The sequence below is a fragment of the Mchenga conophoros genome, linkage group LG2 (assembly GCF_057382185.1).
Source record: "Mchenga conophoros isolate Kocher_MC1m ecotype Shallow Benthic linkage group LG2, M_conophoros_male_GT1.1, whole genome shotgun sequence".
NCBI lineage: Eukaryota > Metazoa > Chordata > Actinopteri > Cichliformes > Cichlidae > Mchenga > Mchenga conophoros.
This window is the reverse complement of record NC_140527.1, coordinates 38,379,531-38,523,709: the sequence shown is the minus strand read 5'-3', so window position 1 is coordinate 38,523,709 and position 144,179 is coordinate 38,379,531. Positions and strand designations below refer to the sequence as shown.

Below are 144,179 nucleotides of genomic sequence, written 5' to 3'. Positions count from 1 at the left end.
TTTCCCCCAAACTTTAATCTTAAAATACATAATTTGCTTTTACATCTCAGCATTATTTCCTTCCATATGATTATAAGAAAACTGCTACACAAAGAAGTTGTGAATTACATTTTGAAGTAGATTAACGTGATCATGTGTATTCATTTCAGTGTTTCTGAACCTTGGTTTTGACCTTGCAAATATTCTTCCGTCAATATAAAACAACAGGATGCAGACATGTGATGTTATGAAGCTATTGCTGACTCAGTGTAACTGTGAGGCAGATAAAACTGTTTGTTATGATCACGAACAAGTCGAATGGAATTGGTTCTGTGTATTTGAGTGAAAACATGTTTTCCTGCTATTTTTAAGGATTAACTCTGTCATGCTGTCTTTCCCAGGGTTCGTTCTTTGGTCGACTGAGACACTTTGTAGACATCATTGACCCGAGCACACTGTTTGTCTCAGAGGTAACGTTTTCTCTAAAACATCTAGATGTACAGACAGGTGTCAAACTAAAGGAAAAACACAACAAAGTCTCTTTGTAAGATGCTCAGCCATCTCGGGCTGCCAGGACTGCTTCAGTGCAACTCTAGTCTCTAGTAGTGAATCTCCTATTTATGTTCTACTGTATTGAGAGCGGATGATGGTGAAGATCATGTCATACGATTCACATCATTTTCGTACCCATCAGCCAATTCAGGGTAGACTTGCAGTCAAGACCGCCTAAACCAAGACCAAGACAATATCAAGACCAGAGGGTATCGAGACCAAGACAAAGACGAGATGAGACCGAGAACGAGACAAAAAAGTCTTTAAACTGCAGCCGGATGCTGCTTCGTTTACAGGTGTCGGGCATATTTATGTGTTCTTGCGATGCACTCGCACAGCCCTCCTCACCGCTGTCTACTGTCTCACTCACTCACTGAGAGGACAGACGGATGCTCCACTTGACTGTCGCGTCTCTCACCCTCTCTGTTTTTCACATAATGATATTATCCTATATCCTCGCATGTGATTATGGGATTGGAGCATAGCTGAGCCACTGTGTGAGAGCTGAAAGGAAATTAAGTGAGGAGCGGCTCTCGCTCAATGGGAGTCGACTCTTCTGATTCACTACAAAGCGCTCTGTAAGCACGGCTCGTAGAGCTGATGCTTTTGTGCATGACACATTATCGAACGTTACGCTGTGCGTCGTGGATACTGTTGACTCCAAATCTCCCGACCACTATGTCGATCTGAGACAGGAAGACCAAGAGAAGACCGAGACCAAATCCGTCAAGGCCAAGACAAGACCAAGACCACGTAAAAGTGGTCTCGAGACCAAGACCGGTCTCGAGACATCCAACTCTAATTCAGGGACCCCTCGTGTTCTTTGGATGGTGACCCTGGTATCCTGAGACGCCACTCCCACGAGGACAGAAACATTTTATTAGAGGATAAAGTTGAACATGGGACAAGTGGATTTAAACCATTCCAGGAAAACCCCCCTTCCACATCATAACTGAGCCACCAGGTCCCCTCACTGTGTGGGCAAGGGGCTCAGGGTTTTTCTGCAATTTCTCACCCTCAGTTTGTACAATAAATAAAACTCCATATATCTGTATCTGTGTGTCATATTTCACAGTGATATTCCTGATTCATGAAAACATTTTGTATTTGAACATCTTAAAAGGTGTCACAGTGGAGTAATAAAAACTCAAGAATTCAACTATCAACTTGCTAAACATGCCATGTGCACATGATGGATAGGTTTCTCGTAACTCTACAACAAATAATTGTTAAAATGCCAAATTAATTACAAGGTAAAGCTTTTTTTGCAGTCTTAAATATTTTCCTGTCAAATGCAAAGTGATGTTCAAGTGTATTTTCAGATGGAAAGGTGCTGTATTGTGGATAAATTTGTTTATATATGTTCAGGTACAGCGCCGCAGTAATACAGAATTCTATATTCTACACAATCTTGTTCCTGCAAAAGGATAATTTCATTCTTGTTCCAATTTTGACAGAAACGGCTAAACGAATGCATCAAACTCCTCGATGACTACAAACATGGCTCACTCCCACCTGGAGTGTCTGACGTTCAGGTGAATGTTACGACATAATATTACACAATCTGTTCCTGAGAGAAATCACAACATCCTGGCTACAGCAAAATGTACATTTTCACAATATAGAAAAGGCAAACTCAATAACATCTTCCATCCATTTAAGGAAAATTATAATAATACTTCATATTTAATTATAGTTCTTTTGTTTTATTGCATTGCTCACATGTTCAGCTGTGGGAAGCACAGAAGATCAAACAGGTAAGTATTATATCGGACGTAAGTCGGCCCACGTTTACTGCCCTTTCATACATTCAAGTCTCTGGGCTGCTGGCGGCATGAGGAAGCTTTCATGCTCTCTGCACGCAGGCCATCATTCATCCTGACACAGGAGAGAAGATCTTCATGCCATTTCGAATGTCAGGTACGGCCTCAGATGAAGATCTTTGCTGAACTTGTTTGAGTTGATCCATTGTATCATCATTGTCTACACTGAAAATCATGTTTTCACTGTGCAGGTTATGTACCATTTGGAACACCAATTGTAAGTCACATATGAAAGCCATGCATTTCATAGAACACGGTCAAATTTGGGGACAGATGAAAGGAGATTTTGAACTTATTTTGTCCAAAAATAAGCTCCTATTCCCTGATTTCATCTAGGTCATTGGCCTTCTTCTCCCAAATCAGACTGTGGTGTCTACCATTATATGGCAGGTACTGTAAATAACATGCTTATTGTAAATCATTGCATTTATTGTCCATTTTGAACATCTGGTAAGTGCACTTTTACTGGGTACATGCAAAGCTTTACCACCTGTTATACACTGGGACATTGTAAAATAAAGTGCTGCTGCTCTGTTTAACACTACTCGCTCATCCTTTAAGCCCGGCTCTTCCCTCATGTCCTCCCTTCCTTTTTTCTTCAGTGGTTGAACCAGAGTCACAATGCCTGTGTGAACTATGCGAATCGTAATGCGACAAAGGTAAAAATGCAAATAAATACAAACTAAACTAAAAAAACCAACCATGTTGTGACACTGTTTGTTTTTCTTCAGCCTACACCAACATCCAAGTTTATTCAAGGCTACGCAGGAGCTGTGACGAGTGCTGTATCTATTGCAGTGAGTGGGTTTAAGATTAATACAGTTCGTCTTGTGGAATAACTTTTATCATGTTGCAGATGTTTAACTGCAGCACTGTGGAGCTGTATAAAAAGCTGGTTTTACTTGGAATTACGAGATTTAACAGATATTTATTCCATATTTTATAGGTGGGACTGAATGTGCTGATTCAGAAGGCCAATAAATTGAGTCCTGCCACCAGAATGATAATACAGAGACTTGTCCCCTTTCCAGCTGTAGGTAGGTTTTCAAAGGAGCCTTTGTTATGATGAGGGTGGGTTTCATGTGGCCCTCTGCTGGTTGATCTTACATCTTGTTTAAAAATGATTTCAGAGTTTTGTAATTGTGCTAGGATATTTTATGTATTCCTTTTATTATTGAACTTGTTATTCTCATGAACATCAGCAGTTCTACAGATTAATCCACGACATGCTTCTATTTTCTTCTTCTTTGTCAGCTTCATGTCTGACTGAACACCCTGGTACTTTGTACAAATTGGTTAACATCATTTCAACATTTTAATATCAGGTCATGTTTAATTTTTGTATGTTTCCTGAATGTTTCTAGCTCTGAATAAAGCTGTATGGGAAAGGTTTCTCATAACTAAAAGACCAAAAAGTGCTGCATTAATTCATTTTATATCCTAGAATATTAGCTAGAAACTAACAATCACACTACCCGCTACAAGCAAGCACTTGACAACAGTGGGAACGAAAAACCCTCCTTTTAACAGAAAGAAACCAGATTCAGGGAGGGGCAGCCATCCGCCATGATTGATGAAGAAACAGTGCATCATTAGAAGCTCCCAGCAACCGGACATTTTTGCAGTATAACTAAAGGCTGGTGAAGGGTCATCTACACGAGTATGAACTGCAAGCTTAATCAAAAATGCACATTTTAGGTGTAATCTTAGCTGGCTCCATAGCAGAGAGACCTGATAGCTGAAGGTTGTATCTGATATTCTGCTTTTGATAATGCTGGGAACCACTCTGTACATTCACTCAATTCTATTCTTGTAATTTAACCAATCCGGAAAAAGTAACCGGAAATACATAAGAGGAATGAACAGTGCTGAATAGGCCAATCACAATAGGTGCAAGCTGCATCAACCTGAAATGTAGTTACATTTCCAAGGTTGGGTTATGCCGTAGGTGTGGGGTTTCAAAGAGGTTTGCAGTTATGACATGCCAATGGTGTAGATTTCCCACTGAAGCATAAATCCCTGGTAAACCTTCAGTCACAGAGCGATGCTCTGTTAGGATAATACAGTACTATGTGGTCTTTAAATGGCCTGGTAAAATGGCCTGCATTTGTATAGCGCTTTTCTAGTCCATAGGACCCCAAAGCGCTTTACACTACATTCAGTCATCCACCCATTCACACACACATTCACACACTGGCGATGGCAGCTACATTGTAGCCACAGCTGCCCTGGGGCGCACTGACAGAGGCGAGGCTGCCGGACACTGGCGCCACCGGGCCCTCTGACCACCACCAGTAGGCAAACACGGGGTTAGTATCTTGCCCAAGGATATTTGACATGCAGCCAGGAGGCAGCCTGGGATCGAACCACCGACCTTCTGATTAGTGGCTGACCTGCTCTGCCACCTGAGCTACAGCCACCCCATAGTCTTTAAGATAAGATGGAGGCTGATTATGTCTTTTATGAGAATTAAATTCTGATAACACGGAGCCAGTGAAGAGAAACTGAAAATGAAGAAATGTGATTTCTCTTTTAGTTTTAGTTAGCGCTCTCGCTGCAGTGTTCTGGATCAACTGAAAGTGTTTCAGGGACATTTAAAGTGACCTAATAATGCATTACAATAGTCATGCCTGGAATTGATACGTGCACGATCTTTTCAGCATCGTCATCACTCTGAGACAGGATTTGACAGTGATGGTAATGGAGAAAGTAATGGTAGTGTCCTGGTTTGGGCCACAGTGTTGTGGCTGCACAGACTACAGTCACAACGTCTGTGGCTGCAGTCGTTGTTTGTCAGTCTCTGCACAGATTCTGGTTAAAATGCATTATAATTTCTGAGCTGTCTCCCTCTCCCTTTCCAGCTAGTGCAAACATCTGTAACGTGGGCCTGATGAGACACAATGAGCTGTCCGAGGGCATCGATGTGCTTGACAACAACGGGAACATTGTGGGATCCTCCAGAATTGCTGCGAGACATGTGAGGGCTCTTTCATTTTTGCATGCATGATTCTCGTTTGAAATCCAAACGCCATCTGATTTCCTGAAAAATAAATAAATAAACTCAGTGTTTGAAATGGAGCATGTGCACAATGTTCTCTATCCCCAGGCAATCATGGAAACTGCCTTTACACGTGTGGTCCTCCCAATGCCAATCTTTGTCCTGCCCCCCATCATTATGTCCTACCTTGAGAGGTTTGTGCAGAAATACATTGTTAAGATTTTTTTCCTGTTAGGGTTGCAACTAGTGACTTACTTTTGTTGCTGTTAGTTGTTGTTAGTTGTTGGCCAGTTGGTCTAGAAAAGTACATAAAGCTGCTGCCAAAAGTTCCTAGAGCGATGTGGCACAGTTAAAACAGTAACAGCACAAACCTCAAACATGTCAAATGATCAGAATGTAAAATATAATGCAGTAAGTTTTCCAACAAAGCAAATCAAACAAAAAAGAAAAGCAAATGAAAAGAAACAAATGTACTCATATAGAATAATTACGTTTATGAATGCTGTTGTGGGTAATGATGCTTTTTATTCAACCTATAATACAAGAAAATGCAGCGACCACCCATTTAGTCAAAACTGAAGTAACACTAGTACTTAAGTATAACTGTGACTAAATCAAATCATGGCAAAAGAACAGTTGAAGCCTAAGTTAGCCTTTTAATTAAAGTACAATTTAATAATCTGGCAGGTGCAGGGCTTTGTATTATCAGCTTTGATGTTTTTGCCTCCTGATGGTTATCCAAAGTCAGACTCTAACACAATCAGCAATCAATAAATCCATTACAGTAGTTTGCTTTGTGTCATTGTGCAGCAAACTGGGACTGCTTTACCATTGCTTTAATTGTGCTCTTTTTTAGTATTGGCTGCTTGAATTTGTTCTAAAAATGCCCAGCAAATACTACAAGTACTACTTTGTGTGTACTGAACCAAAGCTGGCATGTGTTGTGCCCCGAAGTGTTTACTAAACTATTCATTCAGTCAAAGGTCACAAGAGTAAAGGACAGACAATATAAGAAGAAATAGAAAAGTAAAGCAGATTTTGTGCCTTTAAAGAAGAATCTGCAGTCAGATTTATGATATTCTCTCACACACACATAAATCTCACACCCTCTAATCGTGCAGAAATAGCTCCCCTAAATCTGCACATGATGTTTTTCTCCAGATCCAAAAATAACTCATAGCTTTGCAGGAGTCATCTGGGATCGATCCACACAGCACGCTCACGTTTCTTTTTTATCTCTGCCTTGACTTGTGTAGGCTGCGATTTCTGCAGAGCAACCGCAGGCTGTTGCTGCCCATCCACAGCGTTGTGTGCCTGGTTACCTTTGGCCTCTCCTTACCCGTGGCCATCAGTCTGTTCCCCCAGATGTCTCAGGTACAGTACATACACTGTTAGACGGGCTGCTGCCTTCAAGGCCAGATGGCACAGGGAGCAGCTGTGCAAAAATTCAAATTACATGCACACAGCTTGACATGCAGAGCCCCGACCCACATCCTTTTATTCCAGCGTCTAATTAAAACTCTAAATGACTTTCAAGGCTAAAGGAAGGAGAGAAGAGCTCAATTCTTACATTTGGTTTCATGGTCTTTGTTTTGCTTTCTTTCACTCTCTTTTTTTTGTTGGCAGATCGAGGTGTCTTGCCTTGAGCCGGAGATTGCCATGGCAACAGATTGCAAGGTGGTGACCTACAACAAAGGTTTATGATGGATGGTGGTGGAGTGGGAGAGGAGAGCAAAGGGAGCCAGGAGGAAAAGGAGGCTGCAGTGTGAATAGCTGTCAGGGAGTCTCAGCTGTAGGGTTCCTCCTGTCGACAGGTTTGGGAACTGTGCTGCATTTTTATCACAGGAAAGACTGCTTTTTAAACTGGTTTCTGCATTTATCAAGATCCCAGCAGTTATTAAATCATAGTTTTCTGAGAGGTTTTTTATTCTGTCGTCTCCTTTTTAAGAACTCTTTGTATAGAAATGCTGATTTATTCTCTGCAAAGTCAGATTTAGCATCAGTTCATTATTTAATGCTGTATAAATAAGTGTTCCCTACAGATATGCTATTCTTTGTTGGTCCGACCGAGTACAGTTCTTCTCACTGCGTCATCCCTAACTTTGTCCGTCTGTGACTGGGGGACTGTGTATGCCGTGCAGAGCCAGTTTGTTTGAGCTTTTTGGTTTGAAACTGCTGCAAATGAACCAAAACAGTAAAAATATTCCTTCACTCTGTTTTGAATCTTGGGACAAACATTTGTAAAATATATTGAAAGCAAATGCAGTATTGATTATATGAGAGGAAATCAGCCCAAGGAGAGATGAACGTGTATAAGCTTATGAATCCAAAAATCGTTGGACAAACAGCGACGTGTATGTCCAGAGACTGTTCTGTGCACTGCTATTAAGCTGTAGCCACTTAATAGCAGTACAAAGACCAGTGTGCACAATTTCCACAGCCATTAATAAAGAAGAGCACACAGGTACCTAACTTCTTTAGTGGTGCATGCATGCATAAAGAGCAGCACCATAATCCAATAAAGTTAAAAAAGTTAAAGAAATGTTGCAGATGAAAGGTTTTCCCTGCCTGAAAGGAGGAATTAGATTTATTTCTAAAAAAGGAACCTTAATTTAAATTAAGTGATGTTTATTCACAGTCCTGAGTTGCTTGCGCTGTGATCAGATTTTAGTTAGATTTTTAAGAGATTTGCTGCAGCAACCTCCTAATTACAGCCCTCATATGGGAAACACAGTTCTCACAGTGCCCATGCTGAGCCACATATATTTAAAACATTTTCTTATTGTTTACTGACAGTAAGGAATATGGCCATGCAGAATAAGTCTTTTATATTGGATAAGACAAAACCCGATACCAATATATTAGGATCATTATGAGCCTCTTAATATAAAAATGTATTTATTTTTCCTTGTACTGGCTCCTATCCATCTGATGACTCTGTGGAGGTAGAGGCAAATATAAAATTATATATATATAAAATATAAAACTACAAGTAGTAAGTATTTTTCATCAGGTTCATTAAAGACATAAATCTACTGTATTGTGGCTGTGACATGTAGTGAGTGAGATGAAAACATCTTCTGAACTGCAGCTGATAATAATCTGATTATGGAGATGGAAAGGAGTCAGCTGCATGCAAACTAAGTTGTTGAGTGAGACTCACTCGGACGAGGGAAACTTTCACTATGAAACAATGTAAAAACGTGAAGCTCCTGTTAAGTAGCTGCACTCTCGATGTCTTATTGTTTATACAAGTTTTAAACTGGCAGTTGATACATGCCAGTGATTTTAACCCACACAATGAGAAAGAACTGCTAAAACATGGCATTACATTTTCTTGTATGAAGGTCATTTTGCTCCATTACTGACTGTTGTCAAGTTACCGTTTTATTATTAAAGAATTGCTTCTTTTGTACACAATTTGAAATAGAACCATAACATATACTACACAACTGACTGTTTTTAATTCTTTGTGTAAAACTTCCACTGATACTATTGCAAATGTTTGCCAGTCAAACAATGTAAACCTGATATTATTTTACTATATAGCCTGTAATAAATACTCTTACTGTATGTAAAGTGTCTGCACTCTTTACTTCATGTTGCTACAGGATGCTTTTCCACCCTTTACAGTAAGGCTTCTGTATTATGTTGGTTTCCCTGGTGAAAAAGTAATTGGCTGTTATAATATGAATGAACTCTGATTAACCATAACTTTTTGGAAACCTGAGTTCAGTTTCACTAGCTGTGCCCCAGCCTGATTACTGCCTGTTGAAGCAAGAAATCACTTAAATAGAACCTGTCTGACTAAGTGAAGTAGGCTAAAATGCCACAATCTAAAGAAACTCAAGAACGGATGAGAAACACATTAATTTGCATCTGTCCGTCTGGAAAGGGTTACACAGCCATTTCTAAAGCTTTGGGACTCCAGCAAACCACGGTGAGAGTCATTATCTATACATAAAGAAAAGTTGGCATAGTGGTGGACCTTCCCAGGAGGGCCAACCGACCAGAATTACCCAACGACGGGCGCTTTCCCGCGTCAACGAGGGTCGTTCAGGTTAACCCACTATGAGATCTTGCCTCACTCTATCATGTAATCTATTGGGGTCACCTGAAGCAAGAGGCGAGTGGGGGTTAAGGTTCCTGGGAAGGGATCCTAAGACTGCATTGTAGGTGGCAGACGGTGCTGCAAGCCATCCCCTCTGTTCAACATGGCCTTTTGTAGTGGACATAGATGGTTTCTTTCACTCCTCTTTCAAACCATCTGTCTTCTCAGTCCAAAACGTGGTAAGTGAGGAACAAGCCTGTCACTGGGGAAAGTACTACAGCTGTGGAAGACCTCCTGCGTGGTACCAGTACCAAAGACCTCCCATCCTAAGGACGCAAGCAGCTACAGTCCAGTAGCCCTGACATCACATCTGATGAAGACCCTCGAGAGGTTGGTTCTAAACCATCTGCGCCCCCTGGTGAGGTCTTCATTGGATCCGCTACAGTTTGCCTACCAGCCTGGCATCGGGGTGGAGGACGCCATCATCTACCTCCTGCACCGAGCTCTGACTCACCTGGAGAAGCCTGGAAGCTCTGTGAGGATCACGTTCTTTGATTTCTCCAGTGCTTTCAACACCATCCAGCTACGACTTCTGAGGGACAAGCTGGAGCTATCAGGAGTGGACCAACACATGTCCCAGTGGATACTGGACTACCTCACAGGCCGCCCACAGTATGTGAGGACACAGGGCTGTGTCTCTGACACGCTGGTCTGCAGTACGGGGGCCCCACACTGTGCTGGCACCGTTCCTCTTCACCCTCTACACCGCAGACGTCTCCATCAACTGCCCACGCTGCCACCTACAGAAGTTCTCTGACGACTCTGCCATAGTCGCCTCATCACAGGTGAGGACGACTCAGAGTACAGACAGTGGACTCTGGACTTTGTGGACTGGTGTCAGCAGAACCACCTGCTGATCAACGCCGGGAAAACCAAGGAGCTGGTGGTGGACTTCCGGAGACGCTGACCCACCACACTGACACCGGTGAACATCCAGGGAGTGGACATTGAGATAGTGGACTCCTATAGGTACCTGGGTGTTCACCTGAATAATAAACTGGACTGGAGCCACAACACTGATTCTCTTTACAGGAAGGGTCAGAGCAGACGCTACCTGCTGAGGCGGCTGAGGTCATTTGGAGTCCAGGGAGCGCTTTTAAAGACCTTCTATGACTCTGTGGTGACATCTGTCATTTTTTACAGTGTGGTGTGTTGGAGCAGCAGTTTATCTTCAGCTGAGAGGAAGAGGCTGGATAAACTCATCAGGAAGGCCAGCTCTGTTCTGGGATGCACCCTGGACCCAGTGCAGGTGGTGGGAGACAGAAGGACTCTGGCCAAAATAACATCTCTGATGGACAGAGTCTCCCAGCCCAATCTCCAATCTACCATTTCTCTCAAAAATCCTTGAAAAAATAGTTGCTTCACAAGTCCATCTTCACCTAACTGATAATAACCTTTACGAACAGTTCCAGTCTGGCTTTCGTCCTCTACATAGCACTGAAACTGCTCTTATAAAAATAACAAACGACCTTCTTATAGCAGCTGATTCTGGTCTCCTCTCCATCCTTATCCTTCTTGATCTGAGTGCAGCTTTTGACACCATCTCTCATCCCATTCTCCTTAGCAGATTAGCTTCTATTGGTCTCTCTCACACTCCACTAGCCTGGTTTAAATCATACCTATCTGACCGCACTCAGTTCATTCAATTAAAATCCTTCACTTCTCAGCTTTCTCCTTTATCCACTGGGGTGCCCCAGGGATCTGTCCTCGGGCCCCTTCTTTTCATCATCTACCTTCTTCCACTCGGACATATTTTTCGTAAATATAATATTCAGTTCCACTGCTACGCCGATGACACCCAGCTCTATCTCTCTACCAAACCTGACTCTACTCTTCCTCCACCCTCCCTCATCCTCTGTCTAGCTGAACTTAATTCTTGGTTCTCCTCCAACTTTCTTAAACTCAACAGCAATAAATCGGAACTTCTTCTGGTTGGCACTAAACGACTGCTATCCAGAATTAACAATTTCTCTCTCACCATCAATAACTCGCTGGTCCCTATCTCTCCCTCTGTGAAAAGCTTGGGTGTCATTCTCGATAGCACATTATCCTTTAACTCACATATCAATAATATTACACGTGCAGCATATTTCCAACTCCGTAACATTAATCGCCTCCGCCCCTTCCTCACACCTCACGCCACTGCCATTCTCATCCATAATCTTGTTATCTCTAGAATTGACTACTGCAACTCATTATTATTTGGCCTCACACAAAAATCTATCAACAAGCTCCAACGTGTCCAGAACTCTGCTGCCCGTATTATTACTAGGACTTCTTCTACCCACCACATCTCCCCAATCCTGAAGCAACTTCACTGGCTCCCGGTCAAATTTCGCATCCATTTTAAAATAATTCTGTATACATTCAAGGCTATTCATTCTCTCTCTCCACCGTACCTCTCTGACTTATTACAGATGAAGCTCCCATCCCGCTGCCTCAGATCTTCATCTTCTCTTTCTCTCTCTGTTCCCTCTGCTCGTCTGATCACAATGGGAGGGAGGGCCTTTAGCTGCTCTGCCCCTCGACTTTGGAATTCCCTACCCCCGGACCTCAGAAATATTAGTTCATTCTCTCTTTTTAAGTCCACCCTCAAAACTCATCTGTTTAAAATTGCCTATTCTTAAATTTCTGTATGTTTTAACTTTTATCTTCTATTTTTATCATTGTGTATATTTCCAGTTTTTATCTGTTGTACAGTGTCCTTGGGTGCTTTGAAAGGCGCTATTTAAATAAAATGTATTATTATTATTATTATTATTATAACTTGCACATTACTTTTTTCAGTTTATATACACACTAACTTATTGAAAGTTGCATATCTACTTTTTAATGCACAGATACAATCACACAATCTGCACTTTTCTAATTATTCTAAATATTCTCAACTATTTAAACATCTTTCAGTATCCTGCTCTGTTTGCACACTACAACCTGGGTTTGCCACGTATCTGTAATTTAATTTTAATAACTGTACAGTGCTCTGCTTTCGTAACTGTTGTCCATGATGTAAATATGTAAAAATTGTGTTTCTGTTCTGTGTCCTGCTCTGTTTGTATATGTGTGTTTTTTTTGTTTTGCTGCTGATACAACCAAATTTCCCCTTGTGGGAAAATTAAAGGATTATTCTATTCTATTCTATTCTATTCTATTCTATTCACTTGACTAATTTGTCCTTATGTCATCCGGGGGAAGGGTGGATTAAAAAAAACAAACAATTTATTTATTTGAAGTTGCATGTTTTGCTGTGTGCCCATGTTGAGTGTTTTATCTTTGCAGTATTGCATGCTTTTATTATATTTACTGTGGACTTGTCCCGGGGACACTTCTCCCCTCCCCCTCCTGATCACTAATTGGACACACTCGCTTTTTTTCGCTTCTAAAAAGTCGACACTTTAATTTTTTTTGCTTTTAGTGGCATCCAAAGTCCCCTCCATAAATCAAGAAGACAAAAAGGTTTTTGTCCGAATCAGTCTGCGCATCTAAGCTAACTTCATGGCCAGATATCATCAGTCCCAAACACCGTTAAAAACGTCCGTCTGTGTCAAGACTGCGTATTGTATCTGCTTAATTTCGACTGTTTTCAGATTATTTAATAAACAAACGAACAAAAACTCCCGTTAATTTCAAAGCGCATGATCTGAGCATGCGCGGAATGTCTTACAACAGCTACCCAATCGCAGACCCTTCTCAACATTTATGCAACTTTCTGTTCACCACCAGAGGTCGCTGCCGCCTGTCTCACAGATAAAACGTCAACGTCAGAGTTGAAAGGTCGTCTGAAACATGGCTGCTCCCGTGGATGACATGTTTTCCTTCTGCGTGGACCCCGGCAAAGTGTCCAGCTGTGTGGAAGTCAGATTTATCGACAATGTCAAGGTCAGAGTTGTCCGTGATTTTCATATTAAATGGATTTAGAAGAAATCTGCGGCTGAACACAGATTTAAAGCGGCGGTGCTGTAGTCGCATGTCGGCTGTCAGTGCGGATCACAGCCAGGCACGACTGGCTGATGTATGACACACAGTGGAGATTGAATGATTGTCTAAATCCTCCATGAAGGGTTTGATTTCTATGTTGCCTTCAGGAAAATTTAGGACAGCAGCTTCCAGAGACCAAAGCTTAGCTCGCTAATATCACAGTATAAGAACTACTAGCTGAAAATTACCCCTACTATTCATGTCCACTAATAATAATAACTGTGATAGAGTGCTAACAAGTTCACGTCTTTAACTTGGTCTTTCTGTGCGTGTGTGTTTTTTTTCTCCTCTTCTTCTTCTTTTAAGGAAATTCTTAAATAGACAAATGTAATCAGTTCTCTTGACACGTGATGTTGCAGGCATCATGACGTTTTCCACAGCTTTCAGGTCACATCATCTGTGAATGAGAATGGAGCCCCTGGTGGACCTGCCTTCTCTGGTGTTCTCTGGAGGATGACAGCCTGTGAGCACAGGTCCCGCTAAACCATGTTGGGCTCTCATGGAGTCTTTTTATGGCACTTTAGTCAGTAACATGCACAGAATAGCCCTTGGGGGTCATTTTGTAGGCCTCTTCCATCGCTCCTCCTGTCCCTCCTTGCACAAAGAAGCAGTTTCTGGTCCGCTTTTCATTTGATGACCTTCTACGCCCTGTCCAGCTCACCTACTGTAACAGCCAGATATATCTATCTATCTATCTATCTATCTATCTATCTATCTATCTATCTATCTATCTATCTATCTATCTATCGATATCTCTCAGACACACAAAATTGAATGAATTTCTGTAGGACAAGCTAGAAAGGGCACTTCTGCCATCTCTTCTTTACTTTGTTACTCTTCATTAATCAGCTGTTATAAATGCAAATACCAGTGGATTGTTAATATAGTCGCATTAATAAACTGAGTGGACTTTAAATGGTGGTGCTTGTTTTTTAAGTGGTCTGTCTGGACTGAATGCAGCAGTATGTTATTCCTCCTCCTTACAGTTTTTACTCATGTTGATTGGTTGATGTGTGATTGGTGGATGAAAAAATGAAAACAACAACTTACAATTTCGGGGGAAAAACATGTTTGGGCTGCAGCAAGTTATGAGTTTTCTTAAACATAGTGATTAAGAAATGAATCATTTTAGGTCCCACTGTGATTTACATTTTAATTTCTTGTAAAATGTTCATAGTCTATAACTTTTCTGTAGTGACTGAAGGCTGCAGTAACAGTTAGTTATTCATGTTACAGGGCAAGGGTCTCTTTGCCAAAAGGAGCATAAAGAAGGGAGAAACCATTTTCATTGAGCGGCCTCTCGTCTCTGCCCAATTCCTGTGGAACACTTTGTATAAATATAAAGGTGAGATGTTTGATGCACATATAGAGAAGCACTTATAAGACTTATAATTGCATCTTTTCATTGATTATTGAGGTTTTGGACTAACTGGACAAAATAATCTGCATGTATACTGCATGTGGATCTACAATGAAACGTATCATCTCAATGCTGCCCTGCTGTGATGTCATCTCTGTTCACCGGCTCTACCATCATGCCCCCTACAGCCTGTGAATACTGCTTACGTGCTTTGGAGACTGCAGAGGGGAATGCGAGAAGACTTAGCGGCATCCCTGGACTCAGCCTTCCTCATCCTGAGCTGTGCCGTGTGCGCCCAGAACAGCATCAAGCGTGCCCTCAGTGCCAGGTAAATCTATTTTAGTACAGTCCACTACCAAAAAGTATAACTTGCAATTTTTTGTGAAAGTAAAACCCTCACAGCAACTGGTGAGGTCAATATAAGATACAAAACATTGATTTTAACCTGGCAGTGGTTAAGGAAGAGCTTCAGCTACATCAATGGTGGTTGCTTGCTAATCAATCTTTAGAGGCCACTACTAACACCCAGTCAATAAGCCAAGCTAAGGTCACATGAAAATGTAAATACATGCCCCCCCCCACCCCCATTACTAGAAGAGCATACATTTAATCCTCTTTTGCAGTAGAGGATCAATGCCTGTTCGAGAAAGGGCTTGGTTATTATTTGGATGCGAGAAACTAAAAATTCACCAAAGGATGAGTCAAAAATACAAAAATGGAGGGTTTTTGAATGGTGTAGTTGGAGCACAGATTTGAATCTCTTAAGCGATAGAGCTGAGGAGTCCCCAGCACTTAATCCTGATCATGTCATTAATCTGTATGGGGGTGGTCACCTTGGAGGACAGAAGACAGATTGTAGTAACGTCACTTTTATATGACTTTGAATGTGGAAAGGTTTTTGGTGGCAGGTGGGTTGGTCTATTTCAGAAAGTGCTGATCTACTGGAATTTGCCCAGACAACCTTCTCTAGGCTTTACAGAGACTGGAAGCAAATGGGCTTCGGCTGCAGAAGACCACACCGGGTACCACTCGGGAAACTAAAGTTACAGTTTGAACAACAGAAGATTAGTCTGAGTCTCGGTTTCTGTTGAGGCATACAGATTGTAGCGTCACAATTTGGTATAAATGACATGAAAGCACGGATGCATCCGTATTACATTTAACAATTTAGGCTGCTGGTGAGGGTGTAATGGTGTTGGTGGTATGTTATGGCATTCCTTGAGCCCCTGAGTGTTGTTGCTGACCATGTCCAACCCCCTGTATGACCACAGTGCACCTTTTTAATCTTTACCACAAAGAGTTCAGGCAGTTTTGAGGCAAAAGGGAGTCTATCCCAGTACTAGCAAGGCGTACCTAATAAAGTGGCAAATGAGCCTGTACAGTACCTGCAACAAGCAAACAGGCAGGCAACGCTTAGACTATATTAAAGTGAACTAAACATAATTTCATGCCGTTCTGCTTTGGGGCTTTTGAAGCGCTACACCTTCACTTTTAATGCTCACTGCTTTCTCAGTATAACCGAGTGCTGGATGCAGATTTATCAGATCTGCTTTTCAGAATGGATGATGATGATGTTCCAGAAATGCTTTATGTCCTTTATTAACTTCAAAACTGGCTCCAGTAAATTTCATTCTCCAGAAAGTCATAACTTTCCTGATTTCTCCAAAGGAAACTTAAACTCATAAATGGGGATTAAAGAGTTCGGTGATGAATTTATCCCCGGAGTCACTGCGAACTTGGTAAAAGCAGTGATTTAAAAACACGAAGCCATAGTGCTTTACTCAGCCCCGCAGATTCAAGAAATTATAAACCATAAACCCAGTTTCCTCATTAGTTTAACATTTCGAATGTTTTTGTTTGGGGTCAATCCCCCGGCCTCTGCTCCCTCTGTAGGTGATGTACTGCAGCAGCGAGTGTCGACAGGCAGCGGCAGATCAGTACCATCAGGCTCTGTGTCTGGGTCCTTCTGAAGAAGATCCTGATCACCCCATCAACAAGCTCAAAGATGCATGGAGGTGAGGAAGCATTTTAAAAACGTTCATCTTCTGGGAGCGCTGACTTTCTAATTCACCCCAATAACCTACTGCTGCTTTCTTTCAGGAGTATGCATTATCCCCCTGAGACCTCCAGCATCATGCTTATGGCCAAAATGGTAGCTATGGTAAAACAGGTGAGACTTTTGATTTACAGCTTTGAAAATATTCAAGTGTTTGTACTTATGCTCAGTATTAGAGATGTAATACAAACGCTTCTCTGTAAAGGAACATGATATGCTGCACCTGATTAGATTTTCCTTTTTTTAAAAAAACTCTGTGTTGCTAATGTTTCACTTTTAAATGAAACTATATGAAATTATTGCTGGCTTGAAATGAACTTTGCTGCGATTCAGGTGCTGTAAACAAGAAAAGCTACATGTTAACTTTTGAAAGGTCACAGGGTCACTAGACTAATGTTTGCAGACTTTCCTCTTTTCACCAGACTGACAGAAAACAAATCACAGTGTGATGTATGTATTCATTTTAAAAGTCCTGGTTATTAGTTTCTGAAAACTCTAAAAAGTGTTGACTTCTGTTATAGGATGTTAAGATTACTCGTGCAGGTTTGAATGAGTACTATCGTTTAACCCTTTCAAAAAACACTCCCAAAAACAAACCATGCAAAACACAAGTAGGTGTGTGGGAGATATTCAGTAAGTCACAAAACATTATTTATGTTTTCCAGGCCAAAGATAAAGCACACTTGCAGAAGCTGTTTACTCACTTCTGCAGCCGGACAGCCAACGAGGAAGAGGAGATCGCCCATAAGCTCCTAGGAGAACAGTTCAGAGTGAGTTACCTTCTTCTTATTTCTGCCTGACGTGTGAATTCATTGAGGTACAAAAAGTCAAAAGTTCAAATTCAAACACAGTGTCATGCTGTTATGGTGATCTTAGCTCTTCACAGCTCGAGTAAGCAACACACGCCAGGCGTCAAACATACAAGTGATGTGTATTTTCTGTTATGTAAAATATTACATGAAGTTATTTCAACGTCTTTTTGTAGGGGCAGTTGGCCTTGCTGCACAGCCTTTTTACAGAAGCACTTTATGACGACCGTCTCGGCCGGGTAAGTATGTTCTGTGAAGCCACAGCACACGTTGTTTCCTCTTGTTTTCAATCCAGCGTTCATTCATTTTTTTAGAGAATGCTGCCAAAAATATCACAGAAAGCGGTTGTTGCTCGAGACAGCTAATTAAAGCTGCTCACTGGTGGAATTAGAGCTGACAGCTCTGATTTATTTGGCCGCCTTTGCCTCCTTAATATTGTTCGACCTATTAAATCATTTTTACAGGTTATTTATTTAATTATTTTTTTGAACACATGAAAACCTAGTGCCCAGTGACTGTAATCATTATTATCTCACTTGGCAATCACAGGAAAATTGAGAAAAATGCCCTCACATGCTCCCAGAGCCCAGTATTGGTCCAGATGATGATGCTGGACAATACTTCAGCTGCTTAAGATATATGGATATTTTATTTAAGCTATAGGACAAGAAAATACTATTTATATCCTTGTAGTCTGATGTGGCACAAACACTTTCACCATAATACGATGCCAGTGTGCAGTACTGCCCGCCTTCATACTTGGCGAGACAATCCCATTCGCTTACACGTTTTCCTGCAACACTGAGACACAACAGTGGTCCAACATTAAATAATAATAGTACATTAATTTGTGGAAACGACAAAAAGAGAAAGTAATGAACTATAAATACCTGCCTGTGTTTTTGGGTTCAAAATGTCTCAAAAGAACATGACAACAGTTTCAGCATGAAACGGCTCGTTTTCTGTTTAGACTTCATAATGAAATGCATAAAATAGTTTTGATACGTTTCCTCACGATTGACCTTTTTGCAGCTTTCCTTCTTGGCTTTAGCCAGAGCAGATTTGTTCCTTTCAACCAGCTTATTTGTCACAAATCTTCAATGACCATAGCATGGATAATCCTCCTGATGGTTTACAGAATAGAATCAACTCTTTTATTGAATATGACCTGAAATGATAAAGCCCAACGTGTTTGCAGAGGTAGAAACAGAATGCTGTTTTTCACTTCTACAGGATCAGAAGTCCTTTTTTTGCAACCACAGCTGTCGCCATCTGTTAGCTTTGAGATAGAATGCAGGTTCAAGGCGCTTCCTGGGTTTGGCTTAACTTTTGCACCTTGAAGCTACCTTCATGTCTTTATACCGTCTTTGTTTGCGGCCTTTGTAAGAACTGTGAAGCTCCATGTTCACTATTGGTCATATGGAGCAAACCCTTCCCTGTACAGGTAAATAATGCCATAGCAACAGAGTTAGGCTGGAAGAAAAGAACGTACTACTTGGTTTAGCAAGTTGATGGTTGAACTTTATCAAAAACAAGTAAATAAAACCATGTCCTTCACCCTACTTGTATGATATGAGTCAGTTTGCTTAGTTGAAAGAAAAAGACTTAAATTATGATTACGTCATAATTTCTGAGTAATCAAAATCTGGTTTATTCCAACGGACGCTCAGACTTTTTCTGGGAATTCTGTTCTTTGATCGCAGCTTGTCAAATGTGAGGGGTTTCTTCTTCTCCTCATTATAATTGTTTGTATTAGTTACCTTGGGCTTGAAGTGAAAATCTGACTGCTCTATTTTCTGACAGTTTCTTTGATTTGTATAATCAAAGAGGAAAAAAATGTATTAATTACCAAAAGAGTTACTAATTTGCCAGCTCCCTGCGTGGATGATTAACGGTGTGACTGTATTGCAGTGGTTTGTCCCTGAGGGTTTCCGTTCTCTGTTTGCTTTGGTGGGGACCAACGGACAAGGCATTGGCACCAGGTAAATATCACTGCAACCTTTAACCAGCTTAACACTGGGGCTCAATATGGTTCTAACACTCCACTGTCTTTATGTTCTGTTATCCAAACGTAGCTCTCTGAGCCAGTGGGTTCATGCCTGCGATGCACTTGAGCTTCCTGCCCAGCAGAGGGAGCATTTGGACTCTTTTATTGACCAGCTGTACAAGGACATTGAAAAAGGTCAGTTTTATCTCAGTATTGCAGTATTTTCTACAATAAATTCTTTTTGTCTCAACTGAGCAGATTTGCGACGGCTGAATTGTCTGAGTTAGTTTGTATATGTGTGTTGACCAATGCTGTGGTTGTTACATAAACCCGTGCGTATCCAAGCAAAGGTCAGAAATATGCATAATTTGTCTGTTCTGTGCAGAAACCGGAGACTTTCTAAACTGCGAGGGGTCTGGACTCTTTCTGCTTCAAAGCTCATGTAAGTGCTGATGATGTCTCTCTTATGAAAACTGTTACTTCAGATTAAAGATGCTGTTGGTCTGGGCTAAAAGGCCGTATGATAACCTCCCCTGACACACACACACACAACCATATGCTTCTTTGACCTCTGCAGGTAACCACAGCTGCATACCCAACGCAGAGGTGTCGTTCCCCGACAACAATTTCCTCCTTCACCTCAGTGCCCTCTGTGACATCAACCAGGGAGAGGTGAGCTGACACGTCTGGGTTTTGAGTGATAAATTCTGGCCTGAAATAGACTGCACAGAACATTTGTGTGCCCCCTTGTCAGGGGGCATTAGAAGGCTGAGACTTTAAGGATTGGAGCGGGTTAGTCAAGCTGTCAGAAAGATTGAGAAGCCTTGCATCCGCGCGGCACAGTAATGTCACAGCGGCCGTGCTACTTTCACAGCAAAGATCTCCTTTGAATGCTGGCGAAGACTGAAGCGTTTTGTACCAGGAGAGCGAGAGAGCAGGGCAGAGCGACCTCCTGCATGATGAAGCGACGGCATTTTGGGAAAATGTTTTGTGCAAAATCTGGAAAAATTGCAATACGAGTAGTTTGTAACTGTTATGGTACAGTAATATTATATTGATGTTGGGATTCTTCAGCCAGTTCAGGAGCGTGTATGTGTGTGTGTCTTTTCCATCTTCAGGAGATTTGCATCAGTTATTTGGACTGCTGTCAGCGGGACCGAAGCCGACATAGCAGACATAAGATTCTGAGGTAAACATCTGTAATCCCTGGGATACTTCACTTGAACGGGGTCATACTCTTATGAATTCCATCAGGATCAATAAAAAGCCTTCCAGGCAATAATAGGATGTCTCGAAGCAGATAGGCTAGTGGGTCTGATGGTTACTCCTGTGCTCACTCTGCTCATTGATTAGCATGATCCAACAGCTTTTTTTTTCTTTGCAAGTTTCTGAGATGCATGATGGTGTTAGAGCATCCTGTGTTAATTCTCAGTCTCGAGAAGGTGTCGTTTCATTACAGGATGCTGTTGTGGTCCGGAAGTATTAATTACAGTGTTGAACAGTCGGTTGCTTTTGTGCACAGAAGCCACTTAAAAAGCCAAGATTTTCTTAACAGCAAAGTGCAGAATGGTTCTAATTAAAAAGAGCTGTTATCAGAGGTGCAAACAATGTGACCAGTGGGACACTTTCTTCACAGGGAGAACTACCTGTTTGTCTGCTCGTGTCCAAAGTGCGTTTCCCAGATGGATGAATTGGATGTGACATCCGAGGAGGAAGAGGAAGAAGAAGGTGTGGCAGAAGGTGAAACAGAGGGAGATGAGATGGAAGATGAGATGACAGATGTCTGATGAAAGACTTGACCATATTGTTCTCAGCCGCCTCCCATTCCTGCCACCACGCTCAGCACCCATGAAGCCCGGAAGATTTAACGACCAGTCCAGACTATGATCTGCATTTCACTGGTGTCTCAATGTGTGTCGAAAATGGCCTGTTGGCACACAGCGCTTATTTTAGAGATCAGTCACAGAAATTGTGTGATGTACGCCTGTGTGTGTGTAAGACTGATGTTTGTTCTTTTTTTCACTTCAGCACACTGGTGGTTTACAGTGGAACAAAGAAAGTGCGTGCCATTCAAACACATGGGGACTTAAAACTGTCAAATTGATGTTTTGGAGCTCCTTTTAAAATTATTTGAACTGCACGGTGATGGCTTTTTATTAAGTGTTGAGTGAATAATGCTTGGCTAATTGTGCAAGCAGCAGTAGTGTAACATGAATATTTCCTGGATTTCTGGTTGTCCACAGGGAGGCAGAGAGAGAAGCCAGCGAGGGAACTCTCTCAAGCTATTTTATATGGACAACTTGTAAAAATACTACTACTCTCCAAGGATAACTATACCCAATCCCAAATATTCGTTCTACTTGAAGAAAAACGAGTAAAGATTGAAACCTTTTAGTTTTCTGGCATCACTCCAAATCAATACAAAGTTTTTCTGGGTGGTCACCTTTGTCCTTGGATTGCAATCCTGAAGTAGGTGATCTATTCCAAGGTGAAAATCTACCATCCTCAGGATGCAAGAGGCACATATTGCTGCCCTCACAATCAGCAGGTCTACACACACACACACACACACACACACACACACACACACACACACACACACACACACACTGGAGAGTTAGAGAGCACTTGTAAAACCATCATCAAAACACCAAATGATGGGATGCCGTTTGGAAGAATGGCTTATTTTCCTCCAGCAGATTTCCAGGAAGCTGGAGAATTGAACTGGAGTTCTGGCAAACATTCATTATCTGTTGTTGTCAGCACCGCTGTCACAATAGAAGTTTCATTCACCACCGATGTATACAGTAAGAGGATAAGAGCAGCTTTAGCACAAGGTCAGGTCTATATCCTATAGTGTAGGTATTTTGTCTGTAATCCGTTGTGTTGGGAGTAAAGAGCCAAAGAAAAACTGTTAAAATTGGCGTTTGCAATGTGTTTGACATGTAAGTTCACTTAATGTAACATTTGTTTCTAAAGACTCTTAAAGAAAACAAAGCAGTTCAGCAAAAGTCAGTTGGTTCATAGGTGCTTCTGTTTTACCTAATATATGTTTCTTACATGACTATGCATACAGTGTTGTTCAGGCTTTTTATTTATAGGCCTAATTACAGCCTTGTCATATGGGAGACATCCAGCCGGTGAATATATAGTTTGGTTTCCACCTCTTGATCTATTGGGTTGAGTTAAACCTTACTTAATGCATTATGGAGACCTTGAGTGGAAAATTGCTTTGTCAGTAACTGTTTGCCCTTTGTTGAGAACTGTATTTCAGACCACGGTTCCATATGAGTGAAATCGCTGCTGCTGCTGTACGTGAATCAATATTACAACAATGACTGTAATCACAAATCGCAGTGTTTTCAGCTGCTCAACAAAGATTGGAAATATTGAACGACAATTTTCTCAGTTAGCAATCAGCGCAGTGGCACAGGAGAACATGGCTTTGTAAGTCGCATGTAAAATTTAAATATAACAGGAGCCTAGCAGTTGTCATTTTTACTGCTCTGGCATAAAGCATTGAAATTGGATGTCTGTTGAGTCATTTATTTGTTTTACACGCCTCCTGTCTTTGCTGCTGAAAATTGTACTTGTAAAATATTTGTTCAGTCCTTTTGCATTAACTTAGTCAAATTGTCTTTCTCAAAGAGGTTAGGTCTTCAGCAGTTGTCTTTTTTTTATTTTTAATTTTTATTTTGGGCCCTTTTATCCTCGACAAATTCCATTAAAGGTCCAAAAGCAATGAATTGATCCTTCTGCAAAGTATCTGCTATGTGTCTAACACCACATTTATCTTATTTCACCGTGGTTAGAGCTCTATTCTTGTCTAAAAACTATTGAAAACACATCAGTGAGCCACAGCAGCTCCAAAGACTAATAATGGCAATCGCTGTTACTGCCACTTGGAGATTTTTTTTAAAGGATTTTTTGACAATGAGAGAAATATAGCAAATGTTGTAGCAAATTATGTTCTCAAATTATCCTTCAATTAGTAGTAAAAACAAGCACAAAAACCCCCAGCAGTCAATTATGGTAATCTACTGCTGACTGCCTGTCACTCCATCACTATGAATATGGGCACTAAGAATCTAAGATGCTAAATAACAATGAATTTATTTGAAGTGTGTAGTTCTAAAGTTGACTATATTCTGTTCTTTCCTCTGTTGGTTGTACATGGTTGACATTTCTCCATTAACAGCCTGTGTTTACTCCAGTATCTGCTCTTTGCTGCACTTACATCAAGCGCTTATTCACTACGGATGCATGTAAGAGAAATGGAAAATAATAGAACGCATTATGTCTGTGAAACGATGCACACCTGGGACCTAGCACCGTATGAAGTCGGACCTCTGGTCACATCCTTCAGTTGAAGCTCCCACACCATCAGCTGTCACCCTGTGAAGCGATTCCAGAAACGCTGCAGGAGCTTTGTAGCTGTGAAATGTCGTCTTTGCTGTGGCAGCCCGCTGCAACGGTCAATCCCGTGCAGCCAGGCATGTAGTTGTAGGCCTCCACATCACAGAGCCTGGCTGTTTCAAGTAAAGAAAGAGAGGTCACAGTCTGCTGTGACAGAAGTTGGGCAGATAGAGGCTCATTTCAGGACTGAAGGAGTGGGAAGTGACAAAAGTGTTTGAGGAAAGGAAAAAAGGAAGTGGGAAAAGCTTTATGAAAGGCAATTGTTACTATTCAGAGAATGAGTCTCTTATTCTGACAAGTACAAAAAGCCCCTTCAAACTAAAGACTACAATGATATAAAAGCAGCACATTTCTTTATCCTGCCTTTGCCATATTATGCAGATACAAGAGGGAGAGTACTTGACTTTATTTAAAGAGATAAAAGATGGTACATTTTACTGTTAATGTTATGTGTAGGGAACATTCAGTCTTACTTGAAATGGCTCCACATTTGTACTGCAGAGGTTTCTTTTCTCTCAGCCTGAGAGGCCATGCAGGTTTGTACTGCTGCAGTCTTACACAGAGGTGCATAAATTACAAATCTGGACAAAAGAATACAGAATAACTCAAATGGTTTTGTCAGGTTTTGGTTTTGGAGATAAAGGTATACCCCAATGGCACTTACTGTGATTTAGATGTAACGTGTTGAAATGACTATGACTGAGTTATTTGCTATTCTATTAGCTGCAGTTTTGCCTAATTTCATACAAAGTATCTTAATTCTTATTTGGCTCAGTCTGGGATGTTTCTGTAAAAAAATCTGATTAAGTTTTATAATTTAATTTCTCTGCCTTATTTTGCTACTTGTGTTCCTTAAATCAATATTTTTATATTGATTTATGGAACACAGCTGTCATAATTTTACATTATTTTTCTTAAGTAATGTATTATTCAGCTTTGAAAGTAAAGGGTTAGGTAGTTAAAACCTTAACATTGTGAAATGTTTTGGCTACCTGTCCGTGATTTATACGCTAAGGTTAAAGGTCGACTGTTTTGTTTATGACTGGTAGTGCGAAAGTGGTCAAACTATGAAATGAAGCTGATTTTTAGACCCCGTCAAAGTGACTCTGTTTGAAATGGACCCCATATGGAAACAATCTCCAGCCTACATTAGCACTGTCCAGATTGGTTAACCCAATGGATACCATTGCTGCCTTGGAGGGCTACACCACAACCTAGCTGATGAATGACTGCTCCATGTGAAATCACCCGACCTGAAGTAAGGTTATAGCACTTTAGCTCGCCCTCCATTAAAATAAACACGAGAGAAACACAGTTTAACAACACAAACATCGCTGCTGAGTGAACTGTTGGATTTGATCAGTGTTTGAGATTTATGTGGTTGAGTTCAGCTGAAACCATTTCCTTGGTTAAAGTCAAAATAGTACAAAGTGTCAGCAGTACCTCTGCCATGTAGTCATCTGGGAAACTTTTGAAACATTGTGGGGGAGCCCAGTAACCTCACATTCATCTTCAGGGAGAAACGTTAAAGACCTCCATGGCATCGTATAAATCTTGCTGTGCAGCCTGAGCCTGTGGAATGGAACATGAAGAATTGAGTTATGAATCATCCAAACGGAGGTTTTATGAATCACAAATGTTACAGTACGGCAAGACATACAGTAGAAATAAGACAGTGTTGTGACAGAAGAATGGAGAGCAAGTCCACTTTATCAGCAGACTCTCTTTTGTATAAAACTAGCTTTGCTGTGAGGTCGTACGACTGCAGTAACACAAGTGAACCACCAGCCATGGCTAATGTTTCTGAAACTCATTGATTTAAGCGTTCTTTGTGAATACACTTAAAAGATCTGCAGTGGATTCAGCATTATGAGGTCCCATATTGTCTATTTCATCTTTTACTGTTTGAGTGAAAAGGCCAATCGCACTGTTCGGGTTAAAAATTTACTGCATGGTTAAGATCTACAGAAAAACAACCGTAAAAACTGAACAGGGAAAATTCCTTCAATTTAAACACTGCACAGTTTTGTTTTATTAACCTGTCCAGTCCAGCAGGAGCAAGGAGACTTGTGCCAAACATATTTTGCTTTCCCAAGAGGAGCACCGTAGACTATCTGTAGGCTCCTGTTATTGTTTTTGTTTTATTTATTTACTTAATTTTATTATTTAGATTATTGTCCTGTGGATGTTATCCTGATGGAGACAGGGGTTAAAGGTCAGAATGGTGAAAGATAAGAGAAGAAAGCAGGGGAGAAAAAAAAGAGAAAAGAAGGGGGGGCTAAACAGAGGAAGGTACACCAACAAATATACAGTTTTGCTGTGTTTGTTTCTCTCTCTCTCTCTGTGTTAGCGTTTAGCATAGAGTGTACTTGAAAAATGAGGGTGAGAGTTTGCAATAATGCCATCCCCCCCAAGAGCCAGCGGCAGACATCGAAAGACCCAGGAGACCCCGGCCATCCACGGCAGCCGAGAGCTAAAGATCTGAGGCCAAGTATCCCGATGACAACCAAGTGTCCACCCTGGCCGTGAGAAGAGGGAGGCCCCGGACGGAGCTCTAACAGCCAAGGGAAGGGGTGTCAGGAGACCAGAGGCAGCGGGCAGCTGACCCTGCTAGAGGCCAGCCACCCCAGATCTCTGAGAACCGCCCGAAACCCGGCAGAGCCCCCACCACATGATGAAGAAGCCTAAGCCAACCCCAAGAGAGCAGGCCAGAGCACAAACTTAAGCAGACATTTCAAAGAAACTGTAATAAGTCATTTTATTTATTTGTTAATATGGTGTGTGGTAATTTTAGTGCTGTTTACTGTGCCCAAATTTGATGATGTCAAGTACAGACGCTAGCAGTAGTACATGTCTGCCACTGCAGTCTTATAGGGTTGCTGATGTGGTTGTCAGATTTTTGTATTTCTTCCTGACAGAAAACTACAGCACATATTTTGAGGTTGAATGACTGTTTCCTGGAGGTGTTTTATGGACGTCTAGTTGTGGTTGAGAAATAGCTCCAAAAAAAGTTTGTGTTGAGGAATTAGACGTTTATTGATAAGAATCAAATGAAATCAGTAAAAACATCAAAAGACTCTGCGCTCCAGGGGCGATCAAACCCCAGACCTCCCACTCTGGATCAAAAACTTGTATTATACATGGAAACAATATGCATCCATTTACAGTTCAGTTCCTAACAACAACAACAACAACAACAACAACAACAACAATCTTTATTTATAGAGCACATTTAAAAGCCTTGGGCATACCAAAGTGCTTTACATAAAACAATAAAAGGTTCAAACATTGATAACGGATAAATAAAAATAACGAGTTATGTTCATAGATAAAAGCTACCAATAAGAATGACTACAGCACATGGGTAATAGCAAGATAAAAGCTGTACCACCATAATAAAAGACACCAATAGAAAGATAGGAGGGAATTAATACAAGAGGTCAATAGGTCACAGCAACCAAACAAACAAACAAACAAACAAACAAACCAGCAATTAAAAGGTGGAGAAGGCAAGTTTAAAAAGATATCATTATACAGAACCACCCAAGAGATAACGTTGCTCTTTCAGCCCTGTTTGCGGGGTCTGCATAAGTTGATGAAGACTTCATGTAATATTTTGTGTCAGCATTTGTTGTTCTGGACAATTTTCCAAGCACAGCAACCCATTGTTGTTTTGTTCTTTTTACTCTCCGCAGCTCGGGTTTGAGGCTAATAGGATGTGAATTTTATATTTATAGTTCCTGCAAGATTAAGACTTGGACAATTAAAAAAAAGATCATTGTGCTATATGTGAAAGAGGTCAGCTGTGAATGCCTGGATGCATTCTTTCTCTAAGGTCAAGCCAGACATTCCCACTGAGACCAAACATGGTCTGACTCATGTAGTGCAAATGAGGCATTTGAAACACACTGGCTATTCAGCTTTATCTCATCTTATCTTATTTTCATATCTCTTGTAGGACATTCAACACATCGTTGCTGGATGAGGCTAATACTTTCTTTTGGCTGTGGCATTTCAAAGTCTGGGATGCAAAAGCAGCAACAATATTCAATTATGTGCAGCTTATTCTCGCAAGTCAGAACCATAAGCATGGTAGTAAGATGGCTTGTCTAGATAAGACACTTTCCAATATCAAGGGCTTCGCTCACATCCTGTGGGCAGCTGGTTGATGGACTGTTCATCATTAAAAAGGTCACATTTGTGAACCAATTACAATATGAAACTTTCACAGAAAATTGGACGTGAATGAGATCAGACACTTCTGTTATTCAGCCAGTTTCACTTAGTTTTACCAAAGATGATTGAGATAAACAGCAGCATTCACAACAAGCAGATACACGAGAATATCAAATTGTTATATAGCTGCTTTTTTTGGCTGAGATCTGTGTGAAAATCATTGATGTAAATATGTAATGGACACACAGTATACAGTATAGGTGAAATTATCATTTCAAAAAGCCTAAATTTTTTTAACCATCTGTACTTACAGCCTTTATATTATAAGAAGTTTGTCGTTCCATACATCTCAGATGAAAATGTCTGCAGAACCCTGTCACAGTGAGTCTGTTAAGGTGCTTGATCTCCATGTTTCAACTTAAAGAAAATAGTACGTTAGCTATAAATTTAGTGACTCTCTCCCAAACGAAATGGCCTGAAAAAGTGAAAGTGAGCCCACCCATCCTCCCTCCTTCATTACCATTGAGCCCGGGGACATGCTTTGACCAGCATATGGGTCAGGGGTGGGGGTCCTTATTTGAAGTCCTCACAATTTCCATTGATTACACATAAAAAGAGCCCATGAGAGGCTTGGTCTTGTAAAGCCCCGTCATTATGATTTCAGGGTGAAATAATCCAGCAACTATTTTCTTCATACACACGTGTTATATTCACAAATAATTGCATTTGTAATTTTAGAACGTACGGTACACAGACTGCATTTTGTATGCAAAACGACACTTTTGGATTTGTTTTCCAGGTGGATTTGAAATTAAATATTCTAGAATCTTTCAAATTTATTTCACATCATAAGCCTTGTGCAAGACGGGGGAGACTTTTATTGGAGGAGTTATTCTTAGGTATCAATATCACCTCAGGACATAATCTAATTACTAAGCAACGCCACGTCTGGAACAAACAATAAGTATATTATCTAGCAGCAGTTTTCCATTACATCTAATGTTTGTTAATGAAATGAACGGATAAAAAAGAAAAACGACTAAGAGCATGTTCAAAGCTCAAAACATGTGCACCGGTGTCCCCACACAAGTCAGAATTTCCCAGATGACTCAGTGTTCACATCACAATCTTGCACAAACAAGTCAAGCACAGATCAGTTGCTGTATCAGGTGTTTCTGTTTATACTAAGATGCCGTAAATGTCTTATTCTCCAGATGGAAATGCTTCTGAAAGCCTGTGTTTACTGAAAGCAGACTATTCCAAAAAGTTTCATGATTGAGCTTAGGGGTGCAAAATCCACCAGGATGGAAAGTTGGATCCGAGCGCAAGCTGGAAATGTGATTAAGGCCTGAAACTCCGTGGTACGTGATCCACCCAACAAATCCCACACCCTACACCAGGGGTGCCCAATCCCGGTCCTCGAGAGCTACCGTCCTGCAGCTTTTAGATGCATCCTTGTTCCCACACACCTGAATCAAATGAATGGCTTGTTATCAGGCCTTTGCCAAACATGATGGCATGCTGAAGAGATCAAACCATTTGATTCAGCTGTGTTGGAGTAGGGATGCATCTAAAAGCTGCAGGATAGTAGCTCTCGAGGACTGGGATTGGGCAGCCCTGCTCTACAGTGTAATTCTGCTGTGGTTCCTCAGGAGGCATTTAGCATTTTGTTAACATAAACCTCTTTAGTGTGACATGGAATGAAGGCCCCTGAAGTGACAGATGTTTCTCTTAAATGTGATGGGGAATCAATTTTTAGGGGAGGATGTGGGGGTGGTGCCAGTGGGGCACACTGTGTGGTTGAGTAAGAGAAACTCAGATTGCTTCAGGCTTTCTGAAATCCAGTGTGGATCCACTCTTTCCTTTTTTCTTGGTGAAAGGTCTGCATGTTGACATGGACGTCTAGCTCAGAGCTAATAAAGTGCACCCTTTCTTGTTCTCTCTCCTCTAGTCCACAGGTTACAAAAACGACTTGGTGTTATTTCAGACACTGGGGAGTTAAGGGCCATCGTAGATCCAGCCGAGGTGCTCTCAAACTCAAATTGTTTGACATATTCAGTAAGTTAAAGTAAGGGCTGCTTTCTGTCTTTTGAAAAAGGACACTAATATGCACCCTGAAATTGGTTTTAGGTTCATATAGGCAATTTCTGTTGAAACTTTATTGCTTGTGGGATTTGTGAAGACACTTCTTAGCCATTAAAATACCTCGGATGAAAATAGCCCCGCTCCATGTTTCAGATGATGGACCATCTTCATCTTCTAACTGAAGGAATTGTATCACAGGTTTTTCAAACACTGCAGTGTTTGTTCAAATCTAATAGGACGGCTCAAGCATTGTAGAGGAAAAGAACAAAAACAAAGGCCTCTCTCATGAAGCTGGCGCTCTGTTTGTGTGGCTAGTAGAAGAGTCTTGAGACACCAGAGGGAAATCCACCAGACCTTCAAAGAGACAGCGCAGTGGGGAGTGTTGGCAGACTGCTGACTTGGACAGCTTGCACACCATGCAACACAACTTCAGTTAACAGACCAGCTCCCACAAACAAAACATCACCCACTATTGTTGATGAGCAGGGTTAATGCATTTAAACTTCGAAAGTGATTATTGACAACAGGCCATGTTAGCAATCCATCTGCTCTGCAATGATGCACATGATCGCTGCAGAAGAATACACCACTAGTGGTTATTGTTAATACATGGTAAATTCAGTTATATATATATATAAATTTAAATTCTTGTAATTTTCCTATATGTAAGGTTTATTTCATCATCCGCCTGCAAATGTGATGTTACATTCTCTGTGTTTCTTTCATGTCACTTTGAACGTATGTCACCTGCATGTAACTCAACAGATCACATTTGTGTACTCTACAGAAGTCGCCACTGTGAAAAAATTCAAAAGGTATTGCAGGACGAACAAAAACTGCCTCTGGGGCAGCTTTTGGATAGTATCTAATAATAAAATATTTGGTACATGATGGCCGATGTTGACAAAGGTGAAGGTGACAGGGCTGCAGGTAATCTCAGATTTACAGCATCAGAAATGCTGATATATATACTTCTAATTCAGTTAAAGGTGGATACTGTGTCTCTATCTATAGATATATATCAGGCATATGTGAATTACTAAATGTGTTTTCATACAATAGCACTCTCTCTGACATACACAGGAAGCCACTGAATTATAGATGCAGAAACAGGAAATTCCTCCCTTTGCCCTCCGTCACTCAGGCTGCGACCTTGTACTAAATCAATTAGTAGTGCTGCAGGCAATCAGAAGACCTCCCTGGAGACGTTATGAATGTTCCCTTAATTCATGAGGGCCTCTTGGACCTCTCTCCACAGTGACTACCTGATGGGTGGCCACGGCTCCTGTTCATACAAACAGGGCTGTGATTTCACGCTGCGCAAATCAAAGAGCAGCAGGGGTGAGATTGTTTTGTTTCCTCTACAGTGCAGCATCCTGTCTTGTCCATAGAGGGTCCTCTCATGTGTGGTTACTGTTTCCTGGATGACCACTGGATGACCACTGTGAAGGTTCCTCATTTTGTCCACAGCAATTTGCAGTATCTGCCTCCTGGTGGCTTTTGTCCTTTATAGCGATGGCTCAAGGTAAGTGCTGATATAAAAACAATTTATGGTGTGATTATCTTGGCGAAAAATGCCAGGATACATAATGGTGATTACTTTTAGAGCCCAAGTAGAATTAAATATAAGATCTCAATCGTCTTTAGTGCTGAGACAATTAATCAATTAACTGATTGATATCAACAAGCAGTTAATTAATAGTTATTTATTTACACTGAAATTATGTATAAAATATCAGATTCTAACAGCTAAAATGGATCTACTTGTTTTTGTTCTGTTAAATAATAGTGAAAAATCGAAAAACAAAATGTTACCCAACATTTTTCAAAAAAAGACTTGTTATTATTGCTATTGCACAAAACACTCAGGACACAGGACCACATGGTAAAAAAAGAAAAAATATGTAAAATATTGGCAAATAGCACACATTAGTTCTGCTAATTTGACATGCTCCAGGCTAATCTGCAAATTTTACATTCATAGCTCTGATCTTCCTCCCAGCCTAGCTTGGTGTTTCCGTTTGGGAAACCTGACACTTACTCAAGCTTCCAGCCATTCAGTGTTTTTCAGCAGGATCAATGCTGCATCTGTGTCTTTCTCCCCATGGGACCCTGTGGGATGTAGTCCTTCTCCAGCCCAGTGGATCCTGAATCTTCCCATTCACTCTGGCTCCCCCGAGGACACAAGGGCACATTTCCTATGGACTTGAATAACTCTGCATTTGTGCAGTGTATTGGAGAATGGTTGTATCATAAGAAATGCCTTAACGCATATGGTTTCAATCACTATGTTTTATCATGAACAGGGCATGTATTTCTTTAGATAGTAGGACAGTGGATTACTCATATTACCCTCAGTGTGTGTGGGGTAACTCATACTCGTATAGCACAGAGTTAGGAAACAGATCCAGACTCAGATCAAACAAAACGCTGGGGTTTTCTGTGATTAACTGGGACTTTGCATTGATTTCCATTGGTGATATATCTGTAACATCACTATGAATTTAAGATGAGAAACTCCTCAGGGGCTTACAAGCTGCACAGGAAAATAAAAACTTAAAGGGCTTTGCCTGTACTCATACTCACTCAGGAGTTAAGAGTATGTAACTAACGAGGCTTGGAGAAATTGAACATGAAATTTAATAAAGCAAATGATTCAGATTTAGTTAAGCCTTTTTATTCATCACACAAGCTAATGACTAACACTGTGGAAAAAGGAAGTTATTCATTTTTTCAAGTGGAAAAAAGTGTGGTATGGATTTTTTCCCCTTTCATTTTAAACTTTGCTGGGTTTTATATATAAAAAGTAAATTAGTAGTAATTTCCTCATTTGGTTTGACCCATTGCAGTCACCAGCCTTCTTTCAGTTCTCAACAGCATAATGAGACCAGTTATTACTTCAGCTAATGGTTATTGCATAATTATCTCAATCAGCTTTGATTGTACGGCTACTTTTCAGCACTTGTAACAAGCATCTCTGTGCTTCACTCTGTGAAGGTGAAAAGAAATGAATGTATGAATTTTTACAAGTTCTTAGCTTTTACTTACCGATTTTTCTAAAGTTGCAGATAATCATGGACACAAAGTGTTTTCCCACCTAACTCACTCACCTTGGCTGCTATGTGCGAGTCCTTTAAGTCATACAGCCAGGGTTTAAGACATGCTTTTACCAAGTGTAACCACTGACTCATTAAAAGTTGCACATCTAAAATCTTCATGAAATTTGAAGTGTTTAAAATAAATAAATGCCAGATCATAATTACTATACCTTCATGGGAATCGATTTAAGAGCATGCAAATGGGTGATGGTAAATGGTTAGAACCTGCTTATAGAGTAACAGCTGGAACCTGACTTACTCAAACCTCAGATATTGGTCGGTTGTTTTCTCTGTGGAAGCTTTTGGTGTCATCAGGCCAACACTGAAAGAGCTCTCTAAGACCAGGATCATATTTGGTTGCATACACTATAGATTAGCTGTCGTTCAAGCCCATTCTCACTCCCAGGGCATCCATTAGTGCAGTTCTGTCAAAATAGCTGGCGTCACTCATTTATGCACAAGGTGTCTTTTGGTGTCTGTGTCTTGATGCACTGGTTAATGCACTGATGAGAAGGATCAGGCCCTCTCAGCCCTTCATTTGTCAACATGAGTGTGTTTTAAGTGAAACAACGTTTTGCTGTACCTAATCATTTTTCAGTCCATACCTTACCAAGATGTTTTCAGAGCTTAAACCTAACTATTGAATGAAAGCATGAATAAAAGCATAAAATATAAAAGATTCCCAGAAAAAAATAATCCCCTCCCTGAGCCTGGTTCTGCTGCAGGTTTCTTCCCGTTTAAAGGGAGTTTTTTCTTTCCATCGTCGCCTAAATGCTTGCTCATAGGAGGTCATATGATTGCAGGGGTTTTCTCTGTTTCCTTTATGTTATTGTAGGGTCTTAACCTTAGAATATCAAACACCTTGAGGCAACTGTTGTTTCAATTTGGGGCTATATAAATAATATTGAATTCAATCTGTTTCATTCAGGCTATTTTTTCTTCCATTTGACAGATAAGCAAATATGTGTGAAATGTAATAATCGCAAATGTAAAAAACTTCTGTGACTCTTCTTATTAAAAAAAATATAAAAATAAAAATCATACCTGATCTAACTTTAGCCGTTCTTGTACTTCAAGCATAGCTGCTATTTTTAAATGTACCTTTAATTCAATTGAGTTCAGTTCAGTTTAATTCAATTTTATTTATATAATCACAGCTGATGTCCCCATGGACCTCAACCTTACACAACTAGGAAACATGAACTGACCTGTCGAGTGTCTTTACTGTAGTGAGGGATGTTCTGCTCAGAAGAGTCCACGGCGTACTCAAAACAAGTTTCAGCTCAACAAGTATTCTGTATCAGTTAGGCTGTATTAGACTGGAGTTCTCCAAGTAGATGACGAAACCCCACAACACTGCAAACTGTCTGTTGCTTCTTGTACAGAAATAAACTTGAAAGCCACCAGAATTTTGCTTTGTTTACACACTGTGCAATTTCTGATGAAAAGGTCAGAAGAGAAGGAAAAAAGAATAGTTTTAGTGAGCCTATATAGCCTAGATAAGAAACTGAAGGTGAGTGAACTTTGTAATACAAAAGTACTCTGAGGTTTGAGCTGTTCATTCATTGGTATGTCTGCCTCGGATGACAAAGGTGACGTCAACAGCGGCAAATGTCAGCTGCAGTTATACAACTTTTTAAACAGGCTTTCTGATAATGAAAGGAGGAACTTGGTCTGAAGCACCAAGTTGGTAAAAAAAAATCCAAACTATATGAAAAAAGAGTCGGTGAAAACTATCAACTGGTAACAGCTTGCAACTGTTGAAAAGGCATAGTTGGCCTGTTTGAACGGTTACAGATTAACAGCTTTGACGTATGTTTTTGACGAGGCACATCAGTTAATCTTTCTGCTCTTTCAGTAAAGAAACATTCATAACTTTCTGATCTTTGTCTGTATGCATAAATTGCAAAAATGCCCGAATAAGCAGCTGTTTATTCTTTGCAGTATATCATGCTGATGTGATGAACCACCAGAGATAAATGTCTTAAGGGATACTGGAAGACAAAGAAGAGCTCAACAGTTCTTAATTTCTCATCTTTGCAAAAAATGAAACGTGTAAAGCATGTTATATTGCAGTGATTTCCAGTATAACTATGAAGTGCAAGCACTATGAGATCTGGGGACTCATAGTTGCAACAGTTATTTATTAAAGCAGGAGGGGATGACACCTACAGCAGATTGCCTTATTATTTATAATGCTTGCTGCACATTATGTGAGCAGTTTTACAATGACAGCTTATGAGAGCACTGCTGTGAAGAGAGTTAAGCTAAAATCATGACATAACTTCTCTCGTAGCAGTCACTGACAGGTCATTTATTTAAAGTTTCTAAACGATTTATGTAAGTTTTGCTGTGTATGCGGTAAATGTACTGAATTTTACGTTGGAGCTTAATAACGAGCTTCACCACTTATAGCGTCCAGAGAATTTTATAATGAAAACTTACCTTCATAATAAAGATGTATATTAGACCGATATCATTGCTGTGCTGATTGCATCGAAGTACTTCTGAAAACTTCACCACTTATAGTGTCGAGAAAATAATAACCCAAGATAATTGAATTAAGAGTAACTTACTTACTTTTCATAAAAATGCTGCATATTATGGTCATAACTTTGTCTCCACCGTGTTTGAAAGACAATGTGATATGTTTTAGATCACAAGCTGCTTCACTTCTTTTCCGGACTTTTCTCTTCCAATCATTCTGGTAAAAGTCCTTCTTGGTTTCTGGTGCAAAGATTTTTTTCAGAACTGTGAATACTCTTTCGAATGTTTTACCAACTTTACATCAATAAGATTCCAAATTAAAAAATGATAATAATAATAATGATAAATTTGAGCATGACGTTTAAAGAACCTTTGCCTACCTGATATTGCCTACCAACCAACATAGCCCTACTCTGTCTAAAGAATCCTGAGATAGATTCTTCTTTGCCCATTATTGTAAACAGTATACACTGCATACATAGTGCTAGATTTGAAGGTTGAACAAAAAACAATAAAGATGGAACAAGATTTACTTAAGCAGTAAAAAAGGAGTAAAAAAGTTTAAAAAAAAGAACAACTTAAAAAACCAAACACAATTAAAACGACTCTTTATATATCTTTATATGTTGTTTTTGGCAAATATCTTTGTTTGCCCTAAAATCAGCAATGGAGATCACACTAAATGTGAGGTATCCCTCTTCCATAACCCCTATCTATAATTCATTAAGTAATGGGATACACGGCACACAACATGGAATTCACCATAGAGCATAGTACTATGCAATATTCATGTAAACCTCAGGCCAGTATGAGGAATGCAAGGTACTGAAAGTCATACAGAGCTGAATACTGCATGACTTGAAGGATAACATCGAGTTACCTTGGGGCCAAAAGATTGAATCACTACTTGACGTAGGAGCTGTCATACTCCTTACATACACCACAGATGGTGAAAAAAAATAAAAATTATTATCGCATATGTTGCCACAGCTTCCCAACAAATCCTCTCACAAGCAGCTGCTGCATTCCTTGTTAATACAAATCAAGCAGCAGCAGTATAACAACAGCAAAACTCCACAAAAACAGCTTGCAAACTGCTGTCTGGATTTTTAAAGTTGCACCCCCCTCTGCACAGCCAAACAGATCATTTCACGAATAACTACTTGCATAGATGCAGGGCTCATCAAAAATTGTAAATTCATTTTTTTCCTGCTTGAAGACAGATACGTGGCTTCAACCACTCACTCTGCAGCCTGTTAAGTAAAGACACAAGGTAAATTGTTACTTCAGCTTGTTTGAGGGGGAATGAAAGCAGTGAGGACTTCAAAGGGTTTCTGAATACATTATGGAAATTATGTAAAATGTTCTATGAAGACAATTATAAACCGTGAGTTTAAAAGAGAAATTTGGGCACGTGAACATTCTGGTATGTGTTGATGTATGTAGGTGTTTAGCGAGTGACGAATAAACACAAAATAACAACCTTTGTTTATATGTGAGGTTACTGTGCGATAACTGCAAAGGTAATTGAGCTGGCTGAGCTGTTTGGCTTAGAACCACTATGGAAAACAGCTTTGGCTCCCATTTTGACCTTTGCCCTCACCAGACGCTGCCTTCTAATTTGGCTAATTGTGTTTTTCCCAGGGGATCCATATACACGGCTGTCAATGAATGGGTGTCAGGTCAGTGTTAAAACATAGGTCACAACACAGACATGTGGAAAAGAGTTCCATCTTTTACTGTCAGAGTAGCATTAAAGCATTAAATCTGCATATTGATTACGATCTCCACTTTATACTGATGTTTTTATGTAATTACTAAAACCCCTAAAAGGATTAGTAACTGTATGCATATCCTGTATGTTTCGATGGCTGTCCCCCACCAAGTACAAAAACCATTTAATTTTAACCAATGAGCTGCCAGCATAAGTCTGCAAGAATTCATTCCAGTTTATTTGTATTCTCACAAACTGAAATCCATCCATCCACACGTTAATCTACTTTACAACTTATTCAATGGGGAATTGAGCATATCCAGCAGAAACCCACGCAAGCACGAGGTGAGCATACAAACGCCAACTGACTTGGTGGTTAAACCGCTCACTATGAGGCCAAAGTGCTAACCGTTACACCACCATGCCACCACAAAGTGAAATGCCCAATGCTTTAATGTAGCATTAGTCATGTACTGTATATGCAACTTATGTGATGCAGTCATTGTAAATAAACAATAATAATAATGATAAGGTCAGTTCCTTACAACCTAGTGAGCTCAAATACTTTTCTGGGCTGGTGTGAGGAGCATACAGTTGTTTCTCAGGTATTCAACGATCAGATGAACACATCCATTGTTAAACTATAGTCTCACTCTTGATTTGTTATGTTCTGGTAGTTGCTAAGGAATCCCTTTTCATCATATTTTAATGAAACCCGTATGTTCTGACACACAGGGATACCATTTCTGTGCAGATTTTGAAACGCGAGGAAGAACAAAAACCCATTAAAGCCCACATTATGAGGTAGGAGGGCTGACAGATGGCACAATGAAACAAGCATTGTGGGGAGTTTTTGTTTTTTCTTTGGCACACTTGTTGTTGTTTTTAACTTTATCTTTTCTGTTAACACTTGGTCAGGTTTAGGCATTAAAAATCGATGTTCGGGTTTAGGCACTAAAAGGTTAAATCTTGCGTGTGTTTACCTGCGTACCCCTGTGTGTTTGCGGGGTGTTGGTGGGGGTTAAATACGCATTCAAAAGCAACTGCTCTATGCAGATGTTCCAAACTAATGATCTGTTTTCAATCTAAACAAATTCCAAGTGTCTACTAACGCACACTCACAAACTCCAACACAAGCTTGATCACTCTCGTCTCAGACTGACATGTAAGTTCCTTCTTTGTTTAAACTAAAGATCTATTGTGTGTAATTGCATTGCATCACATATAATGTTTGGTAGATTTTCTTCTCATTTGTGAAGAACTTTTTCTTCTATTCTGTTCTCAGACTTTTAAAAATAGCATTTAAAGAAGTGCTAACTTGTGATTTGAATGATCAGCAGGAAGATATAGGTGATACTTTAGTTTATAATTTAAGATGCACACATCGTTTAACTGTGATAGGCATTAAGTGCAGGCTGAGCATAGGTATTATAGATATTATCCCACAATAACACCTCTTTTTTGAAGAGTGTCATCATTATATTAACCAACTCCAACAAGGTGGAGATCTAAAAGTTTCTTGTGGGACTATTTCACTGAAATAAAAAAATTTCTGTATGAAAACTTTTGTACCTCATTAACTTATTAACTAAATTTGGGAAACTACTATATACTCTATAGAGAGATTGGGTGGAGCAGTTAACGCTTAACTGCTTACACAGTTACACAAGCTGTTGGTAGTCTACCTTAAACCACCTACCAGACTAAAACACACACACCGGTATACCAAGTTTTCAGGATAGATACAAATACAGACTGGGGTCAATTCAGGGAATTCAGAATGACACACTCAGATTTTGTTGTCCTTGCCTGACTGGATGCTTGGTTTCTGTCGGTCCGCGGGTGTTTATCACAGCATGGGTAGATTATAGTTCAAAATAAATGAACTTTGACCGCAGTGTATGTGCGCTTTGCTCGGTGAAGCGGCAAAGTTTTGTAGTGGAAGCCACTGGAAATAATGGGCTTCATAGTGCAGTAGTACCATTGTTGCATCATGACTGAAAACCCTTTAGCACAGCACAAGCAGCAGCTGAAAAACAGTGGAACAACACGTCATCCAGATGTGGTAGCATAAAGGAAGTCAGTTAAAATAGAGGGTCCATGTACTACTAAACTGTAGCATATCATCCTGGATTAATAATGATATGTCAAATGAATCTGTTGATTCTAAAGCATCACAAATACACAAGTTAGTCAAAATCTTACTGTTATTAGTACACAGTGATTAGCTGTAGAAGACTATAATCACCTGAAACCTACGAAGCTGGAAGGAATGTAGGAAGTATTTTACAATTCAGCATCCCAGCAGTGAAATAAAACATCATGACTAACCTCTTTTTTCAACAGCAGCATCTCTTCCTACAAACATCTCATAGAGATATCTGTGATAAAGACCAAAGAGAGACATCTATATACAAGCAGAAAACTTGGACTGGCCCACTTATTTTGGTGTGAATACTCACACATGAGAGAGGAGTTGTGGAACTTAAAACACAGAGCTGTTGATCCAGGTGCCATCTGATTATTTTTGGCCACCGGGAGTGTCAGGAAATCAGTGATAGATGTTCTCGGATAACCTTATCACCCCTTTAGACCTACCCCACAGATAGATAGCCTGTACTGAGAAAGCAAGAACTCATGAATCTGTCACTGCCAGTGTAACTTGATCTTTTCGCTCTACTAATCTTTGATTACATGAGTGATAATGGCTGAACTCCGAGGTGAAAAAGAGGGTTTAAAGTATGAGAAAAGACTCAGTAAGCATGCTGTATATTCTAAATAAAGTTGTTGGGGAAAAATACCTTCAGTCTTCACTGAGGCATTAGAGAACTATTACCTTTGTATCACTTACTGATTAATTAATTCAATAGTGCCCTCTCTCTTCTGTCTCTGTGCAAGTGTGTGTGTTTGTGTCTGCACCTGTGTGGTCCAAATGAAGTTTAAGACACAAGTAGGCATCTAGAGAGGAGTAACCTTCCACACACCATGCACGAGACACACCATCTGTTCTAGTGAGAGGTAACAAAGTCACCGTCTGTGCAAATGTTCGCCATGGAGTCTGGCACCAATTGAGCATCACTCTATTTGGCATGGTATCGGTGACACGCTTGCCAGGTTGTTGTGACTACATACTCCTAAATTTCCTTGCATGTTTAACAGTACAATAAAATTGTATGGTGCAAAGTTTAAGCTTTAAGCTTTAATAAATCACATTACACTTCTTTAACAGAGAAACACAATTCTGTTACTTAAAAGGAGACGGTCTAAGCTGTTTCAAATCTGTCCTTAGTTCATTAAGGTGCAAAAAAAGGGAGAAGAGTGAGAAAGCAAATGTCTCACAGAGAACAGCTACTGTTCTGTTTGCAATCAAGTACAGACATGATGTCACTATCCTGGGAGCTGTATGTATGGGATCCTTTTAAGTCAACGCTGTGAATGTTTGAAGGTGCAGAGAGAAGCCACCCCCATTATTGAACACTAAACATGAGCTTTTGCTTCCAGTTCTAACCCACCGTCCACCTTAAAACAAGCGATGTGTTGTTATTTATTGTGTTTGTATGTTGTTGTATGCAGTTTATTTACGCTCGTCATGAACATGAATACCATGCTAACTGTTCTTTTTCCAGGGTGGAATGATTGCACAGTATGCATCTTTAATTAATCCAAGAAGACTTGGGTGCTGAAGTTTGAACTTATGTTTATGTGACAGGTGAGACCTGAGTCTGGGAACCGCCCCTGGTAGGCGGGGCTAGGTTGTTCCCTTTTATAAGCACAGGTGCAGGTAGTTAGTCCATCTGTTGTGTGAACCTGGAGCTGTGTGAATACCTGGTCTACGCTGTGCTATTTGGCCTTTTTAACTTTTCTATGATAGCTTGGTGTGGATTGCATAGCCTTCTGTTGGAGCAGTAGGTCACAGAAACCATTCTGCTTGAGTTTTGGTAGAGGTTCAAAGTTATTTGCACCCCTGTGGAAACTTGTAGTGGGCTCCCACCTCTTGGATGTTGATTACCGATACTTACTTTAGTTACCTGGACACAGGTAACTGAAAAACGGACAAAGTGGCAGAGATATTCCTTCTGAGGTAAATTCTTCAGTGTAATTGATGTCCTGTTTTCATTTACAGCTTGCCAAGCTGCTGCTTTGCCAGGGTGGATTTCTGGCTGTTGGGCCGAGGTCCTTATACACTGCTGGCTGTTGTAATTTGTTTTAAAACTGGTTTAACTTGACAGTGAATAGCTGATGACAATTTTAATGGGTGTTGCTGTTTATTTGTTTATTGTTATTTCATTGTATCAGCAGGCACCAATTAATGTATTGATTGTGGCTTAATCCTTATCATTGCAGACAGTGAAGGTGCTGCGTGGAAGATGTAAACCTCTGATCACAACTGTAAATAACCCAAATATGTTAGAAATGAATACGAGAGAAAAGGTAAAGTAATGCGTAAGTTCTTGCTGAGCACATTTTCCTGCTGGGAAAAGTCAGATGATCGGCAGCAGAGGAGAACAAAAATCTTCAACTTGGGCAACAAAGTAACAAAATTAAATTGAAAGCATTGTTTGCTGTGGTGGATCATCCACCCTGGTACAGGTTCAAGTGAGTGTCATTTGTTTACAACAGCAGAGAACAAAATGCAGTTAAAGCTTCTTCTCAAGGACAGAAAGGTCTGATCTCATATTATGGTAATAGGTATACAAGAGAAGTGATTAGTACAACATAACTGAGAACAAACTGGCAGTAATTAATAGCAAAGTCACTATTTAAACATTATTGCATTGTGTATATAATGTTTCAATTCAGTCGTTGTCTTGTGGCTATTCACTTGGCTACTTTATCCTTAGTATGGCCTGGGGGGGGTAAAGGTTGCTGTTGTGGTGACTACTTAGAGCACACATGTGTGAACTACTGTAAATGGCATGCTAAGCTAATGAAGCCTGTGTGTAAGTTCAAGAAGGTAGCTGTGTGATCACTGATCTGCCTGCTTCCTGTTTGGCTGCTGCTCTTGTTTCAAAAAACGCTTTCACATCTTTACTCTATTCCCATCATCTTCTTGTCAGCCTTTTTTCTGGGCCAGTCATCCTCCACGATGCGTGCTCTGTCAGACTCTTGTGTGATGCTATCCACCCCCCAACTCACCCCCTTTACCACATTCATGTCACTCAGATCTCCATCTTCACCTCCACCAGCATCTACACTCTGGTGGGTCCCGTTCTTAATCCAGTCACTGCTGGGATTCTGTTCTGCCATAAGTTGTCACTGGAGTCTAAACACCACAATGATTAATTCTTTATCTCAATAAATCATGTTTAAGTCATTTCAAATGCTCTTTCCTTATTGGAATATAGTGTTTGGGGATCTAACATTAATGAAGATAACAATATCCAACCAGCTGTATATGTTACAGAGTACATACCCTCACATATGATTGGGCATAATTGTCTGCTTGAAAAACTGATCCATCCTAATCCCCGGCAACCTCCTCCAACTCATCCAGGACAGACACCCAGACGTTCACGTGCCTGAAGTGCCCAGGACACATCCTGATCAGATGCCTGAAGCAGTTTAACTTGCACCCCTAATTCCCCCTGGAATGATCAAGCTCTCCACCCCGCTCCAACAGAGAAGTCAGACATCTCCAGAGGAAGTCTACGGCTGCTGGCTGCATCCACAATTCCATCCCTTTAGTGCCTACCCAAAAATCATTATGTCAGGAGTCTTCCTCACCTGTTGTCTGCATCAATATACCACTAGACAAATCCATGCACCAAGCTCTTGCTCTTCTATCCAAATTTTAGTTTTAGGCTACTAGATAGCCCTGCGACAGACTGGTGATCTGTCCAGGATGTACTTCTTGCTCCATTGCACCTGGGATGGGCTCCAGCTGCATCCCATGACCCTGTAATGAATAAGTGGAAGAGAATGGATGAATACGACATCTCTCTGAGCTAAACTAAAGCGTTTTAATGTAGCTCTCTAAATTCTTTGAGTAGTGAAATTCTTTCACACTGTCAAGTGTTTTTTTTTTTTTTTTGTATCAGCTGTAGGCCTTTCTTTTACTTTTGAACTCCTGGTTTTGCATTACGATAGATGCTCCTCGGGACAGTATGGTGTATTCTTCCTTTGTTGTACATGCTGCCTCACTGTTGTACTGTCATCAGCAATAAAACTAAACTACAAAGTATGGCACAGAAAAACAATTAACTAAACAAATAAAAGTATCCATCAAATAGGACACTCTAGACTAAAGTAAAAGACAATGAGGATAAAATGCTTTGATTTTTCAAGCAGAAATCAGCCTGCAGTGAATATGGCTGCTAAATGGTTTCAAGAAATATTTACAAAGCTTCTTTTCATCACCCAGTTTGGTGATTTTGACATTAGTGATTATGGGTACAATAACTAATCCCTCATTAATGTTGTCCTCACTGCTCTGTGTCACAAGGATAGGAAATCAATGAACCTTCGCCTGAAGCAAAAACTGAGAGCTGTCCATCTCCCACCTTTAAATGGCACCTCCTCTCCAAACTGAAAGATCGTTATAGAAGTAAGAAATTCTGGATCTACTGGCAGTAACTTAGTCTCTAAAGGGCAACATAATCATGTTTACCAGGCAGGTCCATCTACAAGAGAACTCCTAGCGGAGGGGATTAGGATGACATTTGGTCAACATTCCCTAATTTGAGCATAAAATAGACCTTTCTGAATCCACGATAGACTTGGAAGGAGCCGGAGAATAATGGGTTATGAGAAAACAGACATTTTCTCTCTAATTCTTCCATTTACTTGGCTTTTTCATTCTTCCAAATTTAATGTTAATTTGAATTACAAATGCAGATGTACATTGCAAAGAAATCCCCATGGCACTGAGCTGCTCTTTAAAGATTCAGAAATTAGTTTCAGAGCCCATCTTCCCATGTTTAAGGACTCCCAATGGAAATGTTAATGTATCGTTCCAGAGATTCTCACTGCAAACTTGTTAGGGAACTAAAATTACAATCGTTGAGCCATAAAGACATTTTACACTTTTTCCAATGTGAGACTTCAGCAAAAAATAATAAGTTGAAACAACTAAGGCTCTGAAAATGTTTAAATGAATGTTGCTGGCTCATGTAAGTCCATTGAAGCACTACAGCACAGCAGCCACAGGCAGTAAAGATAATACTAACAGGCGGAAATGGCCCTTCCGAGGTCTTCATTCTGTCTTCCATACACAGCTGGATCATCCTTTTGGACCCTTGGTTGCTTTATAGACACAAACACGTGCACAAGTATACAGTAAAGCATACACACTGAGGCTGATCCAATACTGTGACTCTTTTGTTATCTGCTCCTCACCAGCTTTGTTTGCATGGATCATCTGGAAACTCTATTTGTTGCTGCCGTTTTGGAGATGCACTAAAGTGGTCAGTCAACAAACTCTAAATGCACATCCTGGTCCACTGATGTTCTCTTCCCTCTGAACCATAAAACGAACAGATGGTGCGAAAGTTGAATTCTTAACACTAAAGAATCAATAACTGTCTGTTTCAAAACAGTGAACAGCTCTGAAAATTGAGCACTGTGGGTCAGGCTGTCAGTACTGATCGGGAACTGCATCCACCTCTCTGTAGGGGGCAAGCATTAAAGGTTTTCCGTGAAACAAAAGAGAAAACTTTATAGTTTGATAAGACTGCAGTGTATTAATATTGTTTGAAACATGTGACTTTCACACTGGTATCCAGGTGTTGTCCTGTGATTAGAAAAACGATTTTTCTGTCTTCAGCCATCAGATGGTGTCTCTCGTATTTATCTTATGTGTGTGTCTATATTAGCTATCTCATCAGTATCTTCTAATAATGATGTTAGGTTAGCATATGTCAACTGTTAGAGCTCGTACAAAGACGCCTAATCAAACAGACTTCTGGTTGAGAATGCCCCGAATGTGCCTTTTTTGAGAGTCGGTATTGTTATTAACCTTTTGTTCGGCTTCTTTAATAACATTTGGGGAGCTCAAACACTTTCTTTATTAACTGGCTGCAAAATCGCATACTTTTTATTATATAAGCAATTTGAATGGCAGGTGTTAGACCTTGAGGTGATGAGACAGGACAGGGAAGTGAACAGTAGGAATTATAAAAAAGGGAGCTCTTTATCTCTTAATGTTTCATGGAATTCAGGTAGCGTTTAAAAGTATAGAGTCAACTGCTTGAAATATTCTGCATTTTTTGGGTTAGAAAATCAGAAACTGTAAGGAAAACACGAGATGCTCAATAGTATCAGAGTAAGTGAAGACACAGTTAACTACTTTCGCCACACCGTAGGTCCTCTGAGTCATAACATTATAGTGTTTCTGTGAATTAACGTCTCATTTTCACCGCTAAGCACTGACCACGTAAGCATGCGGTTTAAAATGGCCCTTCCTACACAAACAGTCCCCCTCCTCCCCGTCGTTGGCAGTGGTTCTCCCCAGCACTCTGCATCTCTCCAGCAGCGGACTCAAGGACCTGTGTGACCACCTCGACGTGCAACAGAAGGCTCTCTGACAATACCGGACCGTACAACGCACAGGACAACTTCCCCTCACAATATTACGCATGGCTCTGCCTTTGCGCAAAAGCGCGACTCTAACAGCGACTTGGAAGTAACTGATGGGATTGTAAGACAAAAAAGACAGGGGCAACTAGAAAAAGACGATTTGAGGATTTTTCAAGAGGTTATTCTCTTTGCGCAAATAATGATCTCCAAATGCATAAAGGGGCACTTCATTCTTACCGTGTAATTATCCTGCTGTAGGTGTAGCTCCGACGCATAACCAGAAATTCAAATTTGAAACGGAGATGGATCTGTGGGGAGTTTATCTCTTTCATCTTATAACTTTGGGTGAGTAAAAACTTGTCTTTTCTATTAGAGCACCAATTAACCAATGTCACCTGTCCTCGCCCGGGAAACAAAGTAAAACAATCACGGTTCGGGTTTTGATTGCAAAAAGCTGATGAAATGAAGTTGGAAGGAGTTCATCGGTCGCCCCCTCCTTGAGCCTTTAGCACGGCTGTATGATCACAACTGTATTTCAAATCTTCCCGTAAAATGGCATTTAATTAATCAACAATAACTCAAGAACGAGAATGATAAATTAGCGCTCTTCCTCAGTCTGTGTGGTCGGCTATGCAAAACGGATATGCCTACGTGCACGTGCTTATTTGTGAGCGTCCGTGCGTGGATGCTTTTGGTGTAGGTGCATTTTCCCACTACAGGTATCGATGTGTATAGTATCTTTGCCTTAACTTTTGCATTTATACGAAATACACCATGATACATATCCACGTGACATGTGTTCATATACTGAAAAACGTTAAATGGCTCTATCAGTCAAAATATCCTTAAATATACATTTTCAAACTTTAAATAGCAGAATTTCTTCTTTTTCTTTTCAAGTAAAGCCTCTAAAAGTGACCATCAGCAGCAGTACATCAGTCATTGCTGTGAGTGTCACTGAGGTACCTGCTCTCTGTGTAATTGAATGGAGCTGGAATATTGATTTTTTTTTTTTTGTGGTAACCGTCCACTGTCTTCAAAGAGAAGAGCAGCTTGTTGTTGGGTCTCAGTGTCTCTTTGTCATTATACACAAATGTGTCAATCTCAGTCCTGCTGCCACAGTGTTAACTATTATGATTATACCCACTGATGGCTGCAACACAAGGCAGCATCATGCCCATTTTAATTGGCACCAGGTTTCCTGCTTAACAAAGACAGTAAAAAGCACTGTATCCAACTCCTTTATTCATTATTAATATCCACATTGGAGGTCTTCATTAGAGAAATGAAAGAAGATGCCAGTAAGAAATGCTGAATGGGAAAACAGTTTGCTCAGCTTTTCTCTCCATATTGACCTGTGATGAAAGCACTTTATTTTGGCATGATCTGGCTGGTAATGGATAACTGGAAAAAGACAGATATGACCATATGCCTTGTAGCAACTCCCAATTTATATTTCACTTCACAAACCTGCATATTCATGTTACGATTTGAATATTTTTCATAAAAAAGCATGTCTTTATTCAAAAGAAAGTCTGTCTAAGTCTGCTTAGCCATCTGCTTAAATTAATCAGCCAAGATCCAACTGTAAAAGGTCAGAAAATACAGCCTGGTTGGATGACTCAACTCATTTAGTCAGCCTTGTGGGCAGAAAAATAAAATCACACATTACCAAGCTCTCCTAACTATTCCAGATACCTGCAAGTCAACACAGAGTGATCTCAAAATGACCACAATTTTGCAAGAAAGTGCTCTTAAACCGAACACCAGGAGACGTAGTTCTCAGCTGGGAATTGGGCCATTAGAGGTTGGCGCTGTCAGATTATTCCTCTGGGTTTGTTGCCTCACTTTCAAATCAAGTTAGAACGGTGAAAGATTTTCGTTCCAGCAAAGAACCACACAGATTTACACCATATTAGGATGTAGTAGGGCACTTTGAGGCATATGTACTGGAGTGCGCCCTGTGTGTGTGTGTGTGTGTGTCATTTCACTTTTATTGTTCCCTTGATAAGAACCAGACGTGTTTCCTTAGGGGCTGAACTAATGAGTCAATTAATTGGATAGAGTTAGTTGACAGCTTTAAACTCTTAAGTCTATTTTCCCGGGAACATGCATGCTTTCAGGTTATCACAATCTAAGCGTTTTTCTCCTTTGTTTTTTCCCCCTTTTCCTTTCAAACACTTGGCAAAACAAATCTGACAAGCTGTTTGATTTTTAGTACAAATAAGTGACATATTTTTCAACGATAATAATAATAACAAATTAGTTGCAGCTTTATGCTTGTTGGCTTGGTTAAAAGAGCTCTGGAAATGACTTACAAATGGTTCCATTGGTGCTTTTTCATTAATTAGCTGCACCTGGCGAAATCTGGTTGGTTGGTCTGTGACGAGACACAAACAGTGATGATGTTCGGTCCAGACCTGCAGGTACTGAGGAAGACATTAATCTCGGAGAGGGTCAGTTTATGCATTCGGAGGACTTATGGAGTTCAGAGTGAATCAGTCTTCCTGCGCTGTTATGGAAAGCTAAAATGAATCTGAGGCTAGTAGTTGACTGTCCGAGCTTTGATTTTATCGTGCGTGATAAATGTGCGCTGGTGTTCACTGACGGGTCCACACCGAAGCTCAAAATTATATAGAATTAAGCACAATTGTGCTGTGCAAGTCTTTTTAAAGGTTAGATAAGCTTTTCTTTTAGTATAAACTTGAAATGGAAAATTGTATGCCACAGTTACATCACAGTGATTTCATATCAAGGTGCAACTCCCAATTGCAGGACAAGGTGATTGCATTTAATATTAATAATAATAATAATAATAATAATAATTAGTAGGTCTAACTGAGTGAAAGCATCAGAAGTGATCTCTCAGACTAGTAATAGTTGCAGTGAAAACTCAATATCAGGTGACAAGAATGCAAATGTATTTCTCTTCTAACATTTTTCCTGATTAAAGCCTGTTACAGCGTTTTAGTTCATCTTAAGAAGAAAGTGCACAGAATCGATCATTTAAAAGCACCTTCTTCAATCACAGCTGCTTCAGCACCCGGTTTAAGCCTACCATCATGCTATATTCTCTGATTTAATGGTTTTGACATTGTGGGATATGACCTGTGTCTTTAATGGAGATAGATAAGTACTGCCACGCATGCTATTACCTAGCATACTGGCCGGCCTCTCGTAGGGGGATTTGTCATGAATCTCATTTGAAGCAGGTAGTCCCCATGGCGAAGAGACAGCCCATCACAAGCTTTCTTCTATCCTACGTGATGAAAGCCCATGCTTCTTCTTAATGCCACTTTAACAAAGAAATCCCATGTAGGACACAAGATGCATGTGAACCCTAACATCAATGTCACGTAAGGGCTAAAAACCCTGTCTCCATTCCCATTCTGGCTAAAACACAGATTATATAACACCTTATGCAATTTAAAGGGATGTTGTTTCACTGCAGCTAGAAATTCAACAAATTTTATGTTATGTTTAGCAATTGTTTTATCACTCTATAAAGAATTAGCTCATTAACAGCTTAGCTTCCACAGACATTTATATGGACGTCTTTGATTGAGACAAGAATAGTTTATGTCAGAGAGCCTGAAATTTTCATAGCACTTCTCTTAGTGGCCCCTTGGTATCCAAATAACATCCAAGAGAGGAACATTTTCACTTTCTGTATTTCTTGGAACACACAGTCTGTTTCACTGTGTAATTTAGTACTGATTGTAGGGAAAATGTAGCCTGGTTCCAGAGCTCATCACCACCCACACCTCTGATTTGTTCAGTGATTCAAATGAAGTGAAATAAAATGGGCAGGCAAGGGAAGATCAACTATTCAGATGGTAGTAAGCTAAACACACACACATTATAAAGCCAAGTATCCATTCTAAACTCTATTTAAAGGGAATCAACAAAAACGAGTATACAGACTCTTCCACATTTCCAGCTCATAACAATAAAAATAAAAATAATAATAATGGATTGGATTTATAAAGCGCTTTTCCTAACATCAATGACACGTAAAAATAGTAGTTAGTTTACATAAAAATAAACTAATACGAAAAAATGACTTGCCAGCATAATGTAATACAGCAACACTGTAAACTGCACTACAAATTTCAAGCTGACCATACATCTATACTGGTTTAGTTTTAGTTGGCGGTATTGTACTTCATGTTATGTTTTGTGTATTGTGTCTATGCCATAAAAATAATATTCAGTTTTTCCCTGTGAGTTTTGATCGTCCATCCATACATCCATACATATTCTTCCACTTTTCTTTCATGTCAGTGTCACAGTGGGGCTGGATCCCAGCTGTTATAGGGTGAAAGCCAGGTCGCAGGTACCAGTTTGTCACACAAGAGAGCCATTCACACTCAGTCAGTTTACTATTCCCAATTAACCTAGTGTGCATGTCTTTGGGCTATGGGAGGAAGCCAGAGTACCCTGGGAGAACCCACGCAAGCTTCTCCCTCCCAGCTGGCAGATTCAAGTCCAGGACACTCTTGCAGTGAGGCAACAGTGCTGACTGTACTGCCTGCAGTTTTAAAGACCATTTAGGAAACTTAGTGGCAGCTGTTAGCTTTAAAATTATGTCCTCTTTTATTTCATTTTCTTCACTGCCTGACTGTTTAACCAAAGCCACAAGACAGTTATAATTAGGGGTGGGTTTTTATAATCGATGAATCGATTAAAATCGATTCTGGCTTGGATAACGTAAAATCGATTCATTAAAATCCTGAATCGATTTTTTTAATATAAATTTATTTTGCCTGAAATGCCAGAATCTCTGGTGACATCTCACAAAATTTCAAGAACCACCAAACAGCTAAGACAGTAAATGAGAGCAGGAACACGGATTCTGCACAAAGACTTAAACACACAGCGCGACCCGCGGATCAGAATCAGTGAGATGTCGCCTTTCTCACGGTCGGGGCTGAAAGCCGACAGCTCGCTGATTCTGATGTTTCGGCGGGTCGGCGCTTTGTGTTCACGTCCTTTATGAGCCGATTCTAAAGCTGTTAGTTTGATGTCTCTCCAAACAATATTGACCGAACCAGCAGCAAAAGAAGATCCAAACTACGCTTCACATAAACATCGTCATGAATTCACTCTGACTTTTGCTGTTTTGCTTCCACTGCCATGCACAGCTCTCTCCCTCTCTCTGTACTTCAAGAACAGTTTCGCTTTCTTCATTATTCGCTTGCTTGTTACACAAGTCTACTGTTGCTTACAGGCTGTCGGCCGCTGTTTTTTTCCCTTTTACATTCTTCCGAAAAGAAAACCTCATTTCTGCCGTTCAATACTGAACAAATTTAAACTTTTTAAAATTATTCAAAATGCAAAACGCTGTGTCTCTAATAAAACCGCTGTAACTTCAGAGGTGATGTTCATATGTTGATTAATGGTTTTCTTTCGTTTTTGATGTACTGCAGAATATTTTTATAAAATCCAGGCCAGGAAAATCTCCTTCATGTTTTTCTGTTTTATCCTCAGCTACCTTGACACAAAGGCCTCTGCTGTGACGCTCACACCTGTGATAGAGTCTTGCGAGTGTCAGCTTCCTTTTTATTGATACAAAAATATGTAAATGTACTGATCTGAATTATAATATTTCTGACTGTCAAAATTTCCCAGATTTAAATCGAATCGAATCGAATTAAATCGAATCGATTCGGGACCTTGTGAATCGGAATTGAATCGATTCTAGAAATCAGTGACGATACCCAGCCCTAGTTATAATTTCACTGTTACCATTTAATTTTAAATGTTAATATTAAGCACTTACCGAAGCGATAATCATTTGGTTATCCAGTAGAAAAAGGACGTAAAGTACCATTTTGTACACAAAGCACTTTTTAATATAGAGCAGCAGGTGAGGACATAAAGGAGAATAAAATTATGGAATTCGGCACAAGTGAAAGTTGCATTAATAACTTAATGCATCTGTCCTAAATACACCTTTGCTGAGCTCTATATTATTAGACATCAAGAGTTAGTGTTGCATCTAGTGAACATCAGTCTACAGAATATAAAATTATAAAAGATGCGAGTTTTCATCTATCAATACAGTACATTTGAGCAGCGGTCACTTGCTGGCAGAGCAGGAAGCTAAACGCTTCAGAGACAGAAAGGCTGTTACACTTTTCCTGTGGGCTGCTTCTCTTCTCCTGCTATTCTAGGAGCCCTTTGAATGCCTTTGTATTTAATTATTGAGGTTTCAGAATCTGCTGTTAAGCTGGCACATTGCCATTCATCTGATGTCAGTCAGTCTGATGGCTCCGACCTTTAACGGGGACATTATTTAATTTCTCATCATCTTCCTATAATATTTAACTATGATAACTTTAAACAGTACATAAAGTTTGAGAGTAAAAGAGCCACTCACCGTTGGACTGTCTAAAAGTCTGAGACAAGCTGGGGGAGGGTTATTGCGAAAGACATGCCATTGATTAGGAGTGATGTATGTGGGTGAAAAATAAATGAGTCTGAGTTTAAAGCCCTAATCCATTATTATAGTCGGGTGCCCCGAGTTATATCACTGGTACCTCATTACCGAATGTGTTTACACTTTAAGATTTATGTGATTGAAGACATTCTATTAGAGGAAAATGACCAACAACAGGTAATTTGGAGACACAGTATACAATGCCTGTCTAACATTAGCGGTCTCATTTTCCTGTTTTCACAAATCAGTCATGTCTCATTTGGTTATGTTGTTCCCTAGTGTACTGAGATCTTATTAGGTGTTTCAAGCTGCTGCAAGCAGAATTTTCATATTAACACCAGGTCAGAAACAAATCACTTTTGTATATGAAAAGTTTTTCTTACTTTGTTTGTGATGAACACACAGATAACTCAGACAGCTCTACAGACTCTTCCTGCAGTTCTGCAGAGCATTTCAGCAAGGCATCATTAAATAGTCTAACAGTGCATTTAAATTACACATAAACAACACTCTAACCCAGCTTTAACTCTTCATGTGTTATGTAAACTTATAAAAAGCTAAAAATGTAAGAACATGAGATGCCAAATATGCCTGAAGTAGCATCATTTTACACGTAACACAATGATATTGCATTTGGGTTTCCAGCCAGCAACTAAACAACAGACAAACAACATTAAGCTACTTGCATGGTGATCACAAAGGATTGCTAGTATTACATATTTATCCTTTTATGATGCTGGAAACCAGTGCACAGGAGAAAGGAGAACGAGCATTGGAATTAATTATGTTGGGATTTGCAAATACATAAATTAATCTGAATTTTGTAGGTGTAGTAAATTTAGTGAATGAGTAAATATCCTGAAATGTAAAAAGCTTTTAACGATGCTGTAAAAATCTTTAAGAGTTCTCTCCATAATGTGATGAAAGCCTTTTATATACCTCTTGGTAAATTCAGTGGTGCCACGTTCGTTTTTCCGCATTCTATGAAATAAATCTCAGACAAAATGTATTTTTCCAAAAGAGAATAAAAGAATATTCATCCAGGTGAACTGGTTTATAAATTAGCTGTAGAGGTGAATGTGAGCATGAATAACTCTCTCTTGTTTTTGTGAGCCCTGCGACAGACTGACAGCCTGTCATGGTTGTATCCTTCACCTCACCCAGTGCTAGAATCGGCTCAAACCCTGTCCCCACGGCCCTCGGTTCAACAGAGCTATGAAAACAGCCATAATTAAAGCGTACTTGAATACAAGTCAAAGGTAAAAGAAAACTTGTCATTCATGATTTTCCTTCTTTACAGTTGTGATATGAAATGGACTTTTTCTAAATGATAAAACCTGATGAAACAGACCCCACACAGTGGTGGGTTCAGCTGACAAGTGAAAAGTCCAGTGTTCACACAGCCAGTTCTTTGTCACTCTTCTTATGTAAGATTTAACACTTATTGGGAGGCTTTTATTGCACTTACAGTTGATCTAATTCATCTTCACTTTAACTGTCACTTATATGCTCCATTATATGTGTATGAAGAGAGACAACGAGAGAGGGAGAAATACATACATATAAGTGTGTGTTTTTCTCTTTGTGTTACTTACAAATGAATCCCAATGCTGTAAATTGTAAGTACATATACTAAATGCAGAGTGTCATGTTACCCAGTGAATGGTAAAAGTAAGAATGTAAGGATAAGAATAGAATAATCCTTTAATTGTCCCACAAGGGGAAATTTGGTTGTGACAGCAGCCAAAAAGACACATATACAAACAAACAGTACACAGAGCAGAAACATACACAATTTTTCTTACATATTTACTTTAAGGACAATGGTTACTATATACAGAGAGTACTGTACCGTTATTAAATTAAATAAAAATAACTAATAAGAAGAAGAAATAAGAAGCTTTAGGATTATAATGATATTAAAACTGTAGACATTTGCCCCAAAAGTTGATTTTGTTCATCTGGATGTAAAGTTTTCAGTTCAGTTTGCTTATTAAAAAAATAAGGCAGCATTAGCTTGTTTAGGCGAACTAGCCAGGGAGCTACTAGTCAAAACTAACCAGTGCTCTCTTCATGGCTTTGCTGTCTTACTGACTCAAGTTTAAAAAACAAACCTAAAATCTAAACGTAAAATAGATGTTAATATTTTTATAGCCTAGCCTATACCCAGTATAGGTAACTAACAATCAAGCGACACAGCACAAATGCTAACTATTTGTTTTTCTTTTTTCTGTCAGCATTGGCACCGCAGCTTTCTGTGATTACAAACTGATTGGTTGAGGTAACTGTTGCCCCTGGGTTTGATGCAAATGTTGATCACATAACAGCATCAAGTTGGGAAAATCAGGATGTGCATCTGCATCAGTATCAGGTCTGAACAGTTAGGATAGATGGATGCCTGGACACTACATATACAGAGTTTATTTTCATTTTTAAACTGTTAATCTACCACCTGAGTCAGTCTGAGCTCTGCGTGGAAACCTCATGGAACAGTTTTCACACACATTACGCAAGACTTACAATTCTTTATATATTTAAAGAAATCTGGTTGCAAAATGTTTTTAAAGTACAAATAAAATGTACAAAAACAGAGAGCTATGCTCCTAGGTGCCAGAATAAGACTGGCTTTCCTTCCATACATAATTACAAACTGAGATGCAGCGGCTGCTTTATAACTGACTTTGTTATATCAGTCCAGGATCATGCAACGGCAGCCACTAACAAAGGTCTGGGCAGGAAAATCACTGCGGTTTAAGTTGGAAGAACATTCTAGCTCATGGATAAATGCTTTTGAAGATCAGTCTTACATTTTGTTTTGTTTTACCGATATGTATTGTTGAGCAAGCAGTTTCTTTTAGTATGAAGTAAATTTGTGAAGAACCGGTGAGGATTTAGTAAAATAACACACTGTTTAAAACAGCTATAGAAGACTATCCATCCATCCACGCATCCATCTTTGGTTGTTTATCCGAGTCTGTGGATAGACCTCGCTCTCTCCAGCTCTGAAACCAGGATTTATGTCGATGGAGGCAATTTGTTCCTGGTAGGATCTCTTAAGAAAAACTGGCGCTGGGTGAAGAACTGACGTGCTTCACAAGAGCTCTGTGGCAAAAAACAACAGGCCATGTTACCTCACTCAGATTGGGATTACTAAACCAATATCCCAGTTGGTTTAGTAACTGGGATATTGGTTTGGTATAGGTGAGCATCTGTGGTCAGATCTTAGCCCCCGGGGTGCGGTCGCGCACAGCCCAAATGAGCCACATGAGCCAACACTCCTGCCGAACCAACACCTGCAACGGCTGTAGGGGCCCACTCCAGTGTGGATCAGGTGGCAGCCAAAGGTGGAAGCCTCGGTGGTCTGGTTGCTGTAACCATGTGGAATTATATTTGTGGAAAAACTGGTGTGTGTTAAAACGTAATCACAAGCAAATAATTCCATTTTAGGGGTGTAAGGATTTATTGCCACTTGTTCAGTTAAATTCCTCATGTGTAACTTAAAAAACCCACAAACTCGGAGCCAAGCCCACAAACTAGCCATCATGCATGTAAGAGTATCTGCTTGGCAAGAAAACTCTTGATAGTTTGAAGGGTGGAGCAAAGAAAGAAGGGCTCTAATGTGATTGGTCAGTTTCAAAGAAGTGGCACCACAAACTCTAGGACTGGGAATGATTGACAGTGTGAGTTACGCCGTGGCAGCAGTATAAGTGCTGTTTTACACCATGTTTGTTAACAGTTTGAAAATAAAGTTCGACAAATTAACTATCAAAAGTTAGTTTTTGCTGTGTAAAAGCAGATATACTGTTAACTGTCAATGGATTACGTTATTGCTGAAGAAACTGGAGGGTTATGAAACCGCTGCACTCCTGAGATAAAGACACAATAAATTCAACCGTAGTTTGAAGGCTTTATTTTCTTTACTTTGTTCTCCTTTTAAAGCTTTAATTGCCGACTGTCATATTTAGCAGAATTAAATCAGCTTGTAAATCATGGTATGATTTTGCTTCAGTGAATCAGCAACTACTGAAGGGCAGGATTTAGGATCCTTCTTTCACAACTGTTAAAAGTTGACAATCAGTGGTCACTGGTAAATCAATGAGGTCTGATCCTTAGAGAAGATAAACTCTATTACACCTCTTTTCAAAAGAGAGGCTAAGAAGCACTAAAAACACTCAGGCGAAATATTACTTTTTAAATTGAGTAACAGTGATACAGCTGCAAAATGGATTTCTTCAATCTGCTTAATATGAACGCTGAAAACTGCTGAGGATTACAAAGTTTAGAGGCACAAAGTGAAAACGATACGTAGACCTGATCTGACTAAAAGGTGCATTAGACCCGTTAGCAAATTCAGAAGATGGCTCTGAGGTTATAGACATACAGTGGCCTCTAAGGGCCAAACAGAGGCTCATTAACTCAGAGTCTGTCAGCGGTTATCGAGAGAAAAAGGACTGTTCCAGACAAGTAGGCATGGCCCCATTATGACACAGTTTCAAATGGAGGGCTTAAGCTCCATTTTTTGCTTTCCTCTTGCATTTCTGGGCCACTGCTAGATCTATTTGGGGTGAGTGAAGTTTCACGAAGATATATGGAGGTGAATACTCAGGACAAAGACCCAAGACATACTTTTTGGTCTTCGGTAGTTGTTTTGTTTTATTTAAATGTCTGTAAGCTAGCCTTAAATACCTCTGAGTCATCAAAAATACATTTTTATGAGATTCAGAGTGGTGTAATCCTCTTACAAATTATAAGATTAGCTTATGTGGCTTTCTTAATAACATTGATCTCTCTTATTTTGATTAAATAACCTTGAGTCTGCTTTGGAATTTATTTCTGAATAATATAGTGAGTTTTCTGTTTCTTCTTTGACTTCCTGGCATTAATAACGACAGAGTGTAGGCAGTAGTAATCTATCCAGTGTTTTTCCTCTCAACAGAAATGACAGCTGCTGAAATTCATTCCCTTATCCCCTTTCCAATTTTACTGTGGTAAAAGCTACTCTGTCATACACTGGTCATGTTTTTTGAAAAGACTGTATCCAGCAGTAATAGTAATTACTGCTTAAATCCGCATACTATGAAAAGGCCAAGAGAAAGTGTCTTAGGTTTGATATGTATGTTCCCCTTTCTCTAAATTAACTTCTTTTCACAACTGCTGGCCTATTATATTGGCCCAGAAGATTTAAAATATGTGGCAAAAAGTTTAGAAACCAAACTCTAATCCAGAAAAGGAGCTCAGACGACATTGCTTGCACATGATTGATGCAGCTTCCTTGTATCATTGTTGCCTAAAAACAGGTTTTGTGACAGGCAGGATGAACGAGCTCAGCAACGGGACTATTTGATATCTGTAGCCGCGCATATGTGTTGTAGGCTTATATGACTGCTATTATTCAATTAAAATAAGTGCTGCATCAGACTTTATAGTATTTAATTACCGTTTCGTTGTTTGTTTACAGGCGCAGGCAAGTGAATTACACTACAGTTCAGCCAGCAAATGGAATTGTTTCTTATCAGCGTTCCCAGACTAGACCATACAGCAGCCGAGTTACGACACCAAACAGTTTTTCACTGAAATTAATTCAGCATCTTTTATGCCTTAGGAGGATCTCTTCAGTTAATCAAATCAGCAAAATCAGTTTGTGCCCTTATTGTAACCACAATAAAAAGAAATGACTGGAAATTCTCGTTTGCACAGTATGAATTGAATTATTGTCTTGACCGAGAAACATGAAATAGAGAAAATGGCACTAAAGTGATTAAAATCAGAACCTACCAGCAATCTGCGGAGCCGGTCCTGTCCTCAGTCTGATCCATATGACTCAAGTTACAGTTGTAAAAGTACTGATCCTACCTTGGAGCTTTCCAGGAGATGAACATCTATGCAATACTAACAAAGACAATATTAAAGGTCACACAAAAAAATACTAAATTACCTAGCGATATAAATATGTATATGTGTTAGCTATTAACATTTACCTGAATTTCCAGGAGGAGGTGCACTCATACGATACGGGCAGTAAGTCTTAATTTATTAAAACAGACATGGATCAGTTTTCCAATAATTTTCATATATCTGACAAATAAAGACGTCTGTTCTTGTGTGCATGAAACACCACTGGATGAAAAATACAGTAGTATACATTTACCTTTGACACTTGGTGAGATGCTAAAAACATCTGCATGCAGGAGAAACCCCATCTATCTATTGAGGCTCCCCTGAAAGGTGCTGGTAATGATCGCACATTCATCCTTCAAAAATACACATTCACACTGACATTATAGTTCTCAACACCACCAGCTCAGGAGGACAAATAGTGGACAAAGTGTTTCTTGTTCTCATTTTGGTGTGAGCTTTTTCTATTTCCTTCCACAACCCCAAAACACCCAGGACAAGTGAACTGGAAACTACATTTCCCGTGGCTATAAATGCAAATACGCTTGCTCCAGCCCACTGTGACCCAGCACACAAGTAAGTGAACAGATGCTTTGAATGTTCCACCCATAGCGTCACATTTCTAAATAAGATTAGACAAAGACTGACATAAGAGCTAAACATCTTGAAAATATCTCAGATATAGAATCCTTGAAGCTGAAGTTTCAAAAAACATCCAAAATTTGATGCATTTACTTTAAAAGGTTTTTCAGTGTGTGTGTGTGTCCTTGTAATACTCAGGCGGCAGAACACAGTTACTATCCTCTGAGAACCCCACTGGATTAACTGGAATTTATCTGACAAAATAGGGACTCTTGAGCAAACTCAATGTATATCTCAGACGCAATGCATTTTATCCCACAGAGCATACTCTTGAGGTGATTAGTCATCTCATGCTTTATTGTACAACCTTATAATAAGTAGATGATAGAGGTTAGATTGAGTGTTGTTCAATTCCTCCAGAAACAAACCATTACCAAAGCAGCAGACAGGAACCGGCTGGAGGGCACCTGTCCTCGTGAGCTGCATTGGATTTACAACATCTGCTCCATGCAGCCGAGGATGCCGCCTCCGTTTACCACTACTTGATTAATTATTTCAGGCACTGGGTATGACACAGCCAACAAATTGTAAATTGCATGCATAGAAAATCACCATGTTAGCATAAGCTCAATACTTCTCAGGAAAATAAGTTATTAAATATTCTGTTAGGACTGTTTGGTTTCCTCCACATTAGTTTTAGCACAAACGTCTGATCTGAACATGAAATTATTCTACATTAATAGTGAGACTGGTTTGCTTTTCTACATGTTTATATGTAGACGGCTTCATGTCTCATTAACAGCCACGGTGAGATGGATGGTGGCCTCATTTGAAGGCCTTTGATTCTGTCACCACCCTGTAGATCCAAATCCCTTTCCACTCTATGGCTTATTAGGTCCTAATTAATTGGATCAAGTGAATGCCACTAAGCATTTGACAGCTCTCTGTGAGTGATAACTGTGAAACCAGAGCCACATTCCCATGTGAATGCCCCCGGAGAAGAATCCCTCCACATTAGGTCCACTGACTCTCTGCCACGCTCTTCCTGAGGGATCCAACCCTGCTGCTGTGATGATAACACATAAGAACCACGCTTTGAAAGCTGCAGTGTGTTTTGAAGTTATGTAGTAGTGTCATGATAAATATAGCTTCATAATAGTTGGTGAAGTCGATCAGCTTATAAACAAAAATAGTTTGATCAAACATAATGTTACATAATCATTGATTGATAGACATGTATGAAGTTAATATAAACTTACTTAAACAATCAAATTGTCATTTAAAATTGAGCCATAAATTCCATGTATTCATTATATTTTTATTTAATCAAAAAAAAAAAAAAAAATCGAAACGCACTTTGCACTGTCTGTCAATGTGAGCGCTATAAATGAATCATTAATCCTCTTTTTGGCACAGCACAGCACACTGAAAATTCAAATGCCAATCTTAGTTTAATTTCCCATACTGGTAGCCTCATTAAAAATACGCCTCTGCCTCAGACACCTTACATAAAATAATAATAAAATAAAAATATATTTTATGTATGTGGATTTTATGCATGCTGCTCGTCTTCCTGGTGTGGTCAGCAGAAGCAGAGTGCTGTGGCATCCTCTCTCCATTAGGTGTTCGTGGTAGCCTTGGGGTGACTTGTTTAAAGCGCTCAGATCTTTAGTCCGATCTTTACCGTTATAATTTTAATCCGAGTGGAAGGTATCCAATCCTCCGGTGCGTGCAGCTCAGTTAGCAAGATGGCAAAGAATTACCAAGGAATTCATATTATTAAAAAGCCCATGGCTGAAAGGGATAAGCACAACATTACATTAAAATGCAGAATTTTGCAGGTGGAGAGGCCCAGTGAGCAGGAGGTGCTACGGCTTTGAAACACTAACATGTGTTAGTGCCATCCAAAGCTGTCAAAGGGGAAATTAATGTATGTCTTTGCTGTTTACACTGTGAATAAGCAGGAGATGCTACTATCAACTTGATATGTAATGTAATGACGTACAGTGTTCTCACACTATTTTATCTGCACTACAGATAAACCCCAGAAGCTGATTTCATTTGACAGGAGTGATTGCTGTGTGTTGTGGCCCGGGACACTTGAAGAGACGAGGCTAAGCGTCATTCAAGTGGATTCGGGCACAGTAATCATGTTGCATGATCTCCAAGCGTGGAATTCCAGTGTTTCATCAGCTGTTAGGTAATTACCAGATTTAAAAGGCGTGCAAGAGGGGAGGATTTCACTCTTTCCAGAAACTGCCCCAAATAAGTCATGAACCTCATGGTTCTCTCCAAGAGAGCTTCTCAAAAACAAGGAGAAGAGTCGAGATGCTGGAGCAAACTGAAGCATACTTGGGCTCGGATCATTAAGTGCAGTGGGATTGCAGGCCAATTTTGGCGTGAGGAGGGTGGGCAAATGCACACTCTTAGAGTCAGATTGTTCAGAGGCAGATGCACGCTCTCTGGGCAGTGTAAGCTCTGTGCACAAGGAATTGCAACGGAAAAGAAGACATTTTTAATGTTGGTAATATTTTTGATGAGACAGTAAAAAAGTAAGTTACAGGATACATACAGAGTGAGTTACAAAGTGCATACAGGCATCTGTACTGTAATTAATTCAAGGTGTCGACCCCACTCATAGCCACAGCTGTGTATCGTGGTCACGAGTAAAAACCGCTGCTCTGCTGCAGCAGGAGAGCCGTGAGATGTGACACAATCAGTCATCTTTCTTCCTTGTTGTTTTTGTAGTGAGCGGTTGGGCAGGTATTACTGCAGTTATTTAAAGTTACATTTAAGGGTATTTTATAGTAATTTATGGCTAACTTTGAGAATAGCAATAAGACCATATATTTAAGCCCCTTTACACAGTAACTGACATTTGGAGCATTTTCATTTGCAGGTTTCTTTATAAAGTGCAGCTTTAAATATATCAGCTTTATATTCTTTAACCTCCTAAGACCCAAACTCTTCCATGACATGCATTTTTAATTTATCTTTGCTATTTGGGCTGATTGGGACCTGAAGAATGTAAAAACCGATTTATTTATTTATTTTACCTGATTTTTGTTTCTGAGAAAAATTAGATCCACATATGAGAACATTCGTTTTAAATTTCAATAGAAATTTAAAGTGGGTATATAATGATATATATAATGTCCTCGTAAGTAGATATCAGGTTCTTGTAGAAAAAAAAATGTAGTATTTTGGTCTAGACAAGCGTCTACAGTCTACAGTGCAATGTCACTTCAGCACAATCTCTTCTAACTATTTGGGCTTAAAAACACATAATATAATGTAAAAGGTTATGTTGCTCTCTTAAAATCCTGAAGACACAAAGCTGCCTTGTGAAAAAATAGGTAGTTTCAGGATTAATATCGAATCTAAATATTGTTAAGCCCAAGAATCATAGACACTAAACTTCTTTGACTAATTACAATCATAAGTAAGTACACGTGGAAGTCTCTTGTTAAAACTAATTTGGGCATGTTACTTTATGGCATTTCATATATTGAAATTATAACAGAGCAACCTTTTGGAAAATGACACTAAAGTCAGCTTGACATTTACAAGGAACATTTTGAATACAGTTAAAAAAGGAAAAGAAAGGGAAAAATAAGTAATTCCAAAACTTATGGCGTGATGCGCTTTATCTCTTCTGTGAATATTTTCAGGTCACGTTGTTTCCATTTTCATTTCAGTCTTTACAAATATTTATCTATCAGTGGGGATATTTTTTTTATTAAGGTGGAAAATCTCTTTAATGTGACTATACATACATTTTTGAACAAATTAACACTAGGAGACCTTGAACAAGGAAGTGGCACACACTGCATTCACTATGAGCTAGCCTTGACAGTCTTGGTATTCAGGGACAAAGGAAAGGCAGAGAAGCAATCTATGTGATTATCATACAAATGGTAATGGAGCACACACACTATAACTGAACCATATAACCTAATGTTGGTGAATAGTTTTATATTCACAGAGAAGTCTTCATTTCTCTTTGTTCCCAACTGCTAATTCAGTTTCTTTTGTCTTCTCTTCCATCAGTGTTCCACTGAAACTCCTTTCATATTGGAAATGCATGTATGATGTGGGTCCTTTCAACGTGCACTCGACCTATTCAGAAAAGACAGCTGTCATAACTTAATCTCCGGTTGTCACTGTTGGCTGAGACGTCTGTTACATAGTTCCATAGACTTCACGACTAAACTATAAATTAGACTGAAATACGCTGAAACCACAAAGCAGCGTCTCAGTTCTATTTAATCTTGGACAGGTGGGAGGTTGATTCTGGAAAGATTTTTCCCACATTTTCTAATTTTTTTTGTCTTCATAGAAACATGGGAGTCTAATGAATAATGCAACCTTCATGTATGATTACTGCCACCAGCTGATTTAGTGCTTTGATTCAGTTTGGCATAAAAAATAACTCCAATACTCATGAGCTGCGACTGTGATTAAGTGAAAGCAGACTCACATAGAGTCATGTGGTACAGGGCAGATTTTGCAAAAGAAAGTAAAGCAGCTCGATGCTGAATTAATACAATCTGAGAGATTTTATTTATGTTGTCAGTTTTCTAGCAATGAATCCTGCATAAAGCAGAATATGTTGACATATTCTGCTTTTTGTGTTACATTGTGTGTAAGAAGGCTTTGTTAGGAGAACCAGATATTTCCTACGATGACTACTCAATCTATGTTATTTAATGTTGTATCTTATTTTCAGGACCAGGGACATCTGAAAGGCTTTAAAAACAAGTATCTAAATAAACTGATGAGCCAGGTGCCAGTCTAAATGGGGTATGACACAGAAGGAGTGCAGGTCAAATGAACACGGCTCCAAAATGTGTCATTCAAGGATGATGTGGTATAGCACTTATATGGAGATTTTTTTTTAAATGAAAGCTTACACTCTATCCACTTCTTAGAGAAGACACTGTTCAGCGTAAGCCTGATTTTCAATGTGATTGCCATGAAACTTTTGACAGCTGCACTTGGTGTTAGATGCAGTTTGCTGGTTAATCTTACCACCAAATGCACTTTTCAACACCTTTGTAAATAGGTAGTATTCAATGTTGTCTTTTTAAAACAGTTTTTGCTGAGATGCTGGAGCTTTTTCGTGAAGTCAGAGTAGAATTTTGATTATAGTGTATTTCACCGAAATATGCCATATTTTTGGTCTGTATACGCCTTGCTATATTCCACAGCCTGTTAGTCTGTTTCTTAACATTTCTTAGATTCTTTTTTGTTGCCTTTGCAGAAATACAGCAAACACAGTTAATGAAGCCACTTTTTCAATTATACTTCAGCCTCAGTCATGTTTGGCCCTGCAAGCTATAATCCCGACAGTCTGTTTGACTAACTATGAATTTCAGAGCTGAAATTAATTAGGACATTGTTATGGTTTATTGCCACTGGAAGTTAAATTGAAGTGACTGGAAAAGAAAATTGTAATCATCTCATACAAAGTGCTTTTGTTCTATAAACTGTGACAGAAATGCCTAATGGGTTTTTTGTTAGAATAAAAGATAGCTGCTTCAGTCACTCAGTGTTCCTGTTTGCAGGAAAAATACGAGGATAAATCTGTAGAAAAAACACAAAACAGTGTTGAGGATCTGAAGAAAAATTTACTTAAATATAATTTCATATTACACACAGTCAGAGTCGATCAAATCAAAAGCATGAAATGATACTGAAATCCCAAAGCACGCCCAATTAAAATGCACAGTAATGTTTAAATAACTACCTGGTTGATTAGCAGTCAAAGCTTTTAGAACCATGCAAGGCTGCATGGTATGTTATGAATCACTCCTGTGACATGCTAATGAGGAGAGGAAAATGCTGAGGCTTTGCTGTCATCCTATCTTGACTGTACTCCTAGTATTTTGAAAGACTTCAGCATCTGACTGTAAATCACAAGTATCACTAACAGTGTTGTTAAGCATGATTGACAGCTCTGAAGATGACAAATAGCTGCCAGGTTTTAGATACTTGAGGAATGACTTTCACACGTCCTTTACAATTCAACTCTGTCCATAGTCTAGCTGTGTAAACAGCTCTGTTTTAACACATGCGCTATTAAAGAAGAAGTTTGTTGTTTAGCAGTGGACATTTCCAGCCTTGTTGCATCTTTATGCTTAAGTCTGTGCTGACTAAAGGCCTTTTGGTTTGTCTGATCCCTTTGTGACCTGTCATTTGAAGCTTTAAACAGTGAATCACAAAGGAACTCAAAAACTCATGTAACTGAGATACTGCAGATGAATGGTTTCCACCTATGGGTCCTGCATGATTGACAGAGTCCTTTGCTCCAGACTCTACTCTAATAGCTTAACATCTGGTCACACTGACCCACATTTCACTTTTTGTCATCATAATGTTGTCTCTAGGTGAATGATAATTTCCCAGTGCAGACTTCTCAAAGAGGTTGGAGCATCTGTGAAGATACCGATTACTCAGTTACTGAGGAGATGCAAATCAAATGGGGATAAAATGGCATTTTGTAATGATACACATTTAAATGATGCACAGCTGAAAGAGACTAGATTATTGTTTTATATCACCAGTAGAGTGTGTCAAGACCCATGTAATTAAAAAGTAGAATAAACCTGCAGGATTTCTATACATCTTGAATCACATCATGCCACTGAAAATGTTCCACCCGTTTATGACAAGGCAGGTGAAGGCGATCGGCTGAACAGCCCTATCTTAAGATTCATGTATGACGTCCTGTCAGTGTGGCTGCTTCTGCTGCACTACACAGTGCCAGACAGGTCTCAAGGACTGGAGGCATGCTGAGAGTCTGAGGAACACAGACGACACAGAGCTATTAAGGAGAGGAACTACCAGACCCCCGTCATCAACGAGTGCCCAGTGGAGAGAGTGGACAGCTTCAAATACCTCGGAGTTCACATCACGCAGGACCTGTCATGGTCCTGTCACATCAACACCGTGGTGAAAAAGGCCCGACAGCGTCTCTACCACCTCAGACGCTTGAGAGACTTCCAACTGCCCTCCAAGGTGCTCAGGAACTTTTACTCGTGCACCATAGAGAGCATCCTGGCGGGAAACATCTTAACCTGGTTCGGGAACAGCACCATGCAGGACAGACGAGCTCTACAGAGGGTTGTGCGGTCAGCTGAGCGCACCATCCGCTCCGAGCTCCCTGACCTGCACTCAATCTACAGCAGGCGGTGCTGGACCAAGGCCAGGAAGATGGTGAAGGACCTCAGCCATCCCAACAACAGACTGATCTCTCTGTTGAGGTCAGGAAAGCGATTCCGCTCCCTGAAGACCAACACAGAGAGACTGAGGAGGAGCTTCTTCCCGCAGGCGATACGGTCTCTCAATCACACCACCACACAGTACTGACCCACACATATGGTTCTTACACACACACTGGACTTTCTGGACATTGTTTTCACTTCATTACTTAAATCACGCTGCTGTTATTGTGCATATATTTATTTAGATTTCTTCATACATTCTTATATAGTTCTATATTGTGTATTTTGTTGTACAGTTATTTTATTTTCAACTTTAATTTATATATTTTATCTTATTCTTCCCAGTTAAATTTACCCTTCATTCTAATTTGTGTTGTACAGTTATTTCATTTTTAACCTTAATTTATATTTTATTCCTTCCTAGTTAAATTTACCCTTTTTAATTTTTCATAATTATTTCCTATCTTATTCATAGCCTTTTCCTTTTTTGTTTTCTTTCGGTCACGAGCAGTTGTCCAAGCATTTCACTACATATCGTACTGTGTATGACTGTGTACGTGACAAATAAAATTTGAATAAAATTTGAATTTGAATTTGAGTCTCATCAGTAAAAGTGCCCATCAATCATTGTACTGGAATTCATGGCCCCTCGCATATCCTGTTATGACTCTTGAGTGACAACCACAGCTGCCAGGTGTTATGGTCTTGCCACAACATCAGACCTGACAGTGTTAACACTTAATAACAGCATGAAGTCATCCAGCTAGTATTCTATAAATATTTTCTTATGACTTCCAGAGAAGATGCTCTTACTCGGCCCTGTCCTCTCATTTCAGGATATCGCACAGCCCATTTCTCAAACAGTGGTGGTCCACTCATCAGCAGTAGCTTGGCATTCTGTGATTGCCTTAGGCTTATGTTAGTACTGGTTGTTGGGCCTGCTTTTTTGGGTCCTCCTTTTTAGGTCCTAATAAAGGAAATTACTTCACCTTCCTGGAAGCCTTCAGAAGGCTGTCATTCAGACAACCAACAGATTACATTTGCTTTGGTTGCATTATATTGTAGTTATCTCTAGTATATCCAGATGTAGCTCATAGGTTAGCACCATTTTTTTTTGTTCAGCTTTCTTTGAATTATTGACTTTGTGAAAATTATTACTGTGTGGCTCTAACTTCTTAGTTACATCCTGAATTAGCTAACCATAGGAGGTAAGGGCACCTCCACTGATAAAATCTAGAAAAGCCTTAAACGTTTATACCTGCAAAATAAGGTTTGGGAGACCCAGAGTGAAGATTTTTCTTTCTTTCTTTTTTGGGGGGAGTGAGATGTGTTTGGGTGGTTGTAACTGGGTATCTTTATTTACTTATTGCTGTCTGACTAGAGCATTTTTGTATCCCCCAACAGTTATTTTGTTGTTTTCAGGCCTCTTTGTTATTTTTTGAGTTGTCCATGGGGTTGAAGAATTGGGAGCAGCTTGGAGTATTGGCTGAAACATTCTGTCTTCCCTAATACAGGAAATTTAGACATGCATCAATACCAGCTGCCAGTGTGCACATGACGACAAGGGGGTGCATAAATTGGGGGTTTAAACCAAAACGCTTCAGGTTATGGAGAATAATTGTGTGTTTGGTTCCTCACATTGCCTTGTGTTCTTCTTCTGGATTGATCCTCCTTCATTCTTTCTAGCCACATAGTCTAAGGCAACTGCCAAATATGGATACTAACCATAGTAATGCTTTGATCTTTGTGCATCTGAAAAGATTGTCTCTCAAAACGTTGGCTTAGGTTACAAATGCTGGTTTGGTTAATTCAGCAGTAGACTTGAACTGGTTAAAAAACTGAAAAAATTTCCCCAAAAAGGCCGACTTAAGGAGTATTTTTGAGGTGTGTAAGTATCAACATAACTAAACAAAAAGCTAGCAATCCTGGCTCCAGTGACATTGTTTTAAAAATTATTTAATGGGTCTTTGTTATTTGAGAAGGAGAAAGGGAAGGATAAAATAAGAGTTAAGAAGTGTTACAGTTTGAATAAGACCACGAATGGCTGATGGATGAGGCAGCATTGGGAAAGTTGAGTGCAATAGTGGAACAGTTAAAACTGGAATTGAGAAATGAGGGAAAAACAGATGAGCCCCCGACTGTTGGGAGAAGAACACAATCTAGTTGTTTCTGTGGTTTAATGTCAGGGAAGGCTTGAGCCATGAAATTTGATAAAAAAAGACCCACATTCATTTGTCACTCTTTCAGTATGACGCTGGTTTATTCATGAAACCTTGATTTTCCAATGTGTGCAGTTTTCTGGTCCTAGCATTTAGCTCTGTCCTTAGTGTTGATCCAGTTTTTTCTTTTTTGCATGTATGCATCAATTTATACAGTGGTGCACGTCTTCTGAAACAGAAATATGATGGTTTATGTGACCTTACTGCCTTTGAAGAGTTTACTAGCACTCTGCCTTCTCACCTTGCTACTTAGATTAATGAGCAGAAGGTTAAGACGCCTTATTCTTATTAATATCAGTAGCATTATAAGCCTGTTGCTCTTATGGTCGATGAGTATGTTTTGAAAATTCTAGATTTAGGCCAGGTGTGTCTCATGAGGCTTCTCATAGTGCTGTGAGAGATGTTCCAGGTCCAAACAAAGTCTGCTACTCTTGTCAAAACGAGGGACACTAGAAAGAACTGTCCAATAAGCAGGCCTCCCTCCAAATGTACAGACTCCCCCTGTGTGTGGTCAGCTGGGCTTATGCCAACAGTAAAAAGCTGAGACTTATCTGATAAAACTAACCTTCTTTCTTTAAAGAGCACACTATTCAATTCTGTTCATGTAACTCATGCGCTTTTTAGATGGTTTTGTATCTTTAGATGGAAGGGAAAAAGTACCACTTAGTGCTTTATTGTGGAGTGTTTTACCTTTCTCAGCCTGCACTTCAACTTAAATCTTCTGTGCTTGGCATAGGTTTGGTTCCTCTGTGGATGTCCTTTGATACTTTCAATCTCTATTCCAATCTGATTTGAAGAGAGGCGGTACCTGTCCCCAACACCTGTCCTTCTGGGTAATGATTTAGCTTTGGAAGGTTTGGAAAGAGAGTTCATAAATCTTTTATTTTGGTCAACCCTCACAAGAACCTTAGGAATCAAATGAATGTCTTGGCCAGCATCCTCAACTGCTATGACACATGCAAAGTGTAGGACTGAGAAATTTCAATCCATCATGCTTTCACTCCATTTGAATGTCTAATCTTGTATTGTGTGGGTCCATTACCAAACATCAATGCTAGGAATTACTATATGATGACTGTAATATGTAAAAGTTCTCATTATTCTGGAGCATTTCACTTGCACTCCTTCATGTCAACTTTTTGTGGTCCAAACTGACCAAGAGGGCAATTTCACAGCTCTCAATTTCACACGAATGATAAAACAGCTTGAGGCTTAAACACCAGGTGTCAAGTAGCCTCAAGGAGCCCTACAACATTTGGACGAGACTTTAAAGTCTATGTTATACTTGCAATGAGGGAACAAGAAAGCACAAACATCAGTGCTAATGAAGCAGTATTTGGGCACACAGTATGGGGATAGCTAACTGAGTTAGGTGATGAATTAAAGAATGTTGTGCCATCTTATATTGCCTGTTGCCTGCTCCACTGCTAAGATGCAAACTGTCAGTTTACCAAGAAACACACAGCCTGTTGATAGGAAAGCTGAAGCACACATTTTGAATCAGAAGATCAAGTTTTGTTGCTTTTGACAAACTCACTTTTTCAGACTGGGTTTAGCAGACTTTAAAAGCCGTATCTCATTTGATACTCTAGAAAGGAGGAAGAAAGTTCAGTCGTATGAAGTAAACTATTAAAGTCCTATCATGCTGCCACCTCACTCTGAAGTAAACAGTGATTGGTGGGCTAGGAAACTCCTAAGTTGGAAACTTTAGGAACATTTGTCACAGTGGGAGCTTTGTCTGCTGATTACTTAAAATTTCCATCTGGACCCATTCTAACAGGCAAATTAAAAAAATTCTGAGTATCTAACACATTTAAACAACCAGTTGGGTTTTCTGTCAGATGTTCAGCAGTCAGACCTTGTGAAGCTGTTTCAATAACACTCATCTCTCTTAACACACTACACACACCACACTAATTGAGCATGACATAAATGTGGGGGCTGCTCAAGCCATTAAGCCAGCATTTTTATGGGATGCCTATGGAAAAGTGCAAAGGGATGGGAAAAGAAGCTAAATACATTTGGAAAATGGGACAGCTGAACAAGCAAGCTCTATTTGTGCTTCTCCGTGTCTGCTGGCAGATAAGGCTGATGGTTCTGACAGATTCTGTACTGACTTTAGAAAGGTTAATGCTGTCACTGAACCTGATTGTGCAGTGCTACACATGAAATACTTCATTGATTGGGTTGGAAGTGAAACATTTGTCATGAGACTAGACCTTTAAAGGGATATTGGCAGATGTCAGTAACGGCCAGGACTGAAGAAATCTCAGCTTTTATTACTGATTTCCTGCAACATTTCAAAGCCTTATGAAGCCTTCGGCTAGTTTGACAGGCTGTGTATCCCATTTAGACGATGCTTTGGTTTATGGTGACATGTGGGAAAATCATACTTAGTGTGAAAATTTATGTGGCACAGCTACATGAAAATTTAACAAGGAACTGAACAGATGTGAGTTTGTTAAAGCAATAGTGACCTGTCTTGTCAGAGTTATTTAACAGCGTGATGTCACGCTCCAGGATACACTGGAGACTACTTTAAAGAAACAGGTTGATGTGCAGGTTGATGTGAGATTGGTGCTAGGCTCGCCCTTTCCAGAAAGGGAGGAGGATTTGAAGTTGTTCATTACATTCTTTTTAAAAACAAAAAAATAAAATAAAATTTGAAAACACAAAAGAGCATGCAAGTTATGTAAGATAAATTAAAAGAAGGGAATTGTTAAGAGGATTATTTTTACTTTTTTCTTAAAACCACTACAAAAAAGACGGCCAAGTTGAAATCACTAATTAATCTAATATTCATATCTTTGGACTCTGGAAACACGACCAGGAGAAAATACACACATGCAACTCCACACAGAAAAACCTCTTATAAAAAAGAAAATGAATGAAATGCGCCGGCTCCAAAGGACAACTTTTTTGCATCGTGTAACTTGCTCAGGCTGCTCTGTATCTTGTTAGGATTGTGAGGCGCTGAGGACGAGGACCAGACTAGAAATCTTGATAGACGAATGGCAACCCATCCAAGAAGTTCTGGTTAGCCTTGTGCAATGTGTAGCTGTTATTTTTCTGTTCAATTGTAGGAGAGAAAACAGTGAAGTGAGCAGTGAAGTTAACGGGGGTTCAGATTCAAAATTCTCCAGCCCTGATCTCATAGTTTCTGATTCTACTGTGTGACAAGGACTCCTTTTAAACCTTCATCAACAGTTACTTTGTGCCTTGTCGATTTGATACCCACCTCTCCATGCTTTTGGTGTCTCACATGTCCTCCTCATAAAAAGAAAGCAATCAGCAAATGCTGATCAAAACTAACCAAACTTCTCATTTGGTTTGATGCCATCAAAATAAAGCTTTAGAACATTTTTATTTGTTTTTACATAATAAAATAATGCAACATGAAACAGGGAGTTAATTGCTGTTTAAAATTTAGAGTGAGTTGTACCGCTCTTTTCTCCACCACATGCATTAAACATATTGTAAATGTTGCTCTATGAACACTTCTAGACCAGGTGTTTAATCTGCAAAAAAATAATCAAGTTGCCCTGACAGTGAGAAGATGATTCATAATGAAGCTTTCAAGGCTGGTGTTTGTTTATGTAACAGAGAAAAAACTGCCAGCCATCTTGTAGTATGCCCTCTGTATTTGAGAAGCCTCATCATTTGTATGCCTTGGTTTCTTCTTCAGTGCTGCAGACAGCCAACACTTTCACACTGGCAGAAAAACCTGATGCGTCACGCTCTCGCCCTCTGCAAGCAAAGGACGATGTTCTGATAAGTTAATTGCAGCCATTACATACCAATAGTCGACACACTCATAATGTCACCATTTCCAAGTGGAGATAAAGCAGTCTTTGTTGTGTGACATTGAGACTGAACCCTGACAAGGCTTCACAGTGACACACAAATTGGCACACACCCACCTTCGCTCCTCAAGTCTTGCCACTAAATAATCGCAGATGAGAGAAAAATAAACTATTATTTTTCTCACATCTGGGAAAATGTATTAAATGTAAATGTTTCCAACTCAGTCTGATGGAAACTGCTCTGCATATCAAAAGAAAGCATTTCATAATTTCCTCTCTCATTAAAAGTAACAAGTTGCATCTCCTCCTTCCATGTAAATGCTCGAAGCTGCCTTTTGGGTTATGACTGGAATATATAGGCTCTGCAGCAAAGGAAGTATGAATAAGTACTCTAAGCATTTATTGTAAAAACCCCAATAATATCTTTCACTATCACACAATTTAAAACAATTCAATATCTGCTTGCATGTTTACTTTTTCTCCAACAAACAGAAAAAATGCTATATTGACAAAGTACACGATGGCTCCTCAGACCATCTCGGCATTAAAGCAGATACAAGGTGTTAATGGATTTCTACTTCGGCCTTCACAAAAACTTTTTCACACACCCAAGTGAACGTTTTAGAGCAGTTGTGACTTCAGAGAGACTTTTTAAAATCAAATAATCACGTCACATGGTAAAACTATTGTCTCTATTACAGTATGTGTATAACTTTAAAAAACTGAGAACAATGAAAGTAAAGAAGGAGAACATTTGTCTGCATTATTCATTTGTCATGGAGTGACCTCAGTCATCCAGGAGCTGTGTTGTTTCCTTCATTAAGACCTGATCCTTGTTGGGCTCACCAAAATGACTGGCATTATTTCCAGGTAACTTAATTAGGTACCAGGACAACGAGCCAATCCCAGCCAAGTGTTTTGTAGTCCTTCTTATGGTTTAATAAGAACATACCATGCTGTGGATTAGTAGTTGTGGTTGTGTGTATGTTTCAGCAGATGGGAGGTGTTGCACTGGTTTGCATGTTGGCACCTGGCCCAGGGCTTCTAGACCACTTCAGTCTGCTGTTGATACAAGCCTGATGATTCAGATACACTGTAGAAACTAAATGAGGAATAGCAGGTGAGGATTTTTGTGGACTAGGTTCCTTCTGTGTCACTTCAGTAACAATAACAACTGTTTGTATTGTGTGTGGGTTTTTTTTTTTTTGTGTGTCCCGTTTGGATCTTTAGCATCAGAATTGTTGTCTTAAGGCCAAGAAAGATGCCAAGCGGATTTATTTTACCAAGTGGATCATCATGGCCTTGCCATATTGGTCCATTTGATTGACCTTTATTATAATTATGAATTTATTTTATTTTCGGTTGCTACAAACGGGACAGACATGACTGGGGGATAGGACAGGGAGAAAGAATGAAAGAAAGAGAGGGAGAGAAAGAAAACCAAAGGGGAGAAGAGACGGTGAGAAGGGGGGAAGAGAGGAAAAACAAAAAAAACAAAAAAAACAAAACACCTGGATCACCTGTATGGAGAAAAAAAACAGAAGAGAAAGCAAACAGCAAAGAGCAACATAATAAAAAAAACAGCACCATCACAATAAACTAGCTAGCAGTAGATATCAGTAGATACTAAATAATAAACGATATTGTGCAGCACGCAAGATAGACAGCGCACAATGTGCTTTGAGGCAGCAGCCAAGAAAGCTGTAGTCCGCCTCTGTGAACACCCGTGTGTACACCTGTGTGCATACCTGTGTGGATCAGCATGCTTGCATTCCAAAGGTTTCTCCATGTAACGATCTGCTAGGGAGTGTGGGGGGGGCCACAGCCCCGTCCTCCAGGGTATGAAGCAGGTATGGAGGAGATCCAGGCCCCAGATATCCAGAGGCCTCAGAGTACAAGGACCCGAGGAGGACCACCAAAGAGGGGGGGAACCGTGCCACCCTCCTGGGAAGAGCTGAGTAGAGCCCCAAAGGAGAGGTCACCCCGCAGCTACGGAGCAGAGGCCAGAGGGGGTTGCAGTGGCGTGCCCGTGGGCTCTGCCGGCAGCCAGCTGTGCCAGAGAGGACCGAGCTTCAGGCTCAGAGGCCAGAGGCCTGAGGGCATCCCACCCCTCGGAAGGAGCCCAGCCGGGCCACAGGCTTTTGTTTTTTAAGATCAAATTTGAAGACAACTCTATTTGCTGGAAGACTGGATTTGGCAAAAATCTTTCTTGTGTCAGTAGTAGCCAAGCAGACTGCGTGTATGCTGGTCTCCTCCTGCCATCTTTAAACCATTAAATAAGAAGACTGCTAAAGTAGGACTACAGTATCACACTGATGAAATCCTCCATAAAAGACCAGAGCAAACTCTAGATTCTCGATTGTGGCTGTAGAGTTACAGCACCTGTTAACCATCGAGCAGTGATCATCAAGATTTAGAAAGGTAATGATGATGATTCGATGATGATGATCGTGTAGTTTACAACTCTTGTCTCAAAAGAAGGATAGAAAGTACTTCACAGCAAACAAGGGAGGAAAAAAATGGAAGAATATAACCAAGCACAGTTAGAAATCTGCATTCCTGGAGGAACAGCATTTTAAAGATGAGACAATCTAAATGAGTAATGGATTTAGATTCCACCTCTCATTTCATTTTTCACTTCTACTTCTTAGTCATGTGGTATTCACATTTATTCATTACATATAAAATCTGTTTAAATGTATCTACTGGATCTACTAACAGCAATGCTTATTGTTCAGTTGATCAACTACTTTATCAAGTCGCTCTGTTTTTCATGGGGGGACAATAACTGGCCTGTTCATGCAGTCGGTCTCGACAAGGGATAGCCCGTCTTTAACAGTAAAGGTGAAATGTGAACATACAGGCTGGAGAGCAGGAATTGCTTCTCAGCCTCAACACCCCAATGCATCTTTGTCTTTTTTTAAAACCTTTATGTAACTGCAAAGTAAAACTCTTGATATTTAAAATCTTCCTTTATTTGTACTTGGCTGACATAATGACTCTATGAGGTTGACATTTGTAGCTTTTTGCAAAACTTCAAAAACTCGCAAATAATATTTTCATGTGTTTAGTGTTAAATATTCAGTAAATACATTCACAGAATTTTAGCGTGCTGACAGATACATTTAAAATCTCTGATCTTGGTATTTAAGCAACAGACAGTGTGCAATGTGAGCGAGATAACTCTTAGAACTGACTCTTTGGACATAAAATACTTCCAAAATGTCTCCACACTTAGCCTATGGTGATTGGCACACTTTATCCAGACAGCTCTCATGTGACTTGGGCTATATAATTCTTTTAGTGTCATAAGTTACTTAAGGTATCTTTAAACCCCAAACGCCTTAATCTCACATTTCACTTGATAACACATTTTCATCCAAGACCAAAGTTACGGCTTCTCAAAAGGATAGCAGTTCACATTGACACAGAGCTAAACAAACATCAGTGCTAGGATACTTTTGTAGCTGTGCCAGTCATTTTTGTTGCATCTAGCCCTTAGATCAAACTGACACGGATGCTCAACTGAATCAGGAATTCAAGCCATGAATAACAAAAAGCCTCTTTCATGCATTCAAATATAATCTTTTGTTTAGGATTTGTTCCCTTCACACAGCAGCCCTTGCATTATAGGATCAATTTGTTTGTTTGTTTTTTTCTCTAACTGCATAGCAGGGACGAAGAATTCTAAAGTATACAACTGGCAAAATGGAAAAAAAGACTTAAGTACACACAGTTGAAAAGAAAACTTGTCTGGCAAGCATATGAATGCTACTGCTTCCAGTAACAGTAATTTATAATAAGAATATTGAAAATAAGAGCTTTGGCAAAGATGTGAGTACATGCAGCATCACAAAGAAGGATTAGGGTTTATTGATAATTATAGTTGATCCAGAGTAGCAGACACGTGTAATTTTGATATTTTTAAGGATGAGTGTGGTATATATTTGTTATTCACACAAGTGTTTCAGTGCAGTGTTTTTGTGAATCTTTGGATAAGTGAAAGGAAGAAGAGTCACTCCTTTTGGGCTGAAGCTCCTCTGAGGGAAAGCATTGATTAAAGACGGGGTCGTTCATGTTGCTGGAGGAGAGAGATTGTTATCAGGGAACTAAATGGTTTCTATCCAAGACCTGATGCAATCTCAGGGACCTGAGACGTCATTTAGAGGAATACAGGTTTTTAGTGCTTGCTGTAACAGACTTCTGTCACTCTGTCTCAAATAAGATACTGCAATTGCAGCTGCAATCTGATTTCGCTCTGCACACTGCGTGAAAAGTTTAGCACATGGCCGTGAGGCACACTAAGGAGTTTGTTACCATGGCGAGGATTTGGAAGTGTGCAGTTCAATCACTGCTCCTTCATGTTTCTCTAAAATGATCCATATGGAAAATTTAAAGAGAACAATTTTGTTTGATAATAACACATGGTGGATCTTAATATTCCATTTATATCACAGTGTGATTTCTGTCACTATCAAAATAAGAGCCAACTCAGTCTTCCTGTTGACTGCTTTTAATGTGATGCAGCTGCAGCAGGAAATATTTTGTTAGAATTACTGTTATCTTAGTAGAGCTCTGACACAGCTGGGAAAGTGAACAGTAAACAGTGAGGCTGATAGCCACAAGTTAAATTACAAACTAAAATGCTGATTACATGCATGCGTTGTTTCAAATGAATCCCCTGTGAGTGTGAAGGTGATTTGAACCCAGTGGGGGAATAGCAAGCTATTCTGCTACCAAGGAAAATAAACATACAGAATGTAAATACTTTAAATGGCTGTTACAGAGAAAATCCACCCATCCATTAATTTTCTTAACTGCTTATCCAGTTTAAGGTTGTTGAGGGGTGGGGGCCATTTAAAGCCTATCTATAGCTCATAGGGCTAGAGGCAGGGTGCACCCTGGGCAGGTCATAAGTCTATCACAGAGCTAACCAAGAGAGAAATCGACAGCTATTTAAGTTCACATTCACACCTGTGGCCAGTTTAGAATCACCGGTTCTCATTACTATCTGCAGTAATTTCTATTTGGCAGTACTGGTTTATTCTAGGACCACTGTGGCCTTAAATCAATGGTGTGCGATACTGCATATTTTTGTATTGATCCTATACCAAGTAAATACAGGCCAGTATCGCCTATAACGATATCAATATTTTCAATAAATAAGGTGGATGCGTCATTTAATGACCTTGAGTTTTTTTTTGTTTTTGTGATGGTTCCTTTTTTATTATTAAATAGTTCAAACCCAGGAGATAATTAGGACAAAATTTATAATTAAATCGAAAACGCTTTATTATTGTGGCGGGCCATGGTCTGCGATGCCGTGCAGGTGAGATGGACTCACCTGCACGGCATCTACAATCATGCCTGGCCGGCTTAAAACCTGTGCTCTGCTTGTGCTGTTGTAGTTTTTGGTGGTGATGTGTACAGCTGGCAGTGGGAGAGCTGCAGCCGTTGATGTAGTTTTACAGCAACCGAGTGATTATTGTAAGAGTAAATGATGCTGGGAAGCATGAAAATTATCAAGTGTTTTTTTTGTTTTGTTTTAAAGTGCACGCAAACCAGTAAACAAATTCAAACAAACAGGTACTGTTGAGAAACTATAATACAAAAATTACAATTAAAATTCTCAACAAAAACAACTGGTGAAAATATGATTAATATGTAAACAACTTAACAACCCCCAAAGCGTGTAAGTCACGTGACAGCACAACACCTAAACACAAGGGGGGCAAAATGTGCCTGGTCTTCGCTGACACAGGAGCGGCGAGTCCGGCGACCTGGCTGTTTCGTCTTTGCTGAAAGTACACCATTGCAAACAAGAGCAGAACTTAAAGTAAAGAATCGATCTCACCAGGCTAGTATTGATCAGATACCGATGCCGACTTGGTATCGATACAATCGATATTTGGATCGATCCGCCCACCACTACCTTACATGTACATGCGTGGAAATTTGTAGACAGACCACAAGCAAGATCTCACCACAGACGAGAAGTGGGTTTCAAAGTAGCTTGCAGAAGTGAAGCAACTGGGGACAGTAAAGCAGCTTAAACAAAACATCTGCAACATTTGCTCTGATTCTGTGGTCTGCCTGAACTCCTGCTACACTAAAAAAATCTAATCTCCTAATATTTATATATTTATATCCTAATAATATAATATAAAAGAATGAGAGTAGGTTATTGGCTGACTGATTTAAACTAGTGAGACAGTCTTTGTATTATAATGAACTCTTTCACTGTAGCCCTTCATGCTACTCCTGCTGTCAGGCATTTATTTCATCTTTCATTGGTTGTCCTTTCATCACTACAGCGTCCTATAATCCTGGTTCTTAAGGCCCAGTTTTGGTGGTGCTTTTTAACTGTGCTTTAAGTGCTATGAATCTTATGTTTGGGCAAATGAGCTCACCTCAAAAATAGCTCCTTCATGTGTGTGTCTTGGACTTGCTATTGTACCTGTTCCTGGTAATGTGGTCGCATATTTGCACCGAAGCTCTCAGTAAACAATTTATATGATGCTAAACATTTTCCTTAGTAAAAGTGGGAAATATCTCTTGTTGGAATGGGATCAACTGAATGGATAATATTTCTAAACTGAAAAGAAATGTGTGTGTAGCTCATAACGTGATGTATTCTGCTGAAAGTCAGACTGCTTTCAAAACTTTGAAGCTAAATTACAGGCCTATTTAGGTCTTCATGTGCTATTTGTTTGATGTCCAACATGAAGTATAAGTGCGGCTGACTTTGCTTTATTCTAGTTACTAATTTTGTGCTATGAGTGGAAATAATGTTGCCTTATGCAGAGCATCAGACGGCAATAAGTTATAATAGAAAGGCACAGGCTACATCTCTGCTAAGAAGATTGATACACTGGAAGAACAATTTACGCTCACTAACAATTCATTTAAATCATAACCTCGTAGATGTCATCACTGAAAAGGCGGCCAAATTTCACAGAACATTAAGACTTAGATCACATTCACAGGAAGTTGAGGTTCACTTTTCTCTCAGAGGTAAAATGCCAAACTTAAGAAGTTCATTGTGACCATTTGTAGATCAAGAAGGAGTAAGAGCAAATTTCATTTGAATGTTATTAAATTATGTCATGTGGAACACTTTATATGTTAAGGACTTCTGATGTGTGAATTAAAGTGTTAAACGCATTTGTAATAGTGTCTTTCTGGTTTCTCTCTGAATTGTCTCAGTGGTTGTCTGTACTCGTCGTCTAGATAAAATGATTGTAGCCCTGGCCCCTGTATTGTTTCCTTCCCCATGTTCTTCTCTGTGTTTTGTCCTTTTATCTCTCCGGTCCCAGTGTCATGTGTCTTAATCAGGGTCTTTTTGTGTGTTGCTTCTTGTTTTTGGTTTTTTTTGGTCTAATGTGCTAGAAGCTACTTTCAGTTCCTTCCTTATTCACACGATGCTATCACAGCAGGAAGCTCCACATCATGTTTGGAGGTGGATTTCTTTTTTTCTTTCTTCTTTTTGTGTTTTTATGCCAGATGGCCTCCTTGATGCAATCCCAGACACTGTTTAACTATTATCAATTACCCAGATGTAGACCTCTGTGTTGAATCTTTGTAGAGTTTACTATGTAACCTACGTAAGTGGCCGATGCCGTTGCCAGCATTCATGCTTGTGTGGTGCATTATATGTTAATTACTTTGCTGTTGGGTTTTATATGTGGTGATAATTGAGATCCTAGGACTTTTTTCCTTTCTGTGCCCCCACTGTTTGCACATTACCTGATACCCATCCCAATAGTTTCACATATTCTCTGATATCTCTGATTTCTTATATTTAGGCCATTAGGTTATTCTTCCTTTTATGGACTTGATGGATCCGAATGATTGAAAAACTTTGGTTAAAAAGTAGCCAGACATGCTTTGGAAGATTTGTCAATACTAAACTGAGCAGTCTCAATAGTTTTGCGCTGTGGCAACATAAAATATATCTATATTACCAGGGAGGCACTAGTGAGGTATGATAAGCTTTAAATTATGTCATAGGTTACTAGGGATGGGAATTGATAAGAATTTAGAGATTCTGGTTCTGTTATCATTGATTCAATTCCTTATCAATTCTCATTCGGTTCTCACTGGCTCTGCTTTGAGAGTCACCACCATCTCTAAGCAACGTATTAAAGACAAAACCTTGAAATATTTCTGCTTTTTGCTATTTAAAAATATCTTGAAATTTTTAGTTAATACTTAAAATTTAATATGTTATAAATACATGATAATCATGTTGACTTTATTTTGACACTATGTGAAAGAGCTTAAAATAGCACTGTCATTGTACACTGTACATATACTTATAAGTACATAAACTACAATACATTATAGATTCTTATTAATTTATTGTCATTTTTCCTTCCATGGTATTGAAAATGGCAATGGTTATTGGTTTTTTCTTAGTTATCATATCAAGATTAAATTCTAGTATAATTAGAATCTTAATTTATAGGATGGATCATTTTGTGGTGCTACAGGTACACCAGATTATTTATCATTATTTATCTTTAAATCCTGAACAATGGTAACACAGAGCCTTGTGATTCAATGAAATTGCTGCGTTGCCACCCATGTGAATTAGTAGAGCCCCTCTCGCAAATCATATAATCTCTGCTGGTCTGTAATGACTACAGGTGTTTAATTAACTGCATAGACAGACTGCTCACTTATCAAACACAACGTCAGTATTGACATTTCTTTGTAACTGGATCACACTTTAGTGGATTGGATTATAGGCAAGAATCTTCATCAGTTGCAGAAATAAACTGTATTTCAGTGCACACGCCACTCTGCAGTAGATGGAAAAAAAATGGTAAAATAAATTATTAATTACAAATTACAATATTTGCCCGTGTATTGCGGGAGCTCTGCAAGTGCCTTGGCTTAACCACAATTGTTTGGTGGCAGAAAATGATTCAAGAGCTCCCAAACTCCCTTTGTCTCAGTACAGGTTTAGCGCTGCAAAATAGAGCAAAAATAGAGCCACAATTGTGTTAAATGAGCAGTTACACTACAATGGCTTGTATCACGTTGGCTAACACCCTTGGCTAAGCAGTCATATAATCACTTTAATGTGAGGCTGCTAGTTTTAATCCAGCTATCCAAGATAATTTACAAATTCTAAAAGCACTGGAAAAAAGACACTCATTACATGCACCAGTGTGTTGCCATTTTAGCCCACAGCTTCACAGCTTTATAGAGACATAGGAGTGACGGTAACATTCCAGCTGACTTCATTAAGTTTCATTTTCCATTTTATCTCTCTTGAAGTGGACGATTAAGCTGGCGCACGAGGGTAACTGATCAGCTAATCTGCCTGTGATTTATGTGGCAGGGAAACTGAGGACTTAACTGAGCCTTGGAACGCATTGATTACTGACATGGTTAATTGGCTAACCCTACTGGTACATTGAGACAGGCTTATTGGAAATGTCAAATCAAGTGGCTAATTTGCATTCATGATGTATGGTGTCTATTCCAGCTTCTGCCCAGGCAGCACAAACTGACAGACATAGCTGTAAAGAAAGGCTTGGGATAAATTTGCAACTGACCATCTGGCCTTCCAGGACACTGGCATTGGCTGCAACTTTTCCCCAACCCAGCATCCACATGTCTGCGCTTAGCTGGTATGTGATGAATAGAATATGAGCGTATGCATAACTCCTGATGTGAGTGAGACGCAGGACACCTGTGGGGTTTGAGTAAAGCTCCAGCTTTGGAAGGAGATGTAATTGATAGCATAGTGCTGACTGAATGGAAAATTATTTGTTTTTTAATACATTGTTCCTGAGTATGCATATATGTTTTAGAGATCAAAACGGTAGCTGAGACAATGTTGCCCCAGAAATACCCGCTGTGTAAGCAGATGAAAACAGCATGAAATGGAAAAATGTGGTTTTAGCTGATGGGGTAAAAGATTTCATGTGAAATGAAGGTGGTATGATTTTTCACTGTTTGAATAAAAAGATACAATTGGTTTCCTGCAGGCCATGCTAAGGAATATGTTTACAGAATTTCCCTAAGATACAAATGTACACAAGGAGCATCCTTAGAAATGGCAGCACTTAAAGGGGTTTGTGACTTAAATAGACAAAAACATATTCTGAGAAATCTGACAAAAGTGGACAGAATGTTAACACAAACAACAGAGCCCAGTTGGCTGTAGAAGAAAGAAAAAAGCCTTTTGCTTGGAGGTTATTTCACTTTATTCTAAACCTTAATTAAAAGCCTTTCTTCACCAAAGCAACAGATGAATGTGTGTGTGTTCCTCTTAATCAATAATGTTCTTAACATGTTCTGTAAATGACACTCATTGGAGGTTCAAGAACCTCAGCATATTGAATAGAATGAGCTTGAGTCATGCAGTACAACTGTAGGAGTCCAAGCTACTCGGGACAAGGTCTGGCAATGAATTGTTAAGGACATGAATTAGCATCTGTATAGGTCTGCCATTCAAGAGGTTTCCCACAGTAACTGAATAAAATACATGCACATTTAATATGCAGAGACATTATTTTCATATCTTCATCCTTGAAGCTGTTCTCTTCTCAATAAAGCAGCAAATGCTGTAGCCTGCAGGGCCATTTGCAAGGTACTGAATAGTCCAAATACATGTCATCCAGTTATCCACTGAATTTGAACAAACCTATAAAGTAATAGGTTTGTTTTCAGAGTAGGTGTGCTCAGTTCTTCAGTTCGTACTTTTCTGATGTAAAGAGAAACTCTGTGTGAAAGAAATACTGAACCTCAACAAAAAGATCTGATATACTTTATGCAAAACTCTATTTTCCATTTCTGGACACAAAGACGTATTAATTCATGCTTTTAACTATCAAGACTCCTTTTCTCCTCTTTGATGTGTCGACATATCATGTCCATTTCTAGGTTTATATTAAATTATTATAACTCAAAGCTTAAAGTCTTCATCTGTTATATTTAGTCAGGTCTGAAACATGCTGATTCATTAGGTGATTTTAAGTTCAATATCAACCGACTGCTGTCTGGAAATAATCTCTCATCAAACTTCAGTTGGTTTTTTACTATTGTGTCTTCTCTTTTATCATGTGGCCAACTGCATATTGTCCAAAAATGTTCCGCTGCCCTATTTGGCTCATAGACCCAACCATGAGAAGCAAAGCTCATTTTTCTAGGTTTTGGGGAAGTTTTACAAACAAGAAACCACAATGGAATAAAAATTCACAATGGCAAGAGCAAAGAGTGACCTTGTTTGCAGGTGGGGGTTTTCCATCAACAGTTGCAGGGGATTTGTTCACTGTAATTTTGCAGTGGTCATTTTAGGCATTTCTGTTAAAATATTAATGGAAGCTATGGAAACAAACAGAGTAATAGTTATATTTCACTTGGTTTTAGAATGAAATGGTCAATATGTTACCACACAAGCATGAAATATACAAAAGAGAGTAAACTTGTTCATTGTCCTGCTCACCTCAACCATTACATTGGCAGGATTTCACAATAAAATCTCCGGCTGTTTTAAAATTCTGTACTTTTCAGAACACTTTACAATTTATTCAAAGTGTCAATTCTTTCCTTCCCCTTTCTTCTTATGCACTATTGGTCTGCATTAGCATGGGTCTTTTTTTCATCTCATGATCTTACACATTAACTGCTTTTTCCAATCCCCTCATGTTTCTACATTTCTCTCATTTTTTCCTGAAACAGCTCTGTTAGAGGTTGTACATGCCAGTAGAGACTGCTTGGTGGCCGGAGACTCGTGCTCGAGTGATGAGACTTGTAGTCCACGTCTTCGTACTTTGCGCCAGTGTGTGGCAGGCAATGGCAGCATGAAACTGGGCCCGGGCGCCAGGAGCCAGTGTGCCAGTGCAGTGTCTGCTCTGCTGTCCAGTCCTTTACATGGCTGCCAATGTAAACGAGGAATGAAGAAGGAGAAGAACTGTCTAAGCATCTACTGGAGTCTGCACCAGTCTATCATACATGGTATCTCTCACACACACACACACACACACACACACACTCTCAATCTATCTGAACCAAAATGTGTTTCTCGTTATATGTATACATTTTACAGCGTGTAAACTGGTGGCTTTGCCATTTTGATGGAATAAAATGAAGGTTGGGCGTAACAACCATTTGCCTGTTTGTCAGGTAACATGTTTTTAGCATACATTACCTATGTGGAGCAATGAAATACATTTATGTTTGGAAGCCACCCAGGCTGTGTACATGCCCTTGTTTATAGACCTACGTATGGCCAGAATTTAGTTTCTGTGGCATGAAAGCATATTCTTACCACCTGCAGAAACAATTGGTTCTTGGCTTTTTAAAAACACAACATTATGATGAAGCAAAGAAATAATTAAGAAAATTGTCAAGCATTCAAAGTCATACGTAATTTATAGATAAATTAGCATCCAGACCGGTTAGCTTAGCTTATAGAATATCACTTAAGCACTTCAGCCATTTCATTTTTTTTCTATATTTTTTAAATGTTCTTTTTTTGCTGTTGTTTTTTCGGTTGTCTACCATTCTCAGGCAGAGACAGTGTCTCCCAGGAGGTGGTGATCAGAAGTCACGACTAATGATAATAAACACTGTCAGCATTGATGTATATATGTACATGAGAGTCCATTGATAAATACAAAAGAATGATCAGAATAAAAGAACAGGCTTTGAACAGATTATCTTTGGCTAAAATGGATAGCAGGAATGTATATGTGGCCAGTATGGACTATGTCAGATTAGAGCCTGACCAATACTGTTTGTATGGGTGCATATGCAGATCCAGAGCGTTAAAAAAATAAAATAAAATTAGTAATCATACACCAGCCAATACTCTGCTACCCTCTTGACACCCTATGCCCTCATATGGACCTTACATTTGGTTTTTCTGCACCTTATAATTCATTCTACTCAGTGTTTTATCATTTGTTACATTGTTACTTAAAAAACAACAACAACAATTTACGTTAATGCTTAGTTTCAATACTTAACATATTTGGAATAGCTAGGTGAAATTTAAAATGCGTTGTGAAGCAGAGCTCGGGTCACAGGCTGTTATACCGGATAAACACAGATCATGTTAAAGTTACATTGAAGTAAAGGGAAAATAATGAGATATTTATTAACTTTAAAGCAATGTTTTTGCAACCTAATTGGCAACTTACTACAAAGACACTGCATGACTTTTCACCACCGTCCGCTTTGCTGTGATAGTATCGTATGTGGTGTGGGCAGTGCTGAAAGGTACAGCCAGCAATAAAGTCGAAGGCACTCTGCTGGGTAACCTATGAGAGAGAAATTTTAAATGAAATGCAATTTATCAACATTAGATTCAGTAAAAAGAAAAAACAGACATATTGGATAACATACACACCGATGCTTATTTATCTGTGAAAGGCCAATAGAGGCTCATATATCAGTTGCGCTGTTCATCAAACAACATGGCACAGCAGAAAATCAAAGCAAGAAGCAACAGGCTGAGGAGGATAACAGACAGAGGAGCACTCTCCTACTGAAAGGCTGGTTCCAGTCTTCTCATGGCTCCCCAAGGAATACTTTGTCACTGATAATAGATAGATTCCAGACATTTGTAAATAAAGTGAACTGTTCTCAGTGTCAACCTAAACAATTAATCAAGAATCAGTTATTTTGAGGCACCGTTAAGAATGCAATTAGTGTTCATATTTCATGAAAAGGTCTACAGGAAGTGTGTGGCGGAAAATTAAATTGTGGCCAGAGGCTGTAAGCAAGCCTGTATAAGAGGACTGGATTACTGGGGGATTCCACATGTGGTGTACAATAAAGTATATCATTTGTTATTTATGTTCATAGATGTTATTATACTTACCCCCATTCTATTTTCTGAAAACAAAGAGCACCATGAGTGTTTAAAAATACCGCAATGTCGATATAAATATAGATATGAAACCCTTTTTAGGTTGAGAAATGTTTGGATTATACATGTGGCTACAGAAACGTAAATGCCAGCATTGGCGAGTGGGTTGAAAATAACACAATAACCCTGACAAATGAATAATAAGCTGAGGGAATGCGTGTGTAATTTATGACTGAGTGAACTGGAGTCTCAGTGACTAAATAAAAATGACTACATGCCATTATTTGTGTTTCTTGAGATTTAGATAAACTGTAGTGCCTACTGAAGCCTTTATTCCTAACTGTGTGTTGTTTTTTTCCCCAGGACTCAAGCTGGTGGAGAGTTACCCTTATGAGACAGTGGAGAGGGATTACAACTATGTCCGCTTGGCCTCTATTTCTGCTGGCAAGTTCACCAACCTTCATTAACTTTCACCATATTGTAAACCCCTTTACCCTTTGAAGATGTTTGTGTTCTATTAAGTATACAACATTACGCCAAAGCCTTTTCACTGTAAACATGCCCAATATAAACATTCACATCTCAGACTCAGCTGAAATAACATAATCCATGAACGTCAAAGCATACTAATGGAGGCATTTTTTGATACTACTGTCTTAAAATAAGTGACTATTCCAAATCTGGCCTATGAAAAGAACATACTGTCATGGTCCTGGGCCATGTGGGCCCAGTATTCTTAGTTTTCATGTATTTTTGTATTTTGTTCTTTATTTAGGCCATGCTTCCTGGGTTGCTCTGTTACGTTGCTCCTTATGTGTTTTCCCTTCGTGACTCTTACCCCCTGTGTGCCCCTCTGTGTATTTATGAGCCCTCGTCTCTCTTTGTGCTTTATTCTATGTTTTCCCCAGCCCGTTATGTCTGCGTTCTCCCCGTGCTCTCTCTCCTCCTGTTTGAACCTCTGTGTACTTCCTGCTTTACTTTGCCCATCTCCCATCAGTGTTACGTTCACTCCTGCCGTGTCTTGTTATGATTATCAGTGTCACCTGTGTTCCCCATGTGCATCCACTTCCCCTGATCTTCCCTCATGTGTATTTAGTCTCTGTGTTTCGTACAGTCTGTGTCGCGTCGTCTGTGTTCCCACCCTCCATGTTTCCATGCCCGGTCTGTTGTATTCATAGTCTTACCTTAGTTCATTCCCAGTTTAGGTTTCTGTTTAGTTATTGCTTTTGAGCTGCCCTTATTCTTGTTTGTTTCTCTTGCGTTACCAGCCACAATAAAAGGCTCGCTTTTGTTTAAAGTTTACTCCCGTGTCACTCGTGTCTGCACCTGAGTCCTCCACGCACTCTCCACACGGTCTGTCACAGCGGACCGTGACACATACTAGCTTAATATAACACCGAATGACAACAGACTGAACTAAATATCCCTTATCAAATGAGGCAAAGTTTTATTTAAGAACAGCTGAAATCAGGTTTTGATACTGATGTGGTCATTGTTATCAAGAGCCAAAGCCATGTTTTGGCTCTATATTATATGAATCTGCTGGGAATGGAACTGGAACCAACACAACAAAACCAAATTCATAAATAATGAACACAAGTAGCAAATGTTTATGTTAAAAACTGGGACCAAATATTTGGCATTTAGCCCAAAAAAAGAACTAAAAATAAATCAGTTATTAAAATATTGCTGACTTTTCTCCGTTGACATTTCATAAACTGCACCGCTGTCTTCATCTAGTTTGACCAGAGGACCTGCCAGCTTTAAAAATATATATATGTAAACAAGCTTATCACTCATCTCTGAAGTACACAACTCACAGAGGTCAGCTCACTTCCACATTTCCCAACATAAATCCCAAAGGCTCATTCACAAATTGTCACAAAGTAGCAAAAGCTGCAATCACTGTGCTGCTCATTTCAGTGGCAGATCTACACAGAAATATTTGATATTTGATATATATTTATTAGTTCAGTCATCATATATTACGAGCAAAAAAAATAACACTCTTCAATAATAATAATAATAATAATAATAATAATACTAATAAATCACTGAACAGGCTCAGTAGTCCCTATATTTATGCCCCGCCTATATTCTTATCATTAACAAACATCAACAAACAGAATAATGAATTGCACATTTTTATGCACATATTAACATCATTCCACAATTTAATCCCAACAACAGAAATAAATCTTTGTTGAATCTCTTTCTTTGCTTTATTATAATAAAATAGAAAAAAAATCTCTCAAGTCAAACTTAATGTCCCACACTGAGAAAAACCTTCACACGCAGTTTGAGAGTACCTTAGATTTAGCTTGAACTTAATTAGCATTGTTTAAAAAAAACAAAAAAAACCCCACACACCACAACAACAACAACAACAACAACAACACATTTCATTTGTTTGCATTTAATTTAAACCAGTTTCATCATATCGAACCTGAGAAACAATGGCTCAGTGTGATCATAATATCCAGACTTGTTAATGACCCCTATTACTCTTTTTTTGTAACATAACTATTGGATTTATTGTTTTGAGGGTCATGCCCCACAGTTCCACACAGTAAGAAAAAACAGGAAGCATAAGTGAACAGTAACTTATATGCAGGGCATTATAATCCAACACATCCTTAGTTAAAAAAACAAACAAACAAACTCCTAATGATTTTGATATATTTTACCTATAATATAATGAAACATGTTATGTTTCATGTTAATTTATAATTAGTCATGACATCTAAAATTTTACCTCATAGACTCTTAATTTTAGATGTCAAAACCTTTAATTCAATATTACATTAGTATAACAATAGTGTTCTGATGCAAAAGATAACTTGTTACAATAAGTTTGTGTACCTGTGCTATTGGATGTTACATACGACTGAAGATTTACAGTCACCATGAAATAAGAAATGGAAGATGAGATCTTGTAAAGTAAAAGATAAAAAGTAAGTAGTTAAAAGTCTGATAGTGAAGTATTTTAGCTGTTGACAAGCATTTCAGTCTTGTCTAAAGCAAAGGACATGGCAACTCAGAAATCACTTTGCATTTAATTCAGGTTTTTTTTAAGCACCAAATCAGTAAAACAAATACTCCAAGGCGCTTTATGTCGTAAGTTAAGGACTCTATAATAATACATTAAAATTCTTTACTGTTCTCTGGTAATACCTTATTTAACCTACTTTGTGGAGGTGTGGGTAAATACATGTAAACGTTCTGGTGTACATTCTGCAGAAAAGTAACAAGAATTGCACGTCTTACTGGGTTTTGTGAAAGCACAATTTTTCTTTTCTTACTGTCATGTTTAAATTCTGCGACCCTGTGGAATTCAAATTAGAAAAAAAGGAACAATTGAGTGTTCATAATTTTTCTGTTGGGCTGGGGGACGGGGTACAATTTAAAAGGCAAATTAAATTCAAAGATTCACAATATTCAGATTAAAGGAGCGCATCTCAGTTATGATAGGGCCAGAGGCAGGGTAGACCCTGGACAGTTCTCCAGTCTGTCACAGGGCTAACAGAGTGACAGACAACCATTCACACACTCATTCATATCTATGAGCAATTTAGACAGACCAGTTAACCTAACCCTACTAGCTGCATGTCTTTGGACTGCAAAGGGGAGAATCCAGACAAACACAGAGAAACATTCAAACCTCACACAGAAAGGCCCTGGCTCGATTTGCACCTTCAGGACCTTCTGATGTGAGGCAATAGTGCTAACCACTGCGCTCTACCAAATATGAAACACTTTAAAAAAAAAAAAAAAAAATTTCTCCAGTATAAGGTCATAGAGGGGTGTTAAATATGTTAAGAGTTGAAATAAAGCAATCAACCAATCATTCAAAATTATGACATTGTGCTATGTTCAAAGCACTGAAGGCCAGACTCTTCGTCTGATGCTCCTTTTGTTTTTCTGATAGTCAAAAACAAGTCCCCCATTTTTTGTTTACACACACACTTCCTCCTTAAACCTGATGTTCAATTCCAAACTCCTTATCTGATGTTTTAACAACAGGAGATTACATCTCATCAGGATGAATTGGTAAACTAGTACATGCTTATGTTCTCATTCACATACACACAAAACCTCTCGATTAGTTTTCTGTTGAAACCTTGTCACTAACCTTACTTCCGTCCACAGACTCTGATGTTGGCATGACAACTGTGAATCGCTGCCTGGATGCAGCCAAGGCTTGCAATGTGGACGACTTGTGCCAGAAGCTCCGCACAGAATATGTCTCGGCTTGTATCAAACCCACTGCCAAGTCAGGCCTGTGCAACCGGCCCAAATGCAATAAGGCCCTGCGCAGGTTCTTTGACCGTGTTCCTGCTGATTATACACATGAGCTGCTCTTCTGCCCATGTACGGACACAGCCTGTGCAGAGCGTCGAAGGCAGACCATTGTGCCCAGCTGCTCGTATGAAACGGTGGATAAACCCAACTGCATTGCACAGATGAGGATCTGCAAAGCTGACTATGTGTGCAGGTAGGAACAGAAGTAAATACGTAATAATAGACTAATAACAGACTCCACTTGGCAAATGTATGCATCAAAACATAAAGGAGGTTTGCTTGCATCCGTAAATTATTTATATAATATCAACATGTTATTGGTTTCTCCTTACAAATATAATTTTTCAACAGTTTTTTCAGTTTTTGGGAAATAAATAACCAGCAGATATAATCAGACCTCCCCAGTGAGGTCACGGTTGTACTTCTTGTTCTGCTTTGGAGCCAAAACCAGTTTTTCACCTGCTACAGGTTCTGGCTAGAGGGTAATTCAAGCCTGAAGTAAATTTTCCAGGGCAGAACAAGACTAACATCACCAGCTACTGAAGTTAGAGTTTCTCTCTGGAGAAGGTAGCTGGTGAGAAAGCAGGAAACGGAAAGGACTGAACAGCAAAAACGACTCTTTCAAAGTAAGAGCGAGGGTATTACCAACTAGTTAATCAATTGCAGATGGCATTTTCTCCCAGAAGAAGAAAAAAATTTCTAAATGCAGCCTTCTTCAGCAACCTGCATGAGTAAAAGTTTTTTGTTGGAAAGCATTTATCACTATGCATCTTATTTTGATATAGCAACACACGGCACTAAGATAATTGTTTACTCCAGCTTTGATATTGCTAAATACTCTAGTTTCTCTTGTTTTTCTTGGATATAGATTTTACTTGTATTCTCCATACATATTTAGGCCAGTGCTGTTCAATCGTATGGCTCTTTGAAACTAAATAAACAGCCACTCAATCAACAAAATGGCCTGCTGTTTTACCCTAAAGCTTTGTACCACCAGTGGTTAGAACACCCCAGAGAGCCTGTTGGAATAACACATTAAATATTTAGCACAGATAAAGAGCCAGATGGATCAGAGTTATCACTCATTGCTATCTCTGGTCATGGCCATTATTTTTCCACAGCCCCATTAGACTCAGAGGGCTTTACTAATGATCCCAGGTCTGGGGAATGAAATATATTACTCTTTCTATCACTTTCACATTACAGCTCAGTGCTTTCACTCTTCACCATGGCCTGCAATATTTCTTTAATGTTGGAGCAGCAAACTCTTAATTAAATGACTGAGTTATAACTTAAGTTAGTTAGAGTAAGAAATGATATGTAAAAATGAAATCAGCAAACCTTTTAGATAAAAATGTAGAGTTCTGTTGTGTTCTTCCTAACTAGTATGCATTTTGTGTTTTTATAGGTCTCGTCTGGCACAGTTTCAGTATGACTGTGAACCGTCCAAAACATCTGCCAGTGGCTGCAAGCAAGAGAACTATGGAGCCTGCCTCCTTGCCTACACAGGGCTTATAGGTATGTGAACATCTGGAATGTAACACGGAGAGCGAAAACACACAGTCGAAAACATAAAATCACCACCTGTAGGAGGAAAAAGACAGTATGTAAGTGACGCTGTGTGGCATAGGTTGGGAGAGAGAAGGAAAGAGAAAACTGTGCAGCCTTAAATGCACCGGAATGAGCAAAAGCTAGCTAGAAGCTAAATTAATAAATACAGAACAGGTTAAGATTGAGTGGGAGAACGAAAAGACAAAGTTCAGCTTGGTATAAGATGGTATAAGTATAAATATCTCTCATTGCAGAAAAAACTGAAGCTCTTTATGCAGAGTGAGGTTTAATCTGTTTTATAACAGGTGGCAAAAGAAAAGGAGCAGGTAGAGCAGACATTTCTTTTCCATGCACTGGAAAGAGGAGCTAACCTAATGCATTTCAAGAATCTCAAATGGTGCCCCTCAGCACAAACACACACTTGGCGTTTTCATTCTTGTCTTGTATTTATTAAAGTACTTGAAATCCCACCAACACTATGTTGGGGGGCGCGGGGGGAACAGAAAACAATCTCAATGCCAGAGACTTCTGTGACCTAAAAAAGAGAAAATTAGAGTGATGCTGAAAAATGCTCCATTATATAATATGACTGCAGCTAATCTAACCTGTGGTGTTATAATATTACCATGCTTTTACATCAGGTCAGTGTATAGGGAATGCAGAGTCCATTAAGGCTTCAGAAAATAATGCATCATGATTACAGTGTAACAACTCAAAAGCAATGCGCATTTAATATTGATTGACGGCTGGCGCTGTCTCTCTGCAGGAAGTACAATAACTCCCAACTATGTTGACAACTCCACGTCCAGCGTAGCCCCATGGTGCTCATGCTCAGCCAGTGGGAGCCAGAGAGAAGAGTGTGAGAATTTCCTGGGATATTTCACAGACAACATCTGTCTCAGTGAGTGCTACCTTTTTACTCTAATGTCAACAAAGTAGTGCACAGACTCAGGTTTTTGTTGTAGGATTGTGTTCATTTAGAGATATTTGGGAATAAATCATTAGACTATGCTGTTGGCAGCCTGTTTAACTGGTGATATGTGGTTCAAAAGAAAGGGTTAATGCGCCTTTTTTGTAAGTTTTGGTTTATAGATGAACCCTTGCCTGTGTAATGTCAATATTTTTGTTACTCTGCCAACATTTATTGTGTTATTAAATCAATACAACCACAACCATCCATCCATTCTCTTCCGCTTATCCATGTCAGGGACTTGCTGGCGCTGAAGCATTTCCCAGCCGCCACGTGGCGAGACGCGGGGTACAACCATAGCAGTTTATGGATGTTTACTTTTTCTCAATGGCAAGCATTGGAGACCACATGTATGGTTAATATTTAGAATTTACCGCTGTTAAAACACACGTATGTACAGAAGTGATACTCGTGACAAAATGTAATGAAAAAAGAAAAATCAATCATAATCAAGATATACTGTAGGCAGAAAGAAATATGTTTATCTTGAACAAATATAAATGAAGGAAGGTTTTCTGGTAACTAACTGTTTACTTCTGTGAAACGGACTAGATTAGTGCCACTCTGGAAAACAAATAGCCCGTGTCTGCTGATCTATATGACACATGAGGGACTATTTTGCTGTGTCTTGCATATGTATTTCCTACACTTGATGAAAGTATACTGTGACTGCCTGCCCATTTTGTTTTGTCACACATTGCAGCTCTTATATATTTGTTGTCACTGGATCTAGAACAGAATTTAGAACAGGGAACATTTCTTGATGAATTTTAGTGGCATCTGGGATGAAAAGTTCTTAATCAGATTTGAGGTCCTGGTCATGGTTGCACCATGCTGGCAGTTCTGCGGGGTCGCTCATTCCTTGGGGAAGAAGGCCAATCAATTTCAACAGTTTTCTCTCCTTGCTGGTGTTGGGCTTGTTCTCGGCATAAATTATGGTCAAGCTCATCCTTGTCATATGCATTGCTATACCTTAAACCAGGGGTGCCCAATCCCGGTCCTCGAGAGCTACCGTCCTGCAGCTTTTAGATGCATCCTTGTTCCCACACACCCGAATCAAATGAATGGCTTGTTATCAGGCCTTTGCCAAACATGATGGCATGCTGGAGAGGTAATCAAACCATTTGATTCAGCTGTGTTGGAGTAGGGATGCATCTAAAAGCTGCAGGATAGTAGCTCTCGAGGACCGGGATTGGGCAGCCCTGCCTTAAACGGTTGAGCACAGGGGTGTAATTTCCAGGGGGGTTATGACCCCTCCAATATAACTCCCTCAATAAAATTATGAATTATTTTGCATAAATAGGCTGTTGATTTTCTTTCCTAATTTCAGGTATTACCAGCAAAATAGTTGCATGTTTAATCATCTGGCAATTTACCCAGATTGTTACACCCCGGCCTAGGCAACCGGCGTGCAACACAGGGAAAATAAAAATAAAGGAAAAAAACAAAACAAAAAAAACTACTACGGGTCTCCACAAAAAAATCCCAAAAGGAAAGTATCGACAACTATTTACATCAAAGCAAACTAAGACATTTATTTACATCAAAACACCAAACTATTTACAACCAGGGGGAAGATCGCCAACCTGACAAACTGAAACACAGGGCTTAAATACATAGAGGGAGCAATCAGGGAATGGACAACAGGAGGGAAACACAGCTGGGGCAAATCAGAACTGACGAGACAAGGAAGCGTAACCTGAACACACTGAGATAAGACAGACTTTCAGAGTAAAGCAGGAAACACATAACAGTCACGCCTAAAACAAAACACTGACAACACCGAATCGTAACAAGATTTATTTATTTATTTAGACAGAGAGTTTGACTCTGCCCCAGACCATTTCCTATGGGTTACCCCCCACACACATACACTCCTTCCCCACCCTTCTAACTAGAGTTTACACTGTCCTATCCAATAAAAGCAAAAGGCCTTGCATTCATTATCTTCCAAATTCGCCTCTCTTCTACAATTTCTGAGTTCAAAATCTTTTCACTGTCTTGATGGATACACAGTAACACAGGCGAAGTGCTGCGTTCCACCACTGACTTGCAGTCGATTTGAGTAGTTCCCAAAAAAGAGGGTAAAGTGTGCAGGATGTACAGGATGACAGGTGTAAGTGCATGAAATGTAACACTGTTGGGAACTTGTGCAGGAAAATCAGGAGCAAAGAGAAAATGGACATGCATGCAGGTACACATACACAAACAAATACACCCTGCTCCATCCACCCACTCAGTGTTTACAGAATGAAGTTAGGGGTTAAACTTCAGGGAGACTTACTGGGGATATTAACAATTTTGCTCATTTATATTTCATATTATATAGTACATTACTTTATGTGAAATTGAACTGCATCTGGCACAGGTAAAAAGACAGAGCCTGCAACTGTAGAGATGAAACAAATCCTGTTTTCCCAAATTGCTGGCTCGCTCTGATTTCTGTGGTTTCACATCCTTCCACTTAACTCCTGGTTGAGCAGTGTAATTTCATTTGTAAGATAAAACAGAAAAAATGAATTTTGTAATCAGTATAATTTTCACTGATAACCTGTAATACAGGACATTCAAGGGGCTTGATATGAAAACCAAATTAAGCTCCATGGCAGGCATAATGATAGGATGGAGCTGTTGGGATTCAGTGAGAAAAATGTTTTCCAGCATACTTCATCACTGGCACAGAGAGAGATGTGTTTAAATCAAGGGTCTCTTTGTAAAATTCAGAGTGTGCTCTTTCTCACTCCCTCTGGTTCATTCTTTCATTTATGAATGAAACAAAACACTTTTTTAAATGTTGCACGATCATTTGCACTTTATGTGGTTTCTTGGTAATTCCACCTGCTCTTTCAGACAGTCACTTCTAACTGAATTATATGTAAGCAACCCTGTAATTATTAGCCTATTTAAAACTTATCATATCTTATTTAAAGAACTGATGGAAAATAAATGCTGTTGAAGATTTTGGAAATTTTTTAATTCCCCAGGTGTGTTAAAGTGATCAAAAAAGAGATAAATGTGCAAAAGCACTGTCTACTGACCAATCAGTGCTCAGGAAAACAATCACACCATTCTTGGAAGATCCCTCAGACCTTGGTGGGTAGGTAGAAAGACGCTTTTCTTTGCAAGCTCCTTTGACTACAATGACCTGGATGACTGAGAACCTTCACAGACATAAGATATCAAGGTCTAAAGAACAATAACATTACTTTAAAATTTCTAGTAGCCCAAGAGAAACAAACAAACAAAAAAAGGGATAAAAATTGTGTCTAAGAATTTGTTTCTTGCTCACCTCTGAAAGAAAAAAAGAGTTTAGAAAAGGAGTGGGCAATTAATTTTCTCAAGGGGCCACATGAGAAATCGGGACTGCCCCGTGTGTCTTATGGAAGCTCTGGAAAACTAATAGTCCTTTCCTGCTTTAGATACTTGTAAAAACCTCTTTCTTAAAGAGAATCTTAAAGATTCTTTAAAGATCTGATTGATATCTGATCTTTAAAACAGAGCACCTATTTGTACTATACTATCTATACTATCAAATTAGCAAGTATAGGCTGCATTTGAACTTTGGTTTTATGTTTATTCTTTTAACTTACTCTTCATTGTTAATTTAAAGGTATTTTACACACATCTGTACATGCATTTAATCTGCCAGGTTCTCCTGTTATTTAAGAGGGAAACAATGCTGATACGTTTGTTGACTTACGTAGTGAGCATTTTGTTGTTTACCTTTATAAGATAACATAGGCCAAACTTTATTTTTATAGTGTTGCTAACCAAAGTGCTTGAAGCTGTTAAACTAAAGTACACTGACACACTCTTTGATTATCTGTAGCCATGTAACAAGGATGCTACAGCTTTCCTTGCAGAACTTGCTGATATTTGTTGAAATGTCTATATACAGGGAGTGCAGAATTATTAGGCAAATGAGTATTTTGTCCACATCATCCTCTTCATGCATGTTGCCTTACTCCAAGCTGTATAGGCTCGAAAGCCTACTACCAATTAAGCATATTAGGTGATGTGCATCTCTGTAATGAGAAGGGGTGTGGTCTAATGACATCAACACCCTATATCAGGTGTGCATAATTATTAGGCAACGTCCTTTCCTTTGGCAAAATGGGTCAAAAGAAGGACTTGACAGGCTCAGAAAAGTCAAAAATAGTGAGATATCTTGCAGAGGGATGCAGCAGTCTCAAAATTGCAAAGCTTCTGAAGCGTGATCATCGAACAATCAAGCGTTTCATTCAAAATAGTCAACAGGGTCGCAAGAAGCGTGTGGAAAAACCAAGGCGCAAAATAACTGCCCATGAACTGAGAAAAGTCAAGCGTGCAGCTGCCAAGATGCCACTTGCCACCAGTTTGGCCATATTTCAGAGCTGCAACATCACTGGAGTGCCCAAAAGCACAAGGTGTGCAATACTCAGAGACATGGCCAAGGTAAGAAAGGCTGAAAGACGACCACCACTGAACAAGACACACAAGCTGAAACGTCAAGACTGGGCCAAGAAACAGGAAGAAGTCTGCATCCTTCAAGAAAAACATGATTGTCATGCAGGACAATGCTCCATCACACGCGTCCAAGTACTCCACAGCGTGGCTGCAAGAAAGGGTATAAAAGAAGAAAAACTAATGACATGGCCTCCTTGTTCACCTGATCTGAACCCCATTAAGAACCTGTGGTCCATCATCAAATGTGAGATTTACAAGGAGGGAAAACAGTACACCTCTCTGAACAGTGTCTGGGAGGCTGTGGTTGCTGCTGCACGCAATGTTGATGGTGAACAGATCAAAACACTGACAGAATCCATGGATGGCAGGCTTTTGAGTGTCCTTGCAAAGAAAGGTGGCTATATTGGTCGCTGATTTGTTTTTGTTTTGTTTTTGAATGTCAGAAATGTATATTTGTGAATGTGGAGATGTTATATTGGTTTCACTGGTAAAAATAAATAATTGAAATGGGTATATATATTTGTTTTTTGTTAAGTTGCCTAATAATTATGCACAGTAATAGTCACCTGCACACACAGATATCCCCCTAAAATAGCTCAAACTAAAAACAAACTAAAAACTACTTCCAAAAACATTCAGCTTTGATATTAATGAGTTTTTTGGGTTCATTGAGAACATGGTTGTTGTTCAATAATAACATTATTCCTCAAAAATACAACTTGCCTAATAATTCTGCACTCCCTGTATATAATGTATATAATGCTTTTTTTAAACTGTAACTCTCAGACACTCTCAGCTGACACAACATAAATTAGTCACCATTGCCATACATGTATTTGCATTATGTCTTTCTCTAGTCTCTTTGTTTTCCATGCAAATTTTTAAACTTCCTCTCTTTCCTTCATATTTTTATGACCTCTGCTCTGGAGTGTGAATAATGAATGTCCTTATTACTGACCCTGGCAAGCATATATCTATCACAGAACCTGTACACATTGAGAAAATCTTTGGTATGTGTAGCGAGGTGAATCTTTGGCCAGTCTTTCCTCGGGCCCCCTGCCTAGAAAAGATACAGAGACGTCTCACAGTTATTTGGCCAGTGCAAACGGTCTAAGTGTTAATGAGGTCGATGTGGAGAGGCAGGTGCAGTTTGGATGCTTGAAGAGAATACTGAGTATTTTCGCCTTTCTTTTTTCCTTTTCTCCTATGCTGTCCAAATCCAAACTGGCCTTGGCCTAGGAGAACCTCTTATGCAAGATTTACAACGCAGAACAGGAGGCATCTGTCATGACTGAATAAGACATGAATGTAACTCAATGAAAACACCAAGGTGCTGCTGCTGAGGAATAGTAACATTTTTTACTGCTATATCTAATGTTTCAGGTAATGCGTTCATGATGTTTGGAAGGGAATCAGACCAACAGCCGACTCACAGCCAGTACAGCACAACCAGCCAAGGCAGAAGAGAAAACAGCAGCACCACCTCTCCACCCGGAACCATAGAAACTATGAGGAACATTCTGGATACAATAATACCAACACAGGTGTGCAGTTTTCTCGTCATTCTTTTCTTGCATCTCTACAAAATCCCACGTTTAGAAGTGAACCATTTCTGGCAAAACAACTTTCTCAGATGTGCAACATTGTAGGCTTCTGAAATTATTTTGTACAGGACCGAGACAACGACAGTGAGATTTGTTGCTGTCTGTGTTATTGTTTCAGCTGCTCATTTTCCGTATTCCAAATGGAATTTGTCTGCTGAAAAATGACATAAATCGTGTTAATATGACCATTTTTTTTAAGGTATAAACATTTGAATTCACCTCCAAAAGTTGATTCTGTTCATCAGTATTCGTCACTCATCAGTCTGAAGCCGTCACTTGGATGAGTGACGAAACGTTTCTCCCACTGAAAACGCTTCGTCCAGATGAACAGGATCAACTTTTGGAGTTTTACTTACCTGGATGATTGAACATGCATCAAGACATTTGAATTCACCCTTATATAGGACCATCATGGGACACTTTTATAACTAATACTGCTGCTAATACTTGCATTAGGCAACACAATACTAGCCAGATAATACCCTAACCAAGCTGACACGGGGTGCTGATTAGGAAGTCTCGAAATAAGGTTTACCTTTTTGTTAATTCATTTCAGTGCAAATAAATATGTAGTGCATTTTAACTTCTGCATACACATACAGCACAATAGCAAGTTCACTCTCTTTATTCAGAATGAGAAGTATAAAAAATACTGTTTTCATTGCCAAGTGATGATCTGTGGCGCCTAGGTTAAATTTTATTCATAAAAATGTAAGTTGCACACATAAATATTCAATGGACCACTGCAGCTAGTCTTTGGCACATCCATGTGCAGCAGGCTGCGCATGTTCAAGGTCCTATGTAGCACTGCAGCCAGCCATTTTTCTTGGGGAGGACATTAAGTATAATACATTACAATATAATATATTACATTTTTGACTATGATCACCTAATCTGACACAGAAACCATTTCAAAACGCGATTGTGTGTGTGAGGGTCTTCTCACTGCATTTCAGCAGTGGAAGCAGCTCTTGCTTCCACTTTAGCTTTACTTCAGTCCTCACGGTGAACCACAAGCAAAGCTAAATTGTCCTTTTTATTACTTTTGTGAATATAGCCACATTACAAATCCCTAAACAGGTACAATAATAGATAGATTCTAGTTATAGAAAGATTTTTGTACTTATGTACCATTAAGCTCTACATTTTTGCTCACTTGTCTTTAGGCTGAATCCTTTTCTCCCTTTCTCTATGTAAAAGCAAAGTTTAAAAGTATCATTAAGTTTGTCCTGTGATTATTGGTAGCAGCAGGAGAGAATGGCCTGGTACTTACAGCGTGTCTGTTTGAGCACTCAGACTGCTTTCTTACTAGTCTCATTTAGCCACACAGTTATGCAGCACTTTTATCTACGCCTTGCATTCACACACACACACACACACACACACACACACACACACACACACACACACACACACACACACACACACACACACACACACACACACACACCACTGTCTGTAGGAGAGTCCCAGCTGATAGGGTTTTTCACGGTGCAGCTTTAAACACATTTTTCACCCAAGTTGCTGCCTGTATTTGCATTGGGAAGTGCAAATTTGGGCTACATTGCTTCACTGCATAGCTTTTGTATACAATGATGATAACTAAAAACTTTACTTTGAGTGTCTTGTTGTGAAATAAGAAAATAAATATGTAAAAATTCAATGGGAGTGGAACAAGATGGATTTAAGTTAAAGTGGTTACTGAATAGTTTATATTGAGATGTACTTTAGGTAGAGATGTAGTACAGAAGCTGCAGACGACTGCTGAATAGCAGGTTCCAATACAGACTAGACCAGGAGGTGGGGGGGAAACAATCAAATGAGCACATCAGGTATGAACCACATTCTTTGAAATGTTTGTGTAGCTCCCACAAAGTCCAAGTATTTTAATTTTACTGAAAATGAAAAGAGAAATTTCAAAGGTGAAAGAGATAAATTTGTATTTGACAAGAGATGACACATATCTGTGTTTGGCACCTAATCACTGATCTGCTTTTATATGAGCAGTAATGACACATGAAACTCAAAGTGTTTACAACAATTAAAGAGATTGGAAGTCATGAAAAGATGAAAAGACTAACTTCCCTGTCTCTTTCCAGGTCTTGGGAAATGAATTACTGGTGGGCCACTCCACCATGTCATCTAACAGTCTCCTAAACGCTGCCTCACCTCACAGTCTAATGCTTCAAGCTGCCTTCAGCCTTCTGTTGCTACTCCTTCAAATCCTTATCAATGAACGCTAAAGAGCACAGGGGGCATGCCAAGGATTCTCCTAGTACCAAGCAAATGGGAGCACCTGTGCAGTTCAGAGGAAGTGGACCGTGTGGCGCTATTCCTCCCTCTAAATTTGTACAGCGATTCTGTTCTTCTATTTTTCTCTCTAAATAGTCCGGTTCCACCTGTCAGAGTTCTCATTCTGAGTGTGGGAGCCTTTGACAGACAGATGCCTGTCTGTGCATTTGTATATTATTGCGATCAAGCTGAGATGAAGTCAAGGTGCTGCTTCTGTGGACTAGCTAAGTTTTCAGCTCTCTGTGTATCTCTATTCAGTTATATTATAACAAATGTGTATGATATTTAGACATGAAGTATGTACTGTGAAGATTTGTATTACAAACAGAGGCTCTTGTTTAAATATGGTTCTGAAAAATGACTGGAGCAAACTTTGTATGTGCTCTGTGGATAAAGTGTTCAGAAAGCTGCTGTCTCTTCAACTGAGTGAAAGAGGACCATTATACCTGACCAATACTGGAACTGTCGAGCGACCAAGAGACAACAGAGCTGCATTTCACTCAGACATCCTGGACTAATGCACTGATTCCAAAAATGTCTAGCACAACTATCAAGAAGAGATGTGGCGAGAACATAAGAAAAACCTTGACATCATCATCATCTTTTCCATTGAAACTGTCCCTTTCTCAAACTCCCCAGCAACATTTCACTTTTTATCGCTAAAACCTCAGAAGCTGTTGATAGAAAATAGAAGTCCTTGGTCTTTATCAGCGAAGGTGACTTCTGGGACTTGAAAGGAAATAACCAGAGAAGCTGAGACTCTTTACCTGTAGCTGCTGTGCTTTGTGTTTGTGAGTGCAATGGCCCTTTGTTTCTCATTGTGTAAGTGACCATTTCTATACAGCGCTCTGAATTTTTGTGCCGGAGAACAAAGGGAATGGTTTTACTTATTGAGGTGTCACCTACACCAGTAGGGAGCCTGTTAGAGATTTGACAGTAATGAATGATTCAGTATTTCCTGTCTGGGAACATGCCAACCAGAGGAGTAGCAAATAAAAGTTCTCTGATCATTATGAATACATTTTGCTATTATTCAACCTTTTCTAATTAAATTAGCAATGTTTAGTGCTGTTGAAGTTAACACTATTAGGTTACAATTTCACTCCATATTTTTTACACTCACCAGAGTTTGAGAACCACTGACAGCTAAACTAACAGTCATAAAACCTATGAGGTACTATCAAGTGATTATTTGAAGTAAGAATATAACAGGATTTACATAATAATTCAGCCCTTTTGACAAAGTCTGATCTGTCTTAAGCCGATAAATTGCTTCATATTGGAGATGCGCTTATATCTTGCTTCGAATTCCTTAACGGCTATTTGAAACTAATTTTAAAGGCATTCAATATATTAATTATACATACTTAAATAAGTTAATTATCTGAAAACTGTATTGATTTTTGCTGCACTTACTAGCTATTACCAACAGTAGATACAACTAGTGTTACATGTTACTGCCAAAGACTAAATAAGACAATACAAAATTCACTAATTTACTATACCATCATAGCTGAACATGTTGCAAAACATATTTTTTTTAAAGGAAAGCCCCTATTCATAAGAGGCTCAACAGAGTAAACACACACACACACACACACACACACACACACACACACACACACACACACACACACACACACACACACGAATTGCCGTGAAATGAGTATCATGAGTGATCCTTTTTTTTCTGAGAATCCTGAATAGCTTTGAAAACTGGAACTGCTGTAATGCTCAGCAGTAAAAGTAAAATCTGGCTGATTTGCTGATTTCTGCAGATAGTCACTATAAACATTCGTCCTTTACCAGTATTTACATTTTGCATTTGGTTTAAACAGAAAATTATCGGTATTCAATAAGCTGTGACATAAAATGCTGAATTATCTTGTTGTTAGCATTGTAAAAATTGCAAAATGAATTAAATTTGCATACATTTATGGAATATAACAAATGCCAACACGTTTTGGGGTTTTGTTGATTCACTGCATACAGCCGGCTAAATGAATGCCTGTTTGCTCATAATTGTGTGCAAAATGAAACATTTTCAAACACTGCCATGATAAAATTCAGTGTGCTTTTTACTAATACTTATGAGTTTAATCTTTGAATGGAAGTAAAGATCATTTACATCTAAATTAGAGACAAACTGATTTTTAAGACAGAAAGCAATGCCAATATTTCATGATGTTCTGATATAAATGAGTCAATTTTTTTCAGACACATATAAATGCTGATAGATATTGGTTAAGCAAATTGTTAATATCACCCAATAAACTGTTGTAGGCCTAATCCAGCTATTTATGTAAAAAAGAAAGAAAGAAAGAAATTAGCAAGATTAGAAATATTCATTGTGCCTGTTGCCAAACCTCTTCAACAAACAAGACAACTTCAAATATATAAATAGCTATAAATTGAGTTAATTGTAAAGTTGAAATAAAGGTCATTCGACTGAACTTGCTATGGTGTAACTCTGCTTGCAGACAAAAATGGAGCTTGATAATCATTAGCTCAAGCTGATGATTATCAAGCGTCATGCACCATCTAACGAATTCAAAGTGTAGGTGTTGGAAATGCAAATATTATTGTTGCAGTTATATGTGGTAGTAAGTCCAAGACAGAATCAAAGTTCATAGTCATCCCCTGACTAGCTACTCATTTTGTTAGCGAGGCTAAAATAGCAATGGACTAAATTACCTTTGCAAACATTGCAATCAAGACTGGGTACACACACACACACACACACACACACACACACACACACACACACACACACACACACGTAGGTAGTATGGTAGCTTTTATTAACCTGTATATGCCTCACATATGTCTACTTATTATTTTGAGGATTTGTTACACTATGACTAGGATAGTTCTGCTAATCAGAAGCTTGGTGGTTGGACCTCTGGCTCCCTTAGTCTCGTTGTATCTTTGGGTGAGACAGATGATTGAGGAAAATGATTCAAGTGCTCAAAAGAAGTAGAAAAGTAATAGTTATATATGATATTAAAATTCCAGTCTATTGGCCATTTTGGCTCAAAAATATCCCTTTTTGTCTGATAATTTGAAAACGTCTTAATGGCAACACATATTGTATTAAACAAATCTTTGGGAAAATTGTCAACACACAAAAATGAGACTAACTACTTATTTGACTATTAAACTTTCTTTGTGTTGTTTTGAATAATAAATGATTATTACTCTTAAAATGATACAAAGTTACAAGTTTAGTTATCCCTAATGCGCTACTTTTTTCTAATTAATAACATAAAAATTCCCAAAGATATTAAAGATTAACATTATGGTTTGCAAAACCTATATGTCAATATTGACCCAGAACACCATTTCAACAGAGATTCCTAATCTGAAGAATTTTACTCTCTGATTAAATACAATTTAAAAAACAGTCACACATAGTAGAACTGCTGTACAATGTCATGTTTGCCTTTTTTCTACAGCACTTTTGTCCTTTTCTATGTCTTCTATGTCCGTGTTATTTTAAATAATTAAAAATAAACATAGCAGTTTTCCCTTAACGCAGAGATAAAAGAACGATAGGCTGGAAAGTTAACAAGGAGAAAAAAATAATCAGGTAAATCCAATTTATACAAGACTCAGAGTTATGACTGCAGATGAAAGTCCCCACTTATGATAAAAAAATGTGGAGCCTACAAAGCTCTTTATCAGAACTAAGTGAAGAATACAACACTTGTTTGCATCATCGTGCAGTTACACCGTAGGAATGTATAATGAAGTCAGTGGAGTGACCTCCAACATAATGCATGGCAGTGAGGAACAATGCTCATTTTAAAATTAATGTGGATGATAAACAGATTGCTGTGATTATATCAGAACTGCTCAGCTGATTTATACCAGACTCATTACCTCATGAGTGATGCATTTTCATTTTCACTGTGCAGCGTCGTGGAAAAAACAAACCCAGTTTAGAATCATCTCTTATCCCTGATGACCCATAATGCAATTTGTCAAACTGGAACTTTACTTCTTGTAATATTGGTCCTTTAATATCCACGAGAAAATTAAAAAAAATCCTAAAGAAAGTTTAATGGAGCTCTGGAAATGTCAAATGCACACCTCCACATGCATAGAGCTTGCATGTTTACTCTTGCTGAGTTTGTCACAGAAAGGTTTTGCTAATAACATTGTTCCATATAGCATATAGCATAGCTTGTTTTGCAGTCAAAAAGATGGTGGTTTCCATAAATATAAAGCAGTCCTACATTGACTTAAACACAATCTAGGATCCCACCGACAAGACCTTTCTGTGTAGGCAGTGAATAACTGAAAACTTATTATTGGACACTTTTATTTTTTTATTCGTTTATTTTTACATATATGGATTTTAAAAAAACAACTAATAAAAGATATTCAATGTATTTTGACAAATGCAGCCCACTTTTACTTTACACATAGTGTTTTCTATGTCCATGCAACCAAGGCTTGCTGGAAAGTGGCTGAACGTCAATCCCACAAACACTAGAAGTTGGCTAACTGAAACCAGAACGTTATAGTAGAGTGCTGCAGTGTGCAGTATAATAGAGATTAACTATAATTTAAATCATTTAGCATAAAAGTATAACATTGCTTTGGATGTTTAGCGTTCAAAGCAGTGTTTTATATTAAAGCATTCAAATCTACAAGTGGCCAGCTGTATCCTCGGGTGGGACGCTGGGAACTATGGGAACAATGGCCTGTCTGCAGCTTGTCAATAACAACAAGTGTTTAAGTGTACTTGGCACTAGGAGACCTTAGGTAACAGGCTGATGGCTGTTTGTCTTAATTGTAACATTAGACCTGAATTGGAATCAGATAGCAGAGAAAAAGACTGAGAGGTCTGCTTGGCAGACTGGGATGTCCTCTCACCTCTGACAGAAGTCGTACGTCATTCCAAGGGAGGCGGGAGACACTGAGTCTGGCTGAGCAAACGGAGGTGGTTTGGGCATCATTCTCGGATGCCTTCCATGTGAGCCATGTCCATGGGATGAGATGCCAGGATACACTGGGTAGATTGTGTCCTTCAACGGGACTCTATTCAGTTACATGAAAACCTATGTCCACCCTTCCTGCTTGCATAGGAATTAAGAGGGTAAACAGCAGACAGGGCTGCTAATAAAATGGATTTGATCAACTGATTAATCAGCAAGTGTGACCATAGTCCTCCCAGGACTGGGCACTCCAGCAAATGCTCAGAGAAACTGCAGATAAAACCCAAGAGCAAAGAGCTACAGCTCAAACTATACAGGCCTGTATAGCATGTTAAATGTTAAAGTTCATGAAAAGCTTAGAAAAAGCAGGTGGCCACATGCCACATGGTCAGAGTGTCAGAGTCCAGCCTGTGACCCTTTGCTGTGTGTCTTTCCCCTCAATAATGTTTTTTTTTTTTTTTTTAAAAGATAAAACTAAATATAATATTTCAGCTGTAGAGTGGCACAAGGCAGAGCTTAAAGATCTTTTGCCTACACTTGTCTTCACTGATATTATCAGTGGACAATCATGACAATGAGATGGATTATCTGATATCTGGACAGACAACTTATTGAAAAACACAATGACTTTATCTTAAATAAACTCCACTCTAGAACCTCTGTAGTTTACTTAAGTATTTAAATTAATGTCCATACTTTTAATTTAGGACATAAAAGTGATAATGAATTACTTGCAAATTAATTGTTACCTTTTTACACCAAGGAATTCATATCATATTCATTATTACCAATTACAGCAACTTGACACATTTGTAGTATGTGCTAAAATCCATTTGCTGCTCACTTAACACATTTCCAGGACCCCACTTGTGCCACACAGTGCCTATTGGAAACTAACATATCACTCTCACTCAGTGTTGGGGAGTAACGGAATACATGTACCGCCGTTACGTATTTAAAATACAAAATATGAGTAACTGTATTCCGTTACAGTTACCGTTTAAAAAGGTGGTATTCAGAATACAGTTACTTTGTTGAAATAAATGGATTACACTGCGGTACTTCCTGTTTCATATTGTGGCGGGTCAGGGCTGTTTGGGTTTTGTTTCACAGCTACGTTCTGTTGTTCCAGGCGGCAGTGTTACGGTTGCCATGGTTACAGGGTGACGTGCTCTCCCTGTAACCATGGCAACCGTAAGCATGTAAATATAATAATAACCACTGCAGCCAAGAAGAGTGCCTGACGAGCCCAGTTGTAAGTACGCTATTAAGACTCGACTGTGTTCGTGTTTTCCTCCGAAACAATAAGTTCCGTTGGAGCAGCCTTTCAACGCCTCTCTCTGTCTCAAAGTTGACCCACACAACAAAGTAAAGCTATTTTTCAGCTACAAGCCGACACGGAACCCAACGTATTGGCCAGAAGTCCCTTTACGGTTCGGAGCCGCGGACCTTCAGTAATAGTAATAAATCACAGCAATAGTACATTCATGTAGTTGCAAAAAGCACGATAATATATTAAGTAATCCAAAGTATTCAGAATACGTTACTCTCATTGAGTAACTTAACAGAATACGTTACAGAATACATTTTGGGGCATGTAATCTGTAATCTGTAGTGGAATACATTTAAAAAGTAACCTTCCCAACACTGCTCTCACTGCCTGTGAAGACAACATATTTTGTTCACTATCCTGGTTTGAAGATTTTTTTTTCAGATTAAATATAAATTTAGCATTTGGGTCAGTAACCCATTTGTGGTATTCAGGTTAGCTTCGCTAGATCGAAAATCTGCCTTATAAATTGGGCAGGTAAAATGATCCTGAAGCACAAAACAAAAAAAGAAATATGATGTTTTTCCCTCTACATCTAACCTCATTCCTTTCTAATATATCTGTATTTTTCTGTAACTTTCATGTGTTTGGGACTATCACTTGGATTCATTCACCTCTTTTGCCCTTCCCCCTCCGTACACTGCAGTTTCCACCCAGTGGTGGCTCTGAATCGAACAGCAATCAATAACAACAATCAAATTCTGCCCTAGGGTGTTAAAACCTCTTGCCATTTACCAGTGGATCATTTTACCTGCATCAAATCAACACAAAGTTTCACTTGTAGTATTTTCAAACTCCATGAGGTTACCATGTTATTTTCTGGTGTGTTTGTCTTCTGTTTCCAAGGTAAAGCGAGATTGCTACCTGCAACTAACTGCTGTAAACACAGAAGAAAAATACGTTAATAGCTCACGACATTATCATGACAATTTTTAGCCTTTCAAGGGTATAATGACTTGTTAGCTTCTGTAATTTTACTTCCACAGATAAATGTAACAAAATCACAACACTCACAAAATATACTCATTGTTCTTTCACAGAAGTATAAATGTAGCTGTGTATCCAGACCTACTGCTAATTTCTAACCAACATGCTTGTCTTTCATGAATGTTGGAAGACAACATGCTTAAAAACACCAGACAAAAAAGCCTCAAGCAAGTACAGTCCCAGAATCTCCTGCACCCCCTATGCCCCCTGTACATTGTGTTCAGATTTTTAATGAGTCGGACTCAGTATTACTAATCGGTCTGAAAAGCATCACTGCAAGAGTCACAGCAAGAAAATCTAATGCAGGTTATTATTATACTGGACTGTGACATTTGCCAGCCAGACTGTATGACAATGAACAGACACTTTTATATTTTATTACCATGATATGAAAAATACACAGATTTTCTTCCACCAGTCCAATTCAGGGTTAGGTTTGTGCTGGAGCATCTGCCAGATGTCATTCTATTGATAAAGATTTAGTTATTCTGATTGAGATGATTTTTATGAGGGACTGTGTCTTCATAAAAAATAAGTAAAACTTAAAAAGTAAAAAAAAAAGAGTTTATCTATTCTTTTTGAGGGTGTTTCTTTTTTAGAAATGTCCTTAGGCTGACTTTGGCAAGTCTGGGCAAAGAGTGCACAGATGAGGAAAAGTAGCTGCAGCATGAACTGCTTTGGCAGCAAGCAAGCATTCACGTTCCAAACCACAATGATAGGTCTTAAATCTCTCCAGACAATGGACACATACAGTGGGGCAAAAAAGTATTTAGTCAGCCACCGATTGTGCAAGTTCCCCCACTTAAAATGATGACAGAGGTCAGTAATTTGCACCAGAGGTACACTTCAACTGTGAGAGACAGAATGTGAAAAAAAAAATCCATGAATCCACATGGTAGGATTTGTAAAGAATTTATTCGTAAATCAGGGTAGAAAATAAGTATTTGGTCACCTCAAACAAGGAAAATCTCTGGCTCTCACAGACCTGTAACGTCTTCTGTAAGAAGCTTTTCTGTCCCCCACTCGTTACCTGTATGAATGGCACCTGTTTGAACTCATCATCTGTATAAAAGACACCTGTCCACAGCCTCAAACAGTCAGACTCCAAACTCCGCCATGGCCAAGACCAAAGAGCTTTCGAAGGACACCAGGAAAAGTATTGTAGGCCTGCACCAGACTGGGAAGAGTGAATCTACAATAGGCAAGCAGCTTGGTGTGAAAAAATCAACTGTGGGAGCAATCATCTGAAAATGGAAGACATACAAGACCACTGATAATCTCCCTCGATCTGGGGCTCCACGCAAGATCTCATCCCGTGGGGTCAAAATGATCATGAGAACGGTGAGCAAAGATCCCAGAACCACACGGGGGGACCTGGTGAATGACCTGCAGAGAGCTGGGACCAAAGTAACAAAGGTCACCATCAGTAACACACTACAACGGCAGGGAATCAAATCCCGCAGTGCCAGACGTGTTCCGCTGCTGAAGCCAGTGCATGTCCAGGCCCGTCTGAAGTTTGCCAGAGAGCACATGGATGATACAGCAGAGGATTGGGAGAATGTCATGTGGTCAGATGAAACCAAAGTAGAACTTTTTGGTATAAACTCAACTCGTCGTGTTTGGAGGAAGAAGAATACTGAGTTGCATCCCAAGAACACCATACCTACTGTGAAGCATGGGGGTGAAACATCATGCTATGGGGCTGTTTTTCTGCCAAGGGGACAGGACGACTGATCCGTGTTAAGGACAGAATGAATGGGGCCATGTATTGTGAGATTTTGAGCCAAAACCTCCTTCCATCAGTGAGAACTTTGAAGATGAAACGAGGCTGGGTCTTCCAACATGACAATGATCCAAAACACACCGCCCGGGCAACAAAGGAGTGGCTCCGTAAGAAGCATTTGAAAGTCCTGGAGTGGCCTAGCCAGTCTCCAGACCTCAACCCCATAGAAAATCTGTGGCGGGAGTTGAAAGTCCGTGTTGCTCGGCGACAGCCCCAAAACATCACTGCTCTCGAGAAGATCTGCATGGAGGAATGGGCCAAAATACCAGCTACTGTGTGTGCAAACCTGGTAAAGACCTATAGTAAACGTTTGACCTCTGTTATTGCCAACAAAGGTTATGTTACAAAGTATTGAGTTGTATTTTTGTTATTGACCAAATACTTATTTTCCACCCTGATTTACCAATAAATTCTTTACAAATCCTACCATGTGGATTCATGGATTTTTCTTTCACATTCTGTCTCTCACAGTTGAAGTGTACCTCTGGTGCAAATTACTGACCTCTGTCATCATTTTAAGTGGGGGAACTTGCACAATCGGTGGCTGACTAAATACTTTTTTGCCCCACTGTAACTACGGATAAGTTTATTATACTGCATCATACAAACAGTACACAAAGTAGCATGTAGTCAAATGCCAATAGATGACAAGGCGAAGAACAACAAAATGGCAAATTCAGGTTTTGTCTACAGACCAATCAGTATCAAGTAAAAGGAGCCCTGAGCATAATTTGTGATGAGAAGGCGTGGGCAGGGATCTTATATAATTGTGACATGAAACCAAAACTAACTGAATTACATTTATAATGTAAAATGTGAAAAACGTGTCTTCATAGGTTAATAAACAGTGTTGCACAGCTCCTCCAATTCCATGTGTATATTCACTTTCATCCACTGCGCTTCAATACAAGCCTGCGTATTCATGGCTATGTGTGTAAAGCCTGTAGGTGTATGTCTGCAGACATCTGTTTTTTTGTGTAATTAAATGTGTCCATGTGAGAATGCATGGACAACTACAAAGAAGTCTAGTAAATGTAATTTTTGCTTCGATTTCTACCATGTTTTCTGATAGAAGGGAATTCAGTGTACCTTTAGCTGCATATCTTATGGGGTTATAGATGCATGTAAGCGTTTACACTTAAAGGTTCACTATGTTGTAATGTGTTACAGTTGCCAGCAGCTGCACTGTATTAGCTGCATTCAGGTCCTGGAGCAGAACAGCATCAGAGGGAGAGCAGCTGGACAGTAATGACTGCCCACTATTCACCAATCCTTCAATGGCCTTTAATCCTATGGGTCCAACTGAGTTCTCATGGGAGCTCACTAGATTCCTACATACTTAAAATTCTCCCTGTGGAGGCCATTTTCTGAACAAATGCTCCTTCTCCTGAGGCAATTTCACAGTTACTGTCTCAGTATTTCAGGTGAAGCTGGTTACATTTTTCTTAACCTCTTGTTTTTATTAGTGAGTCTCGGCTAAATAACAGAAACAGATCTTTTCATTTACTTCTTTTTACTTCAAAATGATCATAAAATGAAACTAACATATTTACAACACTTTTAAAAAGTGTTTTAGGTCGAATCTTTGTCCAGATGAGCTAAAAATGGAAACGATTGACTTTAACAATGATTACTTTTTTATGAAAAAAAAAAAAAAAATCTATGGCCCATGTGATAGGCAAATGTACACGGCTTCATTTGATCTTAGTTTCATCCACCCCCACCTCACCAAAACTCTCCAACTTTTAGCCTCTTAGTTTTAATCTCTGGGGTCCAGCAACCCTCGAAAATATTTGCTCCTCCCTGTCCTCTCTGTGCTACTGTGGTTTTAGAAATGGTTGAACTAGCAGTGAACCATGCCTTTCCTTTCCTGACTTGCCTCTCATGTGTAGTTGTGATCTTTAGATGGCAAATGTCTAGGGCTTATGGGAAATAATGATTGTTAAAAGCAAACGACTGAATAAAAACATGAGGTTGTTTTTCTTTTGAAAACACAGTCAACACATGTTTGCAAAAGGTTCCCGTTCAGTTCCAGTTTCAGTGCAGCTCTTCATGTAAATGTAATAGGTACATTGAGAAAGGCCCTATAAATAGATAGCCCAAGTCAAGTTGAAGTGCAATAATTAAATGAAACTCTTCACCCATGGTTATTTCTATTCCCATGGGATTTAATTGGAGGAAAGTGTGTTTTCGGTTTGAAAAGAGCAGAAGCAACAGAAGCATAGCCTCCAGTGCAATTAATTGGATGACCCAGTGGTAAAAAAAAAACCTCACTACATTTTCAACAAATGACTCTTGAATGGCAAAGCAAGAACTTCCAGAAAAAAGGGTTTGAAATTAGATAAATGATCCCAAACATGAGATTTTCCAGAGCAAACATAAAGGTGTCATTACACACGATACTCACAAATGATTATGCATATTATTTGTTAGTAAAATTTGCAGATAGACACACATTCAAATTAGGCCAAAAAACATATTTTGGCTGATTCAAAATCTTGACGCTGAACCAGCACACTGACATTAATCTTTCTGAGCATTTCTATCTGTATTTCTGCTCTACTGCTAAATGAGACATTCTGAAGGCAACAGTCTGGTGGGCTGAGTGTATGAGGATGTCAGTTCACATCCACTTCTGATACCAGCCATGCCCTCACTCAGTCACTATCATTGTTGTGAAGCCAGTCAGATTAAACCGAGCAGCTATTTGGCCTGAAGAAAAGTCTCTGCATGGGCAACGATATGGGCTAGAGGCTGGCATGTTGTCTGCCTCTTCTTTTTCTGCAGATTTACACATATTGCTGGGTAACCTTTCAACATCTTTAGCTCCAGATGTAAGCCAAGTCAGCACCTGTCCATTGGTGATCTAGTCAGCCTTTATAAAACCCACGCGTGCATTCTCCATCTTTCCCTTAACAAGGAGTGAATGTTACAACAAGCCTTTTCTACACACAAAATCCAGAAGTTCAATCTCCAAGAGCCTTGTTAATATAAAAAACTGTTATCAGTTATCAAAATAGTATTTTTTATGAATCTACTCGATAGTTGAGCCAGTAATTGTTGCAATCATTCTAATTGTGACCCTTATTTGTCTTTTAAAAACACTCTATAATGAATACTGACCATAGCACAACTACAGTGTAAGTGTGGGTACGTAAAGAATAGAAATCACTAGGAAAGATGCAATTAACAATCAAAACACAAAAGCAATCAGTCCTGGAGCTGACATGATCAACAACACTAAAAAGATTATGCTTTGTAAACCTCACAGGAATATTTAATCTCATCGCTGTTATTTTCTGTATAACATTAATTAATTCCTTATATCAAAACTGAAAAACAAGAAAATATTATCAGTGGTTTTTCATTTTTGAGAGACTCAGCTGGGTTTATACTGCCCTCTAATGGGTTTAAAGAGTAGTACAACTCCTGCTTCTCCAGACTTTGAAACACAAAGACTCCATCACTCTTAGTGATAAGAACACAGTCTCATCAGTGCTGGAGTCAATGAAATGAAGCTTGTTGTATATAAGAGTGATATTCTCACACTGCTGCCTCTTTGTAGCTCTGATATTTCAGAGCATCTTAAAGCAATCTGCAATAATTAAGGCTCTGCAGTCATGGCAACCCCCAGAGAAACAGCCTGAGAGTCTACACAGGTGCTCAAACATACTTATATAGAAAAGTCAAGTTTCACACAGACCAGCGAGGAATGCCATTTGAAAATGGCAAATGCAAATGCCATTTATTGAGCTTTCCTAACACATAGTTTAACATTTGTCATACTGAAAATAGAAGGAAACAGACACAGTAAAGGATTATGACAAAATATATCAAGTAGAATAACAAAACAAAGTTACTTGATAATGGAAATACTTTTAAGCTGCAGTCTATTTAAATATGTATGCTTTCACACAATTATGCGAGTTGTGCTTTTCCTGACAGAGACTTATTAACCGAGACCTTGATGCAAAGGTGTTATTGAAAAGCCGACAGGGAAATTATATATTTTCTCCTGTGTGTTATGTGCAAAAACAGTCTTACGTTGCAAAGCTGGCAGAACTTCTTCATGTGCTACCTTGATGCAACCTATCCCTGTCACCTTATTAGCACTGCCTCGATGCCAAAGGTCTGTTGAGGCATTGAAGCAGAAAAATATGTTACCTATCTGTATTATTATGTCTGCCCTTTTTGTAAAGCTTGCAGTTCACTTCTCACCATGGTTATTATAGATAGCTAACACCTCTGTCAGGGTCAAAAGAAAACAAGGTCACTAATTACCTAATTGTTTGCTCACTAACTCCAAAGCCCTTATGACCTCTTCATACCAGTCTTCCTTATCACATTTCAGGCATGAACCAAGCAACAATGAAAACAGATTTCGGGCAGCTATGTGAGCTTTCGCTTTGCATTTTAAAGCACTGCTAACTGATGTTCATAGTGCATGCACTCTTTGTGGCCTCCAAAATAACGGACTAATTTATGCTAGATCCAGGTTTTAGCTTTGTCACTGACGTTAATTGATCTGAGAGCCATGAAAGCGTATTGTTTTATCAACCAACCAGCAGGATTATCCACGCAAAATATTCACCAAAATGTAAACACAAATAAGACTTTAGGTCCTATCTATCTATCTATCTATCTATCTATCTATCTATCTATCTATCTATCTATCTATCTATCTATCTATCTATCTATCTATCTATCTATCTATCTATCTGTCTGTCTGTCTGTCTGTCTGTCTGTCTGTCTGTCTGTCTGTCTGTCTGTCTGTCTGTCTGTCTGATTTGTGGCTACCTTATGTCCCACTTGCACATTGACCTGATCTCTACATGTGCAGTAAGCCAATAAAGACATCCTATGAAAAGAATGTTCGAATGTTTTACATGGTATATACCCATGCTTTATTTTTAGTTGTTTGGTCTGTGATTTTCGTCTGTTGTTAAATGGTTGTTAGGCAACATGATGACACCATAGTATATAACTGAAAATTCAAATGTTGTGCTTTTCTTAGGTGTTATACATCGGTGCACATCCATAGGTGTTATATGGACTAAGTGCTCCAAATGGTTAAATTTAGCCTGATAGAAGGTGGGTGCTAGACAACATGAAAATATGTGACCTAGATGAGAACCTTCAGGCGCTTAACATGTATGGGTGTTGCATGTTTGGTTGCTGAATTCCTGATGTGTAGGGGCAGTTCATGTATGCTGGTGATGTATTATATGCACGAGGTTCTGGAAGAGGCAAGTATAACGAGTAGAACGACAGGACTTAGAAGAAAGTATGAATGCCTGGAAAGGCTTCTGTGTTAAAACTGTTATTATAGAATGTTATTATGTGAATGTCCAGGTCACGCAAGGCTGCTTAGTTATAATAAACTTATAATAACAATTGTTTTAGATTGATTAACAGAATTACTCATTGACTTTATTAAAACATAGAATTTATTGCCTTGAATTTTATTTGCAGTTCAAATGCAAAAATTAATAACAAAGAAAGGGATTAAATAAACGTGCCAGAGGCTGGTGGGCTGTTTATTTGGGATTCCAGCAAATGGCAAAGGTAAAGGAAAGTGGAGGGACTGAAAGGCAAAGATGTATTGCAAAATTTGAAGTGATAATTGTGTCTCTGTGATGAAGTTATTTGCATAGCTCTACTGTCATGACATGTCAGCTTATTTGTTATCAGCTGTGAGGCCATATTAAAATGCTCCACATACATTTCTTTTTTGTATTTCATTTCTTTAAAAATGTACATAAGGTGATGGATTGCCCAGATTTTAGACACATATTGTAACATAGTGTAAACGTATAAGCAAAAGTGGCACAGTTCTGTTCTGGGTCATTTTGACCGAGCATTTTTAGTTTCTTGTATTTTGGTATTATTCTGTGATATGATTTATATTCTGATTCTCTAGTTGTGCTGTTTTGATTATTATTATTATTGTCCTATGTTTCAGTTTAATTCTGGTTAAGAGTTTAGTTTTAGGTTTTGTTCTTGTGCCCTCGTGTTTAGCGTAGGTTTAGTTCGGTGTCAAATCTGTGCCTGTCGTGTTTCCTGTTTTACTTTGAAAGTCCATGTCTCATGTCAGCGTTTCCAGTTTTGCTTCCCTTGTCTTGTTAGGTCTGATTACTCCCAGCTGTGCTCTCTTCCTGTGTCCCATTCCATCCTTATCTCTCAGCGTATTTAAGCCCTGTGTTTTCCTTGCTCTGTGTCATGTTGTACCTGCTTCGTGCTGTGTTTTTCCTCAGTGTTTCTGATAATGTTCAAGCTCACTGTTTCCTGGTTTTGTTTTCTAGTTTAAGCTTCATGTTTTGAGTTTCTAGTTTACTTCCCTGTATTTCATGTTAAGGTTTTTCTCCAGCAATAAAGCTGCTGCCTTTAGTTTATCATTCAGTCTCCAAGTCCTGCATGTGGGTCCTACATCCTCCTGCCACACAGCACGTCCTGACAAAAAGTCTTGAGCCACTTCTCATTTGTTAATATTTTGCTTCCAAGGATCCAGACTTTAATTTTTTTTAAAGTGCTCTTGAGCAATAGTTTTCCAGTTTGTCTTTGAACATTGAACATGAATTTCTGCCCAGTGCTTTTACTTGATCATTTAAGGAGCTTTTTTTGTTTGTTTGTTGAGTCCTAACTCAAGAAATGAACCAGTTGTGTCTAAATATAACATACAACTCAACATAACACAGTTTTAAGTTGCATCTTAAGGCACTGTCACAAAGCAGAAGTCTTTTTCCCCATTTCTTTAGGCTCAGAAAAATGCCAACGACACCACAGTTCGACCAACATAAAATGCTGTTTTTGCATCAACATAGTGATGCCCAAAGGGAAAAACCTGAAATTTGGCATATGCCACCATGGTGTGCAGTGTGTCTTTAAAAATGGATAAGGGGATGAAAAAAGCTATGAGCTATGAACACACAAAAGTCGTTTTTTTTAATCCACCATACAATACCATCTGGAAGCATCTAATTGGCAACAATTCAACCTTTTCAGCATGAAAATGATCCCAAATATGTTGTCAATGCAGTAAAAGCACATTTGGATAGAAAAACATACAATACAACACTATAAGTCATGGATCGGCCTCCCCACAAGATTACTGAAGCAGTATAGGGTTGTCTTGATAAATGGACTGGTACTTATTTAGCAGCTTTCCACTCTGACTCTTGAACGCACTTTTCACTGCAACCCTCATTTAACAAACCACACATGATCATTCAAGCATGTTTTTTCTATACCTTGTATACCCAACATTCATTGACATGTTCACACTACAATGGAGCAGCGCAGAGTTCAGTATCTTGCCTAAGGATACTTTGACATGAAGCTGGAGAACCAATCCAGTGACCTTCCACTCTTTTGGTCCAAAGAACAAAATGAAAGGCACCCAACACCCAAAGATGAGCTTTGGACTGTCCTTCAAAAAGCTAATTACAAAAAGTGTTGGAAAACTAAGATGATCATACCAATTATAGGCTTTCAGGCTTGTTGGAATAGTAGTCTAAGGAGCTTGGAAAGAAAACGACTGCACTTCTTGGGCTGCTTGGAGAAAATTCTCCTGTGTTTCTTGGATAAACCTGCTACATAAGGGATAAAAATGTTGTTTCGGTTGTCATTCTGTTTCTTCCAAGTTGGTGTCTCACCTTCTTTCCTGTCTAGCTTTGCTGATTCAATGAAGACCCAGTTGGGATAACCACATATTTTAAGAGCTATCTGATGATGTATGTATTCCTTTTCTTTCTCTTCTGGCTTTAGAGGGAACGTTTTCTGTCCGGTGACAGCTGATAATACATAAGATGACATGTCATGACAGTAGAGCTGTGCAAGTAACTTCATAACAGAAACAAATGTATTACTTCATCAAAATATATTTTGAAATACTCTGTCTTTGCCTTTTAGCCCAAGGACAAAACTCCAAAACACAACCTAAACAACATAGTGTATGCTGTGCAGTGAGGATGCTCAGACCTGTACATTGGAGAAACCAAACAGCCACTCCGTAAAGCATGTCACAACATAGCAGAGCCACCTCGGCAGGACAAGACTCAGCTGTACATCTGCATCTAAAGGACAAAGGTCACTCTTTTGAAGATGCCAGTGTTCACATTTTGGACAGAGAAGACAGATGGTTAAAACAATGAGTGAAAGAGGCCATTTATGCCCACCGTGACTGTCTTTGAACAGAGGCCATGGCTTAAGACACCAAATGTCAGCCACGCAGAATGCAGTTTTGAGGCCCCTTCCCAGGTGCCCTTAACCCCTACTCACATCTTGCATCAGGTGACCTCAACAGGTCACATGACAGGTTTAGACAAGGTCTCACAATGGTTCGACTTGAAACCTCAGCTGATAATGACCCCCGCCCTTTTTGGTTCATGTGATGAGGCACATGATCAATGGTTGGTCATTGACCCTCTTAAGGGACAGCTCCCTTTTTTTTTAACTGAAGAAACTTCTCGAATGAGAGTTAAAGCATCTTCAAGAATTTTAAAGAAGTCCAGTCGCTTTCTTTCGAAGCTCCTTAGACTACCATGACCTGGATGATTGAGAACCTACACATACCTGTTGGAATAGTACAGTCTCAGTTTTAGCCCTATACTTATACTTCATTTCTTGTATTTCCATGTATCATTGGACCTATTTCAAATTAATGAGTGATAGCTCAAAACACTCTGCTCTGTTAGTAAAGCAGGTGGATGATTTGAACCCTGGTTCATCCAGCCTACATATCTGAGTGTCCTTGAGCAAGATAGTGATGAATAAAGGATGATGAAGACATTGTGTTTTCCTGACAGTTAGAAAATGCTTAAAAGCATAGAAAATAGTGCTGTATGAATGTGTGTGCTCAGTTAAAGACCAACAGTGCTATAAGTACCAGTCAGACTCAGACTAAGTTGTGACACTGTCACGATCCTGGGTCTTATGACCCAGTGTTTTGAGTTTTAGTTCATTTTGATGTTTTAGTTTATGTAAGCCCTTCAGGTTCCTAAGTTCATTTGTTATCATGCTTAAGTGTTTCTAGTTCTTATTATTTCCCCCTCGTGTTTCCAACTATGGTAAATCTCCCCTGCTTTTCATGTGTTTCATGTCTGTGTCTTACATTGTGAAGTTTGGGTTGTCATGTCTACGTCTCATTATGTTTCCTGTTTTATTGTGAAGAGGTCTGGTGTTTCTGTGTTCATCGTGTTCAGTTTTACTCTTCCCCTGTGGCGTTGTTATGTTCATGTTGATCTACTGTGCCTTTCTGTTCCATGTTTCAGATCCCTATGTTCTGTCTCCCCCAGTCTGTTAAGTTCACATGTCTTGAGTTCCGTCAGTGTGTTTCCTGTTTTACTTTCACAGTCTGTTCTATGTTAATGTTTCTAGTTTTGCTTCCCTTGCCTCGTCCTGCTTAATTACTCTCAGCTGTGCTCTCCTCCTGTGGCTCATTCCCCCTCGTTATCCCTCAGTGTATTTAAGCCCCATGTTTCTCTTTGTCAGTGTTGCGTCCTCCATCATAGCTGTGTGATTTTTCCCTGTGGCTCCTTGTGCTTTAGTTTTTCCCAGTTTAGTTTATTTTGTATTGTTTTTCGTGTCCCACTCCACTCCACGCCAGCAATAAAGCTGTGTTTTTTGAGTTTAACTTTTGACTCTGTGAGTTTGCGTTTGGGTCCTTCTCCTGCCTGCCACACAGCCGAACTGTGACAGACACCTGGCTTTATTGCTACTACAATTGTATTTCTAAAATATTTCTACATAAGAAAAGGTCATTTTTTTCATTTTACAGTTTGTACATGTATGTATGCATGTTGGCAGACATGCACTTTAGACTTCCTTGAACTTTTTTGTTGTTTTTTTTTTTATTCAGGCAGTTTTGATGTAAATAGCACTATTCTGCTGCAATCAAATCATTCTGGATAATTTGTAATGTAGACTCAGCCATGAACAGCAGGCGAGTAATTGGATAACTTGCTGTGAAAATGCTTTCCTGAAGCAATTTGAATAGTGTTAGCAAGTTCAAGCAACTTTGGAAGAGATTTTTTTAAGTGTCCTCTTCATTTGCTTAAACGTTTGTCCCCCACACAGAGGAGGTAAGAAAAAGACTTGAAAAATTAAGATAATGTGGAAAAAATGTAGTTAGTACTCTGTTTTATGGATCTGAGGTTTGTTTGAAGAAGCTCACACAATAAGTTACAAATTACACATGACGGTAGATGATTGCACTAAATTTAGCTCCATTGGTTTAGGAGAAGAGCTTGTAAGAGGTGAAGTCAAGGATATTTGCTCATTTGGTCCTTTTGTTTGCAACTTTGGATTATTGTGCCTTGTCCGTCTCCACTGCTTGCTTAAACAGCTCCCAAAGTGTGGCCACGAAGAGCTGCTGAAAACTTGGACTAGACTAGACATACACTACTCTGAATTTGGATAATATGGGCTACGGAAACTATTTCCCTAGTAACTGCTTTAATTAGTTCACAACAGTGAGTAGCATTTGGCACAAAATAATTTATACGGAATTTATATGTATACTTAACATATGCAATAACTTTTTTCTTGGATTACAAAGATTATGAATATAAAAACATGAACTAACACATGCCAATATCTACAATAATAGCAACCTTTAAATAGTGCTAATGAATGCAGAAGTAGAAATCCTTGGTTTGAATGCCTGTGATGTTGTAGTGAATCATACATATAAACACTTCACTGGGGAAAAATAGTTTGAAGTCACTGTTTAACAGCAGTAAAACTTTTACAAAGCAGTCATGTTGAGATGGCAAAGAGTCCCAGTTTGCGTTAAAAGTAGTTTCATTAAATATTCCACCTTCCACATGATTTTATGCACTTAGAACCAACTCGTCTCTGATTGGCAGAGAGGGCATGAAGGTGCTATGTGTAGTGACCCAACTCTCTTCTACCTGTGGACCTGCTTGCAAGACCATTCAAGCTGCAGCTCTTAAAAAAACAGCAACATCTTCCAGTTCTCCTTAAGTTTTCTTTGCAATATCATTACCTTTTCCTGCATCACAAGAACTAAATGAAGAGCAAAAAGGAAGAACGGGAGATGTCAGGAGTCATCGTGAATCAGTTTGCAGATGGTAATGATCATCAGACTGTATGTGGATCAGAGTTTTATGTGTGTTTAGTACTACTACTAGTACTCTTTGCTTCTGGAGCACCAGATGATGGGACATACTTGGTAAACTTTTTTATTTTCACGCATAATAATTTAACCTTAGCAGATACTATATTCTGGCTGTCATTATAATTTGATCAGTGAGAAATCTTGAATTTAGCATACCCAACATTTTAAACAGAATCCACTTATTTAGAAATATTATTTCTACCTAACATTTAGCAGAAAATAAAATCAGAGTATGTGATGAAACACCACTTATTCATTTTGCCTGTTTGGAAGGATGACGGTTTTTTGGTTCCAGACTCTCATTATTGTAAATATGTAAATGTTTGTATGACTTTGTTATGTCAATGGTGACAATAAGCATGTGATAATAACACATTTTTATCTTTAAAACCACAAGTATTGATTAAAGGTCAACAGGAACAATACAACAAGAGACTGCAAATAGTACTTCATACGTGTGGTAGGTGTTACAGAATCAGCACGAAGGAAGTTTTCCAACACAGTTTAATATGCATAAACACACTCCACATGTGTGTCCACATGTGAGTCTATATTTAATGTTTGACTATTGCTGCTACTTTCATGCCTTCAGTTATACATTTATAGCTTTAAGTCAGCAAAATATTGTCTCTCATAGGCCATCCAGTACTGAATTATGAACCTGCTGGAACTGCTGTTCACAACAGGCATTTCTGTTCAAATGTTTATCATGATGAAGCATTGTGCTTATTTCTGTTATAAACACTGTGTTTTTCGTTGAACAATGCTTATGTGTTTGTATTTGTATGTTTCCCCACAGTTATTTCCCTCAGGGTGCTTGTGGGGTTTGATTAATGGTTCACACTAGAGTAAGCCAAGCTCGTTTACTTGCGGTGAACCCCTTGACCACAGAACATTAGTTTATTAATGCAGTATTTCATTGCTTTCCTGGGTGCTGTGTTAGTGACTGTTAATGTGGTGATGAAAGGTCCACTATGCAGATCTTTCTTCCTTGAGCAGAAGTGTAAAGTGTTGAGGATCAGTTATTTAGGAAAGATGCAAAGAGTCTTCTGAGTAGACCTTATGAACTGGAAATAAGGATTTTTTTTCTGTGTTCTGATGTGATGCTTATTTGAATTGGTAAAATCTCAATATCACTTTATTTTGCAGATTTTATTTTGCAAATATGGCATGCGTGAAAAGTTTATTCAGTGCATAACTGATATAGATAATTGACAACTGATTGTTAAAGGCAAGGCAATTTTATTTAGAACCCTTGTTTCATACTCACACTACAGAGGCAGATTCATGGTGCTGCAAATGAACAACATAGTGCAGCACAGTTCAAAGTTCAAACAGCGCAGAACACAATAAAAGATTAAACATCTACTTATGATCAAGGTTTCAGGCCTTTGAGCTTAATAAAAAAACAACAACAAGCAAACAATAATCATTTATTTCCACATAGAAATTCAAATTAATTAAAGGTAGTTTGTAAGTAGTTGCAAAATAGCTTGTAAAAAGCAACAGTATGACTTTAGTGGTCAGGTTAGACATTAACACTTGAGAATGAATGAGGAGTACCCTCTTTTAGCCACTTCTGAGAGTCTCAGTCCTTTACAACATGCAGAATTCAGTTTGCTATGAAATCCCCTACAGAATCCCAGCCTTGTTGCTGCCATGCTGCTTTAACACCAGACTCTGCTGCCATCTCAAGGCAAATGAGGGAATCACTTCTTCTTCCTAAACTGAACATTAGTCTGAAGCCAAATTCAACCAAGAACACAACAAACAAGTGATAGATATTAGATATTCTCAGAAAACATCGAATCTTATATACAGCTCATTACAAAATATACATCTCAATATAAACGTTATTTATGATTTTGGAAACGTTCATTGCAAATACATACTATAAGTGCAACTTATAAATATTAACTAAATATTCACTCTTATTATTCCAAATTCTGCATCTGTACAATGTCAGACAAAGGTATTCTATTCTATTTTATATTTTCAAATATTAAGTTAATTACAGAATTATATCTTTTGGTGTCAAGACACTACTTTTGCATCATTCGATTTTATTTCTAAACTGTCATTGAGTATCTTCATTTCATAACCAGCATGCAAGACACGCTTTTAAATAACTGCCACATCTATCTGTGAGAATAAACATCATAAGTTGAGTTATTTTATACTGTAATAATATATAATATACTGTACTGTTATTTTATATCGTAAGTTTATAATATGGTTACTTAAACCTTAAAACGGTTCTTTTTCACAGCTTTTGCCAGGTCTGCTTGTAGCAGTTAAGAGGATTTCCCAGCAGTATGTGCATATAGATAATTAAAATAAAGATGTAGATCCAGAATAAAGGGTAAACAAGTAAACTTTCCCCTCAGAATCTACATTAAAATAATGAAAGTGATTCTTATAGTGTAACTAAAGAATCTTGAGCATATTTTTAATGTTATGGATCAATAGTTTTAACACGGGTTATTTTTTTTAGTGTCTTCATGTTCTTGGATGTGCATCAGATTATAAGGAATAATTTGAGCAGGTGTTGTGGAAAGAAATACGGTATGCCAGTGAGGAATAAAACAGTGTCCTGTTGTTAAACAATGGGAATTTGAATTTCTACTGAGTCTATGACATTCAATAACAGATGTACAGGACATGTATTTCATTACCTCGGCTGCAAATGCGATATTTATATTTTACTGGTCTCTTTAAATGTTTCAGCCTCTTATAACGAACATTTGTTCACTTTTTCCTTGACTGATCTGTCAGAACCGGTTTGTGTACAATCTAAATATTCCCATTGTTTTTTTGTATTTATATGACATTTACAAAAAGAGACATGCTATTTGATGACTTTTGAATTGTTTATTGGTTTGAATGATTTAACCTTTTAAAGCTTACATCACGATGCTGAAAGAGTTACCTATGAAAATAACATACCGAAACCCTAAAATTGCCTTTTTAAAAGTTACTTGGAATATAGTCCATTTCATAGGCACAAGGACCCAGCAGAAACAAGCACCTCTCTCCCCCTCATGCTTTCCCTTTCTGCCCTCTCTCTCCCTCTTCCAAACTCGTGTGCTCCCAGAGGAGGTGCAGGGAGGTAACGTTACATCAGTATGTATGTATGGGCGTGTGTATAAAAGACGTGGAGGATGATTAGTAAATGCTGACGAGCAGAGCAAAGATAAAAGATTATGGGTTGAGCTTTGGAAAACAAATGACCTAAAATTTAAAAAACCCCTGGAGAAACATGGAAGACAAAAAGGTCCTTACTTTTGTGCCCTCTGGTAAGTTTTACAGGAGTGGAGTGAGGTGAGGAAGTGAAATGTGTCAAACATGTGGAGGAAGCCGTTTTAGAGTGTATGTGTGAATGTTTCTTTCCTGATTCTTTTCACTTGTGGTTACATTTTTAATGTCTTCTTGTTGTTAACAGTAAAACTACAGAATAGGAGAAAGATGCTTTCATTGCCCAGAAAGTGAAAAGCAAAGCACATGGGTCAATATTTACAGTATGGCAATAAATGATACACTCATCTGCCATGCAGTGCTTTAATAACAGACCTGCAAAAATATTTCCAGCACCAGTTTTAACTCTGTTGTGGCACCAGGAACAGTTCAAGAAAATTATCCAAGTTCTATATTTTTTCTTAGTGAAATTTGGCTTTTCTTTACAAAATAGTTTTCCTCTCTAATCTTGCAGAGTCTGTACATCATCCAGTGCCCTAAGATGACTATTATTGAAAACAGGTGCTATATAAAACATTTGAAAAGAAATCTACTGAAGTGTATGGGCTCATGTTAATGGTAACACAGTTCCACTGGCTGATCTGATTATTAGTGATTATTATTAATTAGTAAGTGTTTATTACAAGCCAAAATATGTCTAACATTAAAGGTACCAATATCTAAAATGGGACAATTCTCTTTGTGACCTGGAACTTACTTTCATCATTGCCATTAATATGTTAATTCCTACTTGAATTTTCTCAGGTCAAGGATTAAGAAGATTATCTGGTAGAAAAATGTCTAATGTTCTAATCTGGCAAATCTCAAGGTTTTCCATTCTCAGCTCTTCGTTCTGTGGTTGTCGTTGGTGATAATTTCAATGTCAGAAAATCTACCAACCTCAATAACACCCCTGATGCTCGACTTTAGATTATTACCTAAAGGCTTCCAGGTTTTCTATAATTCAGCAGAACCTTCTTGTAATGAATCAATTTGCTCTTTTAAGATTAGTACCACATGGCAAATAAATTCTTTTGAAGTGAGCAAAACCTCCTTTCAGTCAGATACTCAGGTTGGTATAAATTATGTAACTGTAACTGTACTGTTGGTTTCTAATGTTTGCATATCCAGCACATTCACTGTGCTGGATATGCAAACCGATAAAGATAACCTAATATCTTTATCGGTACCCTTTGAGGTGTTGATGTGGAATGAGCGCTAGTTCCTCCTTCCTGTTATTTATATTATAACAAAGCATATGTCTGCATTGTGAACCACAGTGTACACACTGTTCATGGTACAGGAGCGTGCACCCACCATGGTCAAATTAAGTCTCGATAAGATTTTGCTTTAGCAGCAGGTGTAGTAATTCAGTGTATTTTATTGAGTGGTGCATAGGAGGATATCATTAGCTGACCTTCTTATTTGATAGACAAGCTATTATAAGTCCTTACATGTGAACACCATGGTCCTTCTGCTTTCATAGTTTGACCTTGTGCAGTTCAGCACAGAGTTCTCAGATTTGCAGCTCAGCATACTTGTTTCCAGAGACCCAACAAGGATTCTCCTGTTTCCTTTTTCACAAGGACGTAGCCTGCTTGAAGTCTACAGATGGCAGTGTGGCTGTCTGTAAGAATAAATCATATGTTATGCTTTAAGACTTACAGATTTGGTTCATGAGATAGGCCAATAACAGATAGCAAACGATGTGCAACAACAGAGGGGTGATTTGGCACGTCAGACTTCAAAAACTGTAAAATACAATTTTAGATTCAAACATAGCGAGAAAAAAATACTGAAAAAATTCAGATAAACCAGCGATTGATACAAGGATACCAAACAAGCTGCATTAGCACTCTTAATTGTACTTAAACACAATTTTATTTTGAGCCAAATGCCAACACCAGCATACTACTATCCTGATGGCAGTGATATCCTGCTTATAAGGCATAATGGTCATTTTTTGTGGGGGCCGCTAGCCATAATAGATGATAAGCAAGAAGCAATAATAGACAAGCATTTCTGTCACTGACAATTCAGCCATTTTTTCCTTAATTTTTTCTTCCCCAAATGTCATTTATGTCCTCACCTCAGCTTTCAGTAGGGACTAATCGGAAAGTGATGCCATTACTCCTTTTGTTCACAATATTGATAAGGAATAGTTTAGCATATTTACAATAAACCTGACATTCATGTTTTCATGAGGCAGTTTCAGAGGTCACATCCACACACTGTCCTGGCACAGACGGCTGTGTAGTCTGTGTGGACTCCTGTGAAGAGGAGGAGGCCTGGGAATGTTCTATCTAATCTGCTTTGAGATATAGCCTTGCTCGCAAGCCCCTAGAGCCAAACAGTGCTTCAGGCAATGAAAACTCATCTGTACAGCTGCAGCCGTGTCTCACAGATACATGACCGCCAATACAAACATCAGACACAGCTGGCACTAGATTTGTTCTGTAACCGAGACTTCACAGATCTCTTTTAAGATTCCCAGGTTCTTGTCTTTTTTCCCCTCTCTCTCCACAGCATTACCATAACTTGACATAAGCTCCTTAATTTTCATAACAGCATCACATTATTTTGGTAAATCTGGAAGTAATTGTGCTTAGACGTGTGTGCTCGCTTTGTTATAGGAATTTGTAAAATGTGTATACAGAATGCACAAGCATGTGCACAGAAAAGAAAAGATGAAATCTTGAGATGCATCCTGAAATGAAAGTGAAACTGATTGTTGCTCTGGTGAAAAGCCACTGTTTTTGCATGTTTGAGTCCAGTTTCGCACAGTTACCATGTTAGCTGTGTCAAACATGTCACTCAAAACAATTATAAAGACTTTCCTTTATTATCATTGAAGATGTTGTGGTTTCAGACATGGTTGTAGTTTTGACTGAAGAAAGTTGATATCCTTAGAGGTTCTATTAACAACAATTTATGTTAGCCAGTAGCAGCTTCTGAAAAATGTGCTTGATGTGTAAAAAAGAAACATATTAACACTAACACGATATATTAACACTGCAGTTATTGTGCACTTACATAAACTTCATTATCTGAAAAAATATTAGTGATTCAAAATAGTTTATTCTGTGCTTATAGCGATGTGATTCTAACTTTTCCATACTGCACCTAAAGAACTGAATGGCAGACAGTACAAACAGTGATGAAAATCTTTAATATAAAAGACTGCGCTTGAAGCTGAGCAGGACATTTTGTAAACATCATATTTGTTCCTTCCATCCACAGCGGCTCCACCCACAGAGAGGCCTAACAATGGCTACTTTTTCCAAGAGATGGGTGCGTATTGCTTTTTACAGCAGACTTTTGCTCTTTTATGAAGTTCAAGTGATCTGCACAGTAACAAAGATGATTTTTCCCTCAGGACGGTGGGGATCGTACGCGTCTAAATTTATTGTATCACTATTATTTATGCAGATGTCTGTTCTTCTCTCTGCTCACTGATGACCCATTTCACATGCTGGTGGGCACAGCCAGTCTGTTCGCTGTGTGTTAATTAATGAATAACAAGACAGATGATCTCTGAGTCAATGATGGGAAGAGTGAATAATCATAGCTCAAAGCTTTGCCCGTGAAGGGTTAATTGTCTAATTCTGAGGCCATTTTTTCTTCCCCCATAAAACTAGCAACTGAGAAGCCATATTTATCTTTTATACAATGAAGGACTTTACGAGAGGCTGCTGTTGTTATATTGCTGCATGTCTGGTTTAAGGGTTTTTTTTATTATTGGCAGTCTCTCTCTCCCTCTCGTCAACAGATGGTAGACTGGTGGGAGGGCAAGATAAATTCTCCCTTACTGGAGGCATTGTTAATGTGGCTAGCATAGCATCTTAACCTTGATGCAAAGAAGAGGTTTTATCTTAGTGTGATTTATCTTAATAAACACGGTTGTATGATGACCTTTACAAGTCAAACAATTTTACAGTGAAAATGTATTTACTGGATATTATTGGATTATGCTGTTTATGAGATATAACTCCTCAGTTATATGTAATGTATGTACTCTGGGACTTTGTTGCACTCATTTATGTTTTGTTCACAGAACTGAGGGATGGAGAGGATTCACCTACTACCAACAAGGACCACATTTATGACAATGAGATCCAGATTAGTCCTTCAGGTCTGCCTTTTTGAAATTTGCCTTCATTCTGTTCAATTCGATTTTATTTACATAGCGCCAAATCACAGCAATTTGTATTGTAATGTAAAGATACTACAGTAACACAGCAGATGGAATTATTTAGTCTTGTCTTGTTTACTTGTCTAGGATTTGAAATCACATTTGACTCCAGCCTCTACCATTATCAAATCATGTGTGGCAGCTTTGATTCAAATAAAAAAACATTGTTGAAAAATCCGGAGTGAAGGAAGGAAACCTTTAGAAATATGAAAGAAAAGACTGTATTAGAGCAACAGTTTGGTGATACTAAGACAGTCTTTGCATATAAACGTAATGTTTTGTGTTTCTTTTGCTGAAGATCCTGAAGGACCTGGACTTGGGCTTTTAAACACAACAAGAAAAGTAAGATTTACTTTTTTGTATGAATTTTTTTATACCATTACTTACTTTTTTCTTATCTAAACCACACTGCAGCAGCAAAAGCAAATTAAAATATTTTCTTTAATGTAACTGAGACAGCATCAGCAACTTACAGCAGGCAGAAAACGATACCCTCATTTCATTCATTTGCATCCATGATTTAAATGTTCTTGCTTCCCACCAGTATGTTAAGCCCATGAACTTTGAGGAGGAAGTCCGCGCCCACAGAGACCTGGACGGCTTTCTGGCCCAAGCAAGCATCCTTCTGGATGAAAAAGCTGCCACTCTGGATGAGGTGCTAAGGCGAATGTTAACTCATGTTGTGGTCGAAGGCCGTGAGAGTTGGGATGTGGATGAGATCATGAACTCACTGTTCACAGACGCAGGAAGGAAAGAGATCAATGGTGAACGAGCATGTTACCAAAGAAGTCTAAATCACTTGATTACATTAAAGGCAACTAGAAAATGAGCATTTAGTCTGATTTTGCTGTTTATTGGATTATGCTTCCACAGTTCATCTCCTGTCAGAAACCATTCAGGGTGTGACGGCAACTTCTACTGGCATTCATTACCAGCAGTCCTGGCTTTGTATTCTGTGAGTTCATCTCCTGTTAAAGCTGTCTGAGGTTTAGTTCATGTCTCTTCTTGGTTAACTGATTTCAAATAATAAATTTCTTTGAATTCAGCTCGAATGTGAGGAATCTGCAGAGACGTCATGTCTGCATCACCCGCCTGGAGAGGCCACAAAACTGGGGTGTCAACTGTTGTGAAGCTCGCTACGTCGTCCTTATCCTCGCTCCACCTAGAACAGTAAGGTCAAATTCTCCACTCATCTTCTGAATATCATCTTAATTTTTTCTTAATTTGTCGATAGCTTACTTGTTGCAAGCAATTACTGTTTGCTGATGACTGGCCATAATATTCAGTTGCATAGACTGCATGTAAAAGCCTGATGTAGCCACTGTTACGTCACATATTGGCTTACGGGCTGCTGTTTGGAAGCCTTGAGTTTGTCGTTTTGGCCTCTGTCCATCCTCTTATCTTATCCTATCAGGGTTGCAGTGGAGCTGGAGCCTATCCCAGCTACCATAAGGCGAGAGGCAGGGTACACCCTGGATAGGTTGGCAGTGTGACGCAGGGTTAACACAGAGACAGAGAGACAATATACCATATTTGGATGAGTTATATGTCTCAATTCTAAGATGAAACTGAAAAGAGAATTTGTAACATAGTATAATTTCAGGAGGGATTTTGGTAAATGGTATTTATTAGATTTGACTTGTGATCCTATACATGAAGTTTTTAGGTAATATAGTAGATCATGCTTCAAAATTCAAAAACTTCCTCAACACGTGGCTAGAGATTTTGCCCGGCAAGCTTGATTGCTAAAGTTCATCCATACTTTCACTCCATCAGTGCAGCACACAGACACAGACACGTGCTAGTTATGCCCAATAAACAGCTCAGGAGGCCCAATTTGAGAGGTCCAGTTCATCAACATGAATCAGTTGATGTTATGCCTAGAACATCTGGGAAGTGACAGCTACAGTTGTGGACATTTGCCTGTCACTCAAAGAGGCCACACCCCTAATAAAACAAATATAAAATTTACTCTTGTATCATTTTCATTCTTAACTTAAGAATTAACTTTAATTTTTTTTGCCAACCTCAAAAGGCCATTTGAGGAACTTTGTGTTTGGTATTAACTAAATATTCAGGCTTTGACATAAATCAGCTAAGTCCACATTTATAATAATAATCGATTATTTATTTTGACAGTCTGTTTATTGATTACTTTTTTGGTCAGTATTCACTGGCTTTCCATGACGTTTAACTTAACTCTTCACTTTTCCTGACTTATTACAGACCAAAAAAGAGTCAAGTGAATAAACAACACAATTCAATTCAATTTTAAAGGACTTTTAATGTAAAAATAAAAACGACATGCTTCTAATGGAGAGATGTCAAACTGTGTTTCATTGTTCTTGTAACAGTGACAATAAAAATCTATTTTATTTATATAGCGCCAAATCACAACAATCGTCACCCAAGGTGCTTTATACTATAAGGTAGACCCTACAATAGAGAAAACCCCAACAATCACATGACCCTGTATGAGCAAGCGATTTGGCAACAGTTGGAAGGAAAAGCTCCCTTTTAACACATAGTGGTCACTACAGTGGACAGCCATTCAAAGCATTTGTATTTCTTGTACTTGTGTCAGTGTATATTGGCACTTCATACCAAAGTCATAAGTCAAACTGTATGTTGTCCACCGAAGTGGACATGTAACAAACTGTGTACATGTTTTTAAAAAATGAACTTTTTTCATGCTAAAGATGAATAAAAATCCTGATTGAGGTTGTCATAATTTATCCAAAGAGTTATTAACTGTAAGAAACCTCCAGCAGAACCAAGCTCAGGGAGGGCCCTAATAACCACACTCATTTGTCCCCTAATCCCACTGTTTCTGAAACACTAAACAAAAATGACACTGAATATTTAAAACATGTGTAATACATTATCCTCACAAGTCAAATTTAAAAGAAGCCCTACTAAGTATTTCAGTGTTTTTGCTATATTATTAAATGCAAAAATCACATGTGATAATTAACATAATAACACAACATAATAACATCACCTAAATTATCATTTAAATTGACAGAAACTAACAAAGCCAAACTTTGTTGTTTTTGTTTTGTTTTGTTTTAACATTTATTTATTGGTTTTAACTGGTTTTACATGATACACCGTGGACATAAAAAATAAAAACAAAATAAGTAAATAAAAAAAAAACCCCACAACAACAACAAAAACAACATAGTAATAGTATTAATAGTAATAAACAGAAGGGAAGAGCAGATATACAAATCAAGTTAGTGCTTCAGGCCGTTAAGTCCACAGTGTGCACGCTGCAGTTCTCCAAAAAAGTTGTAGAATTTAGACCATATCGCCCAAAACCTGTCCAGTTTATTTCTTAATGCATAAGTTATTTTCTCCATAGATAGTATAGATGTCAGTCCATTAAGCCACTGAGATAGTCCACATATTTTTTGATTTTTCCAACACATAGCAACAGCGCTTGGATTCCAAAAGTCCAGTCGTTAACAGAGCTCTGTTGTTTGGGTATATATTTAAAATACATATTTTAGGATGAAGTGGAATCACGTCACCAGTGATTTGACTCAACAGATTTATTACCTTTTCCCAAAAGATTTTCACATGTGGATGCTCCCATATACAGTGAAATAAAGTGCCTGTCCACTCCACACTTAATACAGGAGTCTGGGATGTTTCAGATAAAATGATGCATTTTTGACGGAGTAAGATATTGTCTTGTTAACCATTTATATTGAAGTAGTTTAGATTGCACATTAATTGTTTGACTCTGGGCCAAGGAGCATGATTTATACCACTCATCATCAGATATATCCATTTGCCTCTAAAATAGACTGTGTTGATGGAATTTTCCATAAATAATTTGTACAATGCAGAAACTCGGCCTCTCCCATTTAGATGCTTTATAACTGTGCTCTCTAGAGAGGAGGAGGTGGGGATTTCTAAGCTGTTACCTTGTGTGGTTAAGATAAAATTTCTTAATTGAAGAAATGTAAAAAAATGTTTGACAGGAATAGAAAAAGTACTTCTAAGTTGTTCAAAAGACATAAGAGTATTATTCCTAAATATATCAGACACTTTTCTTATACGTTGATCGAACCAAAATTTAAAGCCTGCATCCGCGCTACCAGGAGGAAAGCTGTTATTGTCACGGCTCTGGGTCAGTATTGACCCAGCATTCTGAGTTCTGGTCTATTTTTGAATGAACCTTTTGTTTCTCTTGTGTATTGTTGATGATGATGATGTTTGAGTTCTATGTGTTATATTCGGTAGGCCTGCTTACGAGTCTGCGTCTGTGTCTCTGTCTGTCGTGTGCTTCCTGTTTTATTTTGTAGGTCTGTGCCTTATGTCAGTGCGTTCAGCTTTGTGCTCTCCCTGTCTCGTCAGTGTAATCAGCGTCAGCCGTGTCTCCCAGCTGTTTCCTCTTCGCTCTGTTCACCTCTTGTATTTAGTGTCTGTGTCTTCCCCTACTCGGTGTCGCGTCGTTAACGTCTTCTGCCCTCACTCCCTCTGTGTGTTCTTTTTGCCAGCCTGCCAACCTGTCTAGTTATTCGGTACTCCTAGTTTAGTTAGTGTTTTTCTGTTCTGCTTCATCCCAGCAATAAAGCTGTGTATTTTGAGTTTCTTCTTCCTCCTTGAGTCCTGCATTTTGGGTCCTCTCTTCCTGCCTGCCTACACACAGCCATGATAGTTATTTCCAAATATGGGAGTAAACCTAGACAGTTGTAACATTTCTCCCAAGTAGTTATGTGTTTCAAACCAGATCGTTATAGTGTTTTTTAAAAAGGGGTTCTTAGTTTGCTTATTTAGTGTCTTCCTGTCGGCTGAGTAAAGATATAAGTTCGGGGGACTTTGGATTTCTGTAGACTCCATAGAAACCCACACTGGAATTTGCTCATTAACAAAATAAAACATTGCCGCTCTGATTTGAGCAGAAGTACCACTTTAAATTTGGAAGTTGTAAACCCCTCTTTCATAAGGGAGGTTTAGTAATGAGATTCTGAGTCTTGGTCTTCTGTTGTTCCAAATAAAGTTTCGGAATAGTTTTTGCAAATCTAAAAAGAGTTTGGTGGAGAGAGAGGTACTGATTGAAAAAAGGTAAAGATATTTTGGCAAAATTGACATTTTTAGTATATTAATACGACCAATTAAAGATATAGGTACTTTCATCCATCTATTTAGAAGTGTAGTAACTGACGTTGTTAAGGAATTATAATTGGATACCAGAATATTTTCAATTGAGGGAGTTAATTTCACACACAGATAGTAAACCCATGTTCAGATAGCAGAAAGGGAGTGTTGATTGGAGGGTTTTGTCGTTCATTTTAATTCAAAAATAATATTTCGGATTTAGCAAAGTTTATTTTATAACCCGAAAATGTACTAAATGTATTAATGAGACTTAATATGGATGGCATTGATTTGTTTAAATTAGTGCAGAACAGGATCACATCATCTGCATATGGGGCGATACGGTGGTCAGCATTACTTTAATTCCTGATATGTTTTTATGATTCTGAATTGCCATCGCAAGAGGCTCAATTGCCAAGGTGAACAAGAGAGGTGACAAGGGGCACCCTTGTCTAGTTCCACGATATAATCTGAATGGTGCGGATAAAAAGACCATTAGTTAAAATCTCTGCTTGAGGGTTGGAGTATATCAACTGAATCCATTTAAAAAATCTGTTTCCAATGCCAAACCTTTTCAAAACTTCAAATAAGAATGGCCATTGGATCCTGTCGAAGGCTTTTTGCTGTGAATCAGAGAATGCAGAGAATGACATAACATCAACTTTGTTGTTCTGTTTTTTTAGAAAAGCACCAAGACAGCCATTGAGGTGGGTAGAACATTTGCAACAATGTTCTCTGGCATTTCCTTCAGACAGAAGCTTCTGGAGACAAAGACCGAAGAGGAGTTCAAACAGGAGCTTGTCAACCACCGACAACAGCTCTCTGTAATCAGTGATAAACCGGTCACAGAGGAAGTGGAGGACTCAGACCCACGCAGGGGCAAACCACTCCAGGTAAAAATAAGTAACCAAGAGAAACATATGTGTAAATCTAGCTAACTAGTCACATAAACAAATTTCTCTACTGAGTGTTAGGTTGTTTTCAGATGTGGAGACCACCCCCGCGTTTCCCTGTTATTCAGGCATATGTGCTGCAGTAATATAAAGTAGTTGAGCCAGAATGCACAATAAAGGCTGAAAAAGCAGCCAAGTCTTTGATGGAAATGTCAGCTGAACGTGTGCACGTCCATGTATGTCATTAAGTCCAGTTTCTAAATTAAGATGAAATGTGTTTGTTCAGCACGAGGTGGGAGAAAGGAAACACCGAAGTACAGTTAAGCGAAAAAACATGTAATAGGTTGTAAAAGACTTAAGTTTACATCAGGTTGTGGTTACACCTGATGTTCTGACTGCTTTCAAAACAGCATTTAAGTATAGGCTTGCTGCTGCCAAGCCTATCCTACAATCCTAGAATAGTAAAATGTGAAAATAAACATTATGGATGCCAGCACCTCAGTTTTATATCGTATATCAGCTAAATTCCTTCTGAAATGTCTCCACTTGGATCATTTTTAAATACAAAAGTCACAAAGATAAATTCAAAGCACAAATGTGAATGTAATTTTTTTTAAATACATTTTTGTGGTAATGGAAGTCTATGTTTGTGATCGCTTTCACGTCATTGTTTTTTTTAAAGGAGAAAAAGGGTCTTTTCTAAAACACCAAGAATATAAGAAGAGAAGAAATCCAGTTTTACTTCCAAAATGTCTGTGTCTATTTAAGAATCTGGTTTCATGGAAGCAAATGCTATCAACAGCTAGTTTAATACACTTTTTCTCTTGTTGTTGTTTGTTTTTTAAGTGTGTGTTTTGGATTTGAGACACCACACTTGTATCCTCAGATTATTTTTAATAATCCGTGAATGTTGAAACAACTGCACCACACGGTAAAGGATCCAGGGTCATTTTACATGAAGGCCAAACCCTCTTCTAGCCAAATAAACATTTCACACATAAGTGCAAACTCCTGGTAGTTTTTGGTGTATTTATAATATTTATTGTAATGATAAAGTCACATTATTATGTCCACTGGGTAGTTTTTTCCCTTCTAATAAGTCTTCAAACTGACAGATACATTACTCAGAATAGCTTTCCAGTGTTCATCTTCTCACTGATACCTAAAGCAACATGCGTGAACAAAGTCTATGGCATTTATGCTGCCTGTACTTTTAATGATGTATAAATCATGGCCACAGTGTACCAGCATAGTTCAGACTTCTGTACAGTAAATGACTGCATGTTTCTGGTTTAGTTCAAAAGCATATCACATTCACATTTCTGATACATTATGCATTCAGTTGTAATAGCATTATATTATGTCACATTATATTGTCACAGCTTCAGTGGGCCTGACTATGTCCTACCTTCTTCGCAGTGCACAGATTTCTTCAGATTTGGTAAGGGTGTTTATGAGGACTTCCGCCGCAGGCTGCCTTTGTACCCCTCAGACTTCACAGATGGTAATAACAATTTCCTTCACATTTGTTTTGTGGATTTGTTACTGTGTAGCTTTAGTAACATTTTGTATAATTCAAACAGGTATAATTGGAAGTGACCGCTCTCTCTTGAAGTACACCACCACTGCGATTTTCCTCTACATTGCAATTCTACTGCCTGCCATTGCCTTTGGTTCACTGAATGATGAAAGCACAAGAGGAGAAATAGGTATGGGATTTTTCTTTACTCTTAATTTGGCACACAGTATGTTCAACAGCTTTAATGAAAAATACGTATCTGTTTCATTCATTGAAAGATGTTCAGAAGACCATTGTTGGCCAGAGCATTGGAGGAGTGATCTATGCTTTGTTTGCTGGCTCGCCGCTTGTCATTCCGCTGACTACTGCACCACTGGCCATCTTCATAAGCGGTACATTCACATTGCTTGCTACGATTTGGATGTCAGACTATAGAAGTTAGATTTTTGAATAAGTAACACTTATTTAATGACAAATAAGTCATACAATTAGTTTGCTTTGAAGTTTACATGGTGGGATTAGGTGCAGCAAATGAGGTCAGAGTCAAGCCTGATGGCTAACATTAGGCAGCATAAGCAATCAAATGAAGTCATTACTGGGCCACAGCAATAAAGAAATGAATGCAGTCTGAAATGACTCGATGTAACTCATTATCACATCCTTTGGCTTAAATGTTGGTTTGCAAGGATCCACTCAGAGAGACTTATGACTAACCTCTACAGACCTTTGCAATCTCGTTTGACTAAAATTTATTTCAGGATTTGTTTTTTTTAAACACCATCTCCAGTCACCACAGACAGCTGTTGTTATATAAAAAAAGACTCCTGATAATCTACTTCATACAACACCTGCCTTGCATATAATTTATACAAACAGTAGTCAGATCTGAGAATTGACCATTAAAAATGAAGGTATTAATTTCAACAACTCGCTAAGCAATATGTTGTCACTTAAATAGTGGAATGCTCTTGAAATTAATAAGCTTTTATGAGTTTGTGTGTGTTATTGTATAATTTGCAGTCATCAGGGGTATTTGTGATGACTACGACCTCGACTTTGATGCTTTCTACGCCTGCATCGGTTTATGGAACAGCTTGTTCCTCATCCTCGGAGGCTTATTCAATGTCAGCCTGCTGATGAAACTCTTCAAACGGTAAATACACGCTCGCAAACAATATTTGTTACTATTAAATATCACAGACAGAAGGCCACTACTTTTGTCTAAACACTGAAGTGAACTGATAAAGGCTAATCTGTTATTACTTGTTGTTTTCAGCTTTAATCAGTAATTTTCTTTCATTCTCTCGTGCCATTGTAGCCATAATTTTCCACTGAAGTTAATGTTTTGTCTGTGCTTTGGAAAAAACCCACACTTTTGATACAACATGAATGATCGCACCATGCTGCTTGCTTCTCTTTTCTTCCAGCTCAACAGAAGAAGTGATTGCATTGTTCATCTCAATTGCATTTGTTGGAGATGCGGTGAAAGGCACAATCAAAAGTGAGTCCAACTAATGTCAGACTGCCACAATAAAATCTTTTTAGGAAAAACAAGCAAATAGTAGAAACAGAGCAGTATTCTATGAGGACATACAGTATATAATATTAAGGAAAACATTTTTTGTGAACTATTATTTTTGTGTTAAGTTTCTGTAACAAGTCAGGAAAAAATGGCTAAACATATCTAGGATTCTTAAGAATTGTTCTTCTGAGCCTCAGGCTCTTGTAATTTTCTGCCAATCGACTCCAAATTGAGCAATGCTTGAACAACTGTAAATATGTAGAGAATGACTTAAAGGTGATTACGTTAATCATCTGTTACATTTGTTAAATACTAACTGTGTGGATGCTCTATATCAGCGGTCCCCAACCCCCGGGCCTCGGACCGGTACCGGTCCGTGAGTCGTTTGGTACCGGGCCGCGAGAGTTGAGGCTCAGGTGTGAAATGTCTGGTTTTCAGGGTTTTTATCGGTTTCCAGCGTTATTTTGTTATCGTTTTTATCGTTTACTCGGTTTTCCTGGGTCTTTTACATGTGTTACGAATAAATCTTCTTTTTTTCGGTACCGGCACTGGTTTTATTTTGTTGTATTTATCCGCGACACCTTAAAGGCCGGTCCGTGAAAATATTGTCGGGTATAAACCGGTCCGTGGTGCAAAAAAGGTTGGAGACCGCTGGTCTATATTACATTTCCTGCTACAGACTTTAATAAGTTCCTGCAACTGTGGGATGTGTTCCACTAAGATCACATACAGCTATATCTTGTCTTCTAGTTTGTCTTTAGTGACATATCTTTTTTCTTCTTCTTCTTCTTCCATCTTTCTACTCCACTTTCTAGTTTTTCACCATTATTACCAGGGGCCCATTCTCACGACCACAAACAAAACACTGGTGCTTCAGCAGATTAATGAGATTCTAGACAGTGCAAAAAACAAGACAGACACCCCACTGGAGCATCAAAATGAGACCAGGGTGATGTCAGGACATGCAGAGTCAATCTTCCTGCCTGAGTCTTTGGTGTTATGCACAAGAGAAAGACCCATCCTCTGTCTCCTGCTCATGCTGGGGACTTTGTGGCTGGGTTATACACTCTACCTCATCAAGAGGAGGTAATGTTTGTTCACTTGTTGTTTCACATTATGGATATCTGAACCATTTTATAGCTTATTTTATCGTATCAAAATATATGTAGTAAGCAGAGGTGCAACTCTAGTTTTTTTTCTCCTGGGAACGCATCTTTATAAAAGAACAATAAAGTGTCACCAGGTGGAAATACCACATTAAAAGTACAAGTGAAATTTGAGCCTATTAAAAGCAAACTGTGCTTCAGTACACTTTACACGCAAGAGAAAACAATATTTCAAAACATACCAAATACATCAGGGGAAATACTCTGTTTCAAATGCTGCCCAAAGCAGACTCTTTTCCATCTGGAGTAGCGAAGCCATAAAAATGTCATGTCGTGAATATTTTAGTCAGCTGAACTGCAATAATAGAAAGATGGAACAATCAAATGTGAAAGATATATGATGTGATACAACCAGAGACGCTGTATGAGATATAAAATGGACTGCCACATGTTTAACACTTAGTATTTAAAGCAGTAGGATGTACTGCAGTATAACAATGTTACTCTTTAACTAATAACATGAAAGCTGTGTTTTAACTGTCGTCCATTTTATATTCAGAATTTTAAAAGTCTGCAGGACAAATTTAAACTCTGTTGTAAGCAATGACAGAAAATGCATTTACTCATGTGCAGCACTTATGTGTGCAATACTGAGAGGAAATATTAAAGTTATCAGGAGCTTTACTCCACTATGTGTAACTAGACTGTTTGCTGCTTTTACCTAGTAGTGATTTTAAGCCTGGGTTTAAATTAACAAAGGGAACTGCAGTTGTATAATGTAGTAGATACTTAGCTAGTTACCTTTATCCAATTCAAAAGAAGCCATGTAATTTATGAGACATCCAGCCAGGATGTCCCTAGAAGAGCTTGAGGAGGTTGCTGGGGAGTGGTTTGGGCATCTCTGCTTAGACTGCTGCCCCCATGACCTTCACCCAAATAAGCTGAAGCAAATGAGAAGATTTGTGATAGTTACTTCCACTTCCCCTCATGCTTGCTGCAAATAGGTTCACATAACGTACAAAACAAGGACAAAACGTGCATCCCAAGACTGGATTGCAAGGTTACAAATCATGTGCAATGAATTTCACCCTGCAGTAATATTACTGGAATACGTGAGTTAGATATATGTGACTCTGTTATCATGCATTTCTATATCTGACTCCTGGGACTTCATTGTTCTTTTTCCCTCAGTGGCAGCTTTCAGCACTTGACATGAATTATTTCCCAAACACAAAGAGTAACTGCAGTAAATGTGCTGTAAAACTACTTGTAGAAGTCGAGTTGCAAAACGCTGAAATATTTCTTGCTATTTTCCCAACAGCCCGTACCTGAATGACAAAATCAGAGAGGTGGTGTCTGACTGTGCTTTGCCTGTGTCTGTGCTGATACTCTCCTTCACTGGCTCCTACCTTTTCATTGACATACAGCGTGAGTATGGATCTTTCAAATGAAAGAAATGATAGAAGAGTACTCTTGAGGCTTAAAGTCACAACCCTGGCACATAACGTTTTTCACTGTTCATAAATCCTCTGTTGAAAGGGGAAAACATTTGCTTCAAGTGAACTTTAAACCCAGTCTGGGGATTTTGTGTGTGTGAGAGATAGACACAGATTTTAAGCTTTGCTTTTAAAACAGAGGCTACTAGCAGAAAGGTTAGCTCAAGCAATTATTTATTTTTTGTTTTCATTGTATGTTTGTAACAAGCTTTCTGTAAATGTTTTGCTTCTATTAGTTCCCGTGTTCAGTGTACACGATGGTCCGATCTTCAAGTTCCCTCCATTTGAAAAGCTGTCAGGAATGAATGCACTGAGTGCAGTTGGTCTGGGGTTTCTACTTGCTTTGCTCATCTTTATTGACCAGAACATCGTCATTTCACTGACACATGTGCCGGAACACAAGTACGAATCCCACTTTATGTTTGAGTTCTAAGCTATGAGAAGAACGACACACAGCAGAACCTGTGATTTAAATGTTACCTTTACAGTATTTGGTATTGATGCTGTGCCTTTACTGACAAACCACTTTAAGCTTACGTGTGTGAACATCTATACCAGGTTGCTAAAAGGCACAGCATTCCACTGGGACTTAATGCTGACAGGCTTCATTAACATCCTCATGTCCTGTCTGGGGTTGCCATGGATGCACGCTGCTTTCCCACATTCCTCTCTGCATGCCCGTCAGCTTGCCAAAGTAGAACAGCAAGTAGAGAACGGACACCTCTACACGACGTGAGTAAAGTTAAAACGAGGTGTGCTCTGACCGCACGGAAAGCACCAGCTTTTATGAATGCTTTTAACACTCAGTTTGAGACCTTTGTGACAGAGTGTCAGTTCAAAACTAAGCAGAATAACAAAATGGTTACTGTATGTAGTTTAAAGAAACTCTGGCTTATCTCTGCAGCAGACGTAGTGTGCATAGTTGCCCATAAATTGTTTAATACGTCAGTGATCCATTTAATTTCTATCCTTTCATGTTGGATTCAAAAGCTGATCTTATGCATTAAAAGATATAAAGATTGTTCTGGGTTGCTCAAACAACTCATTCCTCTCTTTTTGTCCTAATAGCATCGTTAGTGTGAAGGAAACACGTCTGACCTCACTGGTGGCCAACATCTTGATCGGCCTGTCCGTGTTCATGCTGCCCATTCCTCTGCAGTGGATTCCCAAGCCTGTGCTCTATGGGCTCTTCCTTTACATCGCAGCCACTTCACTTGACGGAAATCAAATGGTGGACCGCATGACCCTCCTGCTAAAGGAACAGGTGGATATGAAGCAGATAAGAAGAGTGTGGTTTACTGATCCTGTTCCTCATTCTAGTTTATTGTCTCTTTGTTTCCTTCGTATTGATTGAACTTTACAAATGATAACCAGTAGCAGTGTAAAAAACAAAACAAATAACTAACTAACAAATAAAAAGCAGAAGAGTGAAGAAACTAAAATCCAGCAGAAAAAAAAATCACTCTTCTGGGGAAAGAAAAGGAAACAAAGATCTCTTGTTATCACATGACTGGTCCCACTCTTGTTATATCACAGAACTTTCATATGATAAGTTGGTGCACACCATAACAAAAACAACTTGTTTTTAATGGAAAACAAAGTTATTTTTGTCATAAGAGTTTATCATGGTCTGGTTTAAATAGACAAAATATAGTACAATAACATGGCACATTTTTGCATAGCAATGAGTAAAATATAAAGTAACGCACTTCTGAAAAAAATGCAAATGTTGCATTACAATTCCAGAGCTTACAGGAGTATTTAGCATACCTTTTCTTCTCAAATGGTAATTTATACTGCAGCAACAGGTGTGCTGTTATATACAAATCTTGGCTTGAGAGGGGTATTATAGTTAATCTCACTTAAAACATAGTTAATCATATCTTATTCTGTCTCTGTCTAGACCTCCTATCCTCCCACTCACTACATTCGGCGTGTGCCTCAGAGGAAGGTCCACTACTTCACGGGGCTGCAGATAATCCAGCTGATCATTCTGTGTGCATTCGGGATGTATCCTCTGCCCTACATGAAGATGGTTTTCCCCTTGCTGATGATCCTGCTGGTCCCTGTCAGGTGAGATAACCCAGGCCAACAGGGGGCAGAGTGGGAACATGAAAATCTGCATGCATCCTTATCTGCAGCTCATTGGCACCTCAGGAAACACAATTTTATGGTCCCATTTTTGCAATTAGTACCAGTTTGTGTTAGAACAAATGCAGTACAACACGACCTTCTTAAAAACAAAACAAAATTAAATGTTTTACATGGAAAAAGTAGCATTAAACCTTTACTTTCTCACATTAAAAAAAAGGAAGAAAAAGGGGACTGCTGCGTCTGCAGTTATTTTTATCATATTCTACGTGTAGAAAGACACTCTTCCCACTGAACCCCCCACCACACACACACACACACACACACACACACACACACACACACACACACACACACACACACACAAGAAGTGATGTTCTTACCCTAAGTACTTGAAGATTTGTTGTTTCCTTGTAAATAATACACGCATTTTTAATGTGTTTTCTCTCAGGACGAGCTTGCTTCCAAGAATGATTGAGGCCAAGTATCTGGACATCCTGGATTCACAATACATGTAAAACTTTAAAGCAATTTCATGACAAGATTCAGTTTCTCCAGGAATTAATTATCTGATGAAATAAAATTATTTGGACTGCAAGATTTCGCTATCATTTATAACCATCCTTTTATTTTTTATTGTTCATTGCAAATGTAACTTAAATGTAGCTGACTTTACTATGGAAAATCACTGCATATTTGTTGTATGTAACCCTTTAACTTTAACACGGGTTTTCATGCACAGATACGTGTTTCGAGTAGCCCTTGACAATGAGTGTAATCCCTTTAGAATTAAGTGGAATTTCAATTTTTAGCTTAAATCACAGTGGTATTATAGAATTAAATCATATAGAATAGTTTTAAGGGGGTAATTTTTCACAATTATAGAGACAAGAAGGAATCATTATACAATGAGGACTAGAGAAGCTTCCACCTCCTCCTCAAATGAAAAATCATCAGAAGAAAGTGAAAAAAGAAAAGAACAAAGAAGAAAAGCCAAAGACAAGAAGAACAAAAAGAAAGCAAAGAACTGAACTACAAATAAAAACATATAAATTAAATTATTCACAGGTAATATGAATAGTTTATTGTTACTTCTGTTGTGTTCAGTTTTGGGTTTGCATATAAATAATAAAAACCACATAATTCTATTGGACTCTGGTCATTCACATTGATCATTTTTTGTACTTTACTTATAGTCCTTTTAAATGTTTGTGTAAGGAAAAAAAAAGTTTGACTTGGCTCCATGATTGTGGACCTTTGGTGGACCTTTGCCCTGCAGTGTTTGCTGCTGTGTTTTTTCTCTTGTAAGTAGAAAAGAAAGAGTAGTCCTTATCACATTTTTATGCCTAACATAAAAGAACAATTGAAACTTACAACATCTGCGATGCGAACCAGTATAGTGCACAATAAATGTGTAAAAAAAACAAGGTTAGCTACATAATGTGGCCCATGCTACTAAGGCTAACACATATTTACTTTATAAAATGAGGAAATTTTAACTGTTATTTCCACAAAAATACCTGGAAATTGC

The 144,179-nt window shown here is 38.9% G+C and overlaps 4 protein-coding genes across 6 annotated transcripts in view; all 4 read left to right on the top strand.

Annotated features, from left to right (window-relative positions):
- The window catches only part of sfxn5b (sideroflexin 5b), an 11,695-nt gene extending 2,770 nt beyond the window's left edge, over window positions 1-8,925 (top strand). The window contains exons 2-14 of one of the 2 annotated variants that reach the window (XM_085245088.1): window positions 381-449; window positions 1,989-2,066; window positions 2,262-2,288; window positions 2,397-2,451; window positions 2,546-2,571; window positions 2,691-2,744; window positions 2,957-3,013; window positions 3,086-3,151; window positions 3,301-3,391; window positions 5,216-5,331; window positions 5,461-5,546; window positions 6,609-6,726; window positions 6,979-8,925. In XM_085245088.1, the coding sequence (XP_085101214.1) occupies window positions 381-449; window positions 1,989-2,066; window positions 2,262-2,288; window positions 2,397-2,451; window positions 2,546-2,571; window positions 2,691-2,744; window positions 2,957-3,013; window positions 3,086-3,151; window positions 3,301-3,391; window positions 5,216-5,331; window positions 5,461-5,546; window positions 6,609-6,726; window positions 6,979-7,056 (921 nt within the window). In that variant the 3' untranslated portion in view covers window positions 7,057-8,925. The remainder of the gene's footprint in view (window positions 1-380; window positions 450-1,988; window positions 2,067-2,261; window positions 2,289-2,396; window positions 2,452-2,545; window positions 2,572-2,690; window positions 2,745-2,956; window positions 3,014-3,085; window positions 3,152-3,300; window positions 3,392-5,215; window positions 5,332-5,460; window positions 5,547-6,608; window positions 6,727-6,978) is intronic. The other variant, XM_085245097.1, reaches the window with a different exon arrangement.
- A 4,291-nt stretch (window positions 8,926-13,216) lies between these two features.
- On the top strand, window positions 13,217-23,183 carry smyd5 (SMYD family member 5). The gene is made up of 13 exons (XM_085245077.1): window positions 13,217-13,342; window positions 14,678-14,786; window positions 14,990-15,129; window positions 16,695-16,816; window positions 16,902-16,971; window positions 17,523-17,627; window positions 17,843-17,905; window positions 19,578-19,648; window positions 19,742-19,848; window positions 20,039-20,095; window positions 20,231-20,325; window positions 20,772-20,842; window positions 21,290-23,183. The coding sequence occupies exons 1-13, from the start codon at window positions 13,250-13,252 to the stop codon at window positions 21,438-21,440; spliced, it is 1,254 nt and encodes a 417-aa protein (XP_085101203.1). The 5' UTR covers window positions 13,217-13,249; the 3' UTR covers window positions 21,441-23,183.
- An 18,257-nt stretch (window positions 23,184-41,440) lies between these two features.
- gfra4b (GDNF family receptor alpha 4b) lies at window positions 41,441-103,367 on the top strand. Of its 2 annotated transcripts, none has more exons than XM_085245065.1 (9): window positions 41,441-41,710; window positions 41,974-42,060; window positions 84,008-84,283; window positions 86,505-86,585; window positions 90,291-90,636; window positions 91,852-91,961; window positions 92,761-92,895; window positions 98,794-98,954; window positions 101,114-103,367. In XM_085245065.1, exons 3-9 carry the CDS (start codon window positions 84,130-84,132, stop codon window positions 101,255-101,257), a joined length of 1,131 nt encoding a protein of 376 aa, XP_085101191.1. In that variant the 5' UTR covers window positions 41,441-41,710; window positions 41,974-42,060; window positions 84,008-84,129; the 3' UTR covers window positions 101,258-103,367. The 2 variants fall into 2 exon arrangements, with proteins under 2 accessions (XP_085101191.1, XP_085101183.1); XM_085245057.1 differs by lacking the exons at window positions 41,441-41,710; window positions 41,974-42,060 and adding exons at window positions 46,104-46,321; window positions 46,402-46,488.
- Window positions 103,368-124,571: 21,204 nt separating this feature from the next.
- On the top strand, window positions 124,572-143,783 carry LOC146582585 (solute carrier family 4 member 11-like). Its single transcript, XM_085245046.1, has 20 exons — window positions 124,572-124,782; window positions 127,961-128,011; window positions 128,775-128,852; window positions 129,211-129,254; window positions 129,457-129,676; window positions 129,786-129,867; window positions 129,959-130,082; window positions 134,705-134,914; window positions 136,334-136,418; window positions 136,498-136,623; window positions 136,712-136,825; window positions 137,454-137,586; window positions 137,861-137,934; window positions 138,771-139,041; window positions 140,383-140,489; window positions 140,794-140,959; window positions 141,116-141,289; window positions 141,626-141,821; window positions 142,461-142,630; window positions 143,100-143,783. The coding sequence occupies exons 1-20, from the start codon at window positions 124,746-124,748 to the stop codon at window positions 143,164-143,166; spliced, it is 2,529 nt and encodes an 842-aa protein (XP_085101172.1). The 5' UTR covers window positions 124,572-124,745; the 3' UTR covers window positions 143,167-143,783.
- The last annotated feature ends 396 nt before the right edge of the window (window positions 143,784-144,179 follow it).

Excerpts from the sequence above, each read along its gene's own strand:
- gfra4b (XM_085245057.1), top strand. The coding sequence starts at position 46,446 with ATGGATCTGTGGGGAGTTTATCTCTTTCATCTTATAACTTTGG. Across the intron at positions 92,896-98,793 it reads CACAGACAACATCTGTCTCA|GTAATGCGTTCATGATGTTT; the intron begins GTGAGTGCTACC and ends CTAATGTTTCAG. Across the intron at positions 98,955-101,113 it reads ATACAATAATACCAACACAG|GTCTTGGGAAATGAATTACT; the intron begins GTGTGCAGTTTT and ends GTCTCTTTCCAG.
- LOC146582585 (XM_085245046.1), top strand. The coding sequence starts at position 124,746 with ATGGAAGACAAAAAGGTCCTTACTTTTGTGCCCTCTG. Across the intron at positions 137,935-138,770 it reads GGTGAAAGGCACAATCAAAA|TTTTTCACCATTATTACCAG; the intron begins GTGAGTCCAACT and ends TCCACTTTCTAG. Across the intron at positions 140,960-141,115 it reads ACACATGTGCCGGAACACAA|GTTGCTAAAAGGCACAGCAT; the intron begins GTACGAATCCCA and ends CATCTATACCAG.
- smyd5 (XM_085245077.1), top strand. The coding sequence starts at position 13,250 with ATGGCTGCTCCCGTGGATGACATGTTTTCCTTCTGCGTGGACCCCGGC. Across the intron at positions 13,343-14,677 it reads GATTTATCGACAATGTCAAG|GGCAAGGGTCTCTTTGCCAA; the intron begins GTCAGAGTTGTC and ends TTCATGTTACAG. Across the intron at positions 20,843-21,289 it reads AGCAGACATAAGATTCTGAG|GGAGAACTACCTGTTTGTCT; the intron begins GTAAACATCTGT and ends CTTTCTTCACAG.